Genomic DNA, 142,986 nt, shown 5'->3' on the forward strand with positions numbered 1-142,986 from the left:
AACACAGGTACAGACACCGCAGAGACACATCCAGACACAGCGGGCTGTTGCTCCCGGCCTCTTCGTGGAGAAGCTTCAGATGTGCCTCCTCTGAATTTGCCCACGCTGCCCAGAGAAAGTGTCTAAAACAAGAATAAAACCCCCTCCCACACACACACTCTTACCCCCTCACCCTTCAGCCTGCCTCACTCCGCCTCGCTCTCCTCATCCTGATAAACAAAGGGAGTCCCACAAAACAGATCGGCCCAAACAAGTGTGTGTATTGTTGCCGGCGGTTACGCAGAATGGCGCGGCCTTGGCTACTTTGTGGGCTGCAAGGGCCCTTTGGAGAACTTCTACTGGGTATCTATGGTGATGAGGGTGAAATACGCAACACTTTTCTACACAGAAGTGTGTGTGTGTGTGTGTGTGTGTGTGTGTGTGTGTGTGTGCGTGTGTGTGCGTGTGTGTGCGTGTCTGTGTGTGCGTGCGTGCGTGTATGTAGGAGGGGCTACTTTCCAAAGGCAGAGAAACGCAGGTGCTGGTATCCTCCCTCACACTATTTCTTCTTTTTCTCTTTTGTTGCTTTTGTTATTTTCTCTCTTTGACAGTCTGAAAAGCTGAGACGTGTCGGACGGGAGGAAAAAAACCCTCAAGCTCACGTGAAGCCCATCAAAACATTCTGTCTGTGGAGTCATTGGTCTAAATGAGTAGCTGCGTGGATGTGGGGAAGATGAGGGTACAAAACAACATCTGCTTCTCCTTCTCACCCTCTCATTCTTCGTAATTAGATATAATAAAGGGGCTGGTAAGTGTCCTTAATATTTTACACATCCTTAATTCTCCTAATATGGAACATTTGATGGTATATGAACAGTAACCATTCAATTTCCATCCAGATAAATAAACCTCTCAAAGTTTCTTTTAGTAATAGACATCTGGAAACATCCTGCCTGTGAACACTAGTGTTGTTGAAAAGACATTTGATGCTGAGGTATTTCATTGTGAAGATTTTGACCTGCAGAATAATCATGAGCTGTTTTCAGACATGAACTCTGGACTATGTCTGGAAAAGTGGGTCCCGACATTTTCCAGAGTTTGCCTTTGTCAGGATAATAATTAAACTCAGTGTTTTAGTCAAATCTGGCGCCGGTGCTGTATGAAAAAAAAAACTGTTCATCTCTGAACATAATAAACCCGTCACAAATTGGCCAGTTTCAGAACATCTAATAGCTCATCCATCAGTGATGGTAAATACAGCCAGTCATATCCCCATTCCGGGTATTTCAGGCGCCAGAGGTTTTCTTTTGCTGGAGCTATGGAGGTATTACTGCAAAAACAACTGTGACAATGGAACTTGTAGTTGTAGAAAATACTAAACATGTGCAAAACCTCCAGCACATATATGCACACATGTACGCAGTCGCACACATATGCACTACCTGTTCAGTTACAACGTCATCGCAAGGTGAGTTGTGGGATATAAATGAAAGATATGCAAGATAATGTTCATCAATGGGAGCAAAACAAAGGTCCAATGTATATTGACTCATATCATAGTGCACAGACAGTGAGGAGATTTATAAAAGGTTTTACCTGTTTATTAAGTGTATATCATAAAGAAGAGTTTTAAACCACAACCTTCACTTGTATGATATAATATAATTAAATATAATTAGTGGGCAAGTCTTCTTTGAATGTATGATTTCACACAACCATGCCACAGACAGCAGCAACACACAGGAGTCAGAATGAACCTCAGTTACTGAGTATATAACCTTAACAAGGTGAAGCAGAGGGAAACACATACGAGCACTTACCATTAAGACTTCACGAGGAAACAAAGCTGCTGTGGTTCAGTGTGAAGGTCTTTGGTTCGAGTCCTCACTGCTGCCATGGAAAAATTAGCTCTCAGCTAACTAGCTTAATTGCTACGTTAGCATCCTCGCTAGCTGTCACGGGGCCGGGGCCGGGCAGGTGGAGGTGCACGTCCTCCTCCTCCTCCTCCTCCTCCTCCTCCTCATCTCCAGCCTCTGGAGGTCCCGGTCAGTGACACCGCGGGTTGCTCCTCTTGTTCCCACGTGTTGCCCGAATCCCTCTGAAGCTAATTTCCACAGAAAACGCGGACGAGCAAACAGGAAGTAAAAAGGTCAACAGGTCAATGCCTGCTCTGCTCTCATTGGCTAATTCAGGTCACCTGTGTTGGTTTTCTGGGTTTTAATTGGTCTGAAAGTGATCGTTGTTGACTGACGTATTTCTTCACTGTTGTAATTATAAAGTTTAACAACAGTTATATTATTATGTCAATTAAATTTTGCGGGATTAAAGTTTAACAAAAATATTTTAGTAATATTAAAAAAATAAATACGAGAAATGATTTGTGGTTTTACAAAATTCAAGTCATAATGTTATGAGCATAAAGTCTTAGTCAAACCCCATTAAGTCGTAATTTAAAAAGAAAAAAGTTTCGCAACAGTTAAACTGTGAATTTACGCTAAAAAAAGGCGACGAAATTGGAAGCTGCTTTTCACACAGGAAGAAAGAGGTGGACAACGGTGGTGGCTGAGTATTTACCAGTAATTGCACAGCACTTTTCAGTGAGCGGCCTCCTGCTGTGTGACGCCTTTGAGTGACGGGTGCTGTGGTGCCCTACTTTAGATGATTGGAACTGCAGGTTTCACATGTAATTGTAATCTGTGTGTGTTTGCCTGTGTGTGTGTATATGTTCTGTTTCTGACTGACAAGCAAGATGATTTGAGTTGTCACAGGCAGAACGAGCACTGTAGAATGGCTTGTGTTCAGCCTGTGTGTGTGTGTGTATAATCCCCTCACACCACATGACTGTGTATGTGTGCGTCTGTGGGGAGTGTATTGTGTACTTCCTCCAATTCTTTTTAGCAGAAACAGTTTTCCTGCCAAGGCTGTGGCTCAGGACAAGGTCACATTACCATTGATACGCGGACACACACGAACACACACGTCTTACTTCTTAATCCTCTTTTAGCAGGCAGGGCCCACCTGTTCAGTCACATCTGCCCCCGTCACCATTCAGTGAGTCAATGCTGCATCTGTTGGGAGCTCTGACTGTACACGTTGAGACAGCAGAAACTCCACAAACTTCATTTGCATGTGCGCCTGTGTGGTGGATGTGCTTATACCTCCTCACCGCTCCCCTGACTTCTTGAACTTTGACCTACAGCTCCAGCATCCAAGCATCACTTTGCTCGATAAACAACTCAAAAAAGCACGTTTCCGTGACCTCACTGACCAGCCGGGGCCTCTCCCTCTCTCAGTCACCCCCACCTCTCTGCTGCTGTATCTGCGCCGATGCACTGATTCGTCCCTGAATTCAGGCTGTAATGACAGATAATCACCCTGGGATTTGGCAGTGTACCGAACACTCGGTGATTATAGGTGATCTGTGATTACAAGTGATGGCTTCATAAATACACACTGACAGCAGGGAGTGAGCGGAGAAGCTGCAGAATTATTGGATCAGTTGCATGAAAACCCAACGCTCAAGTACGATCATTAACTTTTGATTATGGAGTGGGAAGTGTTTTGATTACTGAGGAAGGACGAGGAGGAATTTGTGTGTGTGTGTCCTTTTGTAGATTTCATCTTTCATTACCACTGGGTGACGTCAGTGCAGCTTCTCTTACTCACACGTGCAAACACAGACACAGACCTTCTCCCTTTTGTCTCGTCCCCTCTGGTCATTTACCTTTTTTTCCATTCCAGGGAGTGTCCTGCTCCGCTGTCAGAATTGATTTGCAGGGCTCCTACCTCACTGAAACAACGTTCAAACTAGTTCCACAACTTCTCATCTCATCTCGCTCAGCTGCAAAATATTGATTCAACCACCGAAATAACGTTGATCTTTATTACAGTAATAATGAGATTTTTCCGCGCTCAGCCGCAATAAAAGGTTTTCAATATTGTTCTCTGTCTCCTGAAGCACAAAAAAATGAAACAAATGGAAAGTGGAGCAGACAGAGAACGAAGTGGTTTAGGTCTCACCTGCATTTTCTTTAACTCTCCACTCACAAGGCAGGTGGATTAAAAGCAGATACTCATTTACAACAATAGAGTAAAATATTAAAGTAATATACTGTCTATTACTGTTTGGACGTGACTAACTGCAGGTTAACACAGTCTATTAACTGTCATCACACAGACACTAGGGGAACTAAAGTTGTGTCACTAAGCGGGTTTGGCAAAGTTTCTACAGAATGGCAAAGTCATTTATTTTCTATTTCTTGGTTTTAGCCAAGAGACTAATTTTATATGTTCATTCTAAACAGAGGAAGTATAAAAGTTGGTTTAAATGGAACAGCTGTATATTTTTAAAAGTATTTGCAGACCATTTGCAAACACTATATACACAATACAATTAAAATATGATTCTACTAAACATGGATCAAGAGACAATCACCATATATGGTCAGCCTGGTTTCACCACTAAAGTACTTGTGAGTATTTCTGTGGCAGTTAATCACTAAAATAGATGAAGAGAGTTCGACAGTAGCACTTGTGCATACACACACATATACACACTCCTATCAACACACACCAACACCTGTCGCTTTGAGGAGGCCACTTCAGGGTACGTCGGGAAACGTCACCGCCATCAAATTCTGGCTGTTACATAAGATGGTACAGGATACAGATGTTGCATCACACACACCCTGTCTATGTGAAAGCTCTGCATTCCAAAAACGCCAAGCACATATAGTTGAGTCAAATTGGGTGAACAGGTTTTATATACATTTTCCACAAACAAACAAATACAAACCCTGAAATCCCGCTTCTTATCCAAGATATACTTTTTAAATGTAGTTTGCTAAATATTCCATAACTACATAGTCAAACCTTGTTATGTATTTCACAATACTCTGCAATATAACCCCCGTTCCTGTCCAAAGGCGTCAGCAGGATGTGACTGGACATGAGTCACGCCCAGCGCAGAGAAGTTACACCATGCTAAGGCCTGAGGTGCAAAACCAGTTGTTATGGCGATAAATAGAGGAAACAAACACTTTGAACGACTTAAACTTATATATATATATATATTTATGTAGTTTGATCAGGAATCTGAAAACAACCAATCGATCCCTTTCATCTAAATCTTACACACTGGACCTTTAACGTATTATTGCTTGGATATAGTTAAAAGTTATTTTCTACTTTTCACAGATTCACTGAAATAGTAAGAAAATACACAAAGATTTGTCCCATATACAAATATTTTTATTCACTCTGCTCTAACCCTCAGTTTTTTCCTCAATTGCTAAAATATACTCACATATAAGAGTATATATTTCTCTTTTTTTCACTCTTTCTTTGTCTATCTTTTTTGTTTTGGTGACACACTGATACAGTGGCTTTTTCCACTGACTCCACTGGCAGGTCAGAGGTCACAGTTCTGAAGAAAAGAACTCAACCCTCTCTCTGTGCTGGGATCAGTGGCTCTTGGTGTGGAATGAGGGTGTGAACGCCTCCCTGGGCTTCCTGTCCCCTCTACACCTCATCCTCAAAGAATCCCACAGAGTGTGACCTTTCCACAGATGGTTCACCATACATATTTGCAAAGCAGCCACATTTGCATGCTCACATGGTCATAGCTGTTGTGTTTGTGTTTGCATGTACAGAGACGTTTGTACATTTACCAGCTTCTCTAAATGGGTGTGGGTGTGTTTTGCAGTGTTTTGCACCACTGTCACAAGGGATCACAGTGATTATAATGATTATTACAGTATGTCCATTATTTTAATTACCTCACATTGTCATCTCAGCATTGTTTACTGTGAATCTCATCAGCACACGGTATTCTACTTTTACCTGCTACAAGTTTCTAGTTTACGCAACTGGAAAATAATTTAAAAAAAGGCTTAAAATCATTGTGAGGATTTAGGTTCCTAGTTTGTTGGCAACTTCTATCCTTATTTGCACAGATGTCTAAACTAAAATATTCTCTAAGGAGGCGTTCAAAGCCAATGAGGCCTGGCACACTGATGAAAGTCGACCTTTCTTTGTGATCGGGAGCCGTGAGAGATGGATGAGAGATGGATGGAGGGAGACAGAGAGCGCTGTGACTCTGCGACAGCTGAGGTTGTTTGTGGAAACCTGAGAAACAGGAGATGGGATCAGCTTTCCAAACAAGGAGGTTTCAGCACAACAGGTGACAGCTATGTCTGTCCATATCTATCTATACTACCTTCTCGCACTCGCCCTGTTCTCACTTTGCAGCTGCATCTTGGTTTCTCCTTATCATATCGGTGAACAATAAAGAGGGGAAGAGGAAAAGGAGGAGGGCCAGTAAACAAACAGGAGAAGGAAGAAAGTTTGATTTGTTTGGAGAATGTGAACAAAAGGTTCTTGTGACAAAAAATAGAACTAATAGCAAACTATTATGCTTTTTTTAAAAATTGAGTTAGTTAAAAAAAAGTTTTTTAAAAAACCTGGCACAAAAGTGAGAATGTAAAGAAACTTTGGCACAGGGGGAGAGATAAAGGGATAGTTAAAGTTTGAAGGAGCCTGGGGGGTGTTGTTGACATGCAGGGTGGGAGTCCATGCCTCATTGTCTGCCCCATCTGTCTGGCTTTATCTCCACTTACCACCCCCCTGGCTTCACCGCCTCCTCCTTCCCTATGCATCGTCTCCACCTCCACCCCCGACCCCGGGAGTCTGGGTACACCCTTCATTGTGCTTCGGCCAGTCCGCCCTCCACCCCCTTTCCCCCGCATGCTGGCAGACGACCAGAGAGCTTCCATCCACCGCAACTGGTGGCATTGTTCGCATACACAGAGCACATATGTGCACCGTCGCCTGCTCGTCTACAAGAGCATCTGCTGGCACCGGGGGCGCAAACCCAATGATGCACCTCAGAAGGCCGGGAAGCTATCTGGGGCATGGTGACCTTAATCTGTGTGTATAGTTCAATATCTGGTAGTTTGATTGATAGAAAGCAAAATGTATAAATAATACAAAACATTCACATGATTTAAGAATCTGTCGTCAACGTGGAGTTAATGAAATTAATTATAGTTGATGGAAATAATAATTAGTTGCAGTATAAGACGACATTAAAGATTGTAAATAAATTGAAAACAGATCAAAATAAATAAACAAAGAAACTTTCTTAAAGAACTGTATTCCAGACAATCCACAAAACAAGGAGCAGTTTGATATTTTGGGCAGTGAACAAATTCTAGGCACTCTTGTTCCTCTTTATTGAATATGAAGTTAAACTAAACTGTTAGCTTATAATAACCTATAATAAGCTGTTGTTTAATATACAGATTAGCAAGGCAATTAGCTTAGCATTAGCCTTTTGCATGATGTTTGTTCAATTAGCACATAAACAAAAGCAAGTTGTTGTTTTAGTAAAACCATAAGAAAAGCTGGAACACACGGTGCAAAGATAAACACAGTCTTAGGGGACATCAAACCTGTCCGTGGTTAGAGGCAGGGATGCGGAAGAGTAACGTGTCGTATTTCTCTTTGAACAGATTTTGTTGTTGGAAGGAACCATGTGGACACACTCCTTTGTTCGGCTCCCATGAAAAAACACCCTCAGTGTGGACACAGAGGCTGAAATTAGTTGAGTAAGTTTGTTTCATGATGGTTAATCAAAGGTTTGGATCGCTGCAGACTCTAGTTCCCAGGGATAAAAATACACACAGTTTAAATGTGATATTTAATACCTGCACAAACTCTTACTCACACAAGCTCATTGTGTGAGGCTATAAACGTTTGCAGGCAATCGTGCTCTCAGTCACGTCAGATGTCTCCTGAGAGACGGGCACAGACGCAGGCATAGAGAAGTGAAAGTGATTCAGACACAACAAAAAACGAATTACAAATCTCGAGTTACTGTTACACATCTTTCTGGTCAGTTGCTCTGGACATTTTCCAGAATGCAGAATTGTCAGATCCTCTTAAAATGAGTGAGTGAATGCGTTCTTCATGTCAAAGACAAATTCCAGTAAAATGTCAAGAGCCAATTTTTGGAACATTTTCCAGTCTTTAATTTTACAAACCCAAAGAATTAAAGGTATAGAGCACAGTTTTTTTATGGGTGGGTCCATTTTTTGTTTGGTTGGCAGCTGGTGGCAGTAATATACAAATAAGTGTGATGTTTAACAAGAGCTAAAGAAATCATGAATGTCAGATTTAGAATATTCAGAAAACCACAATATAGATTAGATCTCGACATAAACACATCAGTGGGTTCAAACGACATGATTAACCAGTTAACCATTAGTCAGTGTGAAACAAACCACCTATTTGTTTCATGCATCATTTCCTGTTTATGTGCAATAAATTAGCATACTTGCCAAGAGCGTTGGCATCACCAGTGGAAAGATGCTATTGTTGCACATGAACACTAATAATAAGGTTACAGGCCACAGAGGCCCTGTTCTTACGTCGGTTCACACCTGGCAATAGAATACGTCCCGTGACCTTTTGTGATCAGATCTGAAATGCGTCCTGAATGCATCTTGGGGGCGTTCTCACATGTACTTACCTCTGTCCAGTTGAGGTCGGGACATATTGTCGGACATGTCACTCCAGGTCTCACTGCTTTGAACAACTTCTCCCTGTTCTTTCTAAAACTTCACTGTTTACATGATGAGGCAGTCATAGTGTTCCTGTTTTGTCTGATGCCATGTCCTCGCTCTGAGCTTTGGTTTTCACTGTCGTCTCACAGAAGGCATGTGACAGTCACAGTATTGTATTGTATCAGACGCTACAGTATGATAGTGATTGACACACAGCATGAAGTGGACGCTGTAGATCAGTGTGACGGAGAAGAGCAAAAAATAATGTCAACTGAATGTAAATCTAGATTAAAATATATATTGTAAATGCAAACATGTAGGTGTACCATGACACTGTAAACCATGCAGATGCAAAACCAGGAGTATGTTAATACGTATATCCATAATAAACACATATTATATAATTGCACACACACACACAGCCCTATAATCAAGAACAAATAAACAACAGATCCCCGCCTCTGTTTGCTCTGACTTACACACACGTGGACAACACACACACACACACGGTAAATACACACTCATATGCACCATCTGACATCCAGTTTGCTAATACTTAAAAGACAGCGCAGCCATATTCCTCCAACCCAGCCAATAATTTAATGGAATCAAAAAGTAGGCCATGCAGTCACAATCAAAGGCTGCTTTCATGTTGCAACACGCCACTGCAGTTTACATGGTGGATGTACACAGTGTACAATTCCATTTTAATCCTCATAATAGAGGAAGGAGGAAGAGGAGGGAGGCAGGAGACGAGCAGGAACGCGCTTCTGCAGTGAAACATAAAACCGTAGACTTGGCCGGGATGCTTTAAGAAATGTATTTAATGGCAGAAACAGAGAAGATGATGTGATTCAAACTTAATTTTGTTGTTTGTCCAGCAGCTTGTTGCCATGTCAGCACTCTGCGACATTTCCAAGAAAACCTAAATTTGTTGTCGGGTGATTTGGTGCAACGCTGGATTTCTGTGTTTTGGCAACGCAAAGTCTATGGCAGGATGTAGGATTTGAACCGCAGCTGTTTTAGCCAACTGTGCATAGTCATGACCCCCAAAAAAGTGGAAATATGCAAGGAAGCTGTGTACAGGGAGTGGAGAGTGGCTTTTCACAGAAACGCTGCCCGGTTGTTTTCGTCTGGCCCGATGCACTCGAAGGTTCAAAAACAACCCCAGCTGTGGTGGAGAGTCGTCGAAGGAGTCAAAAAGCTGGGGGCTCACTGAGAGAAGAGAGGAACAAGATGAGAGGAACAACTTCACAGAGAGAGGGTGAGGAGAGGGGTGCGGGAGAAACATGGAGGGAGATTAAAAAGGAAGAAGGATGTGAGGGGCAGCAGATGTTTCCCTTATGAGAGGTATTAAGAGGCGAGTCTGTCTACCCATGCTCTCTCTCAACGGTGCTTTCATGTTAGCTGAGATATAGGACAGGCGAGCACCCTGTTTACTTATATTACAGGAGAGTGCAGCGTACACAAAGTTCATACATACTGTACTTTCACGTCTGTGTGCGTGTGTGCCCGCACGTACAATTTGTTTGTACAACTCAAGCTGTACCAGTCTGTTTTGTCAGAGCGAAGCAGAATGTGATGTGGGTCTGCGTGCATGTGTGTCGCTCTTTACTTACACTCAGAAAGATGGCTTCCTCCTCTGCAAAGTATCTGTGTGTGTGTGTGAGTTTGAATGTGTGGGTGTGCCGTCAGTGCATTTCCCCCCTGACACAAGTGGGCCAACGGAGAGCACACGGTGGCACTGGAATGCGTGGCATGGGTCCAACCCATTCCAGCCGAGCCTGCGCTAAATCCTACAAGAACTGGTTCCGATGAAGGCCGAGGGGTCGTAGCACACATCTAACCCTAACCCCAACAGCTGCGACGGAGGTGGTGGAGAATGTGTGTGTGTGTGTGTGTGTGTGTGTTAGTGTGTGTGTGTCCTCCTTCGCCCTCCAGTGACTGATGTAGTGTCCATAACTCCGTGTATCAATCACCCACTTTTCTAACTCCTGCATCTGTTGTCACGCTCTCATTTTGGTTTGTGTCGACAGCTGGCAGAAACGTAAAGTGACTGACACCACACGTACAAAAAATAAGTAAAGCACGCCATAACAACCGAAATGATTACAAAGCTTCTCTGAGCTTTGGACCACAGTGTTCTCTTCTGGTATTTGACAGATCATTGACCGGCATGTTATGAGCGTTTGTGGGGTTGGAAATCGTTTTTGTGTCCTCGTCTGGACGCAGATATTTTTGCAGAAGTGTAGACGAGATATTTTTTCACTTTCGCTGATTTGCCAGTTTCCTCCGACAGCTCCGACCGCCTCCTCGTACTACACCTCTGGAAGGCTCTGTGGCAATGCCTCACATGGTTTACGACCGGAGCTGAAGGTCCAAAATAGCAGGAGGAGAAGAGGAGAAACGACTGTATACATGAACATGAAATATACCTCCTCCTATGTACATCCCATGACACACTTAAAGCCTTCTCTCTATTAATCCGCTCTCTGCAGCCCACTCTGTGCTGTCCCTTATATAAGTGAAAGAGTTATATCCTACACACACACACAGACACACGCACACTCACACACACACACAGGGGTGTATGGGAATCGGCTGTTCCTGAGTCCCACTCAACTTCTCTATTAGATCCTGTTCCACTGGCTTTCATTTCTCACAGACATTTTTCATCATTCGCCCTGAAAAGCTGGAACTCAACATTAGAGTTCATCGATGGGTAACTACCAGCCGGTAGAATTTAATTTCCAGAAATGATTCGACAGTTTGACAATAACTCTGTGGCTGAGGCCTCATTCCCACTGTTGTTCTACTGTTTAAAATATCATAATATAGACGATTATACACTTGTCTGGATTTGGCAAAAACATCGGCCTCAGGTCGGGGTCGGACACGAAAGGCTTAGTCGGTTTCGGACAGAAAATTGGAGCCTTGGACAGACTTCTTCAATAACCAGATTACTTGAGCCCACTTTTTCCTTGATCTATAATGTCAGTAAACATTTTCATCAGGAGCTCAGGTTCTCAATACTGCATGATGTTCATTTAGTAACTTATGGTCCTGATTAGAATAAAATAGACAATAAATCATTGGATGCATTGGGGCAGGAAAAAAAAGCAAAAAAACTCCATTACGTCCAGTACAGACCGATACCTGCGCTCGTAACATTTGGGTAACAAAGCATAAACTTAATTATTTATCCATTTCCATGTTGTGTATATTTCATGAAGAGGTGGTATGTGGGTAATGAGTAACATATTAGTCCCGTAGGGAAATTAGTTTGCTACGGTTACTCATTAAGCTGCCAGTCGTATGTAGGTCACGGCTGTTTTTGCACGTTAAATGTTTTGCTGCTGCTTTATCATACATATCTCAGAGCCACAGGAGCCGCGGAATCACCCAGGGACACAAAGTTACTCAGCGCGGACCAGTTCAGCTTCGTAATGTTTGGGATAAACAAATTAAGTCCTGAGTGTTTGAGGTGTTGCCGTCGTCGGAGCTGGGAAAGGTTTCTATTTTAAGTCTCGTGCTGGTGAAGGAGTGAGAGTAAAGAGGAACTCATGATTATTCAGTAAAAACAAACTTTGAAAATTAAATCAATGAGGAAAATATTTTCCGTGGGTAAATATGTGTGTGTGTGTGAATAAAGCATAAGAATATTTTGACGTTAAATCTCTGTGTGTTATGTTTTATTAGCTCAAAATTGCTTTTTAATAGACTTGTTGTGGTAGAGCTGTGAAGGAAGGTGTGTGTGTGTGTGTGTGTGTGTGTGTGTGTGTGTGTGTGTGTGTGTGGTGTCCAGGTATTGTTCACCTAAATCTGTTTACACCGTCACATTAAATTAACTTCTACTCCTTAATAAAAAAAAGTTCCCATTATGTATCACATCAAATTATAAGGTGACGACATTTTAAAGGTGAAGTTAAGTTTAGATTAAAGTTAGGCAACATGTATGGTTACTATGGTAACTACGGTTAAGGTTCAAGTAAGTTTCCAGGAAATCAATGTCCCTTAAATCAGTGAGACACAACAAATCGTGTGCGTGTGCCTGGGCAGATTTGTGTATAATTATGTTGTGTTCCCTCCTGTGATTGGGCACAGAGTGTTCAGTACGCCTATTTGTTTTCATGCTGCCGACTGTTACGTCTTAACTGTGGGTGTGTGTGAATCGGTTTGACAAAGAATGAGTGTGTGTGTGTGTGTGTGTGTTGTTACACAGCTGTGATGACAGTGGTGAGAAGCAGAGGTGCAGTATTTCCTGTCAGCTGTTTTCTGTCGTGCTCGCTCAGTATATTTCCACAGCTCTCAATCAAACTCGTCTCTTTCTCTAAACTCTTTATCTCATTCACACCATATTTTTTTTAATCAGTTTTTGCTCCACACATCTCCATGGTCTCTCAATCTCTCGATTTATCTTGGGGTCTTTTCTCTAATACTCATCCTTCATGATTTCCTTCACCAAACCACCTCCTTTATCTCCCTGTCGTTTCTCTGCATCTCTCGGTGCTGCCCCTTGCAAAGCAAATTACATCTTCCCATCAACACAAACAGGAAACAGCTGAGGTGCTGCGTTCGCTTGTCTCTTTCCTGTCAGTTTCTCAGAAAACTCAACCAAACCACAGAGAAGAGAAGTCAAGCTGTGAGCTGCGTCGTGTTTACAAGCAGCGGGGGCTTTAAATGAGCACGTGCTGGAGGGTTCAAAGATGTAAAGCCGCCTTTTGTTTCCTCTTCTGCTGCTGAAACATTATTTTCAATCAACTGAAAAAAAGCTGTAAGTCGAAAGCAGTTTAAGAAGAAGTGCGACAGTTTGTGAAACCTTGTGTTGTGGGGTTTGGGAAATGGCTGCTGTCGTAATGCCTCTTGCTGAGGGATTTTCTTCTCCGGTCAGCAGAAAGTCGTCGGCCAATGATGCAAGTGACCTTCAATCCAAACCGTACATGTGTTTATTGAAGTGAGCACAGTCTACCCACAGTGTTTACGTGAATTAACTGTCTACACACCAGACAGAGGTATATGATTCTTCCTTCAAACTAAATAAATCTGTGTTTGTACACACGCATGTAAACGTACTCGCACCTCAGTGTGTGTGGCCGGAGCTCACGCAGAGAACCTCTCGCTGAGCTCCCAGGCAAAGCTATATTTAGGAGGCTGGTTCCTCTCTCCTTCTCTCCGTCTGAGTGGTTGAGAGCGTTGCCTACTGATTGGGAGAGGCCGACCACAGGAATACGCTGCCTCTATGTCTCACCGCTGACTTTCAGATAACCATATGTGGGAGAATACAAAGGGATGAAGACATCAGCAGTGGTTGGCCTGTAGGTTATCATTAGGACGCTGGGCTTGTTGGCTGCGGCAGACACGTAATGCGGGACAGACTCGAGAAACATGACCAACACTTAATTTTCGATTATTAGAACCGGTGCTTCCAGATTTTCCAGCTGTAAAGTCGCATTTTTCTTAACAGCAGAGAAACAGGAAACGGAAAGAGATGAACTCAGTGACTCCACAGGTTCCATGAGTTCTAGTCAGTCTTCTTTTCTTGGCCTCTTGTCAGTTGGCAAGATTACGTATCTTGACGGGTTGACTCATGTTCAGAAACCCAACGTGTATCTGCAAATTTTGGGTTTTAAAGAGATATTGCTCTCTTGTCTTTTAATTTGACATCCATTTTCTTTCCCGCCACAGCGAAAACCTTTGTTAAACTCCCTGTGCACTTCCTGTCCAGCAGCAGACAGCAGTCAGACACAGTTAGCGACGTGCCAGCGAACACAGTGAAGCATTTAGCAGCTACAGAGCCAGACATCTCTCTCAGGAGTTGAAACCATAACAGAGTGGCACAGAAATGTTGAATTTACATTTGTCAGAAACTTGGAAACACGACTCCAGGTCAGGCGTCTGCTGAATGTGCAAAAAGTCAACTGTTTTCCAATATGGCCGCCGCAGAGCCTGTATGAGGTGATAAAGAGTTTCTGTCTACAGCTCGTTCTGAGGCCCGACAATCAAAACAGAGAACAATTAGTGCTCAGCTACGTTATTAAAGTTATTTTTAGTTATTTCAACTGTGGCTCAGAGAAATCCTGGGTTTTCACACAATTATAATTTTATTAAAGTATGAATAATCCCATGAACCTCAGCTGCCCGTTGTTATCAGGAGTTCAAAATGGTTTGTTGTTGAAGTGACAGCTGCTGAATTCATCATAAACTAATTTATAATCCAAAATTCAACTGTTAAAAAATGCTGCATAACAACAGAGTCATGCTGAAATGGTCCTTGACAGCTGTTACAGCTTTTATTAGTAAATCTTTATGCACTTACTCCGTTTTTTAATCAAACATTCAACAAAAACTCTCTTCTTCCTCAGTCACACACACATAAGCTCTGAAAACACAAGATCTCCGAGCTGCCAGACACACACTCGATCACATGATTCCCTCTGAGACCCTTCACCTTACCCCAATAAGGCCTGATGCCAGACCCTGGAATGAATTCCTCTGCTGTGAGTGTGAGCTGACTGGTGACACCGGCGGTCTGGAGAAGGAGGGATAAAGATAGACAGAGGGCGAGGTGGTGGGGGGGGGGGGACGAGAGGTTATGTCCTCTCTCTTTCCCCCAGAAAAACACCAGAGAGAGAGGGAGAGAGGTTGAGTAATGACATTTGGTTATTTTTGCTTAATGAAAGCAGAGAAGGTATGAAGAAGTCGAGGGCGGCTGAAAGCGAGAAATCACACGCTCTGACTTTGCAGCTTTCTCACAGTTCAAAAAGACCTGATCGTAGATAGAGCCTGTAGGAAGACGGTGACGCATTTCTCACCGACCATGAGCCGACGCTGCCGTGAGGCAAACATTATGTTCCATATTTGCATATTTTCATGCATGCATGATGAATAACTGCACGATTCAAGCAGCTGCAACACAACATGCAGGTTTCATTCCAGGCATCATCGGACGTTCAAACACTTCAGAGTTATATTCCAAGCATACAATCATTTACAAAACTATACAGTAAAAGTATTTAGTAATACACTTTTAATGTGTTTCTTATAGAGTTTTATGTATGTTGCTGTTATCGTAAAAGTGAGATAATGATAAAGGTAAAAGTCAGTTGTGTTATTTTTGTTATTTTTTTTAAACCTAACTTACTTTTGCTGTGTGTCACCAGTATTTGTGATTAGTCTGTTTAATTTTGAGCTCTTGATTACTTTAGGGAAACTCAATCACAGGAAACGTAAAGACACACATGCACTCTAGGACATGTCTTCATATGTCCATATACACACACATGCAAAAACAACAAACACACACACTCACCACAACAATTTGTTATCAACGCAAAAGCACCGTATTCATTAGGATAATGTCTTCCAACTGTATCCTAACCTCTTCCCTAGAGACCCCTCCCTCAGTCAGTGTTAGTGACGTGGCGGGCCCCACGCTGGAAGTCTTTGTCCCCACAGTCCTCTGTTTTCATTCATTGTCCCTATTTGGATGCTGGTGGGAAGGGTGTGTGCAATGGAGACAAAGCAGATGTCAGCTCAGAGGATGAATAGTGCCCTGAGGGGAAGTGGAGAGATAGCTGGTGTTGTCTCTGTACCCGGGGGAAGACCCACATGGGCAAGGCAGGGATCTGTTTCAAAGAGGAATCAGCTTGTCCTTGGCTTGTGAATGACGCACACACACACACACACACACACAGGGAGGCTAATAACCTGGAAAGGCCAATGGAAAAAACACGTCCGCTGCACAGCTGTGGTTTTACACAGATCATCAAATATTTGGACATGGACACATTTGATAAGAGCTTTGTGAAGGAGACAGTGAACGTTCCTGTTGATTTTTATGTTTTTCCTGCTGTTCGTCTGTTTGCAGGATTAAACAAAATCAACAGAACCGATTTGACTGAAACTTGGTGAAAGGTGAAGTACGGGCCTCGGATTGATGGAAAAAATCTGGGACAGATATTCAATGGATGTGAGCAGTTTGCTTCAAATCCACTGAATTTAAAAGTAATTTCATTAGGGAACCTTTGGGTCCTTGTGGAGGATCTACTGAGTGACGTTCTATTTTTTTCTGTTTTCACAAAAGGTGATATCTCTTGATAAAATAGAAAAAATAAAATGAAACCAGTTTTCTTTGTGCAGGGGACGCCTGGCAACACTCTCTACCCCTGCACCTGCAAAAATGCTGCACGACTTATGCAGCTGCGGCGTAGCTTTTGTCTTTTAAACAGACAAACATCAACACACACACACACACACACACTCACACACTGCAGGGGAGCTACCCTGTCATCTTACTGGTAATGAAGCGGGTCCCAGATGTCGGCCTCCCCCCCGTTAGCAGACACACAAGCTCATACTGTCACTCACCAGGCCTTTGTTCTCCGGCAGCAACATATTGCTTGTACACAACGTATGAATGTTGGCTCAGACTCTGAGGACAGGCGTCTGCTGCAGGACGGAGCACAGAGTACACTGACATGTCTGTGCTTTGTCTAAATAAAACAACAAACTAGAATGGAACTTAGGAGAACTTATACCTCATCAACAGTTAAAAAAATTGAATCCTTCCACCAAGTTTCGTGGAAATCCGTCGAGTTGTCTTTGTGTAATCTCGCTCATAAACAAACCAACAAACAGAAATCTTGAGCTCAGTATCACACTGACCGGACCGGACCTCTTAGCTGCTCTCTAAAATAACCTGGCTAAGTATTCTCCTTATCTTTAATCAGCCACACCCTCTGGAACCTTCTGCCTCGTCCAAGCTTCTCAGGGTGACCTCTGCTGCTACATGAGCAGGAAAATATTACACCGCTGTTTCATCAGAGCTCTGGTGTAATTCTGAGACGACAATTTGATATTCTGACATATGTTGCAATAAAATTTGAACATGACTGAAGGGTGATAGATTCAGTGTTGTAATAAAGTAGTGATATATCTCCTAATGCACATTATATGATGTGAAATGTATTTTTTTATGATTTCGGCCTGAAGCTGATTTAAAATTTGACAAATCTGTGAAAAGACTGTCCTTGTGTTTCCAACAGCTTTTAAAGTCAAAGTGAAATGTTTGAACACAACCTCTGCAATGAAAACGTGTCGAAACATCTTGCTCAAATGAATCATTGCAAAACCCTGAACAAGGATTGCAAAACCGTGTTATATCTGGAGCACTTGTGTTTTTCTTCAATTCACTTCCTCCCCAGAGATCATATTTTCAATCAAAACAAACCACACCGTGCCATTTAGATTGAACAGAAAGGTTTTGCAGTGTGCAGCACAAAACGAAACTGCCAGTGGCCTTTAATGAGACAGGCTTTAAAGGTGACTGAAATCTCACACGCTGTGCCACGCTGACGGCCTCCAGTCATTTAAAACTACAATACCCACGCACCCCAGCTGGCGAGGCCTCGTGCTAGCCAGTGTTTGGAGAGGTAAAGCTCAACACAAGCCCAGTCACCTTCCCTCTCGGTGCCCTCGGCTCCCGTTAAGCCAGCTCTCCTCGCTCCCTCCTTTGTCAAAATGAGCCAAATGTTTTTCTTTTGCCTCCTGCTGCTAAGCAACCTGGGAGATCCAGAATGGGTTCTGCAGAGTCAGCTGGTTCGGGCTCTGCAGTATCGTACATTTCAGTGCCCTGGCCGAGTTAGCACTTTTTTTCTCCAAGTTTCTGAAAATCCTCGCCAACGGTGCCATCTGTCACATCCTATCATTTCATAGGTGGAAGCGCTGGTGGATCCAGTTGGATGGGAAATGGAACTCACAGATTTATAATATAAGTGTCTGCAAAAAAACAACATTGTGTGCGTAAGGATGTGAAGTGTAAAGATCAAATTTGTGAGATGTTTGCATTTTTTAAATATAAAATGTGACGGCATTTCATCACCATTCATTTGTAATCAAATTTAGCAGTGAGCTAGTGTGGAAGGATTATGTGCTTTTAGTGTGTGTGACCTAGAAATCGCTTCACCCTCAGTGTAGTTCAGTGTCCGAAGAGAGGAACAAATGTTTAGAGGCAGGAGAATTGTTGACTTGATCTCCTCTCCAGCGCTCGTTGCTCAGACGGCTCAGAGACTGGGAGGTCAAATTCCAATCTGGGTCATAACATCTGCGTTATGGTTTGTGCAGATCTAAATATACAAGATTTACTCTCAGATCCTCCTTTGAGTGAACAATAGAAACATTCTTTCAACTTTGATTTTTAAGTTTTCTGGGTAAATAATCACACAGCTCAAAGGGAATATGATGCCAAGATAGGAAATCTTTTATTACAGAGAAAAAAAAACTTTTTCTTCCAAAATATAGAAATCTGTACAACTTCCGCACAATCAATTTACATGAACTGTACAAATTTACAGCAGTTCATCACAACATACCCAAGGAAAAGAAAACTGAACACGATAAAGATGTACTGACATGAGATCACAAGATAGACAGCTTTTCTTCTTGGGTAAGCTCAGATTTTTTTGTCTATTTTCTGGTTTTGTACGTAAATAGAAAAAAAAAAAGAGGAAAAAACTGAAAAGGAAAAAAAAAAATCAAGAAAAAACTAAAAAACAAAGGATACGTCTACACTTACAGATCATGGAAACTAATATTTTTTTACCAAAACAACTTTGGTCCTTGCCAACACTCCCATCACAAATGGCTTTACTTACGAAAAGCGTCATCCATGTTAAAAGATGAAATACAAAAAAGGAAAACACCTAAAAACACTTCAGGATAGCAATTATTGGCACTTCCAATGTGTAATGTTATGTACTCTACCATTTGTTGTACAGTTACAATACATTCTACAATATGTAAAACACCTTAAATGTGAAAGTGGCAATAATTCAACTAATCGATGACGATATTGACGACAACAACAACAACAAAACTGCTGTTCCCTTCCTGCTTCATGTCTTAACATGCACAACTTTTCCATAAGGGTATTTATTGAATGTCCGAGGCCTGAGTTTGGCAATACATTCCAGGAGAGACTTCTCGTGTCTCAAAAAAAATGTCACAGAACTTCGACTTGACATATTTAGTGCATTTTATGTGCTATTTTACCTCTGACTACTCAAAGCACTCTCACGACGATTCTGTAACCTATGTGCGCACAAGCTGAACGGGTGCCATTAAAATAATATTACTGAGCACTTAAAACCCTTTTGGATGATGGTAGTACAGCTGAGAAGGTGTCGAAGGGGATTTGGGTTTAACTTTGTGAAAAAATGTTCTGCACTAAAGACAAATTCGGTTAAAAGTAGGTTAGATCACCAGACTAAAAATCCTCTTAAAAGAGGATAAAGAGGAGGAATGGGGATGGCAGAGTGGAAAGATGACAAAAATCTACCAGTGGGACCACAAAATACATCTAGAGAGAAGTGAGACGAGATGATCATCCCGTGTCCGAAATATAGACCAATCTCAAAAACATCTTGTCACATGACATAAAAATGCTGTGATGGAGCGGTGCGATTTTAAAACTGGTGTTCACCACGGAAACCAAAGCTCTGGGCTCCTTTCCCAGCGAACCCCTCTCCATCTGGCCAACATGGAACCACTGCTTTTCACAGATTGCTGAAGGGAGTATCAGCAGAGAGCAGGGGTGGGTTAGGGGGTTGCAGTGCGTCAAAGGCTATAGCTCTATTACCCATGATCCTCTCGACTTAGGGGAGCTTAAACACCCAGAGGTCTGACGATGAGCGGTGAACCAGCGTGCCGTGACAGATTTGGCTGGTGGCTACGGGCCGAGCGGCACCGGTAGCCACCCCCGCAGCTGTTCGGGCCCGCTGTTAGAACCACTCCTCCTCAGAAACGGGAGCAAAGTCGGGGTACATCAGTCAGCCATCACATCCTTACATATGTGTGTAAACAGTTGCTACTCAAACTCAGTAATCAAGTGCAGCACAATCCGCTGAGATGAAAACAGAAAACAACGGCCTGGCACCCTCAATTCTTCATCTATGATCCTCGTTTCCTCGTCACTCACTAGCCCCCCTAGTGCAGCGTATGCTGGTTTTTATCCATCACTGTTGAGGGGAGGGTCGAGGGCTTCTGGTCAGGGTGGGGGATGCTGGATGTTCAATAAAGTCCAGAGAGGGGGCTGGAGGGATTTTAGCTGCCCTGGACAAAGAGTGTCCGGCCCTGGGCCCCCCTCTATCACACCAGCTCCCCGGCCCTGCCCTCCTTACCCAACTCCCCACAGTAATGGATGATGATATGTGTCACATTAAGTCTACCTGCGTCCACAGGGGGTCAGCTAGCAGCATGCTGGTTTGCTTTTGCCTGAACAGGAGGTCTGAGCTGAGGGGTGATATGTGGCACTTGAGGCACTCTAACTCCCCCGACACCAGGAGAGGTGAGGGGGGCATGAATTGGAAGCTGCCGAAATGGAAAGTGGACGCCTCCAGTGAGAGGGTCCGGGCAGCGCAACGCACCAGGCTGGCTCACATAGGCCTGATATTGTAGTTTAAAATAACAAATGGCTCACAATTCATGACAATGAGGTCTCCGTAAGGCAATGCACCTCCGATGCACACAAAAGGAAGTCTCTCCCTTTTATAAAGACCTCGGAAATACCTAACGCTAATTAAAATAGAAGGCTGACAAGGCCCGGTGTTTTTAATTCAAGTCAAAATTAATCTCTGAAAAGTCTGCGCTACAGACCTCCCTTTGGCCAAAGTCTCACACAGTCATCACTTAGTCCAGACCTTTCAGACTAACACAAATCACCATCTGTGTGTGTTCGAGAGGAGGGGGGGGCAGCTTAGCTCTGCATCCTGCCAGAGCAAACAGTGCCATATGAACGGATGAGAGAATGTTTCTAACATACCACCAAAAAATCAACAGCTCTGAAATGTACACAAATACAGTGTTAAAAAAAACAGGTTTTTGAAATCCAGAGTTGCACACTCCCGAATTAATAGACGTCAAGTCTATCCCGAACATGGGAGCTACAGTATGAACAAACGGCTAAAAATGAAGAGGGTGATAAAAGCGGCGTGAAAACATGACATTCGAATGGATGGAATGCAGGCGATTTTCTCTTTAAAAAGTACACATCCCACACAATCTCACGTCAAAGTGCATTCAAGGTCAAATTCTAACTGGGCCACGTGACCGAAATTTGGGTTAAAAACAGCGCCCCCTTCGTTTGCTACACTTTGAATTTTGGTGATGCAGGAGATGACAATGTGGGTGGGGGAGAAATGGGGGCAAATTTATTTAATACAACACAGGAACTTGATTGTGAATTTCAACAACATTCATTTAATGTGGGGGGAGGAGACTGTGGCCCCTTGGCCCTCACCCGCCAGAAAGCTACACATACACGGGGGGTCGATGGGAGGGCGACAGTGCAACAGGCCACCCTGGTATCCATAGGTAACAGGTGTCCCAACACATTCCACTTGCACTTACATACAGGCAGAAAAAAAGGTTGAGATGAAGGTTTTCTGGAGCTTGGTGACGATGGCTGGAGGAGGAGGAGTAAAGACTGAGTCTTTTCCTAGCTACAAGATAAAGAAAACAAACTCCCTGTGGTCCAAAGGTTTTTTTTTGTAGAAAATAGAGATGCTCTTATTTGGGCATTTCTTTACCTTGAGCTTGGAAAGTGAGAAGATGCAGCCTGAACCTCCACCTCCTCCAAACAAATGAAAAACTAATTGAAAAACCTCTGGATTTTGAAATTTGAGGGGTCGGTCCAAGTAAAAACTCCTTCAATTTAGGTTTTGGTGTTTTGCAGTGGTGTGTTGAACATGTACCCATAGTAACCACAAGTAAGAAAAGTGCAAAGTCAATGACAGCCCCTTCAGAGACGGAGCCGATCACCGTGTTGTTTACAGTCGAGGGGAGGGGGAGGTGCCAGTCTCCGTGGGGTTCCTGTTTTGGATGGTTGATTTTAGCTGCCCCAACAGTTCCATTTCCACAAAGCCTCTCCTGAAAAAACGGAGCGCCCAGCTGATCCAATGACACAACAGAACAGATGACAATGGGGGAGAGAGGGTAAAAAATATCAAACCTACAAGGTTTCCATCACCTGGACGATAGGCCACATCCTCTGTTTTTTTTCTTTTTCTTTTCTCTTCTTTCACTATTTCATTTCATATTTTTTAGCTTTAAAAAGGCTCACCCTGATCTGGCCGAGTGATCTGACCAGGCATGGCGTGACCCTGAAGAAAAGTAGGCCTGGGTGACAATGCGCCTCTTTAACTGGACACAGTCATCATATTGTAGGCTTTGGGGGGACTGGTTCTGCCCAGCACCATCAGTTCCTCCTTGCAGCTGATGTGACTGTCCACCATGGGGCTCACCGACGCGTTGTTTCCTGAGGGGGAGCTGGCGGCGGCGCTCACAGGCATTCCTATGGGGCCGGGCTGCGACTCGTACAGGACGCAGATGGAGCCATCCTCGCCGATGCGGTAGGACACCTCGAAGGGGTCCACCCAGAGCGTGAGCTCAGTGGGCAGCAGCAGGTAGAGTTGCTGGATGGTCAGGCCGATGCGCTGGCCCGCCTGCCACACCAAGGGATCCATCTTGTGGTTGATGCGGATGCAGCGGTAACCTGAACCCTTGCATGGCCTGTCTGGGAACCAGTGGTGCTTATATTGCTCTGCAGGGAAAAGGGACAAGAGAGAAAAGGGAGAGAGAGAGAAAGTTTAGCTTTGGCAGGATCATGGAATATGCAACAACAAAAGAGTTAAAGAGAAAGTCATTACTAAGTGCAGTGTGTGTCAGCTGTGGCTGTGCAGTAGATATGCTCTGACTAAAGGTCACAACAGAATAGACAGACAGTACTTTGTATTCAGATAACTCTGATATATGAAATAATGTGATGCAATAAACACGTTGTGGCAGGAAAAGAATTTACCCAAAATAGGAACATCATCAATTTATTTGAATGTGAGGGACAGACACCAATTTATTGAACAATTGTCATTCAGATAAATCTCAAACAAACTATTACCACCTGATTGACTGCTTGTACTTTTAGGTGGTTTCCAAATATTAAAAAAATTTTTTAAAAAAAGATATTAATGCCAGGAGGCCTTTTTTGTCTAACTAATTAATTTCAATTACTATGTATACATACTCCTTATGTCTCTGTTTATCTTTTACAAAAGGCTGACGTACCCTATAGTTCATTATTGACCTGGGTGTACTTATTTACACTTCAGGACAGGGCGTCGTTGTGTGCAGTAACAGAAGAAAGGAAAAACACCACCACCCGTTACAGGCCTGATAAGGAGCCATAAACAGGCGGCCAGCGGCTCACAGGGCCTACGTGACAAAAAGAGCGGCCTGCTGGATTACTCAATCCCAGCCCCGAGCCTGTCGTCAGAAAAAGTCTCCCATGACCGCCTGAACAAAAACACCACAAGTGTTGAAGTCCTGGCCAGCCATCTGAGACACACAGCTCCGCCTCTTAAAGGGACCAGATCTGGTTTCCCCACCCCCAACCCATTGTGTGGAAGTTTTGGAGGAGCGGTGAAACCAGTGCTCACAGTGACGCCACTCACAGTGACGCCACTCACAGTGCGCTTCAGGCATTTCCGTGGTTAAGATGATGAGGAAAATTTTAGTGTTGACTGTCTAAGAGGAAGTAAATAACACTTTCCAGTCCAGGAAGGCTGAATTTCTCTTTGTGGTAACTGCATTGTGAAAAACAGGGGTGAATGAAGCAGGAGCTCGGACCCAGAGGCCACCTGTATGCATCTGTGGGATAATACCCATTGATGCCCCTCCTCCCGTGTCTTATCACAGACGGCTCTATACTGCCGAAGAGCACAGGGCCTGGATGATCTTTCTGCCTCCGACCGAGCCACAAAGGCAGCTACCTACAAACCCTGGAGCAGCTGGGGAGGGATCAGCTCAGCGGGGCCTATTCTTAAAAACGAGGGCACAAGGGAGGAGGGGGCGGATATGAGAAATGGAAAAGTAAGCAGAGGGTGTGCTTAACCTAAAGAGGGGTTTTTGTTTATCTTGACTGGCCTCGAACACTAGAAATATACTGACGGGAGCTGGTTATGACCGAGGCTCAGATAACGCAGCAAATCGCACTTAACTATAGTTACGCAACAATCGCTGGTTTCAATCCAGTCACAGGGACTAATTTCAAAACCTCCCCTTCGCTCAGCACAAACACGAGGAGCGAGGCACCAAAGCTTTTCAACACACAGACACAATAGTGGGTGATTGTGATGTTTCCAAGCACAAAGAGGCCCTGGCCTAGTTAAGCAACAACAAACCCCATGGGTACAACCCTCACTTCTGCTTTTATGCATTCTTGAGCACAAAATTGACAGAAAAACTTTAATTTGTTAAATTATTCTTATTTTTTTAAAATCTTTTTAATAAAAGAAGACGGTTCCTTAAAACCTGAAAGATGACTAAAACCTTCTAATTTGAATAATATTGATTTAATATTAGTTTACATCCAGTAAATGTGGAGCAGATGAAGCCTGTGTCTGTGGAATTCCCTTTCATTTCCTCCTCAGCCGTGCTGCCTCCGTCTTTAATGTCCTCCTATAGGCGCCCACCAAAACATCCCCTCCCCCACATACAGGCCTCCCAGCCAACTCCATTCATATCCCAACTTTTGTCTGTTTACAAACACCAGTCGCTCTGCAGATATTCTACATCCAGGTTGGTTCTCAATTAAAAGCACAACCAGGAATCCTTGCACACAGGTAATCAGTGTTTTTCAATGAAGCTTCCAACTCCTCCATAAGGAGAGGTTGGGGGTTCTTGTATCACTCTTTGTTCTTTCGGCCTCTGAAGAAAAGAAAAGGCCATTTCGGATAAATGTCTATATGTCACCCCAAGGCCTTCTATACAAGACATCATTCTTGGTTCAAGTTTTGCGTGTTTACTTATATTAAATGACATTTAACAGAAAACATCCAAGCAACAACAACAAACGGGCCCTTTATGTAAGAAATGTAGGTCATCTGCTGCAGGAGCTGGATTCACACGGAGGTATGGCAGCTTCACGGCTCCTCCAGACCGGGATGTGTTTACAGCAACAACACAGTAAGAGATAATAAACCTGTGGGTGTGAACTACATGAAGGGGATTTTTATTGGAGAAATCGGATTTGATGTTGTTGTGTTTAATTGAAAGATGTGGAACATCAACTGTCATAAATCCACTGGGTTGTAAATGATTGTGTATGAAAGAAGAGTTAAATGTTAAATCGATCGTGTTGATATTAATTAATGAATCTGACGTGTTCATTACGGACCTCTAACGCATTACGTAATTGAGCAGCTAACTCACTGGAGGCTGTTTTGCTGCTCTCTCTCTCTCTCTCGACCGAGGAGCACTTCCTTGTTCTCTAATCCACCCGCATCCTCCTTCTCCTCCCCCCACGAACAGACACACACACCAACCTTCCACCGAATGTCTTTGTTTCTCCAAAATATCAGATTTTCATCTTTTAATCGTCGACTGATCGTCTGAGCTCGTCATGTGTGTTTACGTTGTCCCCCCCCCCCCTCCTCCTCTCCTGCGCAAACAGCGTTGCGCGGTGGCAGCAGGATGCGCGAGGAGAACAAAGAAACGCGCCTGCTGCCTCATTCCTCAACACATTTTACGCAGCTTTTCTTTCGTAAAAAAATAAAATAAAATGAAACCCCCCCCCGACACTGACTCAGAACTGTGGCTGGATCGATCGGCGGCTGTGCGTTGGTTTCTTACCTGACAGGATGTCCTGTAAGCTTTGGTTGAACGTCTGGACCTGTCGATCGTTTACGTGTCCTTTTACCCGCAGAAATCTCGACAGAAATACGACGGCGGCGTTGATCTCTGGTTTCATGGTTCCCCGGGCACAAAGGGTATGCATTGAGAAAGGCAACGGCCACTGATCCGTGCGCTTAAGTCGGTTTGTTTATTTTGGGTTTTTTTTTTACGCTTTTTTTCTCACGCGCGCTTCCGTCTGTTGTCTCCACTTCCTTGGCTTGGCTGCCGGGCCGTGTCTCTGGGCATGTACGGAGCCGAGGTAGAGGCAGGTTTTCAGTCCGGTGAGTCGGTTCAGTGCTGGGACACAGACGCCTGCTGTTGTTGGTAAATACAGGGGTTAGTTCGGGGGCGGGTGTCCCGTGTAGCCGCTGACGGACCCTCCCTGTGACTCTGTCCTCCTCCACAGTGACGCTCCCGCAGCCAGGGAGCGGGCTTTTATAGCGGGGGGGCCCCCCCTCCCCCTACTCGCCCCTCCTCCGCTCGGTGACGACACCAGCTGCTACAGCAACAGCGGCCGACCAATCAGAGGCCGCGCCGCCGTCTGACGAGCCCCATATGGGAGGAGTGCGGCGCTGACGTCAGCGCTCTGAAAATAAACAGAGGCGCGCGCACGCGGCAGCGTGAAGCCCTCGCGCTGCTGCCTTCACGGTCCTGTCGGGAAATACGAGCACCGTTTTTATTTGTGTGTGTTTTTTCCCTACTTGCCCCGTCTCTTGCACACATTGGAAGAGAACGGGAGGTGAATGTGCACCACTGCTACATTCATGCATGCGTTGCTTTGGCCTTTAGTTATTTGATGCTATAAAAAAGAGGTTAAACGTCATGATTGACAGCTCAGACATAGTATATGATACATGGTCCATGATAAGAAATGACAACAAACAAAACAAACATAACGTTTTCGGTCGTTTTTCCTCCCTCTGGTTGAGGAACACCTTTGAGACAAATTGTGATTTGTGTATATGAGCCATGCAAATAAAAATTGATTCATTGGAAAATGACAAACAGAAATGTAAACAACATGGATGATGTAACTGCCCCCCCCCCCAAAAAAAGTGACACATAAACATCAGTGGAAAAGTATGTAGCAATCAGATCAGCATCACTCCCTTAAAGGTGTGGTGAAGTGGGCAGAAAACCGAGACATGTATGAACGTGTTTAATGCAATTTTGAGGGGTTTACAAAATAATCTGAATGCTAGCCTAACCCAATCTCAAATTATAAATATCAGCTTTGGTCCTCCTTCATGTTTGTTTTTCTTCTGAAGGCACATTTAATCACTCCAGTTCATGAAAAAGTGAATGTTGTCGATTTCGTTGGATCTCATGACGCCAAAGCTGCATGCCTGTGTCCTTGTTTACATTCTCCGACAGCCATGTGACTGAACCAGGAACACTGGTCGTTTGATCATTATCAGTTTTTAGATCCATAACTTTACCTCTTTCTTTTTTTCAAGTTAGAATTTTAAAATATTTCCATCATTTTAATTTCTTTCAAAGTTTTATGCCTCATTTATTTCGTCAAGACAAGATCTCAATTTGAGACTTAAACTTGTAAACAGCGTTTTGTTCTGGCAGATTATACGATTGTTTAATGGTACTTAATGATCAAAGTCATGATTTAATCACTGCTTATTCTCAGGTCAGGCCATGATGTGTGTGTGTGTGTGTGTGTGTATAAGACTGAATCTGGAAGGGACTTCTTTATTCTTGCCCTCGTTCTTTCATTGTGTGTGTGTGAGCCTTTCCGTACTTGTTGATTCACATGTGAAACAGTAAGAGTCTCAATCTAGAGAAAAAAAAAGCTCATTATGTGACCTTGTTGAACACAGAGGAGGCAACATGGTGCCAGGTTCCTTTTCAGGGGTCAGCCGCTGCGTGCTCGTTAAAATCAGTGGAAAAGTACAGACTGCTGTGCCTCCGTTTGTGCAGACACAGTCGTGATGACCCGCTGAGTGCTCCAATCATGATGCAATCAAACAGACCGGCATCACACTGATGGGCTCAATCACTGACCTGAAGGTGTAGAAAAGTGGGCAGAAAATGAAAACGTGCACACATGTGTTTCATGTCATTAAACTGACGTGAGGCTGTGTAGTGTGAGTGTGGACCTCTTCACATATAAGGTGTTTATTTGTCCAGTAAATGCTGCAGGAATGGTTGAATGCGCACAGTGTGGCATTGTGGGGAACATTTATGAGCTCACATTATTATAATGTTGTTGTGCGGTGGACCTTTTTGAATTCAAATCAAATACTGATAGGATCAGGATTTTTGCTATAGGTGTTTATTTCTGGCAGGTTGCAGGTTCAGTGAAGTCGTATGATGCACGATGATTTACAGCTCTTTAGAACAGTGCGTTCCTTTATTTAGACTTGTGGGATCCACAGTTAAATGGCATTTTCTTCCATTCTGTAAAACAGTATAGTGACATTTGGCGTCAGTTAGTCAAATTTCCTGGTCATAAAAACAAACGTCTCCTCTCATGGAAGAGGGCTCCACTCAGTCCACATGCAAGTTCACACATGTGTAAACCTCCAGCTCCTCACAACTCACACGCCTTCCTGCTATTTCATAAAACAGTGGAGAGTTTCGGTGAGTCACAGATGGCCTCGATGTTTCTCCTTTTTCACAGATGTAAACGAACGCGCAGCTGCACGGTTCCTGCTTTGATAGAGTTGAGAATTTCATTTTCCACAAATCATGTCTGCTTAGCTCTAGCCAGAGAGCTTCACATGCAAGCTGTGATTTTTCACATTACTCCCACATTCCTGTTCTCGTCAGCACACACTGTAGCTGTGGAATTATGTTTCTTTCAGCCAAAGTATTACTGACCCAGTGCAGAGTAATATCCAGACTTGTATTAGACTATATGTGAAGTGATAGTAAAATCTGAGTTTTTAAAGATGCAGGTCATGTTATAAAAGATGTTGGTTTGTTAGCATTAATATCAGAAACTTGTTATTTCCTTTACATTTTATTATTACAATTTATTGAAAGACACTGTCTCTCAACCACAGGGGAAAGATTTAAGGAGTTTGCTTAAGGGGTCTTTGAACAATCATTAGTGTGATAAGAATGATCCAAATCCCATTTATTTGATTTGAGAAACATTTATTTGATATGTACTTTTACTTTTTAGTTTGGTACAAGACCCATCCTTAAACATGGCAGAGGTCGAGTTATTACTATACTCCACCCATCCACCAGGGGGACAGCAAAATGATTTGGCTTCACTGTTGGGGAGCTGTCATGCCGTCCAAAATTATAAACAGTCTATGGGAAACGATGCGCAATACCTGGAATTAAGTTCGAGTAGTTTAAGTGAAGTTGTCAAAAGCTTTATTCCACTCTAAAACCTGGAAACAAAACCTTTCTTAAAGCTGCTCCTTTAAGTCAACATGTGTTTCATGTTTGATTCTTGAATTTAGAGACGTGCAACTTTAACAGGTGACACCGGATGATTCAAAAACAGTGGAACTAAACATTTGACTCCTGCATGGAGTTTCTCCTGGTTGTTCAGCAGCAGAGCAAGCAGGATATTTGCATGCAAGTACGAGAGCGCACATCTGTACAACACACGCACGCACACAACTGTAGAAAGACAAATGGCTCATTACCGACAGTGTGTGGGGGTGTGGGGGGGTGTGGTTGAGTTTCGGCAGCTCTGCAGGGGAGATAAAAGTCCCATATATAAAAGAGAAAGAAGGTGAAACAACAGAATGAGCCAGGCTAATTAAACCTGGAAAACCCCCAACCTTCCTGCTCCTTTTGATAAACTGAAAGTACAATAATATTGTGGACCTGACAAACACCCACACGCTGCAGAAAATGTCCTGTTCTCCTGGTTGTCTGTCATGCGAGGGCCACCAGCGCTGGGTAAAATATGGCCCTGGTTGTTGCCAGACAAGGGTGGGGTATCCTGTCGTTATGTCGGGCCCTCAGTTAGACTAATGAATGGAGGCTTTTATCTCCAAACCACACGTGAAATACAGCAGAGGAAAGAATGTCAGGTCGGGAATGAAGAGAGACCTTGGCTGCTTGTGGGCAGAGTTTTCCAAACATGCTCTTTTTTGGTGAACACACACGTTGTGTATGTAGATCCTGAGGGCAATACTCACACACACACACACACACACACACACACACACACACACACACACACACACACACACACACACACACACACACACACACACACACACACACACAGCAAATACACCAACATCTGCGGGTCACACAAAAGCCAAACCAACATAGGCCTGTATTCATCCAGACACAAGACAAAACAACGCAGCTGATGTTTCCCAGTGCACACACACACACACACACACACAGATCTGAGAAACCTTCTCTCAACGTTCACAGATTATTATCGGTCTCTTTGGGCAGGATCCTGCTTATCATCTGAGCACAGTGTCAGTGTCAGTGAAATTTAATTTTGTACAGTAGAAGAACTGGGAATTCTCACTTTCCAACTTAAACATGTTCGTTTGAAAACATGAATCCTGGTTGAACCTAAACTTTTAGTTGTACAGGTAAAAACTGCATTAACTTAAGTATCTGAGCAGTTTCCATCTAAACAAAACAAACTGCTTTCCAAACTCCCCTGACATAGCCACCAAACCAAACCCTCGATTTCAAGGATCACACCAACATAAGCTGCGGAAGACCAAGAAAACTTTGCTGCTTCTGAAGAGTTTGAAGAGTCCACCGCAGAAACACCCACTGAAGCCAACAGTGGAATCTATTACCACTGAGGTCAAGGATCGATTGTGGAATTACTTCATGTAGATATAGAAGAATAAAGAAAGAAATACATCTTGCTGTTCTGAGTAATGACGACAGTAAAGCGTACTTTATGCTGCAAAAAAATTAATTATGAGTATGAAGTCCCAGGAGGAATAATTATTTCACATTTATCAAAAACTACAAATATTAAGCAACTTGTAAGTTTTCACCCACTTAAAGTAATAAATAAACTATTATCACATTATCGTGAGTTCACTGGAACATTTGTTTATTCAGGGCTGAGTACAGAGTCTGTTTCTGTGCTTATCATCAACATAAGAACACACAGAACAAACCAGAATGGGAAACAACTGACTAAATGCAAATGTCGCTGAGTGATGTCACTGTGCTGTGAGTGCGATGGGTGTGGCTCAGACGCAGTAATCACCTCTCAGAAAAACAAGTCGCAGCGACTCTCCACGCCCTCACCACTTTGATCCATGGCCACCAGGAAGAGACTCATCTGAGGAAACCACAAACTTTCCATGATGCTCTCTCTCTCTCTCTCTCTCCCCCTCTCTCTAATTTAAGCAGGAAGCTGCTTCCATTACCCCCGGACTGCTGCTCCGTGAGGCTCGGCCTTGACTCCTTCACAAAAAACGTGCACACTGAACGCCTCACTCACTTTTTCCCAGTTTCCATCATTTGCTTCCTGTACTATATGTTTTCCTACTTCTGATTCGGCTCTGTGTATTTTTTTTAAGTCATTCTGAAGTTACAGGCCAGATGGAGGCTCTGGTTGGCAGCTCTATAAAAAACTTTATTACGCAGATATCCCATTATTTTTATTCACACTCGTGGTTCTGCGGAACATCTTGATTTATTCATGTCCTGTGCCCGACAAGACAAAATGCACATAAAGCAGCTCGGGGTCGGAAGGATTAAACGTGTTCATAGCTGCACATGTTGATGCAGATATTATTCAGAAGCGCTCGCACTTGAAGCTCTCCATGCCAAGTTCCTCAGCTCCTCAGGATTCTTGAGGTGGAGAAAACAAGGGAGGAATGAGTTTAACAATATAAGCCTCATATAGATGTGTGTGTGTGTGTGTGTCAGTGTCTATGCCACTGTGTGTATTAATAGCAGTGACATTTGAGAGTGTGAGGGGCCAGCCAAGAGCAGCCAAGAGCAGTTTTGAATGTTCAGCCACTTTATTTGTCTGTAAATCACAGGGCGGAAGTTACTGAAACTGGAGAGATTCGCTGAAACGCTTGTATTTTCAATCCGCAAACTGATCTGTAACATTTAAAATATAGGCCACAGTGTGTGTGTGTGTGTGTGTGTGTGTGTGTGTGTCAGGGCTGGAATAAGTAGCCTGAATCAGCTGGGCTCCAAACGAGTGAGACCTTGATGTAAGATACACCGGCTTAGCTGCATATAACTTATTAGCTGATGATGTCCATCACCTTTTAGGGACGTCCATGTTAACCATTGCATAACAGTAAAAACCTCTATTTGTTTTTCACCCATCCTGTGAAATAATGACTTCTCATCGAGTAACACCATGAGGGGACAACAGTGGGTTTAAATTCTACCACCAAGACGCTATCTACTGCTGTGCTTTGTGTTTAAGAGCAGTTAGCAAATGTAAGCATGTAAAAATTCTAACCTGCCACTAATGTTAGCTTAACATGCAAGCTTTGCCATTGAAAACACTTTCAGTCTCTTCGCACTCTGCGTTCATTTCGTCTCGGGGCGTCTACATGATGTTACTTTGTGTGGACGCAGGTTATCACAACCCACCACGCTGTCTCCGTGATAATAGCTGTCAGAAACTCTACACTCTGCCCTCTAGTGGATGTATTGCTAAACAACCATAACAACGTAAAGGACTCACGGACGTATGGGGACAGTGACGGTAACATTGTTTGAAATGGACATATCTCAGCAGAAATGAGTCTTCAGCCATCTGTAGTCTGTGACTTCTGCCAAATTATGAGAGCCGTTAAACGTATGTGACCACAGTTAGAGGTTGTGTCTTTCAGTAAAGGTTTCTTTGTTATGTTTGCTAGAAGTCCACTTGTCGACTAGTTAAAATGTTTGCAGCACATTGCATGTAGCACGTTGTTGGTCTCGTGCAGTGACTTAGTGACTTTCCCTGGTGGAGTGGCCAAGTTTCAAGCCCTGGGGCTGAGTCATTACACACACCCACATTAACACACACACACACACACACTCACAGCCTGAGCGGGCCACATAGCACAGCGTCTGACTGCAGCACATTTGTGTGAGATATAAATATGTATCGTTTTCAATGAATATTACATACATGTCCCTCTCACTTTATCTGGGACAGTGTATTCACACATACTGAATGTTTCTGTGTCGTGTGAGGAACCACACTGTGGCACTGTGCAAGCTGCAGCTCGGCCCAGATTAATGCCATATTATATTATGCCCTAAGTGGGCATTTAATTCTGATTGGTTGAAGAGAGGCTGTTAATTTTAGTTTTGCTGAAATGGACACTTAGAGTGGAAGTGTTTAAATGCCATTTGGCAAATGACTGAGCAAACTTTTAGTATTACTCAAGTATATTATGACCATATTTTACATTGACATATTTTATCGTGGCTGAAGTGGGTTAGGATCCCTCAAGGCAACACAATCCAACAGCGAAATGGAATAAAAGAAACATTTAAAGAAATTGTTTGACATTTTTACTTTCTTGCAGAGAGTCAGACTGTTAAAGAGAAGACAGATTCATCCTTCAGTGCATAAAGCAGTGGAACAATAGTACGCAGGCTCTGAATAGATGAAATACCTTATAACCCTTTTAACACCTCGTTGATGGTAAAAAAAATCAAGTGACGTCACCCAGTGGTTTGTGAGCTGCTGCCTCGAAGCCTTGAAATTGGCATTTTGCCCATCTAGGACTCTGAAGGAGTCATAATTTACAAAATGGACACAATGCTGTATTGAAGACGAGTAGTTTCTGAAATAGTTTCTTTTTGCCTCCAGTGGAGTCGCACTCTGCTGGTCATTCGAGAGACCAAAGGCCTGCATCCATTTATCATTGGTGAAAATTCATCAAATGAGATTTAACACCGTAACTGGTGCGCTACTTAAAAAAAAAAGCTCTATCCCTCTCACTTATTTCCAAGAATAAACTCCAAAACATACCATTTCAAAGGAGTGTAATTTAATCGTGAGAACGCACACAATAGTCGATCCAGTCGAGACGCAGGACCACACACCTGGTACAAGTCTTAGTTACGCTGTAGGTCGCCACGTTTTGATCCTAAACACAATTATATTCATTTATCACTGACTAGTTTACTCAGTGAGTCTGTCTGTTGTCTGTCTGCCCTCAGACATTATAACTCGTTGTGTAACTTGAAAGTCCAATAAAAGGTGTGATATAACCTTATCATCATGTAGACAAGAAGGAACAGACACACACACACACACACACACACACACACACACACAAACACACACACACACTGGCTGCTGTCGGTGGACTCTGTCTCACCATGAAGCAAATATTGTAACTGTCATTCCACCGTCTCCCAGAGCTAAAACTGAGAGAGAGACAGAGTAAAAGAGAGAGAGAGACTTCGTACATGTGTGAGCTACACTCACTGACCGTGCTGCTCCAACCCCCTAAACATGACTCACACTTTTGACAACCCCAAACAGCTGTGGGATCAGATCCAGTCTGGGCCCATGCACGCTGTTGTTTCACTTCCATTCATGACACAAGCTTGAGTTTCACAGAACAAACATATCCGGCTAAAACCAAACTCTCTCCTTCACGTCTGCTGAGGTATAAGTAGCCAGAGACGGCCAACACGCGATGGGGGCTCGTCGTGACCGTGAGGTGAGATCACCTCATCGTGACTCACAAGGTTTGTTGGATTATCCGTGAAGTATGTGCGTTGCTGCCATCATGAATGTCGATTTTGTCCATTATGATAGAGGCATGTGGACACATTGGACTCATTAGTCATGCATCCCGGAAACGTGGTTGATGATAAAATGTCAAAAATGTAAAAAAGAGAATAATGACACTATATCTCTAAGGGAGTTTAAACCAGAGACTGTTCAGAATGATGGACGACATGACAGCTCCCCAAAACTGAAGCCAAAATGTTGCGATCGCTCCCACACACCGAGTCTGGTGGTTTTATCATAGAGCTCCACTGTTCAGTCAGCCACACTGTTGCACTGGCTAATAAATCACTAGAATGAACACAACCACTGTTGGAGTTTATTATGAGCCGTCAATGTGAATGAAGTTGTCCTCAACAAATACATGACTCACCCCAGCTTATTAAATATCTGATAAAACCAGTGTTTCAAGAAGAGAAGAGAATAAAAGTATACACTCGTCACCCATTTTTAAATATATACCTTCTCAGTAATGGAGTGGGGGGGAAAGAAAGTACTGAGAGATGGACTCAGTGTGTTTTGATCTCTTCGTAAGAGAAAAATGTCAGCTTCATTTTTAACTAAACATGTAATAAAAAGAAGTTATGTATTGTACCTTGTATGGGGTTTCTCTGCCACGTAAAAAATACACCTGAGGTCTTATTTCTTATGAAAGGTATAAGACTATTTCTGGTTGAGTCTATGTCAGGAGACATGTGAGAACATGTTGAAGAACTGCCAGAGCTTAATGTGTGTGTGTGTGTGTGTGTGTGTGTGTGTGTTGTGGGTGGTGAGCGAGAATGAAGCCAATCTGCTCAGATTTCACTTTCACCCTCTGACGTCTCAGACTCTGACAGAGACGAGAGAAAAATCGAATATTTCTAGTTATTTATTGACCTGTTTTTGAGTTTTATGGTGATTTTGGCTTTTGTGTGTGTGTTTGTGTGGGGGTGAGAAGGGTTTGAGAGTTCAAGCTGTGTTATTGCAAGTTTACAGGATACCATGAAGTGTCATGTCAGGACATGTTGGGCTGAATGTGTGTGTGGGTGTGTATGTGTGTGTGTGTGTGTGTGGTCCCTGTATTACTGATGTTGTGGGGACATTAATCTGTTTCCACAGTCACAGGTACTTATGAGTATAGCTTATTTAAGTTTGGGCTTAGGTTAAAGTTAAGGCTAGGTTTAGTTTAAGGCTAAGCTTAGGTTAAAGTAATGTTAAGGCAAGGTAAAGATAAGGTTTCAGTCTGGCAAGCAGCTAACTCTGTTGAAGGTTAGAGTAAATGTGTGAGTGTGTGTTGTTCTGCAGAGGAGGCGTTAACGGCTCCTTAAGTTGCTTCAACCTGTCTTTTTTTCTCTGGGCTTGTAAAGCAGAGTGTAAAACATCACAGACGGGACTCAAACTGTGACGACTGTAGCCGACATGTTCCAGCAAAACAAGTCACTGTGATGTCAGGTTAAAGAGCTCAGTACGTAGAGACACAGCGGACCGCAGCTTAGCATCAGCAAGCTTTAAAAAGCGTGTATTTATAGTGTTTTGTGCAGAGGAAACATACAGAGGGTTTCTTCCAAGGGAGAACATGTGGTGGCAGTTGCCATGGTGATGTCCATAGATCCTGCTCCCATCCTCCAATCAAAACAAAACCAACAATGTGTTTGCTCATTAAAATACCCACCGACTTAACATGAATCCTTAAAAACAGAAACCAGAGCTGTGATATACTCTTTAATTTAAAAAAGACCAAACAAAAGACCAGTTTTCTCAAGAGGGAAAAAAAACAACAAAGTCCTCCACATGATGACCATAGACTGTGCACATGGACGGACGACGTGACAGCTCCCCAAAAGTGAAGCCAAATCATCTTGACCACCCCCTGGTGGCTGGCTGCAGTATAAGTCATAGCCTCTACCTCTTCCATGTTAGTGGATGGGATATGGACCAAACAATACAATATTTAAAAACATGATTGACAGCCGAGACTGACTAACGATGGGTCGAACGCGTGCATCAGTGGGACCTCGCTATCTTGGCTCCATCCCTCCATTGTACCGAATATTCTGTCTCCACGACATCACTGGCGAAAGATTGCAATGTTCTTATCTCGGATATTTTGGCTTAATTTCTGGATAGTGGGAGGAAGTGACACGTCAGCCATCTTTATTTACAGTCTATGATTCAAACAAAAACAAAGTGAAATGTCACGATTGACGCCCTTGTTGATGACATCCTCTGTACCACCGCTCCACCCCCAATACTGACCAGACTCAAAAGTGCAAGATAGCGGCTTAATATACAGACACATTCCATCTCCACCATTTTAAAACCCAACAAAAATGAATAAAAAGAAAGAATGGAAAACCAAAACCATTCATCCTGTATTCAGGCCATAAGGCAACCAAGCCTCTCAGGACTGCGACGAGGACAACTAATCTCCATTTGTCAGCTCAGCCCCGTATATAGCAGCTATAGAATATAGCAGGTACTGCCCCCTCCACCATCATCCCGGAGGACGGCAGAAGTTGTGAGAGACCACACTGATCCAGGCTAAAGCTCTGACAGTCCCTGCCTCCCACCTCTGTCTCTGAAGTAATTAATCGAGTGGCAGTGGTGAGCAGCACTCAGGAAATTGGCGCTGTGCAGTGCTGTCTTCAGGTGGCGGAGGCAGAGGGGACGGCAGCTGCCAGGTAGAAAATAGAGGAAATAAGAGGAAGATTGGGCACCGGGAGAAATGAGGGAATGAAAACGAGGCAAGAGACAAATCGAGACACAATCTAGATTGAGAGACAGAAGAAGAGGAGTGAGACGTCTGTCTAGATTAGAGCGGAAATGAACGTACGGAGGAGGAGGACGTGTGAACGTTACAGCATCTCTCCTCCTCATTTGTACATTAACAGGAGTATTAGAGTGATGTCACATCCCAGAGAAAGCCTCCGGAGCGTTTCCAAGCTCCTGTCAATTTGTTCTTTGATGACAAAGGTGAGGGGAAGAGGGTGTGATGGTGAGAAGGGCCCGATCTCATTTCAGAGTGACTGAGACAACTGTGCGGAGTGAAAGTGATACTGTGACAGGATGACAGACATGCTAGTGAAGCCAAAGGAGCTGGTATTTAACTGTGGTAAAACCTGTTGTAAAAACATGCAGTGAAATAGAGGCCGTAACCACTGCACTCTGCTGTTATACTAATACAGTATTACCCTGTAACACCTCTGAAATTTAACAAGTAATGAGATTAACTATGTTTACTCTTTCACCCGAACTGTGATTTAAACAGATATCAGCAGTTCCAAAACTATTTTAGTCTCTAAATCTCATACAGGAGGAGCTGTGTGCTGTAACTGTGTCATGATGAACAACAGTATTTCCATCTACCAAATATTTGTTAAAATACAGTGCTGCAGGGGAGATGTATTTTGATTTGGTGAGTATGAATACAATGAGGCTGTGTTTGCCGTGTCTGATGTGATGACGTGGGTCTGACTGGATCGCTGCCTGCAAATAAAAACATTGTGGTCGGAAAGTCACAAAATGTCCCCTCAGTTCTCACAGATTTGTGGACTCTCTGAAAGGAGACATATTCTTCTCATCTTTAGGTGTCCATGATGTAATGTTCAGAAAACACCTCACTTTCCTCATATTGTCCACTGCTGTCTCTTTAAGGCCCCCCCTCCCCATCAAGGACAAGTACTCCACTTTAATGTGATTGGTCAACCACTTTGAGCGAGTGTAGGGAATGTCAGACTCCTCTCTCACTTTACCTGGCGTTGCAGATTAGCCTCAGGCCATTTAACTTTGCAGACTTGTTACATATACAATCTACAAAAACCAATAATAGACACTAGAGGAAAGAAAAAGCGTCATATGTCTCCTTAAGCTCATGTGAACATAAAATGAACAACAATTAGGGTTCTGCCCAAGTAATCAATAACTTCCTCGATAAGAAATAAAACAGGCTCTAAGTTGTGGTTGTCAAGTTTCGATGGAGCAACACAAACAATTTTATTTTATGCTAAGCTATGCTAAACATTTCACGCACCTACACATGCACAGAAATAAATTTGATATTGATTTTTTTCTTTCTCTGACCACCATCTCTTCCAAAATGTTATCCCGTTAATAAAGCGCCTGCTCTGGCTTAAGACGTCGTCCACCCTCCTCTGGGCTGCTGCCTGTAGCTCGAGCAAGAGGGCGACGACTTTGATGGGCCAAACCCAATACAGAGCAGCAAGTGCAAGTCATCACATTTCTTCAGATTGAATTTTTTGCGGTTCTCGAGGGCCTGAGGTGTGTGTTCATCTGAAATTAGATTCCTGGCTGCAATTTGTACAGCCTTCAGCATTGGTTCCACTTAGCTGGAAGGTGACAGAGGAAGTTAATTGGCTTCTTTACTCGCGACGGCAAGGCTCTTGATCAAGCACTGACGTGCAGCACGCCCTGGGAGGCAAGACATGTTCACACTTTGTTATTATTTGCTGATGGTGTCCAGACAGGCCAAAACTCGGCTATTGTTTTTTGAGGCCAATCATCAGAGACGATACACAACAGGAGAGCTGCAGGGACTCTATTTAGTTTACTCTTTTTGAACAGGGTTGAATCAGTCAGCGGACAAAAGGTACGATTAAATGTCAAGGCTACTTGGAGATTACAAACTCTAAGTAGCAAATGAACTGTGACAAGATGAACCGGGCATGAGATGTGAAAGGTAATATGCTCAGCGGTGCCACAGAAAACTACTCCGACGATGTTCATGGCCTGTTGCCCAAAGTCTATCGGAGGGGAACAGTGTAGGAAAAGGTGAAGTCAACAGGAAGGAAAGCAGGCCGAGAGCCTTGATGGCAGAGAAAGTGAGCACAGTGAGAACTTTATAGAAAGAACAGAGCAGATAAGGACGTGTTGGTGTGAGCGCCTGATGGGCAGCAGATAACACACAGAACACAAGTGACAGTGGAGTTATGAATAAAAGAGAACGCACGGCAGGTTGGCACAGGGTGTCACGTACAGGTCAGGGCCCAGGCAGTCAGGGTCGTGCCACTCTGCTCTTCATACAGCAGCTGTCCCACCAACACGTTTTATTTCTGTCAACACGTGAGTCGCTTTCATTTGCCGATAACCTTTGACCTGGTGGAGAAACACAGTCAGCACAGATACAACTCAAGGAGAGAGTTGGCATGAGGTTAGGGTTGTTTCATGCGCTTATCTGTCTGCACCATAGATTGTCAATAAAGATTGAGGACATGACAGCTCACCAAAAGCGAAGCCAAGACATCTTGGTTGCCCCCTGGTGGCTGGCTGCATGTTAGTGGATGGGACATGGACCAAAGTAGATGGTTTGTATGGTGGTTTCTGTCATTTTAAGTAGTTCTTATCACACTAAGGCATGTGGGGACCTCGCTACTGCATCTACAAGATTTATTTTCCTTTGTCTTCATTTCTGTAAAGTAGGTGGAGGTAAAATATCTTTTTTTTAATAATTATTCATAGAGTTCACAATCCCATGTTGATAATGTATGGAAAATAATTTTATATTTAGATTTATTCCTTCTTTCGGAGCTCAAGCAGGCTCTCTCAGTTCTACTGTCAGTGTCCACGTCCCATCACGTCTGGGTTCCAGGTGAGACGCAGATTTTCATGGAGGAGGAGGAGCTTCACTTTCCACCAAATAAATCAAATGTGTGGTGATACTTGACATGAAATATAGAAACAGCACCAGTTCTCTCTCTGCTCATTGAACTGCTGAAGGTGTGAAGCAGTAGTTACTGTACATGGCACTGTGATTGTTAACACTGTAAATTGTAGAACTATTGAATGTGTGAGGTCATAAACGTGTAACTGGAGACAGGGAAGGGAAAAGAAGGTCTGGTTTAAAGCCTGGTTTTATTTCATCTTTTGTCAGAGACACTTGGACTTGTGAAAAAGCCTGTGATGTTTTCGGAGTCTGCGCAGTCGTGATCGGGGGATGAAACCGTGGCATCAAGGTGTCGCTGACACACGCTCTCGACCAACGCAAGTCCATCTCAGCTGTCAATCATGTTTCACCTCATTTTTAAAGTATCAAATAACAAATAAAAACCAAACTGACTGGAAAAATGAACATGAACAAACATTAGTGTGAAAAACTAACTACATTTTTGAGAAAAATGTATTCGACATGCTTGAACTTTTAGTTTGGTCCAAGTCTCATCCACCAACATAGAGGAGGAGGATGCTGCTGTGTTTTGACCCTGAGCGCTACCGTAGTTTATGCCTGTAGTTTATTGTACCCTCATATGGGACCATGAATGTCCAGTGTCCTCTTAACACTAACATCACATTGGATTTAAATCTGAAAATGAACCCTTCCTATGCACTCGCCATGCTTTTAACACCGTCCACAGCGTGACGCACACCACAAGTGTAAGTTACACGGAAGGTGATACCTTGAACACTCATGTCTCTTCTGCTAAACAATAATCTGAGGGCCAGATTACCTCACTAACCACACAGTTGCCTTGTGCGTACGTCTAAGCACTGTAATACATGAGTCTGCGAGTGGCTGGCTATAGTTTAGAGTCTTATCGAGTGGGTTTTGTTTTTGTTCATTGGTCGATGGAGTTGCTGATGAAAAGCGTGGACTGGTTAATAATATGTAAAGCCTCACACAACTGGATTTGTCAGCTAGCCTTGAGCACGCATACAAATTTACATTTACAACAAGTACAGTGTGAGCACACCTGCCACAGCGGCCAGACACAACCTCAGTCTAGACTGAAATCTGTCATCGCCCGACAAGAACAGGGTTCCTTGTTGCTGCAATGAGCTGGAGCTGAACCCTCTGTATTTACGAGGGTATTTTCAACCACGTGCTATTAAGTAAAAGCAGGAACAGGTTCGTGGAACGTAAAGTGCCCCCTCTCATAACAAAGCTGCTCTTTGAAGATTAGCGTACTGTTTGCTGCTTGACTTGGATTTACTTAAACTGACTGAAATTATCAGATATTTTGCCGCCGAAGTTTCTTAATAAGAGTGCGTGCTTGCTGAATGTGGAGGTGCATGTGTAGTGTGGTTTAGAATGTGTGTCACAAAGTGGATGATTGTGGTGAAAAAAAGAGGAGAGAGCTGATTTTAATTGGTTAAGGCAGAAGAATTCCAGAACTTCCACTGTGTGAAATTAAGTGTTCAAATATTGCTCAGGCAAACACTGACCCTCTCTGAGGAGAGATAGTTTCAAATCTGACTTCATTTGTCTGACTGGCAAGTTTGACTATACGCAGCAAAATGAATCCTCTAAGGCTATAGAAGGAAATGCCTTGAATACAAATTTTAAGTTCGGCCATTCCCTGACTCGTGCACTTTCTTAAATTCAAAAAAGCCTTAATAGTTAAAATAAAATAAGAAAGTAAACAAAGAATGGATGTTTTAACAAATCCAAGTAAACTTCCATATTGTGAATTTCTATATTGCAAATTCATATTTTCAAGTTCTACATCAAATACAGTTTTCTTCAACTTCTCTGTAATGTCATGACTTTCATAAACAAAAGCAGCTTGTACCTCTTTCATAACACGAAATGGCGTAAGGACAGACTTTCTGTATATGATATTATAGCCCATGGTCCGGTGTGTCTAGGAAAGGTATCTGCTCTTTTATGGATCGTATAATAAAAGGATCATGATATTACCTGTGCACACATAACCACACACAGAGCACTCAACCCTTCATTAGCAGCGGCTTATTGAACAGTCTGGCCTGCCGAGGAAATCCAACCATATGGGGCAGTAGGCGAGAGAAACGACAGCATGTGTTTGTAAAAGATAAAGCTCAGCTTTGTAGTGCTGCTGCCGTCGGGAACGCTGCAATTTGTGCGCTCCATCAAAGGGAAAACGGTCACATTAACAATGGAACAAATGCATTTTTATTTCTTTATGGTTGTTTGAAAGCTGTTGTGTGTCTGGTGTTTTTTGTTTCTTAAACCGTGACCGAGGAGTTAAACATTACAGTGAATTTCAGGCCTGTACTGTATCGCTCGCTGGCCTCAAGCTAATTCTTCTTTTATTTTGATGGCATCTCTGAAGCTCTCCCGAGTCAGAGACCGAGGCCGACCATTCACAGGCCGATGTGTGCCACAGGGGTCTGTCCTGCCCACAGCTATTGCCATGGAGACAGGCCCTTTGAAGAATGTCCCTGCGTCACCTTCAAGTGACTGCATTTTCCTTTTGTTCTTGGTAATTAAAATGGATTATCAGGTTTTTTTTTTCGCCCCTCGCAAAGCTTTTACACATACACTTTCCTCCTCCTCCTCCTCCTCCTCCACCACCTCCTCCAGTGTTTAGGGCTTTGATTGGAACAATTAAAGTGGAGGACAGAGAGAGAGAGGATGAGACACGGAGACACAAAACTAATCACAAATTGATTGTAAAAGGAGAGAGCCGTAATCCACGATGCTCCCTCAACCTTTAAAAACAAGCAGGATGGAGAGTTTAAAAACACAGTGTCCCACGATCAATACAAATAATGTGTCGTAACTCAAGGCACTAGTTTGTAGCATGAAGATACGAGAAGACTTTGAGGTGCACATCTTTAGGGGTTTATATAAAGTAATGATAAACGTAATAGAGAGCAACATACGACCACACAAAACTTTAAAGATAAAGTCCTGAAGGTGCAACTCACCTATGAATTCCGATTCAGTGCTCATGAGTGACAGCATGTAGGACCACGCTCCCTCACATTGGCCGACAGGAACAGTCAGATTCAGTATGCAACATTTTCAAAATCTTGTTTACTCCAATACTGGCAGAAAAAAGGGCCAAATAATAGTTCTAAGGCCAAAGACCCTCTTGGCTCCAGGGCCATGGGCACGTGCCCACTTTGCCCAGGCGGCAATCTGTCACTGGACAAGCTTGGACTCCTCAGACCTCCAGCTTCTGCAAATCCCTGCAACAAATTCTGGATGAGAGAGCAAACAAGCAGACCCCCCAAATGTCAAAACAATGGAGCATTGCATGGATTAGCTTCTGTGAAGTGAATTTTAACTTGTTTTCCTGACAATAGCACAGTGTTGCAGCTCAACACTGGCCTCGGGGGTGGTCCCTTTTAAAAGCTGAAAGTCTGCATCAAATTATGCATGTTACAGTGTCACACTTAGCATGACAAGATGACCCATGATTAGAGACATTGTCCCACGACTTAATGATCTAACTTCTCATCCCTGCAACAGCGATCCGTCCTGTCAAAGCGTCCTTCAGCATTTCACAGGGCCCCATTAATAAGAGCATTAGCTAAACGGCCTGAAATGCGGCATAGGAGCTATCAGAGAGTTGTAGGCTGGGGGGCAACCTTGATGTATAATTTCAGCAGCTCTGCAAAGGACTACAGTGACAGTGATGGATAACCCGAGGAGAGGCTGAAGAGGAGGAAAGACGGTCGGATGGACAGAGAGAGGAAGAAAAGAACTGTTTGAGGCAAAAATGAGGAGCAAAGCAGACATCAAGAGGAGGACTGAGGAGAAGGACACAAAGGGAAAGAAGAAATTAGCTTGAAGCAGAGTAAGTGGAATCAAAGCAGCCGAGTCTCATCTCTGTTTTTTTTTTTTTCTTTGGATAGGGATTACATAGGGAACCGTGCCAGGGAGACAGAGAGAGGTAGAGCGAGGCAGAGGGAGAATGGGGAAACAGAAGGAAAGAGAGGGGGCGCTGACCTACTTTGAATGGGAATTCTAATTCTGCATCTGAATCAGGAAAAAAAAAGGCGGAAATGAAAAGAGGAACGAGATGATAGAGGCTTCTTGCTCTCAGAGGCTCCTGCAGCAAAATTTGAACCAGGCGGCGAATCTGCCACGGAGGACTCGGCTCTCGCTGGTTTCACAGCAGCTCTCTGAAGGAAAATCATCGGACTCCATAGAATTTCCAGCGACTGCCGCTCCGAACGGCACCAATCAATCTTTCCTCATAATTCGTCTGCATTAGGCTTTAATGGAAGCAACTTATACAAAGCCCATTTGTCTTGTGTCACGGTGTGTGCGATGGCCTCCATCAATTGTGTTTCCCCCTCAATACCCCATAGTCAGAACCTGAATTCCTAATCCATTTATAATTAAATGCCATATATTTGAAAGGACAGGAGATTAATAAACGGAAAGGTGAGGAACGGCAGGCAGTGAAACAAATATTGACCAGGAGAACGTAAAGGGACGTGTAGGAAAGCCGCAGGGGCATAGAGGGGGGATTGTGTGTCTTTGTTATATATGATAGATATGACAGAGAGATAAATGGTCAGAGCATTTTAATCTCATGGTCCGACATGAGTGAACACACACACACGTCCTGCAGTCCTACAGCTCTTAGAAAAGGGATTTCCTAATACCAGCTACACACCAAGTTTCCTGAGTGCAAACGTATAAAAATCACAAAGGGATCATGGGTTTGAATACAGATTACTGCAAAACACGTAACACAAAAGAATACAGACACATATGTTGAGCTTTAGTGCAATACTGAAGCTTCAGACAAATCAGCATTCAAATGCCTTGTGCTGTCATTATTACTCATTTGAAGATTTGAGGAATCATGAGGTTCGGTATCATGTGTCCCTTTTGCTTATGGTTTTAAAATTCTCTTGACACATTCCTGCCTCCTGCCACATGGAAACGTTTCCACACAGAGGTCAAAGGTTACGATCAGCTGTCGTCCAGCACCAGAGCTGAAGCTTGCAGCACAACCATGAAAAGCGATGTAGACAAAAGAAATAACTGAGCGCCCCTCTCCTCTTACCACTGCAGGGTGTTATTGAACTGGATTAACTTGAAGCAGACTGTTGTTGGTAACATTTCTGGAAACCCAAAGGTTTTTAAAAAGAATAAAATGCATTCAGAAATGTTATGATTCCTCCAAACAATTATAAAGAAGAAAATGTAGCTTTACGTTGGTGTTTACAATGTTTACAGTGTTTACAGCGTTTTAAACAATAACCCTAAAGACTATCTGCTCAGTGCAGGTGGTCATGCCCTTCTTGGCAGAAGATCTCATCAGCTCCCCGGGGCACGCAGAGAGGATGAGCCAGGGATTGATGGGGATAGGACAGGGCGTACTCACCCTGGATGAGTCACCCAGCGCTTTGAACACACACTCACACAGAGAGAGAGGGAGGGAGAGAGAGAGGGAGACGGTAATACAATCTACTGAAAAATCACAGCAGCAGATGCTCACTTGGATGTAAACGTTTAACTGGAGCTTCTCTCAGACAAGCACAAGTACCAAACGGCTATTTTACATGTTCGACATGTGATTTTTATGTTGCTTTAATTAAAAACAGCTACAAAGTTTTTCTGCTGAGTTGAGACAATGGTAAATCATTCCAAGCTTTAAATGCAATACAAATATTTGAATCCTCGGAGCAGCCAGAAAGCCCCACCCCCTTTTAAAAACCCCTTCTTTTCAATTAGCTCTAAATGTCCATATGTTGCAGAACTTCATGTGGAACAAAAGCATTTATAAGATGAAAATAAGCTGCGCCCGCACACTCGCTCGCCCTGCATGTCTTCACCGACCAACCTCTCTCTAACACACACCCACGTCCTCATATTCATTATCTCTCGCCCTGAGTGTGTGAGAAGCTCTCTCACACACCCGGCGCTCTAATGTAATTGTCTCATAGATTGCACTATCCTGTCTGCAGAAGACTAATGTGGAAACTTAAAGTTAAATCCCCCCGTAGTGCAGAAGCTCGTGAGCGTGAACGCATGTGAGGTTGTGTGAGGGATGAAACACAAGACAGGTGAACACCAACAACGCTCCGTCATCCTGAAAGAGAATCTCTCTGGGTTGAAGATTTCTCTCCCCTGCTCGGCTTCCTCCGGCGGGGATAGAGAGCTGAGAGAGGCGGGGGAGGTGGATGATGTCATTCTTACAATCGATGGAGCTGCTTGATGTGATTTCGACTAAATTTATTAGCATCATACATCCCATGAGCCTCTGGGCTGAAACACGACTGAGACTCCTTTCCGCACACATTTGCCCGACATGTTGCGTCAGCCAAGCATCAATGTATTGATAGATCGCCCCATGCACAGTCAATAAGAGTCATCTGCTGGTCTTACAGTAAAGCCGTTTAAAGAGTTTTCCCTTTCACATATGAAGAGCGCAGCAGGACATGGTGCAGGTCAGACTCGATGACAAGGAGGCAGGAGATGATGTTTGAATCACACGTTTTTGTCCACAGTGCATCAACACAGGAGTAGGCCCTGCACCAAAATCTCCTTGACTTCACAAGTTGACATCGTCTTTTGTTCATTCTGCGACTGTGGCTCCTCTTTTTCATCCTGAGATATTTGTATTCTTCCAATTTTACGTCCGTCGTGTGTTGGAAACGTCATCGACACACAAGATAAATTCTCACAAACAGCCCCTCTGGATAATTTCAGGAAAAATAAAACAGCTGAAGTGATGAACCTTATAAATTTTACCTTCTTGTAAAATCGAGAAAAGACTAAAATAGTCAATCAGAGATCTCTTCTCTTGGGAACTCGAGGGTTGAAGGTCTTTGTGTCTCAGTGGAGCTGACTTCAAATCCTTATAAATAAGAAATAAACCCATCAGACACTTCAGAGCAGGCAGGAGGAGGGGCAGCGACCTGGGTCCAGTGGGAGGATAGAATCCATGTGAGATCATTATTTGTCTGCATCTTTTTTTTTCTTTCTTTTTTTTCTAACATGTGCCACAAAGCATGAAGCAATGTGTGTGTGTGTGTGTGTGTGTGTGTGTGTGTGTGTGTGTGTATGAACGAAACAAAGGAATGAAAAGCATTATCAATTTAAAAAAAGATTTTGATGTAAAAATAAGACGGTCTGCCATTTTCGGAAACAGGAAAATGTCGGAAACATTCAGGCAAAGGTGGCGTCCTGTGTTTTTATTTATAACATATCGACCCTGGCATCTGCCCCTGTCGCCAAAAATCTCTAAACTTGTTGTCGGCATCCTCTACATGTACAACTCTTCTTTCCCTGAGATTCTTTTGGGGGCGTCCATCACGTGTTAGAAACGCCATCAACACATCCACTCGCTCAATATTTTACAGGTGTCTTGCCAGGGGGCTGTCAGTAAACTTCCAGAGAAGGTTGAGAGCACCTGACTCGAACATTTGTGTTCTGGACCTCAGTACATTTCTAAAAGCATTTCTACAGTCTTATCTCACATTCATTTAAAAAAAAAGAAAACCTTGCAGTCACGAATCCGCCTCAACATTGTGCTCATTCACGGAAAAAGAAAGTCAGAAAAACCATAAGCAAACAGGGTAAAGTGTGCAGATGGCCATTATGCTGAAGATTTAATCAGCTGGTGTGAAGCTCTGAAAGAAACAACAAGAGAAAAGAGGAGGAGGGAAAGAGTGAGGAAGAGGAATGTTATGATGATTACACTGCCTCATAAAGGACCGTGCCCAGTCAGAGTTGGAAGGAGAAGCGTACATAAAGCGCACGGAGGATTTTTAATACGTGTACAAATCTATTTCACAGCAGATTGCATGTACAACATGTGTTCTATGTATATATATGTATATGTGCGTAGGTGGGTGGAAACATTTTGCCTGTGTGTGTGTGTGTGTGTGTGTGTGTACTTATGTAACGATGTGGGAGAGGATCAAGTGAAACGATGAGGTATTTTGACATTGAAGCTTAGATTGGAGGCCGGCCGGGGGAGGGAGACGTGCACGGAGATTACAGGAATCCAGGGTCTCACCACATCCCAATGTCAACCAGAGAGACGAGTACATACCTTCTAACATACATGTACACTGTGTGTGTTGTTACTCCCTTTGCACCGGGGTCATCAGTTCTGTTGCTTTGCCAGATGAGCGCTCACAGCATCATGCAGACGGTGTCACACCTCATCAAGACTAATTATATGTGGGAGAGCAGTTTACCGGCAAAAAATCACCTTCACGGCAGGTGACAACTTCCAGTCTCCTTCAACACACACACACCTGATTTATGCATTCTGTTGTGTGCACACGAGTGGCCATTATGCTACAGTCCGTAAATCAGTTGTGTATTATGCAGTGGGTTTTTATAGGCGAAATGTTAAAAAGTTTGCTTTTAGAGGACAAATCGGTTTTCTCGTCCTTCTGGTGTCAGATGACGGAGACGCGATCAGACTGCGGCTACGTAATAATGATGGTAGATCAGTTCAGCTGCTTAAGAAATGGAAAAACCTTCAAAGCAGCTGTTATTAAGCTTTTATTTTCAGTTATTGATTTTCTTATTTATTGAGAAATACTGTCGTTTTTTAATTAAAACTGTCCATAAGGTGTCCACGTGAGGCTTTAACCTGTTGTGACATGAGACACGTGGACACACATTTATTTAAGGTGTCGAAATCTAAAAAGAAATTGCAGCTATTGTTTTAAAGAAAGAGATGCTCCATGTCTGTGCTGCGTTTAAATGGAAATCAATGTTTTCCTTTTGGGAAATAAAGACTTTTTGTCAGTGGCCCAGGAAGATATCACAGAATAATGTGATTTCCACATCACAGGAAAATGCAATAAAAATAGCAGACACATGTATCAACGTGTGAAATGCTTTCACTTACTCACACAGGTTAGATTTGAGCATTCAGACAGACTCTCATTCGCGTGTAGGCTGCTACAACGAAATGTTTTCCAACTCTGAGTAACAGCAGCTAATTGAGTCACTTTAATCTCACTCTGCCACTCAGTTTGTTTTTCAAGGGGAGATTTTCCTTTAAGGCTAATTCACCATTGTCTGTTTCCAAACAGAGATAAGTGCACTTTCTAGAGAGTCTTGATCCCGGGTGCTGACCACAGTGGTAACTGACAGTGTAGCGCAGCTTCAGGGCGCCACAATAAACACTGCCTTTTCTTTTCAGTCCGCCAGGAGACATCAACGGGGCCGATTGTACAACAGAGATGGGTGACATCATTCACTCTCCCAGCAGGGCAGTCAACAAACACACACACACACACACACACACACACACACACACACACCCCTCCACAGGCCAGTGACTCTAAAAGAAGTCTCTCACAAAGCGCGGGGTCAAAAAGTCCAGCATGCAGGGGCAGGCAGAGAACTCCATTGACCTACATCACAGACATAATCAACAATGGTCATTTGATGAGTCTCCACAACAACACACACACACACAGGCCTACTATCACTTTCCAGAAAACATCGTGCACCACAACCTGCATCTGTCTCGCAGTCATAATAGGCGGCTTGTTATTAGTGAGCTCTGCCAGCCCCCGCAGAACTGTCTGCCGGGGCCTCGCCGCTTCAATGGGCCTCTTATATCTGCAGAGAGAAAACAGCCAGTGCCAAACAAGACGGGCACAGAGAGGGAACAGTGTGGGCACGTGGGAAAAGCATGGGCGCTCCACGGCTCGTCTCGTGATCGAACACAATGAGCTTTGAAACGGGGAGGCTGGCAGACCGAAAACTGATATAGAAACACGCCTTAAAGTCATATTCATCATATTCACATCCATCAATACACGTGGTCCAGAACCATCCGCTGTCTGTTCAGCTGTTGATCAATTATCATGGAAATAATCTTTATTGTACTGGATTTTATTTTTTAATTGTACTTTCGCTCATTTCACAGGACACCTACGTAAACGTCAGAGCATTAAGCTTTTATCAATTCCAGTCCTGACTCCCACAGCTGTCATACGGCACAATCTGATGTGATCCATCACTGATCACTAACAGTTCTGCCTCATAGAAAAGAAATCTGCACTCTTTCCTTTCATCATTGTTGTTTCCCATTCCTAGTAATTTCTGTAACTAAGCAACCAGCTGCAGAATAGACAACCTGCTTCCTGTTTACGTGTGATGTGCATGTAATTATGGCGAAAAGGAGATAAAACACTCGTCTGGACAAAGTTTAAAAACTTATCAGCGTGAACGTATAGCCTAAGCAAGTAATCCACGCTTCAAGTCACAAAATGACCGGCTGCTTGGGATGCAAATCAGCGAGTCTTGGGAGGATCCACAGAGATGCCATAGTGGGAGATAGTATCCGCTGTGTTTGCATGTCCTGGAGGGATCTGAACAGCAGGGACCGAACCGGCCTGCTGGAGAAACACAGGCCGACAAATGACGGCAGACGATGCGTGAATCTGATGGCACAACTCTCTGTTCCTTATCTGTCAAACTGCTCTCTGTGTACCATAACAAGTTTGTCTGATAATCCTGCACTACACAAGATCAAGTGTGCGTTTGAGTGTCTGTGTGTGAGTGTCTGTGTGAGTGTCTGTGTTTGTGTGTGTGTGCGTCTGTATGGGTGTATGCAAAATGGATTGTGTACTTGTGTGTGTGTGTGTGGCTGATAAGCGTAAACAGTCCTCTCAGACTGTAGCATTTGCCTACACTGATTACATCTCCTTTGCCAAGCAAATCAGTCTTGTTCCTTATTGCTGCAATACACACGCACACACACGCGCACACACACGCACACACACGCACACACACACACACACTCACACACAACGTGATACGTAAACACTTCAGCTCATCTGAACCGTTCAGAACTTCCCCTTTTGTGCTGCAGTGTCGACAAACAGGCGGTTTAGTCCACGAAGATGAGAAGAGGGAGATGATGATCTTGGATGATGATGAACTCATACTTTCCTGAGCTCCTGTGTGCTAATGAAAGGCTTTATGGAGATGGGCTGTTAAGGGATTTATAATTTCAGGGCTGCGTTGGTGCTAAAGAGCCGTAATGAGCCGTGGAGCCTGGTGGGTCCTCTGACTGGAGAGCTAGAGGGTAAAGGCCTCCCGTGGATCCTGATTCTGTACGTATATATATATATATAGCTCGCCGGTAACTAACACTGAGCTTGATTAGGGCTCAACCTTCTCGGATCCGGTCCTAAATAAAATGTTGGCGACCCTGAGTGTGAAAGCTGGATGAGTTTCAGTGAAAACAGATGTACAAGATTTGGAGTTTCTTGTTCTGTGCAACTTGCCCTAAAGAGAAGCTGTACCTCTGCCAGATTTCATTCAGCTCATGCCAAACATTGCAGTTTACTATTTTCTCCGATGTGATGAAATCATTGTTTACGATGCTTTCGATGTGAGTCACTCAGCGTCTAGAGCATCTGGTGATGTGCAGCTGTTGGCTTCAATGACACGTGGACCAAAACTGGTTCCGCCTGTGGACCTGCAACTGTGGCCACACGACCTTTAGGACCCTTCAGCAATAAACCAGTCTCCAAAGTTTGTGTCTTTCTTGCTCCAGTCCCGTCTTCAAGAGGAAACAAGGTTTTACTGCAGGTGATTGGGTGTTTTTTGTTCTCAAGTTAAAAACATTGAAACTTCACACTACAGAAGATCCTTAGGGCCGAACACAGGCACTGCATGTTGAGAGTAAAGTCAAACTAATTCAGAGGAAGATGTTTTTTTTGATTTCATGAATAGAGTCAAACTGCCAATGAAGTCAAAATGTTATGAATTCCAAAGTCAAAATGTCAAGTACAAAGTGGAAATGTATATTTGAACAAATCTTGAGAATAAAGTGGAAATGTTGAAATTAAAGCCAAACTAATTCATTGGTGAGCTGCCATTGTTCCATCTTTCCAGTCCAGAGTTTCCGAGTTACGAAAACCAATTCTGTCAACTTCATGAAATCATCTACATCTCCTATTTGACAAAATTTCAGTAAATTGATATATTCTTAAAGTTCTACTTTCTTCCTATCACGCTCTGTGAAGATTCCACGATTCAACCAGTTTTAAAATTGTAAATCAATGTTTGTGGGGGAAGAAAGGTCACTGCTTCATCCGTCTTTTCTGTCAGCGTTGCTCCACATGTGAGCCAATCCAAACTTCAGCTGATTGTGGAGACGGGAGACACAGAGGAGGAACACAGGAGCTCATTCACCACGGCCGCCACGCTCACAGAGGCTTGTGATTTGGCCTTTTAACATCTGCATACACACACACACACACACAGATCTGCAGAAAGCTGTTTGTCTCTGTTCTTCCCTTTTTTCCATCACATGGCTGCACAGTCCGAGAAAAAAATAAATCAAGAGTTGAAGGCAATAATGTCTCTTCTTTCTGTAAATGTTTTTACTCGACAAACCGTAGCTGGAGCGGTGAGACAAAAATCCCCACACTTTCCCGAAAGAGGAAACTGGCTCTGTCACTACACTGCCACCAGAAAGAGAAGTGTTTTTTTTTTTTCAAGAAAGAGATAAAAACAACGAGGCCAAGTCCGTTTTTTTTAATGCTTACAAATGGAAAAAGTGAAAACTTTAGTACGAGCTTGCAACCATCCTCTTATAGCTCTCATAAGTAAGAAGGGGTTCTCGAACTTTGACTCGCAGTCCATCATATTCACAGATCTTTGTAAATTGGTCCCTTTATCACTCTGACCTAAAACACAGGGTCGTGTGTACAGAAGATTCAAATGAGGTTATGCTGCAGGGAGAGATTAGGAAACATTGACAAGCATTTCCTCTTTTGAATCTCAGGCTGAAAGACCACTTATTTTCAAAGACAGTTCCATGAATATTGGTTTCATTTTTGAAAACAATTTAAGGAAAGGAACATAACAGGATGTCAATTTTTCTGTTTTCATATTGCAAAAGTCAATATTCCCATTTTGTAAATTGTGTAAAAGCCGCCCCCTTTATTTGAATGGGTGTATTTTAGTCCTGTTCTGTTCTTCTTTCTTTGCGTTGCTTGATTTATATTAGTTTTGTGTTATTTCCCCCCTTTTTTTTTTAACCATTTAATGAGGTTATCCGAGATGAGGAAACAGTGAGAGCACTCGAGCTTTGTAACATGTTTTCATGCCCTAACGATGCCATGTTGAAACAGGAAATTGATCGTACACACCGAGACAAAGCTGTAGAAGACACACAAAGCCCACGGACTGAAATCACACATGCAAATTGAGTAATGAAAGCCGGTGGGTCAAGGTAACCTGATGTGAGATATTCAGATCAGCTCTCTGCTTGTGCCACGCATGTCGAAAATTACATTTGTGATCAATCTCCGCTCCTCTTTCCTCACACTTAACAATCAGCTCCACGTCTGAACCCCCCTCCTCCTCTCCGCTCTCTCAATAATAACCTGATTTCATACAGACACACTGTCACACAATTTCCACATCTTCACCTTGCTGCAAGGACGTTGTGCGTACGAAGCGAAAAAGGTTTTACATACATTAGAATACAGAATGCTTGGTGGCTTAATGTCTCTGGGTGTGAAAGCGTAGAAAATGTGATCCTCTGAGTACAATGTGTGGGTCGGGGGTATTGTCTATGATTGGGTGTGTTGTCTTTCTTGGCCACACAATGCCGTATGGATTATATTTGCATTTGTCCCCTAAAGATACAATTCACTGCTACATGTGGAGACCTTTCCAGGGGGATGGGTAATATCCTTTGAGAAATGTTTTGCATACAAAATACTGGATATCTCTTTTGTCTCTGCATCTGTAAAGGTTGTTGTTTTAATGTTGATATTCAAGTGTTTGATTAAACATCGTATCTACCAACTTATTCGTCTGTCCATCTGTCCCTCAACGTCAGAATAATTTCCTGTTTGGTGTTTTGTTTTCAAAGTACAGGCACATTTACTTTGTTGGCACTGAGCAGAATTACAGAGCTTTTATTCTGAAAGTTGTGAACCTGTCGATCTGAAGATTGTGTCCATTGCTTAACAGATCTCTGAAATAAACAACACGCAAAGTAGGAAAAATTAAAAGCAATTAGGTCAATTATTTTGTTTCATTTCTTGAAAAAACATTAACTATAAAATCTTCATTGCAGATAAACCAGGTAGGATGAACACAAAGTATTCTAACTTCACTCAGCAGCGTGGAATGTTCATAAAAAGCTCTGCACACAACATCCGACACACAAACAATAAAACTGCGACAGCATATTGTAGAACAGTTTGAGGAGGACTCACTAATGACGAGAATAATTCTGAAGTAGCTCCGCGGTGAAACCACAGGACAAGGACAGAGGCCGGTGGTGATTAAAGCTCAACGTGTCAACTGTCGTGATACTTTGTGTGATTTGATCGTGGAAAAAACTGAGTGATGAGCAGCTGTTTGTCTTTCTGGTAACTCTGGGAATATAAAACTCTCAACAATATTGTGCACTGAATGACGACATTAATAAACCCCTGAGCCAAACGTTTTCCTAGAAGCCTCTTCCTGTTTTGGCCGAGCACTGGTTGCAAATTTCTATGAAGCTGTGACTCAGACTGAGAGCGCTGGTCGGGTTTTTGCGGCCAGTAGCCGTTGTTCTCTTTCTCCTTGGTCGCCAAGGGAAACATGAGGCCTGTTTTTGTTTCACAAAAACTAATGCCACGCTCGCTGCCTCTTATAAAAAACCCACTACAGCTGTAGCTACATGCAGCTGCGCCTCGCTTGTTGTGTCGTCAGTGTCATATATCGACTTTTAACACTAGTTCTAGAAAATCTGATTTAAAGATCACTCGACTAAATCTGAAAGGTTTCTGCTCTTATTTAAAAAAGATAAACATTCGCTTGTCCAGCTAACTAGCTCGGTACCAGCTAGCTTTTTCAAAGTACAATAGCAGCTAAATCGAATTATAAATTTCAATTTTTGGGGGGGCCCCACAAGTGATGGTACAGTTGCTGCACATTGAATCAAGTGAAAAGCAGCAAACCTAAGCAATATCAGTATTATCCGTTAAAGGTTGAATAGAGAAAGAGAAAGGAAGAGGTAGAGAATGGTGTGTGTTATAGAAGGCGGGCAGAGAGGAAGATGGATGATGGGGGGGCGTTGGGATAGACAACAGAAAGGCCAGGCAGACATCAGCATTTACCTCATTACCATTCCTCTTAGTGTCTCTGGAGTTGATGAATCAAACGGTATGAGAGCAATTTCATTACAGACAGCAAATAGGGAACGGGGGGGCTGGAAGGGAATGTGGGAGAGTGGAGGGAGATAAAGTGCACAGTATAAACAACAACCAAAAGCTATTATTTCAAGCTCGACGTCGTCCTCCCACACGCTGGTTTGATATAACAGGAAAAAGGCCACTTCTTTCTTTTAAAAACACATTTCATTGTCCCGCTCCATATGGTTCAAACCTTATATCAAGTGACATACACACAAAGCAGCGCTAACAGCCGCTGTCAGTGCACGGCATACGTTAGATTGTCTCCCTCGTCAATCTATGCGCAGTGAGGTGTGAACGCTCATATCTACGCTCACATCACCTCAGTTTGTTTCCTCTCCCACACTTCATGTAGCACAATCATTGTAGTAGAATCCAGCAGAACGGTCAATTTTCCCTGAGCAAATTATTGTTTGCTCTACCTTCATCATCGCTGCAGACCGACCCAGCCGGTTATGTATGAAGCGGAAAGTGTGTGTGGGGGTGAAAGCTAAAAAAAAAAAAGTAGATATGACGTGACAAACTAAATTACCTGGTGAGATGGCAGGTTTTTATGAGGGGTAATGATTCAGCTTTTAAAAGGACATATAAATGAATTATGAATGGTTTGTTAGGAAAAGAAGCGTGTAGTGTTTTGGAAAGTGCCAAAGGGATCAACACGCAGACGATTAGCAGTCCCGGGATTCCACAACCTGACGCAGATCCTCAGTCATCAATTCGGAGGAGGTGGGGGGTCAAATAAGGTGGTGTGAGTTTGTGCGTGTTGACTGAGTGACTGTCAGAGTGTCTGTGTTTTAAAAGTCCTCTGTGACCCTAAGGGCCCTGATAGTACGAGCGTATCTGTCCGGAACTGGAAAGATTGGTTGCAAAGAGCTGATAAACAAACAAGGCCTTTTGTGGTCAGAGCGTCAAGAGAACAAAATTAGAAAAAGCACTCAGTCGGGGTCAAAGGCTGACGCGAGCGCCGCAGCTGCTCCACCGCCGTGATTTTTCCATGCATGCTTCACCTGCTTACAGTCATCGTGGTCTTCAGTCGGTCGCATTCTTACGTGTGACAAATAATTGACTGTTTTATTAGATCAGCGTGTTGTGACTGATGACTCCCGGTGTTTCGTCTTTTCTACGAAATCTTCATCTCACAGATGTGGGTTTATTTACAGTACACAGATACAGGTTCTGCCGTTTACTGAAATTATGTCAAGGAAAGTGTAAACAGTTACAGCGACGAGACGGCATGGGGGTCATGAGATTGCTTTCCAGAGATACAATATCAAAATTAAATTAAAACAAAAGTGTTCCCACAATCCAACTGTTTTTTTTCACCGAAATGTCCTGATACGCAGCAGCAACAATGAAGCATTTTGTTCCACAATGTTCTCACAACATAACTGGAAAAACAAATTACTGGTGTATCGCGTTCTGTTTTTATCTGTTGTGTTCTTGTGAAGTCTGCTGTGATGCTGCGAGCCAGGATCTGAGCGCAGTAACAATGAGCTCCTGCTGAGGAAGCCGAGCCTGGGCTTTTTAAACGACCTGCAACCACGCGGTTCTGGCTCGCTGACACCTGATAAACTCCACTCCTCAGGGGGCCGAACGCTGGACACGATAACGAGGCTGGAGCTGCTTCCACGCTCCCGCGGTATGAAGGTGCATTACTGTGCTTCTGCTTTACCTATGTGGAGAAACGGCTCCTGCGTGCACAGACAGAAACACACAAAACCACAACCAAACACCGACGGTTATTATCCAAAGTGCTCGAAGGCCCTGCTTCAATCTGAGTTTTATGGCCACAGTGGAGCTTTTACTCTCTCTGCAGGCTCTGCATTAAAACTGTTAACTATGTCAACATTTGCAAAACAGAAATCAACCATGTCTCTGTCTCCAGGGGAGGAGTTCTGTCAAAGTTTACCATCAAACACTTACAATCAGCAGCCACACCTAGCGGTACATATATTTTCATCTGCGTTTGTTTGCTGTACAAGTTTTTGCAAATACTACTGGATGGATTACCACCAAAAGGATTCATCATAACCTTAGAAGAAGGAGATGCAGACATAAGCAGCTGGACTGACAAAATAAAGAAGTAGCAGAGGAAATATGCAATTTGCGCGTGATCAACCGGGCGTCATGTTTCTAGTTTGCCAGTAGAGGAGAGAAGCTATTGCATGTTGTGTAAGTGGGTTTTTGACCAGTGGAAAAAGAGCTTCATAATTCAAGCGAATTTTGACATTTTAGTAGAATTTCCCACTTCCACATTTTGTCAGCTCTGAGACACCAGTGAGTTATTTCCTCCGACCACAATCCTGCTTCTTTCACCTCAAGGCTACGATGGCTCCTGCTTGACAGAAGATACTGTATACGTGAGCATTTTCTGCAAACAAGCAACAACAATGTACGTCTCTTCCTCTGAGGCGAGGCAGCTACAAAGTTATAAATAGGACTATAGGGGGGAAATGTGCACACTGCAAACAAACACAGCACAAAAACATCAGGAAAACATTCCTAAGAAGAAAGAGAACCTAATCATTTGCATAGTGCTTTCACGACTGAAGTTTTAGAAGAATTATAATCAGCGATCATATGTTTCAAACTATTTTGAAAGAGAAATAAGAGAATATTCATATAGAAATGAACAATTAGCATATGTTCTGTGTCAGTGGAGATATTTTGTGCATAAATCCACAATGATAGAGTGCTCATGTAAGACGAGAGGCAGATATGAGGAGGAGGTTGGGCTGTATGGGATTTTAAACTGCCAGAGCTTGTTAGGTGAAAGTCATGTTGACTCTATGATTAAACATCCTCTGTAATGGAGATATGTTCCTTTGTGCTGGGGTGCAAACTCTGCGTGCGTGCATGTGACATGCTAGTGTGCAAATGTGCGCGTGAGTGTCTCCATCTTCCCTGTGTCATCCATCCCTCCCTGGTGAACTCTGTGTGCCATTAAAGGGATGGCAAGGCTGCAGCCATTAGTGTAACAGGATCAGACCATTGAGAGCCGCACAGGCACACACAGACACACACAGACACACACACGTCTGCTCAGTATCAAACTATAACCACTGTTTCCTTCCCAGCACTTAAGTGGGCCTTCAAGTAGGCTGTTGGAGTAAGACAGAAGAAAGGGGATCAAAGAATCTGTACCCTTGCTGCCCACTATTTGACAGGAAGTTAAACCAATGCTGCCGTCAGACACTGGATGTGAGAAGTCAAATGTTGGAATCAGTTGCTCCTGACACTTTCTGGAACTTTTCCTGCCAGCATTCAAGATTTGAGGATACAGCATGAAAAAAATCCGGCAGGCGTGCAGAAGACGTATTTAATTATTTGTTATTATTTAACTATTTCTCTTTACTTCTACTCTTGCTTGAAGAAGAAAGTGCGGTTGATGTTTTTTTAGCGACACAGTCTGACATCAGTCCGCTTTACAACATCGAGGCTGCAACATTGAAGAACACCTGACTAACGTTAACATCTCAGGATGAGAAAGAGGAACCGTACACGTAGAAGACGCTGATGAAGACGTCAACATGTGAACACGTCTGACTCCATCTCCTTCTGCGTTCCTCACACATGAAATGGAAACTCTTGATTTCAAGTCTGAAAACAGCTCAACACATGAATGAGAGAGAGGAAAGCAGCAGTGAACCTCCCCCCTCGCAGGAGAGAGGAATACTGGAAGTCTCCTTGTTTTTCCTGAGGCGCTCGCGGCCACATCTCTTCCAGTAAAGCTCTAATTATCACCAAACTGACGCAGATTACTGGAGGAGAGAGAGATCAGGAGAAATGGCAGCGAGAGTTTTCAAACAATGGCAAACAAAACTGATATTGAGGTCACATGATGAGGGCAAATAGAGACTAAATGAGTTGATTCTGTTACTCACTAAACACCCCCCCACCCTGTGCCTACAGCCGACAGAGACAGAGGAGGTTTTGTCCTTGGTTGTTATTAGCATTTTGCACAAGATGATAAATTTTTTTTACACCGTTTGAAAACCGCTCAAACGTTTTGAAAAGACGAAGCTGAGGAAAAAACGAGATCCGCAGTTGTCTGTCTCTGTTGTTCTCCGGTAATGAAAATGCTGTTGATTGAATTAGGAAACATGACGAACGGTTCCTCGTGCCGGCCTTGAGCCGTGGGCGGGCGTGACCAAATGGGCTGCGGGCCATATTTGGACAGCTTTGGGCCAAATGGTGTTGCGTTTCCACACGGCTCGTATAACGCGGGACGCCATTTGCCGCGAGGGGCAGAGATCAGAGATGTTATGAAAAACGATCTAAGAGTTGGGGGGGGGGGGCTGAAATGAAACACACATGTCGCTGCGGTGGTGGATATACGCAGGCAATCAAGCAGACAATGAAACCCAAACATAGACTCACACATACAGGCCGAGAACATAAACACACAGACAGAATCGTACATGGCTCATGCAAGAGCTCAAAATATCTGGAACTGGTCTGACGAGACACTCCCTCGACCATCTGTCCAATCACCTTCACGGCGTGTTTTTCCTCAATCACCTCTATCAATCCTGTTAACCACCACACCCCTCCGGCTCTATTCTCTCTCTCTCACACACCCACACCCACACACACACACACACAGATGTTGTTTTGCCAGAGCAGCCGGAGCTCTCCCATCGCCAGGTATTTCTGGATTCTCATTGGTCACCTGCGGAGCGAGATTGCAACACCCTCCAAGGGTTCAGTGACCTTCACTCTCCGAGTCACTGCGGAGCATCAACATCTGACAAGTGAATGACTCAGAGGGAAGTCGGCTGCAGTATTTCTTACTGTGTGTGTGTTTTCAGTGAGTGTTCAGCTGAAACACACACACAGAGATACTCATGTAAGCATCTCTGTACGCACAATGTAGGTACATCCACGTTACAAGTTTTAGTTTTAAGATGCATCACCGTTGCTTCTGTTACGTACACATGTGAACGATTGTACAACAGTAAAGACAGCAGGGTAACCATCGCTTGTAACTGCTAATCTATGTTGTGTTTTACTCTGGGAGCCGGTTGTTTTCATTCCAGGAGTGAGTGATGTGATAGGAAAGGTTATGTCACGACCGAAAAAACATCCAAGCAGCTCCAAGTGTCTATGTCACTGTTTTCCAAACAGAGCCTCAGAGTTTTGAGGTTAAAAACTGTGAGCTGTGTTTCCAAACTTCTCCCTTTGAGCAGCTCTAAACTCAGGAGTGGCGTGGACGGTCGGAGTATCCGCAGCAGAGTTGATGTGTTTGCAAATGAAAACGTAATCGTGTGGATGTAGCCTTGATCCTTCAATAACAACAACTGCAGACTGGGGGTGTGTGAGACTCTGTTGACGCTCAAGTGCCCTCAGGGTTTGAGCTGTTTCCAAAGAATCACCTGGGGAATGTGATCAACACAACTCTCATAGGGTGTGTGTGTGTTTATATATGTAAGTGTGTGTGTGTGTGTGCTCGGGCATGCCACACGGTGTAGGTGCAGGTTGAACCTGTGAGACACCTGCGTCCTTTTCATGGCAGTGAAAAAACAGAGCAGACAGTCCTGCGTTTGTGCAGCGGGGGGGGGGGGGACTGTGAAATACCCTCACCTACGATGTATACAGTCGGCTTTGCGGGTTCTCAAAAGTACACACACCAAATGGTAAAGCAACAAGACGACCATTAGTGGACCTCTGTTTTTTCAGGCTGCAATTACCTCAGAGGCCTTTCCCGTCGGCATGGTCCCTCTGTAGAATCCATCTAACGCTGTTTTTCACAAAGTAAAAGCATCGCGGAGGTAACGCCACATTAAACAGACCGTATATAATACAACACACATAATACACCACAGTGAAGCACATCACAGTATTACAGTATATCTTTCAACACGTGCGTATTCAGGGGGAGTATCAGAGCGTCTTCTCAAATAGCCACATCCTGTCACTTTCAGCATCTCATATGAGAATTTGATCTTGTACCTCCACCCTTAGGAAACATAATAAAGGTTTAGGAGACAATAACAACCTCTGTCGTTCCGAGAAGACAGGCAGTGATACCAAGTAGAGGAAATCCTCACGGCATACTGACCAGCTTCAATCACGCTCCCTTGACTCAACGCTCTGATTCCCTGATTCCCCTATTCCTCATTCTTGGGAATTACGGAGCTTCTCATGGAGTTAAACGCACATTGTGTGGATTCTAAGTAGTTTTCAGGACGACCTCAGATGCTGAACTGATAAAGACGGTTACTAAATGCCATTTGTTACACTTCTATTTCCAGGGTTTAAAAGAACACTGTGTGGAAATCAATTTCCACATGCTTTGTATTAGTGCCGCTAACTGTGTGCATGCACAGTACCTGTCTCTGGTCTACTGGACATCATCTAACACGTCGCTGCTGAGCCTCAACCCGCTGCAGATCTGAGACACGGTGTCAGGCCGCCCCCCTCGTCTGAAAGCTCCCCTCCAGACATTGTTTTCACAGCCGACACGGCCGTGTTTCTGAGTTTACATTCAAGGCTGGTTGTGCAGACAAATGGTGTAAAGTTCAACAATGTCCAGCTCAACGTGCTCCAGTAAGAGAACACAGGAGAGGATATTTCAACCTGGAGAAAACCCACACAGAGAGAACCAAGGCAAACCAGGAACCTTCTTGCTACGAGGGGACCACTGTTCCATGTAAGAATATGTATTGCAAAAGCCTACAAGAATCTAGCATAGGCTGCAAATTCTTTATTTTACGTAGCACTGGGTCATGCAGTAATAAAAATCTTATCGCTTGTTCCCTAAAACAGCAACAGTCAGCCCTGCCACTGAGCACAAGATCAATTTCTCAGCTCTAAAGACACTAAAGAGAGCGCTGTGATACTAACATTCAAACAACTTAGAGCAGTGTTGTTAATAATTTGGGATTTTATGGAGTACTTCCATATGTGTTGTGGAGCGAAGGGCATGCAGGATGCAAAGTGATGCAGTGGAATTTATGAGGTGGCTGTATTTATGGGACAAGCTGCACAGGCTTACCAGAAAAATAGAGCGTAACTCTCTGCCCTCACTACTCTCTCTGCACCATCTAGATATGGCTCCACGAGTAAGCATGTAATCATGGTGACACTTGGTATGCCACATAAATAAATATATATAACGGTGCAATAACTCTTGTCAAAGGCATTGATTTTGTTGGGAGAGAAAACTTTCTCACGTGCTGCATCTATCGCCTCGAATGTGGTCGAGCGTCCTCCAGCTCCCTCAGCAGGTTTCACAGAGTGAACGTCCCACCTGCTTTATAGCCTCCAGAACAAGCAGGTCAAAAGGAATGCGCATGACGACTTCAGCCACTTAACACCTGTGATGCAAACGAGGTAGTAACCTGAGCGCCAATGCGCGCTGCTGCAGTAAGGCACCGTGCATCAGCGTGGGGAGGAATCCCGGCTTCAGGAGTGATGGAGCTCAAATGGAGGAAAGTAGAGGAGAGAGTGCTGTCTAGACTGTTTTATAATGAATGAAGAGGATTCAATGTTCTAGCGGGCGACTTTAATGTGATGTAACGTCTGCATGAACTCAAGTTGGAAATTCTGTGAGAGAAAAAGGGGTCACACTACCCGACACTATCAACAACACGGAATTGTACCCTGGTTACGGGTGAGCAAAACTCGGTGCGGTAATGATCGGTATCTAGGTCCCATCGATACAAACCCTCGACCAATCGTTTCAACCCATTTTCAGAGCATCAACTAATTAAAACCTGGATGTCTGTAGGTTTTTGAATCTATTATTTAATCCTGTTGAGTGGATTGAAATTGCACGTCATAAAAAGTTTCCTCCGCTTCCTGTGCCTCCACAGTACTTTTGTACTTTTTCCTGAGCACTGCTACAAAACTGAGCAGAAAACTCTGTCTCTTCCCATTATAATGACAAATATCGTGCGTCCTCTGAGCTTGTGCACTCACATAAATAACACACAGCTGCTTAGACAGATAGTATTCACATATTTGGCTGCGGCTTCGACACAACATGAAAAAAATATGCAATTCCATAAACTAGTGTTGAAAAATACACCAGTTTGAGGAAGTGATACAACTGTTGATACAACTCAGTCTAAAGAAAAAACAAAGACACTGGGGAAGTCAAACCGGTTCATTGTTTTTCCACAGTCCAGTTGGGCGTGTGTATAAAGTGGGATGTGTCTGTTTTCCAGCTGCAACGATCGGACCCACCTCGACTTCCCGTCACCAAGCGACAAAAAGTCCGAGTGACAACTGTGAGTGAGACCTTTGTCTTAGCGACGAAACCAGAGGGACGTGTGTGTAATTGTGCCGTGTTATCCATTAGCGAGGGGGGAAAAGGTTAGTGCTGTCTAAGAGCTGAGCGTTTTATTCGTGTTAAAACTTTTTCAGGTTTACAGTGAAAAAGAAGTCCTGGTGACAAACCTGTGAGTCAAAACAACGCATCCACTGTCACGACAACAACGACTCAGACAGGTTTGAGTCCAACGCCCTGTCCACACGAAAGCAGATATTTTGCAAACCAGACTTTTTCTGGTCCTCACGCGAACATGTTTTAAGTCACTAAAATACAGTTTTAGAAACTCCTCATGTGAATATTTCAGCGTTTGGGAAACAATGACGTCACAGTTTACTTCTCACATGCCGACTATTGCTTTGTGTAATGAACACGCCCCAGAAACAACAACAACAATAACAACAACAACAACAACAATGGCGGCTATATAATTATTTCTTTATGTTCGGTGAGCACCGCTCGGTCTAATTACAAGTTTGCAGTTAAATTTAGCGTCACTGCAGCACATTACCGACAATCACATGGCCTCTGCCTCGCCCAACATTATTTAGACCACAATGTTCTGCTCTGGTGTTTGACGGATCACTGATGTGCACTTAATGTCCACGTACTTGCGTATGAATGAACAAGTGTTTGTTGTTATTTTTGTGTTCTGGTCTGGATAGAGATATTTTGTAAAACGAAGGTTGTGTGGATGGAGATTTGAGGGGAACATATATATGCACCAGTGTAAACAACCCCTGATCCTTTGCGCAGATCGTTGAGATCTGTCTGAGGGTCTGTGTGCATCTGACCATTGTTTGTGTTCGTTTACGTATCGATCGTCATCAGCAATCGATCCGGCCGAGCGTCTGCGGCAGGCGCTGCGTTTGTCTGTCTCTGCTGAGGTCAGCAGGAAGTTCCCACAGGCCCGCAGAGTATAAACACAGCTGTGTGTGTCTGTGGAGGTGGAGCAAAAAGCAAGGGCACCGAGGTCACTGCTTAAATTGACATGGGGGAGTGAGGGGGTAAAGTGTGGGGGTTGAGGAACCTGAAAGAAACTGTTGTGTAGGAAAAGAAAATTGAGTTGGAGGCTTGGTGTGCGGAGCTGGACGTAAACAAAAGGGCTGGGCCGTGTTTGGGGTCCAGTATCAGATAAGACTGGGGGAGTGGTCTGCAAATCCAGATAAAATAAGACCATACAAATAACAGTAGAGGCTCCGCCCTAATCCAGGAGCTTCATACTTTATCTTAAGGCCTGGGGGGGGGGCATGAAGGCCTTTAAAGGGATAATGTTGAAAATACAAACTCCTGGAAGAGACGACAGTAATTTCAGACTGCGTGATAACAATATATTATAGTTTCTTTGCGTGTCACACGGGTCCAGTTGGGTCAAGATAAATGGGCATAGTGACATCATCCCTTTATGTTTAAACTTTCTTTAGCAAGGTTTACGGCACAAACGCAGGGAGCTAAGCTGCTGCTTGTTTTGCAGCAAACAGAAGCAACTTGGTCAAGGCGGGTGAAAGGTCAGAGTTCAGGCAACTGGGAACAGGAGAGCTGAGCTGCTCAGCCTCTTTGAGAGGAGAGCAGCTTTGTTTAGAGGACAGATTTATTTTGAGAAGCAGGCAGAAGGGAAAGAAAGAACGAAAAAAAAAAAGCTCTTTTTATCCACAACAAAAACATCACCCTCCTCTTCTGTTTCGTGAGAGCGAGTTACCCTCGCAGTCCCGAGGCCGCGGGCTCCCACAAGATGTCTCATCATCAGAGGGTTAAGTGATGGGAAATATTCTGCGCTGATACATAATGCATCATATAGCGTGTCTTATATAAGACGAGCTGGAGATGGTTCACTCCTACACCCCGTCTTTTTCAACGCACAGAGAGGACTCTGCCTACACGAACGTCGACCGACATCAACGCACGCACAAGCACATATACATCCTCTCACTGCACACGGACAGGACGCTGCAGCAGCTGCCGAACACATGCCCTCACTTACGTAAACACAAGGGGACGGTCAGAGGGACATCACATGTGGAGATCAGATGAGATCTGAGGGGGAGCACCGCAGCGTTTCTTTTTTTAGTTTTTGCAGAGAATAAGGAAGAGCTCTGCGGTGAGGGGAACTCTAAAGGCCAGAGGGACAAAGCATGAGGGGTCACGTGCTACCAACAGTTCCCTGTGAGACTGTGTGTTTATTTTATTTTTAAGGGAGTAGAGATCCACAGATGAAAGTACACATCAGACATGTTGGATTACTGTAGTCTTGAGACTAAGGTATCGATATATTTTGACTTTCCCATAACATAATGCAAGGTTTGAAATCCCCCTGGAGGACAACAGCGGGGTCGTCCTCATTAATAAACATAGTATTGATTATATATCAGGACTGAAATGAAAAAAATACTAATGGTCCTTCATTTTTCTCGCAGGAACAGCCTGAGGCCCCCGAGCTGAGAGGACGCCCCAACGACTACGCCAACCCACAGCCACGTGAGAATCCCCTTAAATTGGGTGATGCTCCGAAATCCTCATAACAAGATAGTTCACCATGATTGAAATCTCCATAGACGATCATTGAATCTGGACTCCCTCGAGAGCGCCCCCTACACAACGAGGACATTTCAAACACAAACACTATCTGTCATGATGTTCTCAGCATGTGTCCCTGATCATTATTCTCATGTCCGACATATAAATTAAACAGTCTGACATTAACTGTTCGCTTCATTTGAACCTGATTCCTTTTGTTCAACATGTCTAAACACTTGTGCTGATTCTTTCATTCATGGGTTGATGTTTTATTCTGCTGATATTTTCATAATAATTAAAAACACATTGATGATAAGGAAACACACGCCTGGTTTATATTAAATGTTCGATATAACTGAGGCACAACACAACATACACAACATAGACTGAGATCACAAACCTCAGGCCACACAGTCTGGAATAAATGAGGCAATGGCGCCCCCTGCCTCTCAATTTAAAGACATCAGTTATTATTTTCCAGCTCGTTTTTTAAATTTAACTTGTATAGCACAGAAAGTATATATTTTAGATAAAGACAATCTCAGTTGAGTTTTCATTGTTTTGAGGTCTCCGCAAAAACCTATATATCAGCTCAAATGCTTAGAAATAAGTAAAAAGAATCTTTGTTAACACTAATAACAAACACACATATTAATAACAATATCATTTATTTTAAGAAATTATATTATTATTACAATGTTCATTAAATGAGGATCTGTCAAACCTGGACCCTCCTCTAAAGAAATATTTACAAATTTCACAGTGAATTTGGTGCATTTGGTTATAATATCATAACGAGAGGACGCCCCACCACCCATTCCCCCGCTCCCCCACAAAATACACATGTATAACGATAATGGGCTATCACATCCATCACGATTAACAGCAGTGCAATTACGCAACATGCTATGATGCTCAGTCTGTGGACGTTATAAATACAAAGTCTGATTGAATACAAAAATTCAAAAGGTCTGTCTAATCAGTGCTCTCTACCTAATATAGTTTAAATTACAGCGCCCCCCCACGGGAGTTTAAGTAATGGTTTCCTAGCACGAGGAGAAGTGCAAGAAGGTCAGAGGTCAGGACTATGGAGGGATGTTAAACTGCGAGGCGAAATCTGAATAAAACTTTTCATGGGCGAGGGGTGTTAAAACGAGCTCTCAGCCCCGAGACGTGTAAGCAGCTAAAAACAGTCTGGCGAGGACAGGAATGTCTGGAGGTGTGCAGGACAGAGGGCAACGTGAAATGCGGGGGTCCATCAGTCTGCTCTCTGTGGTATGCATCCTTCCATCTCCAGCACCTCAGGCCAGCCCTCAAATTTGTTGGTGTTTGCATTGTTCTTTATATGCTGAGGAGGGAAACACAACACACACTCACACTGTTGTTTTTGTTGGACACCAGATCACCTGCATTGTCTTTATAATCCAACGGATCGGATGTCCTGGTCACACAAACCCCTGGGCAGGGTGTGACGTTCTTGTGAAACGGACAGGTGAATGGGGGTTCTTACAAACAAGAGGTTTCTGTATTGTTCTGATAATAGACTATAAAAAAAAGATGTACAACATGTCTCCAGTTCCTCCCGACACTAAATACAGGTGCAGGACGTCATGTGAAACTTTGATTGTGGAATCATGAGTCAGTCTCTGCTTGGACAAACATCAGTGCGATAACAACGACTACTAAACCATCTTTAAGAAAACACGTATTGTTTGTGTACTTTGACTTTTTAGTGTGGTACATGTCCCGTCCATTGACATGGAGGAGGCAGGGTTTATGGCCTAAACTTCAGCCCGCCACCAGGGGGCAATCGAGATGATTTGGCTTCATTTTCCGGAGCTGTCACGTCATCAATCTTTATTTATTACTTCTGCCAAAGAGGTTATGATCGCGTGTCTTTATTAAACATTGCGAGATCGAGCGGTTTCAACATTTTCCTTGGTTTTTCAGAATAAATCCAGTTCTTTAAATGTGGCTTCATAAGGGGATTGTTAGGCCTTGACAGAGGTATGTGCTTACTGAGTGATCTAGTTTATAATTAGTTAAATGTATTAAGCAACCAAAAGTTATTAATCAATAAACGTGTGTGTGTGTTTGTGTGTGTGTGAGGTGATAAAAAATAAATACTGATAACAGAGGGGAACAGTGAATTTAAAGAACGATTTATGTTCCTGTTGCTTGCCCAGGCTTGAGTTCATATTGTTTCAACAAAAACACACCCGAGGAAATGTTAATGTTTATTCTTAAGACTGGCACAAAGTCCAGTGTACATATTGCCCCTGAAACCATGACAAAGTTTGATGTGTTGCACTCAAGGTTATAAAGATATAAGTTAAACGCTCTTTAAATTACCATATGCACAACGCAGATCTAACTAGAGCAGATAAAAATACTTTATATGGTTTGAGGTCGATTGAGGTAAGAATTTCAACTCATGTGAGGCCGGACGACTTGTTCCCTTCACACGTCCTGAGCGTCTGTTTGTATGGAGGATTACGCAAAAACTACAGAACCGATTTTCTTGAAATGTAAGAAAGTGTGTGATATGAGTGGATTCCATTAAGGTGGAGAGTCATGGATCTCAATAAAACACTATCAGGGATATTTAGGGGAGTGGTATCTGAGTGTGTGGACTTTGGTCCAGTTTGATTAAATCTAAGAGAGGTGTTGCTTCTTGGAGGAAGTATGCGCTCTGCTGAATATCATTCTAGTTTCCTGGGTGGTGTTACCTGCTCAAACGGACTCTTGGTTTTGATGCCTTTCCCTCCTACAAAGATCCAGTTATCGCGGAAGCCCACGTTATCAATGTCCGAGCTGCCCAGATCAGCAACTAGTTTCCTGGCTTCAACATTAAGTCTACACAACAAAGAAGACAATTATTTCACAGCCGCACGATCAATATGAAGAGATGACGAAGACAATTTGAAATTGATCACGTGAAACGTACTTGGTTGAGGTGTCATCAAATGACGCCATCATCACGATTGTCCCGTCTTCAATTTCATTCAGGAATTTAATTAAGGGAGCCACATCTACACAAGGTTACACACAGTTAACACACCATGTTTTTAAATGACAAAAAAATTTGACCTCTGAATTATACTCACCTCCTGCCCACATATCAAAATTTGCTGTCTTGATTCCCTCCCCCGTTTTCCCTGTGAAGGAAGAACACTCCATTTGAATTTAAATCCCATGCAGCAGACGTGAACTCCAGAGAATATCTGAAGACAAATTCACAACAACAGGAAAATGTCCGGAACTTTCGGGAACTGTTGACGTCATGGTAGAGCGAGCAGTTACCAGGACATGACGTATAAATTCTGCTTTGGAATCACGTGTTCATCTCATGCCTTTCCAAGTGGACATCTTCATCGCTGTAGCTTCAAAAGCTAATGATGAACATCCCCATACACATTGGGTCAACATTCTTGGCAGTGACTCACTGCTATTCAGTAAACGACCCCCTCTCTGCTCAGTGTACAGTACGCAGCGCCTCTGCTGTGACGGCAGTAAAACATCACTGCCAGTCACTGCTATATTTGCAAAGCTTACTGACTTTGAGGGTGTGAAACGGATAAGGTTACCATTAACCAGGGCGATGTTGAGTCCTCTCCCCACATTGTTCTTCACGCCGCTCATCAGTCTGCAACAAGGAGCAGAGGGACAGTAAGACCAGAGACTTCCAGTCAAGGACCAGAGAAGAGGACGTTTTAGAGTCGCGTTATGCAAAACTTTATTCAACAAAAACTAAAAAGAAAATGAATTATAACATAGTGAAACACAGTTGTAATATAAAAACTACCTTCATTTTCACACATATATAATATTTTACAGCTTAGTGACAGCAGTATAAAACGAGTGTGACAAATGTTTACTGACACTGAGACTCGAGGTTAAGTATTACAGTGGTGACAGACTTCTTTATCTCATCACCTTTATCAAACATTACAGGATGTCTTTCAATACGATAAGTGAGAAATGTTGAAACGTGTCATAAACCCTCAGCTATGAGAGCAGCTATTGTGGTTATCACTTTATTCTTTTTTGGTGTGGTGCTTCCGGCAGAGGGTAGTTTATGATTAAACTGTTCTTTTGTTTAAAAACAGTTCACAACCCAGATGTCTTTTTTATAAAAGGAGAAAGATGTAAATCTTCAATTTTCAGCTGTGGACAGTTCATTTTTTAAATTTTTACTTGATTCATTATTGGTAAATTATTGAAATAAACCTATTGAAGTCTGATCATTATCAATTAGTACTTTTCCATCTCTTTGTGTTTGAGCAGCTTCAGTATCATGAATCTTTCTGCTGAAAGATACTATTCTCTCTCTGATAATGAATATGGAATCCATGCACTTAAAATAAGCTAAGCTGTTTGTGAGTTCAGATTCTGAGGCTTCCAAGTTAAACTAAGCACCAGGCAGTCTTCAGCTAACTATCCCCACACCTCAGCAGACAGTACAAACATGTTTGTCTGGTAACACTGGCTTGCCCAATTCCTGTATCCCCACATGTCTAAACCGTGTAACAATTAAAGGTCTTTATGTTTCTGCAGGTTTTAAATCCCACTTCACTCACATTTTGTCCTCCAGGCACATTCTGGGCCCGACCACGCTGGCCGCTCCGCTCGTCATCTTGAAGGCAAAGTGTTCGGCTGGACACGACTTGGAAAGGCTGCACTTGTACCTGACTGCACCCGGCTTTGTTGCTGTGGAGAGAAAACTCCATTTACACGTCAACTAAGTGTTCGCACAATATCAGGTAACAGGTAGACCGATCACATAAGGCCGGTCCCAAAGAACACAGAACAAAGAACGCTGGCACAGCTTGTCTCTACCGAAGGGGATCTATTTGCAGCCTAAATGCCGAGAGCTAAACTCAACACACACCTTCAGCTGTGTAGTGACTTTACCTGTGTGCTCTTTATTACCAGTCAGAGATTTATAAAACAAAAATAAAAGAAGGAAGGTTAATTAAAAGAGATCAGTTACTGTGAAAAAAAAGAAATGTGAAAATATTAATAATAATTTGAGTGTACTTACAGACTTCAGTCACAGGCTGAGATCTTGCTGAAAAGCAAAAATGACATTTAAAGGTTCAGTGTGTAGAATTCAGTGACAGGTACATGTTGCAGCTGAACAGCCCCTCACCCAACCTCCCCTCCCAAACGTGTAAGAGAGCCTGTGGTAGCTTCAGTTAGCTTCTCTGTAGAGAGGACACACTCCTGAGGTAAATTTAAAGTGTTCAAATATAAATTCCAGGGTAAAGAAAACAATTTGTACAATTGAGATGAAAACACACTAGTTGAAATATCAATAGGATTATTAAAATATTCTATTTCTGCCAGTAGATCCCATTAACCTAAATCTTACACACTGGACCTTTAAGAAGAGTTTCAGAACTGTTTCTTTAAAGGAAGCTCTGAGGGAGACGTTCCTTCTCTAAGCAAATAAGATTAGGCTTTGATAAAGAAACCAATGAGCACACAGATTCCATTTCTGCCTGGAAAAACCAACTGACCGAGTCTGATTCTACAGAAGTGTATATTGGCAGTGTGTGTGTGTTTGTGTGTGTGAGCAGGAAAGAAAGAGCAGAGTCTTTAAGCTTCCTGCGGCATTAATATTAAACAGGATTTAATTCAATCACTCCATATTAATAAAAATACAAAAAAACAGTCGGTAGATATTGCGGAAGTGGTCGCAAATAAATAAACGTATGTGAAACACTGAGAAATGTAAAAATTACTTTTGAAACTGCAGCCATAGAGAGGACGTCAGCTCTAACGTGAGTTCACACAGCTAAAAGAAAGTGGCCACACGAGTCTCAGACCACCTCAGTGCTTCCTGGGTGCATTCCCATACTGAGAGTTGTGATTAGTTCTCTCAGGACAGATGTTAGTATCAGGTATTAACAGGGTGAAGGTTTCACTTGGTTTAACGGTTGAATACTCAGTTTCCTGAGCAATCTAATCATCTTGGACGTGTTTCTTAGTGTAACTATGCCCTTTGCTGCTGGAACACAGCAAGTTCCCTCTCAGTGGAACTTTAAGTGAATCTCTTTGCTGGTCTTATAGATAAACATACCGGCTAAAGTGCAACAACAAGGAGGTGTTATGTTTCGTTCCTCATTGAGGAGTTTGAATGTGAGAGAAGTGAAACTCACACATCATGCTGCCCAGATTAAACTCCATGTTCATCTCGAACAGCTGAAAAGTCAGGAAGACAGCCAAGAGGAAGGCGGAGACGAGCGCCGCTAGCTTCAAAATACCTGCAGAAGACAGAGACACAGTGGAGGGACACAGAGAGGAAGGCTGAGCTGTTGATCGGCGCTGATCGTGATATTTCAAACACCACACAGAGGCTCACTTTTACCACAGCAGGATCACAACTGTCAACGAACATTCACCGTATGGAAAAACTGCTCTTTTCCTCAATCTCAAGCTGCTTTCAGACGTGACCTCTCTGCCTGGTCCCCCGAGTATAAAGTCTGCAGAAAGTCTGGGGAGGGTTGATGAGGTTTATAACACGCAACACCATCATCACCCAGGACCTGAGGCGTGAGCTGACAATCAGCGGCCTCACCAACAGAGACTGTACTTCCTGCGGCCGGTAAAGAAGTTTAAGCCAAAGCTTATGATGGTCAACTTATCCACTCACTGTGGAGACGGAGGGGCGGGCGAAGTGTTTGAGTCCCCTAAACCAAAGGAGAGTCAGGGGTAAAGAGCGTGATCACAGAGGACACACGTGAAACACGATGTCAGTGACGTCGTTTCCAGACGAATTTGAATGTTTGCGTTTAAAGACACTTGCACGACACCACAGATGTTTCTATGTTTAATACTTCATTTGAATTGGATTTGGCTGCAACTGTGTTTACCCCTGAAACTCCAGAAGTGTTTTGTGGACTCAAACACTTTCACCCACCCCTCCATCCATCCATCCCTCCCTCCATTCATCACTCCATCACAGTGGTGAGGGGACAATTGGGTGAACTAGCTCCTCTTCGTTTCCTCTTGGTTTTGATCTGAAAATACCAACAACCAGAAAGTTGCGGTTCTATTCGGGGACTCACTCACTCACCTCCAGCCCGGACCATCTTCACTCGTGTCCAGCCACAGGTACAACAACCTGCGGGGGGGAGAGGGGGAGAGAGAGAGGGAGGGAGAGAGAGAGAGAGAGAGAGGGAGAGAGAGAGGTTGTGAAGTGGTGACGGGTCTCAAACAGCTGGAGGTTAGCTGACGTCACGTGCTAACAGCAGAAATAACATTGCGACGAGCACGAGACTAAAAACATTTCAAACTTTAACGCAACAAACGGATTCTCTGACCCGAGGAGGCGGCGGAGGAGGAGGCGGCGGAGGAGGAGGAGGACGGGTGGCGGCGACACGCGAAGCTAACCAGCGGGAGCGAGGTGACCGGGTGGTGACCGGGAGTTAGCTCGGATGCTACGCCGAGTCGTAACTTCCTCGCCGCGGGTGGAAACTCTACTTCCCGGTGAGAGAGCGCGTGTTTGCAGCGACGACACCGTTGTTGTTTAACGATGCAAGTGTAAAAAACAACAACAACAACAACAACCACCGTGTGCTTGGATTCCGCAGCTCACCGGTTCTCTCGGTAAACACGGTGCTCCACGAGCGGCTCGCGCTCCGTGTCCGCTCCCACTCCGACTGAGGACGAGCAGAGCTGCAGGGAGGGCGAGAGGCTCCACTCTGACCGATATACCAGCGACTGACGCTGCGAACCGACAAGCCGGTGACTGACAAGAGGATTCAAATAGTTCAAAATGAAATATGTAGTAAGATCTTCGTCACTATGAAATAATCAAATCAATACATTCACTGATTATTTATCTTTTGATATGTTTTCAAAGTCATATTTATTTTCATATTTCATTCAATTTAATTTTTTTTTTACAAATCTCTGAATTCAATTTAATAAGCAAGTGATAAAGATGGTGTTAAAATACTGAATCAATATGACACTCGTAAAATATAATTAAAAGACTACATTTATTAAAAAAATAACACATATAGTAAATCGTGTTTGTCAAACATCGTCGCAAATATAAAATAATGAAATCACTAGATAATACATTATTTTATTTATTTATGTGCGTCATCCTCTAACTATAGAGAAAGAAGAATCATAGAAAAAGTGCTGCCTATAGGCTAAAACAATAATCCCATGATCATCACTTCTAAATATAAAAATATCTCAAGAATGAAGTCATTTGTAAATACATGACATCTTCGTGATGGTTATCCTACTGAGATAAAGTGTTTAAATATTTCTATTTCTGATATTTTAGTACATGTTCAGTCTGCGTCAAATACCTTCCTTGCATGAATACATATCATTTGATTTTGTTGTTGTTCTATTCGTGCAAGTAGACATTATGATGGTTGTCAGATATTTACATGTAGTTACATTGATATCATTATGTTTAAATAGATAAATGCAGAGACACAGAAATAAATAAATATAGAAATACAAAATAGCCCCTTTCCATCACAAAAGTATATTAATTTAGTTATGTATTTAATTATTCATGTATGTATTTATTTGTACTATTTTCCCATCTAATAAGTCTAATAAGTCGCAGCAATTGCACGAGTGAGTATCCTGTTACTAAACTATCTTTGCTTCTGTCCCGCCAACTTCCTGCTCTTTCTTCTTCTCTGCTCCGTTTTATACAGACGGGGCAGGTTCATGCTTTAACAGCGCCACCTGCTGGACACAAAGCTGTGAAGCCAACTGTGACACTGTCAAAGAGGACGAACACTCAATAACATGCAATCATTTATTTTTCACAAATGCAAATTTTATGGATGGCCATGTTTTGTTTTCACATTTTGGCAGACATAAAAAGGTGGTGCAAAACAGAGTGACATAAAAAAATACTGTACATTATAAAGTAAGCAAAGTAAAGCAATGAAATGAAGTGAGCTCAATATCAATAAATTAATACATTTAACAATGTCATGCTTGTCATTAAAAGTCGCTCCCTGCCAAACATGAGGCGTTAGTCCAACACAATGCAGTCGACAGTCTTTTTCAGCACAGCTGGTTTCCATTGTGGATATCTCCGTTAAATTGTGTCATTGGATAAGATCCTGTCAAGATAAGAGACAAAGGTATAAGTGTGTTTGAGAAGAACCACACAATCTAAAATGGATTTTAATCTGGAAACATCAAGTGATAATGACACTCCACCATCTCTCTCCACATTGCATGTCTGTGAGGCCTTTGTGTGTGTGTGGTTGTGTTTCATGGATTAAAATGTAAAAAATGAGTGTAAAAAGAATTTCCCCTGCAGGGATTAATAAAGAATCTCTTCTCTGCGCTTACATCATCTGAGTCATGTTGGCAGACGGTGCCATTGCTGCTGGTGGCGCTTTCAAGATCAGGAGTAACGCAGTTCTCTTCATCCTGGAGCTGGAGGTTGGAGAAGCGATACACGGGTGTCCTGCAGAGGGAGACAGGAAACCACAACAAAGAAGTGTAGGTACCGCAAGTGTGAGTGTGTGAGTTTGTTTGTGTGTAACTCACCTGGTCCTATAAACCACTCGCTTGACAGTAAGTAGAGCGGAAGCGACAGCCACCAGGACGATGACCCCTGCCCCTGCACACACCAGGATCAACACCAACCTCTCTCGCTGCAAAAACATGCGACACATGTTAGATTCATAAAAAACTGGAGAGGGCACTGCATCTGAGGCAAACTGCACAACGAATCTACACACCGGTGTGTCGAAGACTGGGCCCGGAGGCTCCAACTTGACAGGTGGGCTGGGGCTGGGTTTAACGCCGCAGGGTCTGATGACTGTTTGCACGGCGAGCTGAGGAGTGAACCCACCCTCGCACTTGTTGCTCGGGACCTTACGATACCTGCGAACAGGAGTGTGTGAGCATGTGTAGAGGAGGAGTGTGTGTTCATTTTATAAAACGAGGGATTATTACCTGGTCGTCAGCAGCTCATCCTCCTCTCCGCTCAAACAGATCTCCAAAGTTTTATTCGCAGCATCGCGTTGTCGCACACACTCGGAAGTATTCGGGTGATGGTAGTAGCCGTAGTCACTGTAACAGACAGAGGGTGTAATATTCTCCAAGCTGTCTTAAGCTGCTTTCAGACATGCAGTGAACTCCAGAGAACATCCGGACATTCTCAGGAAGGGCTCTATGTGAGAAAGCGAGTGAGAGTGTCCGGACTTTCTGCAGTGGCCAAAACACGTCTCCAGACAAGTTTGTTTGATGGATTTTGAAATCTGGGCTCATGGGTGGGGCCACATTCTGAAAATGTTTCTTCCTCCAATCACTGAAAACATGTCTTACCATAAGTAGTCATCTCTGGTGCACAGACAGGGGCTCTGCTTCTTCCTCACTACAAAGCGTTTCCCGTTTCTGCACACAGATTGTTTCTTTAGCCTCCGGTACGTCTCCTTGACCCCCAGGACGCAGCCTCTTCTCTCCGAGGCCCCGCCCCCTGCAGAATGAGCAAGCCACTCTTCATAGTCCTGATCGTTACCTGAGGAAACAGATGACGAGCAATTCTAATAATACGACTGATGGATGCAATTTCTATGATTAATTTCAGCCCCACTCAGGGGAAAGTCAATTTGCAGTTACATCACATGAATTACAGAGAAATGCAGAATTACAACATGAGCAGAAAAGCAAACAGTTTAATAAGAAGTGGTTTCACACTCAGCATGTGTCACAGCAGGTCGGAGCTAAAGTATGCAATAGAAATGAAAAAAAGAGGAAGCAAGTTTCTTAGGTTTTGGAAAGTCCCAGGTTTATGTAACAGAGTGAATCTGCTGCCAGGTTCTACCTCCCCCACCCTGATAGATAAGGACACAAATGGAATTTAAACACTTGACTCACACTGTCTGGTAATGAGGCTCTGGAAGTCAATGGTGACAGCCACCCACATGGGCTGGCCGTCGTCCTCGGGCCGGAAGCCCCACACGCTGACATTCATGGCTTTGGTTCCCGGCTCGGATGCCAGGCCTGCGAAGAAGAAGGGCTGCTCCGTGAAGTTGTACGACCTCCAGCACTGGCCCTCGTCCGTGGAGAACCTGGAGACCACGAATAATATAACTGCACCTCTCTCTGCTACTCATTGACAAATAATGCATGACGTTAAAAACGATCAGTACTTGATTGTCTTGACTTGTCCTTCGCGCTGGGCCTCCACGGCCACAATGAGACCCCCAGAGTCCAGTATGCTGTAGTGGTGAGGGCCCCTCAGCGTCCCCCTCCAGTTGTAACCCCCGTCTGAGGAAACAAACACATCCGGATGCTGCGACGATGACAGAGAATCACCCACAGTGCCTGAAGACGAGAGGACAGTTCATCTTTTAATCATCGTCACGTCAGACTTACAAGTCATCACTGAGTCATTTAAAGCAACACTATGTAACCTTTGCTGAGCAACAGTATCTGAAGGATTAGTGCTTGCCAGGAAGAGAGAATCAATTATTCTCCTGATTCCAAGTCAGTGAAGCAACAAACTAATTTAGAAGCTGCTGTTTTCAGGATACAAAAGCTGCATAGTGTTGCTTTAAAGCTGAGAAATTTGAGTTTTGACTGAATAACAAGAGTTGTGTTAGTTGCAGTTAAATTACCATGAGCGATGACCAGACCAATGGCCGTTGGCTCCGACAGAGCGAGCATGGGAACTATCCGGTTGTTCCGACTGTGTTCTCCGTGAATATGCAGGTTGCACTGATGAAACACACGCATACGTATACAAATGTTTTAGTCAGTGATCATTGATTCATTTGAAGCCCACGCACTGCACGTCACGTACTTTCTTAATTTGCTCGCTACAGTCCACGTTCTCAGGTTTGTTGAGTTGTCGCCAAGTCCCTCCTCTGTCGAAGGAAATGACAGATCGTATACGCCCATCTGCAACAAAACACAGCGGGGGAATGCATGGATGAGTGATTTCTTTCCTTTCCAAAACGTAGCATAGTTTATCATTCCCAATAAAATATTACAAAAATGATAAATAAATAAACATAAAAGAAAAAACACTTAGGGTGGAGTGTACAGCGCTAAATGAGTCTGATTTGTCAAGTGTTTTATTTACACCTAATCCCTAAACTGTAGCCTGCAGTAATGTTCGAAACTTCTGGGGCATTTTCTGGGAGATTAATATAATCTTATTAAAAGTGGTATACATTATGTCAGCGTCTACTACAGTAAAGCCCATGATGTAATAAACTGTGATTGTCCTTTAAGATTTAACAAAAAAAATAGCTAGTGTGCCGATGTATGAGTGTAAATCCCGATGACAGAAAGAGATGGACGGCCCACCCTCGTCTAGTTTGTTGGTGAGGTACACTCCTCTCAGTGAGGTGATGTTGGTGAAATCGCTCTTCCTCTGGCCGTCAAACAGGTGGCGCTCCAAGGACTTGGAGAATAAAATGCCGCGGTCGTCCGACGTGTACATGGTCCCAAAGTAGGTGTCTAGAGCAAAAAAGATTTTTATTTGTCATGTTTCTTTTTTTATAGACTTTTAAAATGTCTTAAGTACCCTTTTACAGGGCCACAAATCATGAATGAACAAAAGAGTAATTTGTAACATAATAATTATATTAGCTTATAATGCAGCTGACTGACATCATTCAAAGACATTTCTGACAAACCACATGTTATCCTTGTAGAAACAGGATGTGGTTACTCTTGTTAGAGAAACAACATGTTTCCTTTGACCTTTCATCCACTAAGAATGTTTTACTGACATTCCATCAGATTTCTATTCCAGAGTAAACCAACACACTGGCACCAGATGTGAAACAATAAGAGCTGGAGGTGATGCAGCTTCAAAATAAATAATAGTCCTTTGTTGGCAGCGATGTTTCAATGTGAACGCAGTGATAATCAAAATGATGCTAAACCTGAATGTGCAGCACCTGGTGTCAGCAGCTGACACCAACGTTTCACACTGTCACCATCAATCATATTTGAACTGGGGGAGGGACAAGCTCAGCTGAGGAGGCTGATGGATGTGGTTTACTTTTTCGAGTGTGTGCGTGCATGTGTGCTTGTGTGACACCCTGATCCCAAGATATGTTTGTCAGCTTTTGCAGTGTAACCTAAATCTGCAGCCAACAAAAGATAAAGCAGTTGATCTGCTCCCATATCTCCCCTATTTATCTCAGCTGCACAAAAGTCCCTGTCACCACAGCAAACAAACTGGAGCACTAATTCAATTAATACAAATAATAATAATAATAATCTAATTGAATGAAAGAAGAAGGACTGAATGAGAAGGAGAAGGAGAGCAGGAGGGAGGAAGGAGAGACAGAAAAAGGAACAAAAGGTCGGGCGGCTGGACTCACATGCACAAACACACTCTGTGGAATGATTTGTCAGCAACACCAGGACCTTGTGAAACCAGTCCTGTCTTTACCGTTGAGCTTTTCCATGACAACAAAAGGGGCTGTAACTTGTGTTGGGCTGTGCTCTAGGCGTGGGCAGGTTTACGTGCATGTGTAAAGCGTGTGTTTGAGGGGGTTGATGACAAAGGGGATTAAATGTGCGTGTGTGTTTTCTCCTTTACCTCCTGGGTTGTCCACATGCATGAAGAGCATATCCACATCTCCGTCCAGGATGGAGTAGAACTGCAAACACGAAGACACGATGCACGTGTGGGTGAGAGAACTCGGATTTGCGATTACAAAAAAAATAACAACTTTGTGATGACTAATTTACTCTTCATCATAAACCGTGTCTAATCATCGTGAGAGAGAGTGTATGTTTGTGCTGTCAACAAGATGCGGTGGGTGTGTTACTGTGTGTAACTGTGTGTGGGTTTTGCCAGAGCACATCTGTTTCTTTGGTGTTGCAAAGGTTGCCACAGATGTTTTGTCTATCAGTGAAATAAACTCTATCTTAATATTAACTATATTAATGATCTGTGTATTTCAAATGGTAGAATATTTCTTTCATACTAGAACATACATGAGATTTTGTTTGAAAGTTGTCAAATGTTAAATGTTGTTTAAACACAAGTAGCTGTAACTTTGTAGAATTATCTGACCAATAAATGAGTTAACACAATTATTAAGTTTTCGTAACCTGACAGCTGCAGTGCTCTGTCCCACAGACACAATCCAGGCAGAGCAAAGTTTGAGAGTATTTCATTTCTCACCTGCTCGGTGGAAGCAGAAGGCAGAAGTGCTCGACTGAAGGTATCTCCTTGGTCTGATGAGAAGTACATGACACGAGGGGATCTCTGCCAGCAGAATAATACATCACTGTAAATACACTCGCTTAAAGAACAGAGTGACGAGTGTAATATCAGTAGAATGTGAATAAAGTTTCCACGCCCTCCAAACATCCAGAAATAAAACCAAAATCTGATAAAAGCATCAAATAACTAGTTGGAAGCCACCTCAGAGGAAAAATGAACACTTCAAGATCCATTAGTGTGATAAGAACTACACAAAAAGACTTATTTGGTTGATCCATGTCCCACACTTAACATGGAGGAGGTGAGGTTTATGACCTATACTGCATCCAGCCACCAGGGTGCAATCGAAATGCTTTGGCTTCACTTTTGTCATCTTTATCTCCAGTGTATAGTCCGTGCCTTAAGAGGGCTCATTTGCATGTCGTCTCTTACCGAATCCTCCATCACAGAGAAGAAGAGAAAAGCTCCGATGTAGCCAAAACTGAAGACGTCCTCGTGGATGGTGGTGAAGGTCTCCCCCAGATCCTTTGTCCTCTTCAGCACTAAGTCTCCCTGATCTTCTGCCTCGACTACAGCGACAAGAAGAAAACTTGATGATGAGAATATGACGCCTTTAGCCCCTTTAATGGGGACAATTCAGAGTTAAACACATCTGATAACAACCATTAAATGACGTTTAGTTTTCTTATTAGATCATATTAACATCTATTTCATATAATATACTACCTGAAATAGGTCTCACATGATGAACACTGTTTCTTGATAGAACAAAACACTTGGTTTTCATAGTTTCTTACTTGTGTCGACTCGAGTGCAACTGAAGAACAAGTTCACACCAGCTCCCCTGAAGAAAAGAAGTTTGGGTTTAATATAGAAATATTTCAGGAACACAGAATGTTTCACATATCGCATCACTTCCTTCAATTAAATTAATTCAAAATGTACCGAATATTCAAGGACATTTGCCAATTCTGTTTAAACCCTGGCCTACATCAAATTTTAACTTTATTGTCACTAAACAGGTTAAAAATAGTCAGACAATGAAATGGAGTTCAGCATCAAAACAGGTGCAGAATGCAGTGAAGTGCAATGTATACATGGGTAAAGATATATAAATACATTAATAAATAACAGTGATGGGTGTATATACTGGATATATATCATGTGCAGCAGATATACGAGGCAGTATTGCTGCAGATATGTGTAAGTATAAATAATGCGTGAGTATACACCGAACATTTTTCTTCAGACACACAGGGATTTGTGTCTTGTTTCTTCTCACCATGAGAAAGAATGCACTCCATCATGAACTTTTGTCCACTTGGCACCAAAGTCCAGCGAAAGCCACAGTCCGCCCTGCGTGTCAGAAAGGAACAGAGGGGTGTTTACCTTCGATTTAAGGCGTGTGTGCTTGATGTGTGAGTGTGTGTGTGTGTATGTGTGTGTGTGTGTGTGTGTGTGTGTTACACATGCAGTAAAGTGTGGCTTTTTGTGAGCACAAGTTTATTGATCAATGCAGAGGGAAGAGAACCACAGAGCGAATTTGAATATGCTTGACTCACGTCGATACTGAGGGCCACGAGGTAATCAGGGTTGAGGAAGTGGTACGTGATTGGCTGAGCCAAGTGGAAGGGCAGCTGGATGAACTTGAAGGTCGCTCCAGCATCTGTGGAGGTGAAGATGATCCCTCCTGGGTTGTCCAACACCGGTGTGTCTGCGGTCAAAATCACCTGTGGATTAAAAGCAGAAAGCAGAAAAATACAATTAAATTAAAATTAGAATTAAAAGCAGGTCTGAGGAAAGTTGGCAGAGTTACTGAAGACAAAATGTTGAAATGTAAACAGAATAAAATGAGATTGTTTGACACAAGTCTTGAATTTTTTTGTTTTGGGGAAAGAAAATAAATAAAGAACATATCTGTAGACAATTGCAACTAATTTCTTTTTTAAACCAGTGGAGTCGCCCTCTGCTGGTCATTTGAGAATAACATGTTTCAGACACTTTCACATTGGCTTCACTTTCTAAACCCGGAGTCTACGTCCATTTTGACATACAGCATCACAACGTTTTCACAAACCAGTGTTATGGCGATGGCGAAAATGTACAAATAGCGCCTTCACATTTTCATTTCATGCTGCTGTTACAGTCGCACAAGTGTTTGCTTGTCGATGCATTTCTGTGGTTGTTCTGTTTTTGAACGTGTCAGCCACCACAACAGCACACGAGCATAACTGGTTTGAAAGTTAAAAGGTGGCACAAGCTGAGTGGACGGCAAAATGTGAGATGTCCTCACAGTTTTCTGAGGCAAACACACACACACACACACTTCTATCTGTGTGAAACTGTGAACAGCTACACACAGACTCACAAAAGGACGGCAGGGTGTCACAACTTATTAGAGGATGTTGACTTACGGAGCTTCCTGGTCCAACGCTGACTCCGAACTCCTCCTTTATGAACGTATTGTTGATGTGATTGGAAATGTCGTGGAAGGACTTCCCATAATCCGTACTGATGAGAGAGCAAACCAGGTCAAGTTGTTCTCATATGAGTGCTACACACATGGGATGGATGTTTTCCTGGTTTATTTCAGACGCTAGCTCACCTTCTGTAAAGTCGTGATGAGCCTCCATCTAGATAAGTGTTGATAGGAACGCTGATCGTAGACAGCACCAGGACCACCTATAGCAGTGCAGTTAAAACCTCGTCATGACAAATATCTGAACGGTGTAGATTCTCTAGTTCATGAGCATCATGAACCATTATTTCAAGTCCAGGAATGAGAAAGTCATCCTTTTAATTTGTTTATTACAAACAGAACTTTGCTATTTCTGTTCATAAATATAGTTTTCAGGAAAATAGGAATGATAAAAAAACAGATAATGTGAGAAATGTGAAGTTTCTTTTATGAAACCACACAGTGCTGCAGATATAAAGTCTGAATATTCACAGAACATTTTGAGTTTTGAGAGGATGAAGTGATGCAGTGCAAAGATACTCACTCCTGTACCATCGCCCACCCATGTGAGAATTACATAGGAGCCATCATCACCATTAAACCCAGTCTATAGGAGAACGAGAGGAAACAGACGTTATCTCTATAAAACTTTTAAAAAACAATGAATCAATCCAGATTTATTCGCAGATCTTGAAAAATTGTCTTAATAGGTCTTAAAGAATGTGAAGTGGTTGGGAACTAGATCTATACTATACTATAAATTGTTAAAATGTCATGAAATCAGTTTAATGTCCTAATTTCTTTTGGTATTTTCTAAAGAAATATATCAACATGAATGTACAGCAACAGAGAGAAACATCATTTCTTCTGACTGAAACAGGTTTGTGTGTGTTTGAAGTTCATTTAAAACTCATGACTGATTTTATTTGACTTCTTCGGTGGACATTGAACCTGCCCATTCACCAAAACCCTCCACACACCCACAGCACACCTTCCTTACCTCATGTGTGTTGTCATCCAGAACTTCGTGTTCGGCTGGGGTGAGGGGGAGCCGGCAGGAGGTGAAGACAGGACCGTGAGAAAGCTTGGCTGCGCCCGATGCACCGCTGCTCTCTCTCCTGGGGCGTGCGCGCACTTGGCCCCGGCTCCCATCCCGCTGAGGCCGGGGGAGAGTCGCCGTCCTGCCCCCGCGGCTCCTGCCCTCAGCCGCCACAAGACAGAAGCACACCGAGCCGAGGACCACCAGTCTCCAGAGCATGTCTGATGTGACACCTCGCCGATTTAAATTGATAAATAAAAGATGAGAGAACCAGTGAGATATGTTTGGCGCTTGTGGCACAGGTTGATGACCGTGCGCTCTCAAGGCAAGTGAATGTGGGAAGTGCCTGCACGGGTCATTAACATAAAAAGTGCTGAGTGAGTTGGTGCGTCCTCAGCCAACAGGTGTTTGTGCCCGCATCCAAGTGGCCTGAGCTGCAGGATTTACAGAGAGAATGTGTGGTGGAAAACGCACCTTGTGGCAACTTGTACTGACACGTTCAATAATCTCCAACATGAATAATAGCTGGAGAAGTTTGTGGATGTGTAGAGCAGCAGTGAAGAATGACTTTGTAGTGGACACAATTACACATGGGGGGGGGGGGGCGTGCCACACGATGAGCTCTGCGCTTTGACGCACGAGAATTTACTCCTCAAACCCAAAGCCCTGATAAGTTGCTCTGTGAAGTGGGCTGCCATCTATAGGCCAGGCTCCCTACATGTCTGCATAGGTCCTAAACGTCCCATAATGCAGCAGTAATGTATAAGTATAAGCTTCACCGTCTATTTATAAAATCAAAATTGGTAACTTTACTTAAATGATGACTTTACTTTGAAAAACCTTGATGATTTTGTTGGTATCAAATACTAGTAAGCAGCACATACATGTTTGTTTGTTTGTTAGCAGGATTGTGCAAAAACAACTGGACACTATGCTGAAAGGATGTGGCATGGATCAGGTAAAACCCATTTAATTTTAATGTGAAGAATTTTTTACATTTTTCTTTATTTCTCTGAGAATAGCTCATATATATTGAGGGAAAAAAATCAGTCTAATATGAGTGTGATAATTATGAGTGTGTGTAATTTGGTGCAGATCCAAATAAAAATCGCTCCTCTGCAAATTAATGTTTCTGATAGAACTGTTTGCACACCAGCGACATTCAAAGATCAACAAATCAGATAAGGATAGAAAGAACCCCTTCTCATCCCAAAAAAATGTATACAGGAGTAAAAAAAAATGCAAGAAACCTCAAGAGGAGTGACAGAGGAGGAGATTTCTCATCCTCCCTCCTCCAACTTGTGATGAAAACTTATACAGGATCAAATAGAAATTGTGCAAAAAAACCAAGACAGTGGTTTAGAGGCTGCACAGAGCATCTGTATCTCCTTGAGAAAAGGTTTCCACATAGACATATGAGTCACTATTAACAAATTAACTTGACACAACTCCATTCAACCTCGGACAAAATAAAACACATTCTTTCTTGTCTGACCCTTTGGTTAAAAGTCAAAACTCCTTGCGGGTCAAGTATTTGGAGCAAAACTCTTAAACCTTTAGTTCCCCAAAGTCACCGCTGAAAATGTATTAGACTTATTTCAGTTTTCTGGAAAACGCTGCAGAAAACTACTCATTACAATACCTCATTTTGATTCAATTCATTTTATTTAGAACAAAAATCCAAAGTACATGACCTGAAAAAACTTTTCCAAAAGAAAACAACATTATATATAATAAGATTTAGTGCAAATCATCAGTAGTGGTGTTACATTGTCATCAGACTTGAAGGGGATTAAACACAGCAGTGTTTTACCACAGATGGTGCAAAGTAGGAATAGCAGACATGCATCCATCTAAAGAAACTGTCCCGTGCACAACATTTCCAACTAATCAGACACGGCGACGTATTTTGTCAGTGATGAAACCAGTAGTTATTATCTCCTGTAGTTACTGTCTCTTGATCCATTGCTAATGTCCAACATGTCCATCCAGCAAACAGTTTTGTACGTCGAGATGTTTCCACTAGGAGCCGATTCCTTTTGTCACAGACGATCCTCTCCGCCGGTTCCGTGACGGGAGCTCTCTGTGCGTCTGGTGGTCCAGATCCAGAGTGTAATTTCGGCCCTGGATGTACATCAGGCCGCCGAAAGAGTCCACGATTTGGTAAATGACCGCAAGGACGGTCAGCGCGGTTCCAATAAAGTACAACTTCAGGACTGCTGTCACCATGGCTGCAGTGGGAGAGGACAATTGGCTGCAGGAAGAGAAAAGAAAGGTTCAGTAAATTATTGCATACTTCTGGAGATGTGTACTTAAAACTGGGGTTGGATCATTATGGACAAGAAAGCAGGAGGAGGGACATACTTTGAAAAAAACGAAAAACACAGACAACTGATGGGAGATTTTATGGGACACGCTTGCTAACTTCGGGCTATCTTCAGTGGAATCAGACAACATGCATGTGGTACAAGAATTACAAGAGTAAGAAGAATAAAGCCGGTTAGATTGTGCCTGGAGGGATATTACAATGAAGAGTTGAGACTGTGATGGTGCACACTGTACCTTCTGTCTTAATCTTTCTTTGTATACTGTATGTCTATAGTCACTGACTGTGTGGATTTCACGCGTTGTGTTTTGTCCACACGTATGGGACTGTTTTGTATTAATTTTGTGCATTTAAGGCCTGCAGAGAAAAACAATTTTACATAAAACTGCAGTCAATCATGGACCTAATTTGGCTGGAAATGCTTGAGTGGCATTTTAATTTGTTTGCCAAACCAATGCATATGGCTACGGCTAAATTATCTCCCTCTCTATGTAGCCTATCTATATTCTTATATACACTTTTTGTATATATATATATATATATATATATATATATTTAATTTCTGTGCTGAATATTTTCAATGTAATATTTGGTATCGTTCTGATCTCATATTTTCACATCTATATATATATATTGTTATTATATTGACATCTAATCTAATTTAGAAGAAAAATATAAAATGTAGCTGCTCTTCATCTTCCTAGAAAACAGCCACTGAACACCACAGTTGTTGCATGAATTACATCACCAGGTTATTGTGTTGATGAATTCCCCATAAAACAAAGTGAGAACGAACACAAAAACACATTTACATATATATATAGGAAGCTGCATTAAGTATAGTATACTAAATTGGTAAAACTAAAGTTGGTAGTTCTCTCCTTTATGGAGATTAAATCAAGTGTTTAGTTATATTCGAATCCATATCAGTTTGTAAAAAAACTTTCTTTTGTCATTTTCCAACTTTCTTTTTTTTTTTATGTATATGTTCGAAATAAACCAAAAAATGAAAGTGATCAAATAAAACAGGCACTTGAAGAGGTGAAGGTGACTGAGCAGTGAAACCAGCACAGAGAACATGGATGAAAGAAACAATACAAACACCACATGACAACACAACGACAGTTTAAAACGTGGAGCCACAAACTCACCACACACACTGAGCTGATCCTGGGTTTCTCCTTCAAACGCTTCAAACCCGGTGGAGTCGTACCGAGCAGTTTGTGTCACACGTTCGATTCCTGCGGCTGAACACCGACGATCCTCATCTCGTTTGCCTCGGTTGGATCCGTCGAGTTCCTTTAACACGCGGAGTTTCACTGGTGTACGTAACAGTGACATCACCTGAAAAACAGCAGCAGCTTCCTGCTTCTGCATACACAGACACCACCCCCAGGAAAGTTCAGTAGTTTCCACTGGATGGTTTTTTTTTTGCTCTGAACACAGCTTCGATTATGAGCCGTTGACGTCTATTTACCACGATAGGGAGTCTTGAATAAAAAAAAAAAAAGTTTACAACATATTTAAATGTGTTTTATTGAGATGGTTTTTTTCGGAATGTCAAGTATTTAGTCACAAATGAAATCAATTCAATTTCAAATTTACATTTTGACCTTGTAACATCATGGAAAGACAGTAAAAATGTTCCGTGTGTGATGCCAATTGAGTCAACGTTAGTTTGTACTGAAGAATGCAAGTGTGAACGAGTATAAGTTAAAAAGGGGAAACTAACCAAAACCCGCCAGCCATTCTTTTTTTGTGTCTGAACCTGCCCTGAGCCCGATGTTTTTTCAGCCACCTGAAGCGTAAAAGATCAAACAGATAACCTAGCCAAATATTGTTTCAAAGGTTTGGTCAGAACTTGTCCAGACCCATTGGGACCCACCAGGCTCGGGTTGGGTATCCACACTCTACTGTGGAACTCTGTAGAGAAGACAATCCAAGTAAAATCACTCATTTAAGAAACCAAAAGTGCTTATTAATCCTAAAGCAAATGTGAAAGTCTGAATTTCCCAACAATCTGACAATCGCTACAGAAGTTGTTGAGACATGTCACCTAAAACCACAAGTTAACCTCATTGTGGTGCTAGAAAGAAAGTTGAAGGTTGTTCAAAGTCTGTACTTCATTGTCTTTAGACAAGGAATGTATATGGGAAGAATTGACGGAACTTTAATTTGAAATATTTTAGTTATTTGTTGTACTTTTTAGAGACTTTGAACATCTGATGAAGAAAACTCAATATCAAGTTCTGAAAGTAAAAGTAAAATAATTTGTAATCGCCCACAGGATAAGAGGACGATTGAGATCAAGACATTGCCTTGTGTTTTCATCCCCTTGGGTAAGATCAGTGAAGGCAAGAGAAATGAAGTAATTTAGCAATAGAGGTTATTTGGCAACTTTACCATATGTTACTGACTTACAGCTAACGATTGAATAAACACTAAGGAACCTTTGCTGTATTCACACACACATTTGATCAGCTTGCTCAGACCTGTTCCTGCTCCTTGTTGAGGGATTTGTGACTTAGTCAAATGCCAAAGTGGAGATTCCAGACTTTTGGTTGGGAAAATTCCCCCATTGAGGAGAATGACCGCAGCGAATGAACTGTGCTGTTCTGTCTCATGTGATCTAACTTCCTCTGAGTCTTGGAGCAGTCTCCCCAGAGAGCCACTGACAGCTCGCTGGAGGGATAATAGCACTACACAGCAAAAGGGAAGCGTTTGCCCTTCAGGCTTTCTGCCATGAAGCCTTTGAAAGTGATTAATGCACAGAAAGGGTTGTTTCGATTTTGTCACCTGAATGTAACCAAACTGTAACTGAAAAGCTAGAAAGCCTTTTTGAGATTCTTGACAGAAAACGTCTCACTGAAGGCAAACACTAGCCATTTATGTTGTTTTCACTTTCTTTAATCAAATTTGGCATCATGACAGCTCTCGTAGCAATTCTACGGGAGTGCTTCAGTTTCAGAGAATCCAGTCTTGTGATTTCTTGAGATTAAAACAAAGCAGAGAGTTGTGTAAGCGGTCTCTAGACCAGAGCCTCGAACACATGGTCTTTACTCTGACTCACTTTTCACAGTTGGCCAAATGTCTTTTTCCCAGCATTAACTAAATGGCACACACACATCAAATCCTTTTGTTTAACATTTCACTTCCTGGATTTAGGATAGATGGCAATCACAGACAAATTAATCTTGGACTAAACTAACAAACTAATTATACATTTCTGAAAAGCTGACAAGGTTATTTGATGCATCAATCTGCAATGTCAAGATAATTTATGGTATTAATTTGTAAATTATAGTGAATTTCTGACTGACTCAGAATAAACACATGATTAACTCATTGAAATAAAATGTAGTGCACAATTTAACAGATGCAATATGTGGATTAGAAACAGATTTATTTCCTTTGTGCAAAAATCTTTGAAAAACAGAAAATTGCCCATTGGGGAAACCCCTTACTCTTATGGAGTTTGGAGCAATACATTATTACAACCACTAGATGGAAGTGTTTGACAGTTGTGGAGACCCAACTGGCTGCAGGTCTGGGGTGACGTTCTTAAATCTGAGTGAGAATAGAAGAAGTAATAATAGAATCAGTAAATATGTGGAAATATATATTTGAGCATATTTGATTCAAGGTAAAATGCTTTTAAATATAGATCGTTGTTGATAAGAGTATATTGGGAGCTGTCATGTCGACCATCTTCATATATAGTCTGTGATTGGTATTGTTTCTATTAATGTGTTTAATTAATTGAGTGAAGAAATCATTTGTGTACGGGATTGTCCTCACTGAACTATCTGATATGAGTCGCAGCTCGAGTGTGACACTGAACTTGACGGCATGTCACAACTGGAAAAGCACAGGTGTAAGTGATAACATCACAAATATCATTTAGTCGTCCTGTGCAGGCTCGCTGGTATGTGTCATATAATGTGTCGGCGTCTCCTGTTATGTGATTCAGTGTCTTGTCATAAAGAAACACAACCACATTTCCACCAGCAGTCGAAAAAATATTCTGTGTCATCTTCATTTTCACTTTTTTAAGAATTCTACAGCTCTATAGTTACTGAAATTCTTTTTAAATGATACAACAAACTTTAGTTATAGTAGATTCATGTTTAATCTAATCAGGGCAAGCCCTGGTGGGTCTCTGGGAAAATAGCGTCAGCTGCCATGTGTGGGCCTCTGTGTGCTTTGTGGTGAATGTATATGTGATGAGTACGAACACTGTGCACAGAGAATAGTAGGTGGCGGTCGCCCAACAGCACATTTTTTAGCCTGAGTAACTCAGACTGGGTTTTTACTGTCTCTGTCTTTATAAAGCTTTTCACCAGAGCCACAGAAAACAAGATGCAACTGTTCTAACAGGAAATGTTGAACTCAGGATTTCTGCAGGTTTCAACAAGTTAAATTCAAGACAGTTTTATGACTGTATTGATTAAAACTTAAGACCTTTGTCAAGTACTAGAGATAAGAAGGAATATCAGAGTCCAAGAATTACTTTAATTTAACATACCAAGTTATGTCACAAACTCCAGACAGAAGTTATGCTTTGAGTGACATTAATTCTCACCTGGGTGTTTGTAGACTCCGTTATCAGTTCCACCTTGGTCTTTTTTTTTGTTTAGAAGGAACAACAACATACAAAGATATTTCAAACTATTCACGCCACCAAAAGGTTTGTCTTAAAAAATAACTAGCAACGAATTTCAAAGTGAGTCAAATACCACAAACTTTAGCCTAGATATTTTTTTAACATGAAAATTCAGATTTTAAACTTTCAACATTTTAAGACCCCACAGAAACCCTGCAGACTGCAGCAATTACAGTAAAAATAAAACTCAATTTAAATTATACTTAAAAAGGTAAAATTGTTACACACTGTTACAAAATAAAAGTTTACAGAGCCTTGTATCTGTTGCACAATTGCTTAAATCAAGTCTTGTGCTGCTTCAGTCGTGTGACGTGAAACTATTACAACTGTACTAGATCATCTTAGAGATCTAGTACATAGGACGGTGTGTTAAATCTTATGACTCAGATTTGTTTTAGCCCTTCAATGACTGCCGACACTGCGCACATGACAGTCATTATGATTAAGTGATTGAGTGAGGACACACGTGAAATTTAGAGTGGGCTCCTCCCGTCGCTCCTGCATGTGACACAAACCCTTTAATGCCATGGATGACGCAGGTTTTAGGGAGGAACAGCAGCGTAGATCTAAACTCAGAAACGACAGCAGCATCACCACATTCATCTTTACAGATTACACATCAACATAAAGACATCTGTCCAATATTAAAAGCCTTGATTTAAAAGATTTGTTATCGGCGCTGTGTGGGTGAGGGGTTTCCATTAACATGTGTCGAGAATGGCAGTGAGTTGTAAGTGGGGAACTTACTGGAGCCTCAGAGGACAGGCTAAGAGGATTTTCCATCTTAACGTCCCAGCAGCTGTCACAAACATTCAGTCACCTGGAGGTGATCCCTTTGAGAAGAGCGAGGGCCCCAAGTGTGTGTGTGTGTGGGGGGGAACCTCTTTAGATGAGGATCCTTAATCGAGAACAACAGTTTCCTAAAATGGAACAATTCAACACATTCATCCCATATATATATATATATATATATATATATATATATATATATATATATATGTTTACAGCTTGCTATAGGTGTGATTGAAAAAGAGCCAGTTTGACATGTGGAATCAATGGTGCAACCGTCTCTTGAAGTGCTTTTGAACTTGTTTGGGGTCATTATGCAACACTGACACTTTGGTGCAAGCTTCACTCAGCAATGTCAATGTTGGATCATAAGTCTGACCACAGGCCTCAGGCTTTTCTACGAGGCCTTAAAAAACAAAACAAGTCCAACCTGAAAGAGGAGATTAATTTACATGTTTCCTGTTTGGTTTTGCAGAAAAATAAAAAGCAACACACCACCATCTTGCTGCCTGAGCTGTAGAAACTGTGCTGCTCTCTTTGGACCACGTGTCTCTGGTCCTGTTCATTCTAATGCAAAAAAAAAAAAAATCCTCTTTGTGAAAGTGACATGGTGCTGCCGATAGATAGAAAGCAGGATTAACTGATGCGTGGAGGGGGAGGAAGACATGGAGGGAGCCTCATGCATGGAGCACTCAGCGGGACAGGGCCGCTCGCTCCATTCAACTTGTGGAGAATCGCTCGGGGGCCACGGCGGCTTTATCCAACATGTAAGTACAGTGCTGTGTCCTGCCCTTTTAATTTTCCTCCACTATCTCCTCCACTATTTCAAAGACATCAGCACAGCCGCCTCACCACAACAACAACGCTCTGCTGCTGGCATCATTACCACAGCAACACCCTCTCAGTGGGAGAATCTCCTAGGTGACGCCCTCTATTGACACGCCTAGAGGTGGCCGGTGCCTTTTTGTAGGCAGGTGCATCCTGTGCAGGAGCAGAAGGAGTCACTCGCCACTGCTTGGTCCTTTTTTTTTGCATTTCTCTCTGTCTCTGTGGGAACACCTGTGTATCTAGTCTGGTAGTTAGCAGCAGCATAAACAGAGCAGGCAAAGGAATTCAGATAAGAAGATTAGACACAAATGGGGAGTTTGCATTTGTTCTTTTTACAAAATGTAACTTCCAAACTTGCTAAACTTTTGGTTGTGAAGCTCATATAATAACAGGGATTTCAACCCAAAAATCACTGGGACCCCAACGTGACCTTCAGCTGGTGGAAACCTTGTCTGTTTGAAAACAAGAAAAACTGGTGATAGGCTGCAAAGCAAAGAAAAGAGGGCCACTGGACTCAGAGACCGACCTTGGACAGAGGATGGAGGGGTATGGTTATGAGCACTTCATTGCAGAAAGAGAGGGGGAGAGCCAGCAGGCAGATTATCGGAGAATTGTGGGGGACACACAGCTGCCACCTGCGAACATTGGATCCCGGGAAGGTGAACAGTACCTCCGGCAGACCTCACACGGCCATGGACATGAGACTGCAGCCCAGAGATACAGTGCTACCCGCATCCAGGCCGGTCTTGGCCCAGAGAGGTGAGTTAGTGGGAAACACGGGGGAGAATTAGTAACTTTCAGGTGTAACTCACACTGTGTGTAGGTTGGTTTTTTTTTAATTTATGTGCCACAAACGAGTTTCTGAGCTGTTATTTAGATCTCTGCAGAAATTTGAATGAATGGTCACACTATAAAAAAAGAAAATCAGTCCTTGTGTAAAGGACTTTGCACAAGTAGAATATTCTTTTCAATCCTAAATGTCAAAGCCCATTATACAATAAAAGATAATGATGCCCTGTCAGTTCTCTGATTGGCTGCACCTTCATGACGCTGCACATGTAAATCAGCTTCATGCCACTGGGTTGGTTTACACGTCCACTCACACTTGCATTAAGATCAGCTTGCAAATGCCCCTCGTGTAGTTAAATCTCTATGCTTTGGGTGACGCACTTTATTCGTGAGATGTGTGACGACCTCGTGGATAACACTCTAGTCTTGTGAGCAGATGCTCATGTAAAAAAGAAACAACAAAGCAGAGATGTTAAGTTGCCAGGTCCTATTTTTATCGTTGCTCCCCTGCCCCTCCTGCGCACTCACAATTCCACGATGCATCATCAAGGCAGGAGAGAGTGAGCGAGCGGCGTGCTGCAGGGCGGATGAACAAGGCTGAATCGAGCGCTCAGAATAGCAACAGTGCATAAAGGAACCAGTGACCGATACATGCAACGACCCACATGTAATTTGACACAGACACAGGGGCGGGGAAACGGATCTACCTTTGTCACCTTTTGCAGACACATCCAGGAACCCTCACCTCAGATTATTATAGAACAAGGGAGGACCGGGGATACAGGGAAGACCTTAATCCCACCCCTAATTTCTGACAGGCAGGATCTGCAGTTGTTTTCACTGTGCCATAATAAGCAACCTCATTATGCTACACATTGCAAAAGAAAATATGATGATGGTGCTGCTGCTCTGCTGAAGATTGAGGAGACTGATTTGTGATTTGCTGAAAACACATTTAAAAGTAGCTCTTGGTGTCGTTGAAGTGACCAATTCGTAAAACAGGAAAACTACTTCCCTCTTTTTCCTGACAAACCGGTCTTAAAACATTTGATTCTGCTGTTGCGCCGCTGACAGCTTGAAGAGAAGAGCAGCACACTGTCAGGACAAGTAATGTGAGCTGGCATGTGTGAGCACTGAATTCTGGGAAGGTTTTATGTTATTTGCTTTAAGACAAGTGACTTACAACCTATCGTCTTAAGCATGATGAGGTGTTTTTGCAATGTTTGGCATTGCTTATGTACTCCATTCCTAAAAGAAGACTTCTTTCCTTCCTTCCTTCTTTACTTCCTCCCTTCCTTGCTTCCTTTATCATAAGATTTCCCAGCAGTTAATTACCAATATTATTTTCATGGTTTAAATTCCCTTAATTTCCTGCCATAAACATCTGTGAACACCTGTATACTACATTTACTTTTGGTGCTAGAAATAAAAAATGGCCCTGAAGTTCCCTGACAAAACCTTTTGCAAGCTTATTCCAGCTGTTATCGTGTGAGTAAAAAGGGGCCGGCTCTGGCCTTTCACTATGCTTAATCCAGTTTAGATGATTTGACATGTGATCAAAATTCAGAGCAGGGGCTCCTAAATTCAACATAATGTTTCTCTAGGTTAAAATAGACATGGAGCTTTTTTTTCACTCTGAGGGAGGAAATCAATACCCCCTTGTCTTCACTTTTCTACACATCTGAGAGAATGACTCAGCCACATGATTTACTCTCTTAAAAGTAATTAAAGTCATGTCCGGAACTGTCATCAGATACCAAAGATTGATGTATGACAACACAATATTTTACAATATAATGAGTTTAATGTTTGCATGTGAAATCTAAGGCTAATAGAATTTTAAAGGACCCCACTGACCCGTCTAACTGCCTTTTTAATTTTCTCTTTTCTCACTAGAGACTGAAAAGTGTTTAAAAAAGTGCTAAACAACAGATTCCAGTATAGTTCTCAGTAGTACCTAAATACTCCTGAATACTCTTAATCTAGCACTGCGGGCCACAAGGCATGCTTTTAATAAAGGGCAATAAAGCAGATGTTCTTTTTATATAATGCACTTAAGTACTTTATCTTGTGGTTCGCTGCTGCTGATTATCCCCCTACAGGTGCTAGTGTCTCAGCCATTCATTTGATATGTTTTATTTATTTCAACATTTGTTTGATTAGTTGAATTGTATGATGGAAGGGATCAGATTTCACTTGTGTGTTTCATACTCGATGATTTATTTTGGGTGTGTGTGTGTTCTTGTTTGGGTGAGACAAATTCTGATCATTCTGAATCTTCATGCAGAAATACTATATGTGCAAGTGCAATATTTACATTTTAAATCTAGTGGATGCATAGAGATGAATAATGGATGTGATCAAATAAAGTACCTGAGCAATATAGGAGATGTCTGACACACACAGACACACAGTTGTGTCTTCAGGACTTCAGAGGACATTACGCTGACTTTACCTGAAGTTAAACCAACCCTTAACCAAAGTTACCACTTGCCTTACCCTAAATTTAACCATGATTATCCTTCGAGCTTGCATTACCCTAACCTAAATCTATACCTAGACCTAAATTTAACCTCGACCCAAGTTAAACCATGGTTACTACTTGCTTTACTCTAATCCTAATCTCTATCTTAACCTGACCTTAAAACGTGTCTTCAGTTTAAAATGTGATGACATAGATTTATTAATAGAAAAGTATTTACGGGGACTTGATTCTAAAGATAAGATGAGATAATCAGTCAGGAATAAACACACACACACACACACACACACACACACACACACACACACACACACACACACACACACACACACACACACACACACACACACACACACACACCAGGACGCAGAGGGTTAAACACGCCTCTGACTGGAGACAGGGGATGTGACGCTGCTGCTGCTCGTACATAACAGCAACACACACCGTCTGCACACACACAACACACACGGACACACACTCTCTCCTCTCTCCACTTTTACATGCAGACCTGCACTGTCGCGCCTCGGGACCACGCGGTGTTTTCATCCAGTCTGTCCTTCCAGGTAAAAAGAAAAACAATCCTCCGTCCTCCAGCCTGAGTTCACTCCGGGGAAAGTTGCCTCCTTCCTCCGTCAACGTGGGCATCATCAGCTTCTCGCGGCTACAAGCTAACGTTACTCGGTTCCGGTAGGAGGAGGGGGGGTGGTGGTGGACAAGGCGTCGCAGTTTTACGCTAGAGACGTAGTTGCCAATTTTAAAACGCGTTGTTAGCTCGAGAAGAGAAAAAGCCGTAAAGTCTGAAGTTTCCCCCTTTTTTTTTTACTTTTTCTACGCGAGGCTAAAATAACCGCTGCTAATGCTAAATGCTAACGCTCTCACCCACATGTCTGGACGCGGCTGTGCCCGAAACTTCACGTGTGCGCGTTCTTCGCACATCTGCAGCAGATGTGTCGGCTTCGTGTGATGTTGAGTTTAAGACTCGACGAGCTAACACCGCAGCCGGAGCCCCGTGAGGTGTAGCCGGGCAGTAAGTGACTGCTTCGGCATTGAAATGCTCTTTATTTATGTCCAACTCTTTTGCTAAATTCGCCTTTTAAATGTAAAATTCACGTGGCTGAATGAAGCTCCAGCCACGTTAGCAGCTGGCTGAAGAAACACGGCTAGCTTAACGGGTAGTTTTAACGATATTGTTGTAGTGTTTACTTAAAAACAGCTGTTATTATCTGGAGCTTCGCTTGGGTTGATTTTTCAATTCATTTATTTAACTTATGTTACCTCTAATGTTACAGAACATAAAGTAACAGCACCCGCTTTGCCCTCCTGAACATCTGAGATATATATTCGTCATCAGTCATCATCAACCTGCATCCAATACATGCGGCTGGAAAGAAGCCCGACGTGCACCCTCGAACGCGGCACCAAAGCCCCGTAGGCGTTTCGACAAAATTTTTTTTTGTCTCTGTCCTCATAACTAACCTAATCCGATTAGTAAAATATCATCGATTGTTTCGCATGTGACGGGAGCCTCCCTTCAATTCGGCCTGCGTTTAAGACTCAAAACACAATGAATCGTTGTAGAATTTCAACTTATTGCGATGGGTCACCTGCTACAGTAAAAATGCATCGAGGCTAACGTTAGCTTAAATGCACAGACGTGTAAGCTAACGGTGTTTTGATGATATGATGCGACTGAGCTGTGACAGATGCTAACATGGATTGTCAGCTGTAGCTTTGTTGTTGTTGTTGTTGTTGTTGTTGTGTTTCACTGCACAAACACAGGTGGGCCAACTGGTTTATATCGAGGAGTGTGTGTAACTAATGTTTGTTAGCTTCTGGTAAAGTCATGTAAATAGAAAATTCACTCCAGCAAAGTGATGAAGACTGTAATTTATTCATTGTATATTATTCAGCATTAATGCAAACCATGCGCCCCCTGCTCAGTGGTCCGGGTTGGAGTCAGTGGGTCACACGGTCATGTTTTACTGGGACACGCGGTCGTGTGGGGACTCCTGATGCGTTTGTTGACATCCTGTTGTTTTCCAATTTGTGATCTGTAAACAACAATGGTTTTAATAGTTGTGATGCAGAGATACTTCTGAGTTATCTTCATATTGTTATTTTATCAACATTCAATTTTGTTTTGTTTTGTGCACAGCACAGTTCTTAGCACAAAATCATATTGTTAATAAGACTATTAAATAATTCATATTAATGAATCTCAAGAATGTAAAACCACCCAAAAGTCAACTCATTCATAAGACAATTATAGCATGAAGAGAAAAGGAGTCTGGACTTTCTTCAGATCTTCAGCAGGAGAGCTCGGCTCAGACTGTAACTTACAGCCCCTCTGGCAAATGTCAGGAGCTCCCAAATCAGCTTAAGACAGTTTTAGGAAACGAGGAATAAGAGTTAATGTCTTTTGTTTTAGTGATGGGAGAGAGGACGAAGGGATGCTAACAAATCTCCAGCATCGTTTTTGTACTCTCTCCAGCTCTCTGAAGAGGCCTTTTCTCAGCCCGACGTTATCACATGACTGTTAATGTTTTCATAAGAGGAGGAAGCATCTGGCACCTGCTGCACAGGCGCTCTGACCTGATGTTGCCTGAGGGATGTTGATGTTGCCATGGTTATGTCTTTTTGTGAGAAGGTCATTAAAGCTCTGCCTGCGAAGGGGATGTCTAGTGTTCTGGCGGAGCGTCCTGGCACTGTCTGTAACATGAGCATCTGTTATGTGATTGTCGAGCTGCACAGTTGATTGAAGTTGCTCTCCTTGTTATTTGGCAGCATGGCGGATTACCTGATCAGCGGCGGCACGGGCTACGTACCTGAAGATGGACTCTCGGCTCAGCAGCTCTTCTCGATCGGAGACGGCCTCACATACAAGTGAGTTTCCTTATCACAGATTTTTTTCCTTTAAATCTCAGTTCAGTAATAAAAACAATTCATAGTGAGGTCTCCTGATTTTTAAAACCTCACCTGCGCGCAACGGTGGGTGAAGTGTACGCACGGTGCATTGTAATGGCCAACGCATTTTGAACCAGCAGATCTGACCAACAGTGTGTTGTCTCCGACGGTCAAACGGCTGAAGAGCTATGCTCTAAAGGAGATGGGTTGACTTACAAGTGAGTAAAACAAGTCATCTTCCAACTGTTTTGAAACTGTGCCCTTTAAAATCCTTTGTGTCTCCAAATGATGAATTCAAAAGAGGGAAGCAAATGACTGTCCTAACTCTACTTCGAGTGAGACAAACCAAAACCTAAATGTGAATCTGGAGTCTTTTTAAAGTGCATGAATACAGAAGATAAGCTGAGTGCTTGTTGGATCGCTCGACCTGAACTTGGTCATGGGGATGAAATTTGCTTCCAGTAGACGTGACAGCATTATTGACTTCAACTAACATCACAGTGCACGACCTGTCCTGTGTGCATGATGGAACAGCTTGTGCACTTTGTTAGTGACACTATTTCTCAGCACGCACTCCTCGTAAGCATTCTGGTGACACATGCTTTAAAAATCATCACATATTCTGGCTAAGATCATTTTCTTAACAAATCCCTCATTTTTTATTTCCTTAATAATTAATGACAAGTACGTTATCCATCGCGGTTGCAGTGGCTGTTGGACACACAAGCATGAAGCATGCCTCTTTTTCTTACCTTTTGCTTTTGCTGAACTAAAACTTTCTCCAAACGTGATGACTGTGCTTTAACTCCTATGTTTATGTTATGTGAATATGTTTTGCCACAGGTGCTGCCACGACAGGGGTGGGGAACCTTTTTCCAATCGGGGGCCATTTCAGTTTTCATAACATCCTTCAAGAGCCAAACTAAACTGTGAAATTCATACATTGCGTGTATGTGGGATTTACACTGTCTCTCTAATTTGGGTTTTTCACAAGTTTGTGTCATTCAGTGTTTGAGCGAAGTCATAAACACCAAGCAGATCAGCTTGTTCAAGTAAAACAGCTCAACAGATATGTTTACTCTCCTTGGTTTACTTTCAATGTCCTGAAACCAGACGTGTGAAGAAGTTTTGCAAACTCACCTGTGCACTCAGCAGCCTTTTGTTGGAAAATGCTCAGCGTTTGCACACAATGTATGAATCTTTATTTGACTTTGTCCAGTTTAAGCAGCCACAGGAGGCACCAACGAATGTTGTCTCTCTGTCAGTTTGTGGTCTTGTGAAAGCTGCAGGACTTTACAGGAGAGCATTAACTTCGCCCCAAATCGCCCAGTTTAGCTGCATTTTTCCCAGCTGTACTGATGTTCAAGACTTTTTCTTCAGATTCACTGTGAGCACACTGACACTATTAATTCACCAAAGAAAAATTCTTAATCTTTGTAAATTTTTCTTGGAAAGCTTGATTCCACATCTACTTTTCTTGCCAGTTGCCTCTATGCTTGCCAGTGATGACGTGTAGCCCTGTTTCGTTCACGCTGACCGTGACCTGACAGGCACACAGCCAGAAGGACAGTTTACTATTTCATGTTCTTTCAAACATTGCTGTTGTGAGATTTATAATTTTCCATTAGTTGTTTTAAGCCAACAAATCATTTTAAAAGTCATTTTGAAAGGTTTTTTTTTCTTCTTCTAAGTCTTTCCCTTTAAGCAGTGCTGCTCCTGCTGCTCCTGCTGCTCCTGCTGCTCCTTAGCAGCTAATTGAATAGAAAACATAACAATGTTTGAGTGTGTCCACGTGTGATTGAAGAACGTCTGCCACACTTTAATCAAGCGCATCACGACTAAAGGAAATTCTGCGCACATGATGGCCTGAATTAACATCATGTGAAGTGCAGGAGCAATTGGCGTGAATTGGGTTGGTCTGAGGATGAATGAGTCTGTACAAGCCACTTGTCCTGTGTTTCAACCTTTTATAACGTCTACAAACATCCCTGTAATTCAATTTCCAAAGTCCCTCTCATGCATCATTTATAGGTATAGGTTGGTTTTAGGTTCATTCTCTTTGTCTTTCCCATTCACACAACTCTGAGGGTTTCAGCTCACCCATATTCTTTTGACTAAACCCTCACACACGGGAGCACATGGTCACGAGCTGTACTTAAGATGGCCTGTCTCACTTTTTTTGAAATCCTTAAGGGCAAGTTCCAAAGAGCTCCAGTTAAATCTTGATAATAGAGTAGTGTTAACCTAGTTGGTGTGTTACAAGCACAACAGAGCAGACAGTGGCAGTTATATTCCCTCTGCCAACTGTAGCTAGTCTAATGTCTGCTTTTATTTTGATACACAAACCAAATAAAGGGATAGAAATCAGATGAACAAATGTTAATCATTGACCCCGTTTGTTTGTTGTTAAGTTTTCAGCTTTCCCTAAAAAAAGGACTGGACTGATTTCCTCAAATCTCAGTAGAAGCATGTGTTACGTCAGGGAAGACCCCTAAAATATTGGAGCGATATTTCCAAATATGGTGTTTTCTGTGAATAATTAATGGATCTTGATGAAAGAAATCAGGCACGTTTAAAAGACTATCTGCTTTAAAAGAAACTTGGAGCAATGCTTCCAGATGCTTCTTGTGGGTGTGGACATACAATACATATATAACAAACTGTAGAAGCCGGTAAGACCAGTTCTCGCCTTAACAGTCATATTATAACACTATAATAATCTCCAAGCCTGCGTTTTCTTTACTATAACTAGGCCGATTGCAGCGCTGACCCAGAGTCTGTAAACTCGGCCTGTGTGCTGCAGTTGAGGTTTGCGGCCACTGCTAAAAGCTAGCAGATGTGTGCTGCGCCTCCTACGCGACCTTTATGTTTGGTTTGGTGTTTGGGTTGTTAAAACGAGGGGAAACAGACAGGACTCCTCCCTCGCAGTGTCCTATCAAGTGTGGATGGTTCAGATTTATTTATTTCCCCACCCACCACGCAAGAGTACTGCTTTGTAAAATACTTGCTGTGTGTAGCCTGTTCCCTAATGCAACAGTCTAATACATCAGTAACTGTGCCGACTGTACAACTTATTTACTCCAAGAATAATACAAACTTTTAAATATGACTGTGGATGGTGTGTATTTAAAGGCTGAGTCTCGGCGGTGGCCTGGTCTGAATCCATTTTTCCCCAGTGAAGACACGGTCACACATGTGATTGGCCTCGCCACAGGAAGTGAATGTTTTATTCGAGGTTCGTCAGCGAGATATTTGCGTATGTGTTACCGCGCTGTGACGCTGCTGCAGGAGACCTATTCTTCTTCCTTAATTGATTTGTGTGTGTGACTGTAATGCAATGATTTGTAAAAATGTGGAAAGTATATTTGCACATATATGCAGTGAAGTAAAAGTGAAAAGTACACGAGGATAAATCTACTTAAGTACAGATGCATGAAAAATAAGTACAGTAACGAATTAAAAAATATCTTTGCATTTTCTTAATGTCTTTCAGTGACTTCCTGATTTTACCCGGCTTCATCGACTTCACATCAGATGAAGTGGTGAGTACACAACCGATCGCAGATATCTGAGAGTACGGAGATACATGACCTCACAGTTCAGGGGCCGGTTCGGAGCCAGTGCCTGATCTTGAACCAGTTTCACAGCCAAAGAACTGGTTCTCCAACTCTGCGCTGGTGTAGAAGATGGAACCGCTTAGGTCAGGGGCTGGGGGCAGGATTATCGACCACCATTTTTACATAAGTTGAGACAACTCCGAACCAGCACCAGGTTCACATCTGTTGAAAAGAAAAAACTATGAGGTCTGTTATTATTCCAGAAAATTGTTGCAAGTACATCTAAGTCGAGGTTTCATGGGTATTTTGAAGAAGCCAATCGTTTCTTCAGTTCCGCCCACACCCCTCAGGATGATGAAGTGAAGCAGTGTCAGCAGACAGACCATTCCTGGCAGAGCCACTTCCTAAACCATCAGCCTTATTACAGTTGAGTCTTTTTAATTTCTTCTTTTTAAACAAACCTCTCCTATAGGCCTCAGGATCATTTTGGTAACTGCAGCTCTCACAAAAATAGTTTTCTTTTTGGGTGAAACCGTCTGCATCACTTCTCCTCTCCTCTTGGCTGCTCTGCTATTTTTGCTCTCTGTGGTCTGGTCCCACTGGCTGCTCCCTCACCCTCATGTTTACATTTGTGTCTGGTCGGCTGCTCGTCCACGTCTCCCGGCAGATGACGGCAGAGTTAATCTCTCGGGCTTTAGATGAAATCCCTCTCTTCTGCTTTGTCAATTCTGGAGGGTTTTAATTTAATTGATAGCTCTAATCTCCCGCTGTTCTCCAGCTCCTTTGCTTCAACTGTGCAAGCTGCTTGTCTGCCTCAATGCGTTGTCATGGGTTAGAGTCTCAGTGTGGCCTAGTTTTTCACTGGGTAGTGAAGTAAAATACTGTCCACACACTGAAGCTCAGTTATGCGCTTGGAGGTTAGGGTTCACTCTGTTTAAAAAAAAAAAAAAAAAAATGCCACGTGTGAGAGGAGCTGTTGTGGGAAATTCCTTGGGGCCGTGATGTGTGATGCTGAATGTAGCAGGTTAGTGCAGTTCTGCTCTCTAGATGGAGAAATGCTCTCAGGTGATTTTCTCTCGCCTTCGCCATGAACCTGTGAGAAAAGCGGCACACAGCCTCCATAGTTTATGTCTGACACAGATAAGGAGTTAAAACTCATGTGCAAGGAATGTCATTATTTTCAGTCCCTCCAGCTGAAGATAACAAAAATCTGTCACTGTTATGGGAATCGGTGGGACGTGAAAATTAAATCTGGTGGTGGGAGATTCTTTAGCAGGGCTCATTTTCAGGTTTAGGTCCCTGACAGGAAGGAAAAAGGTTTAGATTGACTCACAAACTAGAAAGGTCCTCAGTGGAGCGTATATCTCTTTTATAATTGAATTATAAAAGATACAAGCAAGTGGTCTGATGATTATTCACCTCCGCCAATTGTTTTTTGTTGCATTAACTACCCAACTTGTTTACATGACATTTTGTGGAGCGGTAGGACATGAGGCATGGAAGAGTTAATCAAATATTGGTGCATATTCAAATCAGGGATTTTGTAGTTAGTTTTTGCATGTTCCTGTGGACACATAAACAGACACAAGTGCAAGTATAACCTCCGGTGGAGGTGATAAAACCTAAATGACACACCAAAGCCAATATTTAGTTAAAATGAGTCTGTCTCATAAGTGTGCTTTCAATGAACTTACTGGCCTTTTGTTAATTTAGGTATTTTGTTACCCTGGAATAGATTTTAACACATTTAACTTGTTGGAACAACAGTAGTGTCCTGTATATCTTGCTAGTTCATTCCGCCCCCTAGTGGATTATATACGAAATGTCAGAAACGCACTCCAATGTGCATCACTGTCTTGTTTTTGTCTCCAGGACCTGACATCCGCACTGACCAGGAAGATCACCCTGAAGACCCCTCTCATCTCCTCCCCCATGGACACCGTCACAGAGTCGGCCATGGCCATCGCTATGGCGGTAAGATGACGATTCGCTGAAAACGCTATCGTTAAAAAGCACTAATATTTCCTGAATTTGATCATCCTCAAATCCACTGATCCTTTTGAATTTTGAATCTGGCAGCTAATGGGAGGCATCGGCATCATTCACCACAACTGCACGCCAGAATTTCAAGCCAACGAGGTCCGCAAGGTCAAGGTAAACGAAGATTATCCCTCATAGCAGATAACTACTGTAGTTATGTTGTTCACTCGTGTGTTGTCGTAGAGTTGTATTGTTTCTTGGGTTGTATTTTGTTTCTGTTATTTCAAATTATTTCTCATTTCGTCCTTGTAAAGTTGAGGGTGTTTGTCATCTTTTAAGGTTGCCTTTAGTTTGTGTGTGTTCGTTTAATTTTTGTATTCGTAAAACACTGTTCAATTATCATTGTGTGTCGTGTGTACTTTGACTTTGACCTGCTCTTGCTGCTCTGCATAAATCGAGAGGGAAATAAAAACAATAATTCAAATATTTATGTTTGGTTTTGGCTTCCAGAGGTTTGAGCAGGGTTTCATCACAGACCCAGTTGTGATGAGTCCGCGCCACACGATTGGGGATGTGTTTGAGGCCAAAGTAAGACACGGCTTCTCTGGTATTCCTGTCACAGAGACAGGCAAAATGGGCAGCAAACTGGTCGGCATCGTCACCTCCAGAGATATCGACTTTCTTTCTGAGAAAGACCACAACAGACCCCTGGAGGAGGTGTGTATCTTTCATATTTTGTTTCATATATTCATCACTTGAAATTTGTTTTTATTGGCATCCCTTGTAATTCTTACATTCATCTGCCGATGATCTTCTAGGCCATGACTAAGAGGGAGGAGTTGGTTGTGGCTCCAGCTGGTGTAATGCTGAAAGAAGCTAATGATATTCTGCAGCGCAGTAAAAAAGGTGAATACAATTTTGTGCATAAAATAAAGCAAGTATTTATTTATTTATCTTAGAATGTAATTTATCATCCTGTCCTTCACTCTCTCTGTGACCAGGCAAACTTCCTATTGTGAACGATAACGACGAGCTGGTGGCCATTATTGCCAGGACGGATCTGAAGAAGAACAGGGATTACCCGCTGGCCTCCAAAGACTCACGCAAACAGCTGCTATGTGGCGCCGCCATCGGCACCAGAGAGGACGACAAATACAGACTGGACCTGTTGGTGCAGGCTGGAGTGGATGTTGTTGTACTGGTGCGTGTTGAATTAGTAAAGAGTTGAACAATAGAGTTTTTAAATATTTGATTCTGTAAATGATCTCAAAGCCCCAAAATGTTGCCAATTATTGTTTCTTGTCTTTATAAATAACAGTGAACTGAATGTACTTAAACCAAAAATGTTTTTGCATTTCTAGGACTCGTCACAAGGCAACTCGGTGTATCAAATCAACATGATAAATTATATTAAACAGAAGCATCCAGAGTTGCAGGTGGCGGGAGGAAACGGTGAGTCTGTTTCTGTTCCATTATTAATTAGAATTTCTCTGAGTAGCGTGGGTTAAAAAACCCTGTTGTTCCATTTCCTTGGGGGAGGTAATTATGTACTTGTGTGGGGGGTAAAAAAAGCATTAGACAAAGGGCATACGTTTTGTAATCATCAAACATTTTATAATATCCCCAAAATCGAATACTTTTCTTTCCTGTTTCTCCACCTGCAGTGGTTACAGCAGCCCAGGCCAAGAACCTGATCGATGCTGGTGTGGATGCGTTAAGAGTCGGAATGGGCTGTGGCTCCATCTGCATCACACAGGAAGGTACTGATCTGTTTTACTGTGTCACCTCCTGAACGCAGTCGCAGCTCGTTTTATCTTTGTCCTGGTACCATGTGAGCAGCTGCACACTGAAATATAGGAGCATTAGGAAGTTGATGTATAATATTCAGTTAATTCATCAGTAATACAAGAAGAAGGAAAGGCGATCAGCTGGTAGCAGTAACAAATACCCTGAGACCACTCCTAGTTGTCATGGTGATCTACCAAGGCCCTGTTCTGGGTTGCCATGGGGACCAGCCTCATGCTCAGACTAGGTCACGTTCATCAGCGAGAACAGAGGAGACATGTTTCAGCACAAACGACATGAACCTGAAGAAGCTCAGTGAAATGGACGCTGCGTCCCGCTCGTCCAAACTTCTGCATCACCTCGGCATGCTGTGTGATTTGTCTCCATGGCGATTATATTAAATTACGTTATCTCCCTTCCAGTCATGGCGTGTGGGCGGCCCCAGGGGACCTCGGTGTACAAGGTAGCGGAGTACGCCAGACGTTTCGGTGTGCCAGTCATTGCTGATGGTGGCATACAGACCGTGGGTCATGTGGTGAAGGCGCTTTCACTGGGAGCGTCGACTGGTGAGATTACAAAGATTGTGACACGCACTGTCGTAACATCTTCCTGCCAACAAAGTGGTTTATACCTTCAGTGATGAGGTCAGGTTGACTAATACAAGATCGCAGACATAACTCTCTCCCGTCTCCCACGCCAGTTATGATGGGCTCATTGCTAGCGGCAACCACTGAAGCTCCAGGAGAGTACTTCTTCTCAGACGGCGTGCGGCTGAAAAAGTATCGCGGCATGGGCTCCCTGGACGCTATGGAGAAGAGCACCAGCAGCCAGAAACGCTACTTTAGGTATGTTAAGAGGTCACGAGTCATGAAAAGCCAAATTGCGGGGAGAGTGTTAAGTGTGTGATGTCTTTTCCACAGCGAGGGCGACAAGGTGAAAGTAGCCCAGGGCGTGTCGGGCTCGGTGCAGGACAAGGGGTCCATCCACAAGTTTGTACCGTACCTGATAGCTGGGATCCAACATGGCTGCCAGGACATCGGGGCAAAGAGTCTCTCTGTCCTCCGGTGGGTAGTTTGTATTTTTGTGGATTAATGGTCACAATACAAATGTCAGCTGTTCTTATTATAATGAAGAACATTTGTATTTTACTTTAGTTCCATGATGTACTCCGGTGAGCTGAAGTTTGAGAAGCGAACCATGTCTGCACAGGTGGAGGGAGGCGTTCACGGTCTCCACTCGTAAGTAACAAAGATCCTCTGTAGGTGTATGATGATTTAAATTGTTCTTACTGCTCATAAACAGCTTTGCTCCAGAGCCTGATAGATGAATGACATTAGCGAAAGTAAAGCTGCTCTATAGTTGCAAGAAAAAACCAAAGCAACAAAAACTATTGCGGTTTTTACTATTTGCTTTAATGATTAAATTTAGATTTATTGTTCTTTTTAAGTGTTTTATTGCATGCATAGTATAATCTGTCTTTTCTATTACTTTGCTCCTATATATTTGATATTGTGAAGCACCTCGTAACTCCAGTTTTGAAAGCCACCATAGAAATAGTTTATCTTTATTATTATTATTAGCAGTTGGTAAAGTCTCCACAGAAATCCTGTTTTTTCTATTCGAGCACACGCTGATCTTTCTTCCATGTGTCTTCGCTTCCACAGTTACGAGAAGCGGCTTTACTGAACAGGGGTGAGGTGGCTGGAGTAAACATCGACGGTGCACGTGAGCACGCTCGATATAACAATGCCCCACACAAAAATCCGTTACCACCCCCTGCACCCTCTCTGGCCCTCCTCCTCCTTCTCCTTGTTGTATCCACTGCTGCTCTCTCTCTGATCCCGACCGCCTGCTTGGTCCGGGAAAGAAAGACGCACGGTAGCGAAGTGAGAATCACCAAACTGACACCGACTCTCTGAACACCTGGGATTTTGCACTCAAGAAGCGGCGCATCAGGGTTTTCAGAATGACATACACACCTGTATCTTGAGTTTGCAGCCTGATCCCAATTGTGTATGTGTGTGTGTGAGATACTGACTGTCTGAATGAAGTGAGGAGCGTGAGAGATATAGTTTAAATGTGTCCTCTTTTGTCCCCTTATTATTATTATTATTGAGTCTAAAACAGCCATGGTGCAATCTCCATCTGCATTTTATTTTTTCGGCTTCCACGCTGACCAGCAAAGCTCTCTGTCGGAAGATTCACGCATCCTAGTTCTTAACCACACTCGTGCGTGTGCAGAAAACAAGATGAAACACTTGTGTGTATGTGTATCATGGCAAACTTCCCTTTCTTTTCTCCTTTTTTTGTGTTTATACGTCATCAAGGATTTAAGCTACTCAATCAACGGTAGCTGCTTATATTTCAGTGCATAATGTTTACTTTGTGTATGGTGGATCATTAGGTACGAGACATTTGGCTGAGGCAGTCACGCTGGCTACATCATTTCCTCCACCGTCAACCTGAAATCAGTCGATCTATCTCGACCCACAGTCTTTACCGCTGTGGACATTTCATTCTCCCCTCAAAGACATGTTGAGCCAAATAATCAGCGTCCTATCTCAGTGAGTTGTGTTCATATGTTGAGCACGGAAGGGACCAAAAAGCTGAAGATCAGGTATGTTTGAAAGTAAACAACCTAAAGTGTATCAATCAAAAAAAGTAAATAATGAAGACTATGATCATTTCTCTGCTCTTTATTTGAAAACTTTTAGATCAGACTTTCTATTAAACCTGTTTAGTTTCTGGGGGCCTTGAACTGAGCATGAAGGGTTTTTGATATGCATGTTCGTTTTTTCACGAAAGCCAGACATGGCTGTATTTATATTCTGCCTAATTGTAATTGCATACATACTGCCAAGTGTTCTGACACTTTCTCTGACACTCTTCTTTTGTAACTTCAAAACCAAAATCCGCACAAGAAGTCGCTTGTTTCCTCGTCACTTGCTCATTCCTGCGCTCTCTCACAGTAGGTTCTGTGTGACAGGCTTTTTTTTTTTTTACCAGAGATATGCCTTGAAACAGGGATTGATACAGGCTGCAGATGACAGCTCCGTGAAAATGCATAATGCTACACACCCTCGCCTCCTTTTCTTACTTTGTAACAGTATCGCTGTGTGTTGTTACCATTCAGCTGATGTAGGAGTAGGCTTTTCTAACATTTTCATACTGGATGTTCTTTTTTGCCAGCTGTATTTTTCTTTTTTTATAAAATCTCCCAGAGTGTAAGAGTCTAGTTGCTTTCCCTAATGTACGTAATCCTGCACAGGGTTCACTCGACTAACTCGTCTTGCTGTTGGAATGAATTGCGAGAAAATGTACATGGCAATATATGAAAAAAATATATATATACATCTATATTCAGTTAAATGACTGCAGCTTGTTCTCAGTCTCCCACCTAAAGACATAATTCAGGTTCTTTTAAAATGTCTTATTGTCAAGAGTCCTGTTCGTCCATCCAAAAAGCACAGATTTAGTACGATGTTAGTGTTGCGCTTTCTATGATGTAAACTTCAATATACTGTTGCTGTTGTTGTTAAAGTTGTCATAGTGGACGCCTCTGCAACCAACAGCCAAAATAAAGAGCTTTTTGGATGGACAGAAAAGACTCGGTCGTCAATAGATCAACTTTTTTTTGAGGAGTATCACTTCAGAACATGTTTACAGTAATAACACTCAACAAGAGAAAAGTTGCTTTTTGCTGTTCAATATGTTTAAGAATAAATAAATAAAACTGTGTTTGGACCACTGTCTTATTTAACACGAGCCGCCGTGACGCGTTCCAGGATAGGAAGTCAAATGAGGCAGAAATTATAAAAACAAAACTTTATTAAACAGTGTGTTCAGCAAAAGTTATATTTGAGCATAAATAAATTAGTAAGCAAGTCATGGAGGAGGAAGTAGAAGCTCAGTCCATCTGTGATAAATGTCAGAGGGAAAAGGTAGTATGATGTTCTGCCAGTAGAGGGTGCCATTGCACCATAACTCAAGGTAGCATATTGGTTTGTAGAGTTCATGATTCACTAAACTTAATATCAATCCCAGTATTTCAACATGACATTAAACGACAGTAATATTCTGCTAAACGTGAATGTGTATTACTTCAGTAGTATTTAATAAGTGCTTAATTCAGTCACAGTACTATCTATTGGAATGTCAGAAAGCAATACAAACATTGTACGAATAAAATCCTGCTATCTCCATGTTTTTTTTTTCTGTATCAAACTTCACCGTCCTTTATCAAACATGTAAAAAGTTACAAATGACCTTTTGGCTTTTGACATTCTTGGCACTTTAACCCTTTAAGACATTCACTAATGACCACACAAAGCTTATCAACCACCAAAAACATTTTGGCAGCTCTGGGTTTTTTACGCAAAAGCTACCATGCACTACCAAATAGGCTATAAAAGCCATGACAGTCAATTTGCTGCACAAAACCTTCTGGCTGAGACCTCAGTGTAACCCTCGTTTGACCATTCTGTGTCCTTTTATAAATCAATCGTCTCACTGCAGATGCTCATAGCATCGATTTGTCTGCAAACACTGATGAACTCCTCCTGCACCGATCGGTCTGCCTCCGATGACATGTCCAGGTCCAGGCTCTCCTGTGAGGCCGCGCCCAGCGTATGATAGTGCCTCTGTGGGTCAGCGTGGGCCTGGTGGCCTGAGGACGACACGTGGCCTGTGTCCCCTCGATGGGGAAGTTGCTGAGCCTGTCTCTCTGGGCTTGGGCAGAGGACCAGTGAGGAGCCCCCGAGAGAGGCTCTGTAGAATGAACATGAGGAGGAACTGCCCCTCCAACGTTCAGGAGATGAGCAGCTGGAGGAGGAGGAGGAGAGGGAGGGAGACAGTTGAGAACCTATGACGGTTTCTCCTTGAGGTTTGGTGATGGGGGGCTGGGGTTGACAGGCCATCTCTACGCAGGAAGAAGTCCGATAAAGGCTGGAGTCAGCTGTGAGAGGATCACACAGGCTGCTGCTGGGAGGTACACTGTGGTTGTTTATGGATATGTCACTGAGGCGAATGGGCCTAGAAGGGCTGAAGAGGCTCATGGGAAAGAGGGCCTCACTGAAGAGGGCCTCATCTATGCTGCGACGCAGGTTGATGGGCGAGGGTGGCCGCAGGTCTGTGGTGGAGTCACTGGTGAAAGACGAGCCTGATGGTTCTCGGCCTCCTCCATCCTCAGGTTTTCCTGACCCCTGTAAGTCCATATCCAAGTCCAGGTCTCGATATGCTAAGGCCCGGTTGCTGTGGTAGAGGAGGTCCAGGCCATTCAGACTATTACCGAGCCTCTCATCCATCAGGGTATAAAGAGGAAGGCTCTCGGACTCTCCAAGCCCTACTGTATCAACAATGGCGAGTTTCTCCTGCTGGCTCAGGGTCCACTGGTAGCTCCCAGGCAGAATGGGCGATTTGGAGGCCAACAGTTCAGTCCAGCAGCTTCCTGCAGATGGAAGGTGGTCAGAACAGTAGACAGGTTGTGCAACCACCAAGGCTAAGGTGAGACAGACCCCGAGCTCACATAGTCTGCAGCTAAACTGAAAAGCCCACCAGGGCCAGGGGTGGAACACCTCCTCTCCACCGGCAACACCCATAGCATTGAGCATTGCATACAACTGCAGTCCTGCACATGCTAAAGAAAACAACGCTGAAAGACAAACAGTTATGGCGGCACGGTCCCAATCTCGGCTCTCAGCAAAGGGGCAGCGGTTGTAGCGCTCAGCGGGTGTAGGAGAAGTGTTGTTCAGGTGGTAGATGTGCTTCGAGTCCGCCCGCACGTAGATGTAGAACACAAAATAGGCAGCAGACAGAAAAGTGGCCAGCACGACAAAGGCTCCACGGGAGATGAGTGAAAGAAAGAGGCAAAGGGGAGGCTTTTGCTGGTAGAACTTCAGTAATGTCACTGGGCCGAATGCAGCGGCAAAGTGCAGGGCAACCAGGCAGGCCAGGAAACAGGGTCTCTGGAAGGCTGAGTAGGAGAGCTGCATTCTTGAGCGCATGGAGAGGAGAAGGAAAACCAGGCCGAAAGCTGCCGTCAGGCAGGGAAAGGGCGCCTCGTAGAGCATCAGCGAGGCCTCTGTGAAGGGCAGGCGATCCTGGTGGCCGTAGGCGTCGTACAGGAGCGAGAAAGATCTGGTACAACCAGCAGCCAGTAGAAACAGGCTGACTAGGGCGAAGTAGCCACACCCAGATGGACATCGCAGTGGCAAGCAGAGCAGATTGAGCGCTGAGGCTAGCGTTAGCATCGCAAAGACACAACCGGCACCATAAACATGTGCCTCCCAAGCCAGGCCCCAAGCTGCCATGGCACTGTTCCAGTCAGTGTACAAGGGCACCAACATGGGAGGAGCCGGGATTAGAAAAGGGTTGATTGATTGGTTTGCGGCAGTGGTGTTTTGTGTGGGTCTGGCGTCCAAGGTGGAGGCGGTGGTGGTGGAGTCCCACGTGTCTGAGAGGTTGCAGATCCCGGTGCGTTCTTTATTGCAGTCTGGGAGAAAGGTGACGCTGCTGTCCACCGGGTCGAACATCCAGTCTTCAGTGTCGAGGGGAATATGTGGAGTTTCCGAGGTAGAGCCTGGAAAGAAAGTAGAATGTCAGTATGATGGAAAGTTGCGATAGCTTTAAACATCTACTTTCACGTGAGATTAAAGCACATTAATTGTCCTCTCATGAGAGTACAGAGAAGCATTTAGTCAATGCTCAAACTATCTGAGTCAGAGTACAAACGGGATCTGGTCCAAGACGTTGAAAGAGTATTTTCCCCCTCATGTGCTAATCCTGTTTAAAGCTTGTAAGAAGGCAACTTCAAACCGAGCAGGACATAAAAAAGAAAAGAAGTGTGTGTGTTATATCTTTGTGAGGACCTTTTTGAAGTAGCACCTTTGATTGAGGACATTTTGGGAGAATTAGGACATTTGGCTGGTCCTCGTGTTTAGATGGGATGTTTGAGGGTTAAGATTTGCTTTCAAGTTCAAGGTTAGCATTAGGTTCTGGTTACTAGGATTAGAAATAGAGGGTTAGGGTCAGAGCTATACCAATGAATGTCCTCACTAAGACAGAAGTGCAAGAGGACAAGGCTGTGTGTGTGTGTGTGTGTAAGAGAGAGCAGCCCACTCAAAACCACAGAGCCGGTTTCTCTTCCATTACATATGCCATCTGGAGTTTCCAACATTAATTAGGATTGTGTTAGACGTTTTTGCTTTGTGAAGGAAATAGCTTTTTTTAAATGGTGTAGCTTTGTATACATGTGTTTGCGTGGACATTACGGAGACGCCTGTGAAGCTAATCTGCGGCGAACGAGTTTACACTGTTCAATTAACTGGGGCATGACTCGAATGCAACGTAATTCACTTCACGCTGCATAATGCCTCACAGATGGGCAAAAAGACAAACAGTGTTTAGTCTCCTAGTGTCCCCTCCAATCAGCCTCACATCCCGGAGCTTATTTGTTTCCACAAAACGTAACCAGCTCCACATGCATGCTGTCGTTCCACCACAAAGGACATTTTGAAATGTTGTAATAGCAGCTTAAAACTGTGTCACATTAAAAGAGAAGCAACTTCTAATTGCGTCTCTGTTACTTGCAGACACGCTCTCATCAGTCATTTTGCTGCAGGCTTATCAGAGACAGTCTCTGCTCCATAAAGAGCCAGGTGGTGTAATGGAGCGCAGAGACGGGGACAAATGAACAGGCTAAACCAACAGTAAATCACACAGCAGGAAGGTTTTAATGTGCAATAACTTTGGAGTGAGATTCAAGACTTATTTTTGTTGTAACTCTGCAAGAACGTGGGTTTAAGTGCGTCTAGCGATGTCTGGGGAGTACATTATATCTGTTATGTGCCAGTCTAAGATCTTAAATGTGCTGACCTCACCACCGCAGTGCACCCTACATCTTTGCGTATAGATTGAAGATGTCTAATTTGTTTCCTGACTAAAGCTAAAAGCGGAATTCGTGTGGTTGAGCATTTCTGTTTCAAGTCTTTCTCAATGGTCTTTTTAATGCACTTTTATAGGTTTTTATTTTTGTGTTTCCCTTCCCACCCTGGCCTGGTTCCCCAATTCTCCCTTTTTGTTTATGATTTCCCTTCGGCCCTCGCCTTCAACAAGAGGGAAACTCCCATAGGTGGGTTTGCTATTTTTAAACTGGGATAGTTTGTGTATGAAAATCCACTATTCTCTTTGACTGTCCTGGATTTTCTGCTCTCATGCTTTATTTGTTTTGCTTCTGCCGCTCTTTGCAAATGTTATAGATAGAATGGATATGGTGGCTGCTGCCTCCTCTGTGTTTAATGTGTGTGGTTCTGAAGGGAAATGTTCGACTGCAGCTGCTTTCGGATACATGCACAGAAGTCTGGACATTTTCCTGAAATTTTCCAGAGGGGCTGCATGTGAGAACTCAAACGTTTGTGTCAGTTGCTCCTGGAACACGACGGACACAAAAAACGAAAGAATACAAATACCTCAGGACGACAAAGAGGTGTCATCCACGTGGGAGACACCAACAAAGATTTGGAAAGACAGCAAACGTTGTGAGGTTTTGGAGATAAGGGTGCTGGTGTTGGATTAGCTGTAAAAAAAATCATTTGATTCATACGCCATGTCCTGCCTCCTGCATGCTCGACCCAGACGCCACCCCTCACCTGAACGTCTGACCCAGACAATCTCCTGCTGTGTTCTTCACATGTGAAATGTCTGGACCTAACATTCAGGAGTTCATGCCTTGAAACGACTCTAACATCACAGTGACGAAGCACAATAGCCTGAAACCCTTTCTCAACTATTTCTGTCTGTCTGCTCATTTTGCGAGGACGTGTGCCTGTGCATGTTGACGCTCGCTGTACTCAAGTGCCTCTTGTGAAGCCCTGCTCTCTCTCTCTGCAGATCCTCATGAGTCGCAGTGGATTTTCTCAAGTGCTTTGACATAATCCTCAGCACTTCCCTGCCTGTTGTCGAGGCTTTTTAAAATGTTTCTTGTTTGTCTCTGAACTCCGGAGCTGATTCATGTTCCAAGGTTGTTATGAAAATGTCAAGCTCGGGGAGAAATATGACCTCACCGCCAGCTGCCAGTGCATCTTACACTGTGGCCTGATGCAGCAGATTTATTTCAACCATCTTCTTTTGAAGCCTCGTGATTTCCTCAACAAGAGAAAAAAAACGATTGAGTTGTCGAGAGGTTTGTTTTTGCGCTGATGCCGATGTTTTTTAATTAAGTCCTGATTAAGCTTTAATAAGAAAAAGCGAGATGCTGTCAAGGTGTCTCCCTGATGCATCATTTTCATAATCATCCTTCAGCAAACGCCCTGGACAGATGTGTGGGCATCAGTCAGCACGTTCAGATGTGGAACGCCATGTTTGTGCTCTGTCAGGAAAGTGCAAGGACAAGCTGTGCTGCCACTAGGTCAGTGAAGCAAATGGACTAAACATCCTGTTCCATACACGGTGGTTTAATTTGCCAGGAATGACTGAATGACACAGTGGTTGATTAACAGTCACAGCAGTGTCCCAAGGTGTCTGCAGTCACATAATACTTTACTGCTGAAATTATATTGGATAATAGATCAGAAGAATGACAGCAAATTAATCAGCAAAGTCATTTATGAACTTAGAAATTTGTAGCTTCTCGATGTTGGAACACAACGATTTAAAACTTGCTCGTAGCTCATCGGTACCTTAATTATCTGAGAGTTGTGACGCGCTAATCAGATTAAACGAGCAACTGGAGGACGTTATCAGGGTCAGAGAACTTCTGATGGACATTTGAAAACTTTTTGCATGTTAGATTAAAAAGTGAAAACTAGTCTGCAGCTAAGCTAGTAGCTCTACAAGGCTGCACACAGCAGTAGTTTAAGCCAGATGGTGACACAAGGATGGCAACGTTAAGGTGGAGTAGGGCTGATGTCTAATGTCAACACCATGCTAGAAACAGAAAAGCCAATGGATCCCTAATGTGACATCCAGCTCGTTGTCAGGATGTTGCTCTCTGGTCCAAAGGTCGACCGACTGACCGACATTCCCGTCCTCAGGGCCTCTGGCACTGCTGATGTTCGACATGAATCAATGACACCGATAATCATTACTCGCAGCACTACACTGGAATAACATTGAATTGTTAGTTCGGCAGCCATCTCAGTGAGACTCAGGTGTAAAAAAAACAGACAGTATCAGTGATGGAAACTTTGGAGCGTAAAACAAACGCACAGCTGCAGGCGGTCTGACTGTGGCCGCTGATAAAAGTAGGTGGGGTTCAGCACCGTGTCTCCTGTCTGTCCATTTGCTTACTTTCCAGGGCAGGACTGTTCCACTGAGGCGGGCCCGAGCAGGAAAAACATGACGGCCGTTGAATCGGTGCCATGTTTCGCTGCCTCGCTCGTGTCGATACATGTCACGTCTGAGCTGACGGGGGCGCGCCTGAGCTGGCCCTGGACGGGGTTTGGTATGTGGCAGCAGCTGCACTTCGAGAATGGATCAGAGCGTTACGTTCCGCCGCTCGGTCATCTGACACATTCCTGTGGGAATGAACGTTTCATGCCAGGGACGCACAAGCAAAGTCCCAGTGTAACGAATGAGACCGATCATTTCTTCTGAGGTGTAGTTTCATTCATGTCTCTGTGGAAACGTGATATTTACATCATGTCTGTGGGTTTTGCCTGTAAAGGTTGAAAGGTCTCCCCTAAGGCGCCGTAATCCGAGGTCATAAAGGTGAAGGTGACTTCTGATGTTTTACTGCAGATCCTCGCTCACAGTCTTTAATGGGCTCCGTGTTGCCATGATCCTGAAAAGCTCTGTGCACTTTTCATCTGATCGCCTCCATCTTCAATTTGGCTCAACGCAGAAAAAGCAATTAAGCAGGAGCTCACGGATCAGTTAGACGCTGCATATTCAGGAGGAGGAGCCGTTTTCATCTTCTTCCAAATCAGATGGACATAATATAAAAGCACTGCTGTGGCTCAATGAAAGCAAATTGGAGAGTTTGTATGATGACTGCAAATCTGTTTATGTGCCGCTGATAATTTAAGCTCTATAGGGTGAACACTGTCGAAATTCAAAGGGCAGATGCACAGACTGCTGACGTTACTGTAACGCTCGTTCAGTTGCTCTTTTGTGAACTAGAGAGGCCCAGTGGCGCGCCATCATCAGTGAGTGGCACATTTGACAAGTCTATTTTAGTCAACATCTGCTATTCTGGGTGAGGGAATGTGGGCCACATCTGCACCTGTGAGCCGGGTCGAAAGTGGATCTTTTAACAAAATGAGCTTCATGATGATGGAAGATGTATAAGAATATTCACCATCTAGTCTCATATATTAATTTATATAATTACATTTTGTTTATTACTACATAATCGCCAACATTTTTTGCCCCTTTGAGCAATATTAATTAATTAATTTTATTAATTAACTTTAATTCAAAATACACAATAAACACCTGGACTTAATTAACTGATTCCAAACCAGAATTAATGATAATATTTGATTTAGTAAAATGAATGTGAGAAGTTATCATTTATTCATAAATCACTCTTGGCAAGTGGCAAGAATTTAAAAATATGTAACATTGGCCTCTAGGGGTCTCTATAGTAACAAAAGACCTACAGTTTTCTGGGGTGAGATGAAGTATTGACCTAGTATTGGTCTGGTCGCTGTCAGACATTTTAACGAATAATTGTTTCCTGGTATATCTTAAATTAAAAAAAAGTGTTTCCCTAATTTTTAAGTGAAACTATCGTCGTCTATGATTATTTATCTGAGAGAACAGATAAATGTTTGTTTGTCAGGTGGGCAGTGTTCCGTCTCTCTTCAGCTCTCAGGATTTCTCTGATTCACAGTTTGAGCAGTTTTCTCCCTTTGGAAGCAATTAGTGGCTCCAGGCTGAGGAGGCCTGGTAATTGTTTGTGACAGATTTACAGATATTGAAACAAGCACAGGATGGCACATGAAACAACCAGCGTGCAGCTCTTTTAACCGTCCTCCTCAAACACAAGCTAGACAGACAATAGTTACAGTATTTGTTTAACATGTTCAAGGATGCTCACCGGTGCTCTGAGGCAGGGATTTTGTCAGCAGCTCTGCGGGCAGCGTGGAAATGTCTGCCAACCTCCCGTCGTCATCTGCAGCAGCTGAATGCACCGCACCTTCCTCAGCCTCCTCAGCCTCCTCATCCTCCTGGCCTGGCAGCTCTGGGGAAACAAGTGCAGTTTAACCTCTGAACAATTTAAAACTCACAACCGTGCAGACTGAAGAGAGAAACACTGAATCTGACTGGAGCTTGCAAAACGAAAGTGTAACCTCTCTCCTCTCAGAGCAAATCTGTGGCCTCACTCTGCGGAAAAGGGCAGGACTATATTTCCTAACCCAGTTCTGTCAAATGGATCTGCCCATCATCCACTTAGTTGTAGCCAGTCATCCATCGCACGGTAGTCTGGCCCTCTGTAGTCTAATTACGTTGACATCCTAATGTGTGTGTGTGGGTGGGTGGGTGAGTACGTCCTGCTCCAGCCCCAGTTTCCTCCTCCTGACTCCTTGTTCAATCATCTGTCTTTGAGCTTTAACTTGAAGAGAAACGAGGAGCAGCATTTCATAAAGAGCACACAGAGAGAAAAAAAGTGAGCCGCAAAACACAAGCGACGGAGAGAGCGAGGAAGTAATGACGTCGAGGCCGAGCAGAATCATCCTCTCCTCCCTCCAGTGCTGTCGCAGAATGTTTTCACAGTCAGGCCTCTGTGCTCAGGGCTTTGTGTGTTTTCCAGAGCAGCAGTTTTTAAACGAGTGATGGAGCAGAACCCGTTGGGAGGAGGAACTGTTGAACTGACGGCGGTGACGCAAAGGAAAAAAGTGTTGGGAAGAATTACTGTTAGTGAAAGATGCCAGGATGTCAGGACTGCAGGGAGGATAAACATATGGAGGCAGTGCTCTGGACTATCTTGTGATCTAGGTCATGAGTTAATCACATGTAAAATAACATACTGCACATGTAAACACCTGCACACACGGTACAGCTGGTGTTTGGGAGTCAAGTCTGAGTTGTCATCTATCTTCAAAAGCAAATTACAAGAAGAACATTTTGTTTGTCTCAACATTTTTGTTCTTATCTCCAACAAGGAGGTTGTGTTTGCTTCCGTCTGTTGGTTTGTTTTTTGGATTACGTCAAAACCACTCAACAGATTTCCATGAAATATGGTGGAAGGACTTGGTATGAGATAGAGAAGAACCCATTCAATTTGGGTGTGGATCTGTACAAATGAGTGGAACCAGGTGGGATTTTAACTCTTTAACATTACCAAGGGAATAATTCATGGATCTTCATAAAACAAAACAGGCATTTAAAGGAAAGTGATGGTGATAGAGTGAGACTCTATAGACAAAAGGAAATAACGTATGTATAACTGCAGTAAAATGATAATTCAGCACTAAAGTGGAAGGTTGAGTGATTCACTAAGCTCCTGCCTCCCTCTCTGATCCCTCTTTGCTGTTTATTTTGCTCCGTCAGCAGTCGTCTGTAAATAGCTGCCCGTCAGTGGTTTTGCTTGTGATGTGCTAAAGAGATGAGTTCCTCTATTCGTACGCGAGCGGCTGTTTACTGTCCCTGCATCACATCTGTGGCTGATCTTGTTAGGATGGAGCAAATTAAGTTAACACCACAGGCACATCTGTACAGTAGGGCTCTGTCTGTAGATCCTTTGTTTCACACATGAAGAAGAATCTTTGTGTGTCTTCTCCTCAGGACTTTATTTCTTCTTGTGCACAAACAATAATAATTCCAGTTACATCCTGAGATCTGGACTAAATTGAATCACGGTCATCCAAGTCCTATATGATGTGAACATGGTGCTGAAGTTCTTCACATTGTGTTTCACAGACTCTTTATTATCTTCAGCTTCCTGGAATAACACAAAAAAACAAAAGCTGGCTCTGCTTCAGTCAGCACTGAGTGGATTTTTCTTTTTTGAAAGAATCATGCATGGATTGTGGTAACAAACGCTCTTAGCTTAGAGAGATAAGAAGTAATAGGAATGGGTTGATAGCTGCGCCGCAGGGAATCGAACGCCCCATAATCAGATGCATAAAAACTGGATATTATGGCAAAGTTAGCTCTTTTGGATTTTTCTCTTAATGTGCTTGCAACAAATTGCATCACGTTGCTTCTAATTTGGCTCATTATCATTAGCTAAGGAATCCAAGGCATTTTATTACTCTCCTGCTTTAAACTCTGAATAAAGGTGAAGGATAATCCAGGTCTTCTTCAGAGATTCATCCACTCAAATCTTAAAAACAGACGTTTTTCCATTTACGTCCTTCACAAGGGCGTCTGATATTCAAGTCACATCGTGGTGTGTGAAACCATTTCCATAATCAATTCATCAGTCAACGACCACATTTAAGCTGTTTTGTACACTCGCATCACAAAGACGACCCATCCGTGCAGGTTTTAATGGAGAGTGTTCTGGGTCCAGCCTCGCTGCTGTTAGTGGAGGATGGGAGAGAGGGAGCAGGATAAAGAGAAGAAGATTGTGACAATCTGAGATGCTTTACAAAAACCTACATTTCATCAGCCTCATCCCTCCGCTGCCTTTGTCCCCTCCGTGCCTGCTCTGCCCTTGTTATCGGGTGTTGGAGTGTCCCTCAGTGGAGGATTGCTGCTTTTATACCTGACAGCCTCCTCAAGGGCAACGCCACACAGCCAACCCTCTCAAGATCAATGGAAACACACCCTTATGGTGGTGATGCTCGACTCCTCCAGCTGATAAATGATTCACCCTGTGCAGATTTGTTCACACTGGGATAATATATGATAATGAAAGGTTGCTGTGCTTTCGTTTTCATATTCCTTTCCTCCTGTGTCCTTTGGAAAGGTGCAGTCGTTTAAAACACTGCAAGACTCCAGAGTGATACTATGACAAGGAGACTAGAAGCAACATTCATTCTTTTGGTTTTTCATTCTTCTTGTATAAACCACAACCTTTTTCATCCAACGAAGCATCAGCACTTAACATGGACTCTGGAAGCGACAGGGATTTGTGTTTGAACAGAGCCAAACAATACGAGCACAGAGAACAGGAAGCGAGGGAGGGATGGAGGAGACTGAATGGCAAGAAGCATGTTCAGCATCCATGAGCAGCGACTGGCGAGCGGATGGTCCCACGGGAGAGGTGGTGGTTTTCGCTGAGCGTGCGCTCGGAATACTGATACATGGCCGCAGCAGCCCTCCCTCCCCACCCGGGGCAGGCAAAGCCACCCTGCATATCTTTTCCCCGAACGCCTCAACTGAAAACAAGTGCAGACACAACACTGGATGCCACAGACTAAACAAAATGCAAGTGGCCCAGAGCAGCGTGGGAGATATGAAATCTGGAGTGGTTGTATTCCAATACTGGGGAGCTGCTAGTGTATAATTTGACGCTTTGCAGAAAACATTGCAGCTCCATTCTTGACCTTGGACACAGAAGCTTCAAGGTCGTTCTGGTGGCTTTTGATTTTATGGCATATGAGAGAAATGTCTTTAATCTGAAAAAGGGAAATTTAAAAATCTACAATTCCTAAAAGAGGCCATGTGGTACGGCGGAAATCTCCAGAGCAGCTCCTGCATGGATAGATTTTATGCCAATTGTTGCTTAGAATAACAGATAAAATGATAAAATAAAAGGAAATTGCATGTTTATAAAACAACGGGAAGGAAATAATGTAAGATTTTCTTTTTGAGAAAGGGGAATGAAAACAGGTTTCAGGAGACAATTGATATTAAATTGTAACTTCTCCTGGAACCAAATAGATTCTATATTATAAGAGGGGAAATAACAATACTCTAAGGGACTAAAATTTATACTATAACTGTGAAAATTTCATGGGACGGCAGCTTTAAAATATGGAAGCTAATCAATATGCACAAGCAGCTCTATCATTAATCCATCCATCCGTTATCTATACGGCTTTAACCTCTGAGGGTGGAGCTCAGCTGACATTGAGCAAGAGGACGGGGTCATATGGGATAAATATCACAGAATATTCTGAAACTGAAACACGTGGGCACCAGTTTTCAGATTCAACAAACTGATGCATTGAAACACAAAAATTAAGGAAAGCTCCAATAAAAAAAAAGGCTCTCAAAGCTTTTTTATTTCGTCCTATAGAGTTCACCCAGGACAGGTACAGCCGTTGCCACCTCTGGTACTATCCAGCGATGCTACATTAATATTAGGGACGCTGCCATGGCTGAGAATAATCGACTCATCATCTTCTGGCCCAACCTTTGACCCTGCATGATGAATGTGTCTGTCCTTGGTGGACGACCCACATCTGAAGACTCATTACACATACAGACACCAGACTGACACCGGCGTTGGGGGATGGGCTACTGAGAAGAAGGTGCTGCTTCACCGTCACGTAAAAAACGTATTAGCTCCCGGACACTGATTTAAATCGTCATCTTTAGCTTTTCATACAGTCTGGAGAACAAAAGCCCACCGAGCAGCATTTAATCAAACGCTGTTTCCTTCCATTCTCTGAGGTAATGGCTCATGCATTGTTGGAGTGGAACTGCGGAATGAAAAGTCATTATAGACTGTTTAAGGGACAGGGACGGTTTTTTTTATCGAAGTAGGTTGGTGTCAATTATTCACTGGAAGCGACTCACGGGTGTAGGTGAGGTCAGTGAAACACAACACGTCACTCATGATGGCAAAACAGATTCTGATGTGATGTTCTGTGGTAGACGGTTCAAATCAAATTTTTCAACTTCCATTACAGCTGGCTGCTATTTAGCTTTCATTTATTCCTTCAGAGGATTAGCAGTTTGTTATGCCTGCTGTACGCTAGAGGATTGTCGGCACGTTTTCGTTTCAATTTGGCCGTCCTGACGATGATTTGAGGCTGATCTGAGCAGATCAGGCCCAACATTCCACCTATGAAACCATATCTACTGGATCCAGATTTTTATTCAGGTGCGAGTGAGGAAACTGTACCTTTAAGATTCTCTCTATGAGCTTAATAAACATGAATTCCAACTCATCAGTCCTGTCACGTCAGAGCTGATTCCAGACTCAGTGAGTGTTGACAGGCTTTCAACAACATCTGGATTTATGCTAATCTTCAGACCTTTGACTACTTACCATGTCAGACATGTCGCCGACAGCTGAACTGTCTGCAGCTTTTTGACAGCCGGCTATTGAACACTTAAGATGCTGCCTGCACATGATTGATCACATCTATTGAGTCGAGGCAGGGAGCTATTGATCTGTGCAACTTTGCTTACCTCCTGCTATTGGGAAGTTAACCTTTAGGCTCGGAGTTGTGCTCGTTATGGATTCCTGGACTAGTTTGCGATCGATCCCCATGGCAGTGATGATTACCCCCGGCTGTTCCTCCACGGGCCCAGACCTGGCCTCGGAGAAGCCCGGCTTGGCCTCACTCTGAGTGGGGTGAGTTTCTGGCACTGTGGCCTCTCCAGCGTGGAGAGAAAAACCAACAGTCGACTCTTGTGGTTTTCTGACAAACATTGTCTCTGAGGTCGTAGTAACGGGCCTCAGAGAGTGTCTGTGTGTGGTCAGTGTGGTTTCGACCAGTCCTGGCTTTGTTGTGGAGGTTTGGGCTACAGCCCATGTCAAGGCAGTGGGAACTGTGGTTTCTGGGGCTATCGTCGACGAGATCTTCCCTGTAAAGTCTTCAGCCACCTTCTTATCAGTGCGTTCCTCAGGGAGGTGTCGTGCAGTGGCACCCATGCCGGGTCCGGCTGCCTCTGTGATGCCCTGTGGTGGGTGGATATGTGTTGCGTTTTGTTCAGGAGCGTTTGTGCTCGTGTTCGGACTGTTGGTGCTGCTGATAGAGATGCTTGTGGGAGAGTGGGAGTCTGAAACAAGAGCATCATTGTCGCTCTGCGCTATGCTGCTGTGTGGAGAATCTGATGTCCCAGTGGGAAGTGATTCAGTTCTTATCTTTGTCACGCTGATTGGGAGCCCCTGCGTTGAAGTGGTGGGTGTTTCAGAAGCCTCAGACTCGCTCCCTTCCCCTGAACCCGAGTCTTGCTGGATTTCAGACAGACCTATCAACCCCTGAGCGATTGTGGTCAATGCAGCGGCCTCGTTGTTATTGTCAGAACTCCCGAAGAAGGGGATTCTGAATGGCAGGGAGGGAAGGGATGGTGTCCAATACCAGCTCCGTTTATTCTCCGGTGGTTTTTCTCTCGGTGGCGTCGGTCCCCAGAGGGCCTCTTCGTCAGCCTGCCCGCGAAGTAGCAAAAAACACCAGAAGCAGCAGAGCACCAAGGTCCGGTGGAGACGAAGCATGCTGTCGACGGGGGCACGCGGGCCGCTCACATGTTGTTCTCCATCCTCCTGCTCCCTGAGGCAGGGTTTGGCCCGAACTCCGCAGCAAAATAGTCTGAAAGACACAAGCAGAAACAGGACAGTGAGTGACACGCTTCTCATCCGCTTCTTTGTGCAGCTAAATTTGACTCGACAGAACTTGGGTCTGTTCATTTTTCCTTTCGCTGAACATGTTCTGGACGACTGAGCCTCAGTTCCTCGGAGCTTGACCTGCTTTTTCAGCTGTATTTTCCAGACCAGACAGTAAATCAAGTGTAGAAACTGTGCCACCCATTACAAGCTGCTGCCGAAGTTAGCAGGCTAAAAAAAAAAATCATCCGCCGCAAATCACAACAAGAACCTAAGTATTGCGGACACCCTGCAATTAGTGGTGTCCTGCTGGATGCGGTGGTCAGTATTTATGTCATGCTGTGTCGCAGCGGTTGGGCGGCCACACGGACTGACCGATTAATGATGGAACTTCCATCCGTATGTATCCTGTTCAGTGAGGAGTGGTCCAGACATAATGAGTGAGGGTTGGGTTTTAGGGGAGGGGGGTGGTGAAGAATTAGGGGTCCGGGTTGCCAACGTAAGAATAGAGGGACCTCTTTTCCTTTTGTGGACCGCCGAGTGGTTCAAAGTCACTAGCCTGTTGCCTCAGTGAAAAGACTGGAGCACTGGAGGAATTTCCCCCTGCCAGAACAACAACCTGTATGCTTTAGCTGCACTTAACTCCCCCTTTGACTCCCTCAACCCCCAACTCCCCCAGCTTTGGCCCTGCTCTCTTTCAATCTCAGATTTATTTGTTCTTTAAAGCGAACAGAGGAAGATCTATTTGTGTGGGAGAGGAGAAAAAAACATCAATATTCACAGAGAACTGCACAGAGGAGAAGTTCTCTCTGTTCATTGACTTTACATTTACTTTCACTTCATCCATATATAAAGAGAGAGTAGATAAGTAGTAATGCTCCTCTGCACATGTCTATCTATCTATCTATCTATATGGGAATGACTCTTTATTCTAGTCTCCTTCTGATTCTATCTCTGGGTGTTTGAAATCCAAATGATTATGAGTAATTCCAAAAATATGGAAATTAAAACGACTTCTTGTGATTGTGCAGATTCATTAATTAATTGCACTAAAATGCTCCTATTCTCTTTATGAATCATTTCTCACACGTTATCATCCTTGTCATCTTCTTTTCGTCTCTCTGACAAATTTTCACAACTCACTTTTCGTCCATAATCCACTTCAGTTCACTCTGCTCCCTAAAGTTCTTGCTATTTTTATTTATATGTGCTCGCACAAGATCAACAACCCGCAACCATGAGAGTCTTGGGTTTCTTTGTCACTGATGTGAAAAGCAGGGACTCGACCTTCCATCCTCCCACCTGGAGGGATGAAACCAGCCTGGATGCACAGTCGGGCGCTGAGATGTGAAGTCTGCAGAGGGGGGGGCCTTCCCACACACTCCTCAGTTTTAGCATCTTGACTGAGCAGCATGAAAATCATGTTTGATGAGGTGAGGTTGTTTTTTTTAGATACCTGTGTGTTCAAGCCTGCACCATGCAGCCCACACATGGTCACATTTCATCGACGTGATTGTAGATGCATGATGGTGCAATTGTGTACTTGCTCGCCCACATGTGCTGTTCTGTACACACCCCCACTCACTCACACACCAACTTTGCTTGTTGTATCTTCAAGATGTTGCAGAGAGTCCAATAATCTATTAAATGCAACTTTAAATCGAGGGAATAAGTTATTAATGAGTCTGTTTTGTACATTTAAATCTGCTGTGAAGCTCGGAGCAAATGATCTCTTATTCCCGAAGACCAGTTTGTTGATTAATTATTTAGACAACAGGGAACATGTATAATTTATGGTGGTTATCAGGTTCGTTCAGTATAACAAAGTTTGGTAAAAGGAAATTCTTACTTCACTTCACAGTCTTTTATCTGTCTTTGAACTTTATCATCTTTGTATGTTTTAGTTTGAGGCAGAATCCAGCGCACGCTTTTCCCATTCTTTCCGATCACTGAGGCAAGTAGACGACTTTCCATTCGTACTCTGTCTGATTTGACTCCAGTATCAGAGCAGATGGTGGTTTGTTCATGGCTGACTCATCCTGTCACGGCTGACGTGCAAGTTTTTTATCTTCCACCTCTCCAAAGTTAGAGCTCACTGCATCTCGGGTATGATCCGAAGATTACAATTCTTTTTTAAAGGATCAGTCATGGAAATACAGACGTTTATGCTTCAAGATGGACAAGCTAATATATCTAAAATCATCGTCATCGTCAGGATAAAATATTGATAGTAGCAAAAGTCATTGCTTTTGTCCAGAGCTGCATTAATAAACACACTTTAATCTAACTTCCAATCACAGGACACTAATGAATCTAAACCCTGTGACAGTTCCTGTTTTTACAATCGTTCCCGCTCAGCCCTTTGACTTCTCTTGTCAGCGCCCGTCACCACATCAGGAACACGCCCGTTAGTGAAGGCATTGTCTGGTTTGACAGGCAGCAGAGCGAGTGGAAAGGAACTATAAAAAAAAAAAGTGTCTGTGGGGGAAATTTACAAGTCCCTGCCATTATTTCACTTGGGTTTTTGTCTCACTCCTCCTGACAAAGACGAGTCGGGGGGGTTCTGCCACTGTAGTGTGTTCAATGGAGCAGAGATAGAGAGAAACAGAGGGACAAGGGCAGAGAGCAAAAGACAAGGGCAGAAGAGACAGAGAGCATATTGGCATTCTTCATCCAGGAGAGTAAACTCTGCAGCAGCCGCCCTGATGCTTCGTTAGTTTGTTGCCAGAGCCTCTTTTATTAACTCAGTAAACAGACTCCTGTCTTTCAATTTAGTCTTGTGTGTGTGTGAATGTGTGTGTGTGTGTTCTGTGCATGAGAAGCCCCCCCTCTCGCTCTCTCTTCTCTCAGGACCATCAGCCATCTTAATCTTAATCAGGTTTCAACCTGCTGCACCATGTTACTCGTCTGTCTGTCTGTAGCAGAGCCCCGGTGCGATCGTAATAAGGATGCGGTTGTAAAGCTAATGAACGAGAGATAGAGGAAAGGAGAAGAAGAGACTCGGAGACTGAATGTAAGATGTGAGGGAAAGAAAAAAAGAAGAAGTAAAGGTATGAAAAGAGAAACGAGTGAGGCTTCGTCCAATCTATGTTTTTGTTTGAAAATAGAAATACTCTGACGCTACAGCAGTGAAGTTTAGAAACGCTTCTGACCCTTTATAATTTAAAAACTCCTGGGTTGCATTTTAATATGGACACACAAATGGAGACGTTTGGAATGTCGTACAGACTCACAACTGCTCGCTGACTGGGTCTTTTCAGTCTGGATGCAGCCTAATTCACTGATTCGTCAGGCTCCTATCACATGGCGACCTTCCGGAAAAAAATAACAAATCTTATCCTCGGCTACTATAGTGGATAATGAAGTACAAGCTGAGTCTGTTATCTAGCTCCTCCTGCAACCTAATGCTTCCTGTTTACACCAGCATGCGTTTTCATGCATGTTTGGTTTTAAAACTGATACGGAGCCCAAACACTTGTGTGGACTGAGATTGTAAGTGAATGTATGTAGGCTGAATTAGAGGAGGCGGGTTATTGAAACAGAGAGACTGTACATTGATGGGGAGTCACATATAGAGATGAATGGACTGCAGCCGAGGTCGTTAATATTTAACAAACCTGCTATAAGCACGACGAGGCCGGAGGATCAGTGACACAGTCTGGTGTAAATTTACCTTCTTGCAAATGGCCACTGTTAGTGGGAGTTTTTTCTTTCCTGTATCCGCTGTGTGGGTGTGCATATTTACAAGCACTACTTTCCACTCTAGTATTATTTCCATGGTTACCTGTTACATGTATATATCCGTGTGTATTTACACGAGCGTTTCCTCCCACATGCGGCCGGGCCCCTCGATCGCAGCTCTTTAGCATCACAGGCTCCATATCAACCTATGGCTTTTTCCTGTTGTCCTCTCATGACTTTGACACGGCACTGGGATGTCAATACCAATACAGATTCCATGTGACTGGCCGCTTTGAGCCAGAAGGGATTTATTCTGCATAAAGCAGCACATCTTTGTAAAGTGTTGGGAGGCTTAGGGAAGCATCTGTATATCATCTGTTAATGGATGTACAGCAGGTGATCACTGCAAATTATTCTCACACTTTAGTAAGAAGGGAAAATTATACACGCGTTAAGATTCTCACATGGTAATAACCATAACTCCCCTTATTTGTTTTCTTTCACAGATTAATTCTGCCGTCGCTTCATTTCACCATTATGGATGAATACTGCATATTGTGTTTTCATCGTCTCCATAAACATTGATTAAATATATCGTGCCGTATCCAAATTGGAATTTCAAATGAATCAGTCAGTGCGCTGGTGAGTGGAATCATTTCCAGATGATCATATTTTCATAATAGGCTCATATATTGCTTTTGCACTAATTCACCCCACTGTGTGACATGCACTCATTGCATTCTGGGAAATCCATCCATTAGCTCTCCTGCATAGGAAGATGATCAGTGTCTGTGTCTGCTCAGTTTAAAGATGATGCTGATATTTAGATTTATTAACTTTGGAAAGTGTATAAGCAGCTTTTCAGTCTCCATCGCAAACGTGTCAGTCCCGTGTAAGGGCACGGTCACACATACGCAAATTACGTATCATTGCTTGGTGAATGTGGGCAGTGCAGGACATCAGGGACTCCTCCATCTTGGCTCAGTTTTTAAAACTACAGTCAACGTCGGCCAAGTGGGGTCGACCATGCAAATGTTGTTTTGGTGAAGGTTGTGGCGTCACCGGTCAAAATTCAACAAAGCTCAACTCACCACGCTGTGAATTTGCTTCACCACAGGAAGCAAAGGTTTTATTCGCCCCTTCGTTCAGAATGGAAGTGAACGGGAGGCGACAGTTCTCCGCTGCCATGGAAGCTCAAACTAAAAAATATACAAATTTTTAACCAGAGCATTTCATTAATCCCTGTTTATCTCAGTAATTCCTTCTTGTGATGACTAACTACTGGAGCCTGAGCTACAGCCCTTGGTCCCTGGACAATCGACTACAGAGAGCTGCTCTCATGTCCAAGAATAACCAAAGCTGCAGTGGTAGATCTGGAATTAGCAGCACCACAGGCAGCGCTCCAGCAGGTTACGTACTGTACATCCGGCTGCTTTTACAACCAAACTGGATCCTCACTCATGCTATTTACAAACAAGGCTAATCCCTCTCTCTTCTAATCTCTGTGCCGTCCTGTGATCATTATTCTAAACACCATTTCCACATGCAGCTATACAGCTCGTATTATCTGGAGAAAAAGAACTTGTTGATTTGCTCAGATTTCACAGATTAAAGGTCCCCCACGCCTCTGCTACTCCATCTCTTTAATAAACCCTCTCATGAAACAAGCTCCCCATGCTTGAGAATGACATTAACCGTGCCGGGCTGATGCTCAGTGTTCGGCCCCCTGAGCTGATGAATGCAGTGGACCTGTCCATTATACGAGGACGCCCTCAGACGCAAGCGTTCCACCGGCTGCCTTTGCCATGGCGACAGCTGAAGTCAAAGACGTCTCTCTAATCCGCCGGGATTTGAGCACCTTTTGGACTTTGCCGTTCCGCTTGTTGGGAGTGTGTTCTGCATTCACATGCAAATAGGCAGACACACACCCACACATATGCAAACACACACATACATACACACGTAGACAACAGAAGGACGCCCAACACAGATACCCATGAATATTACTCATATTAATATAAGCCTGTACCCAGAAGACACACTGACAGCAACACACACTCTCTCTCTCTAACACACACCCACACACACAGACGCACACACACCATACATACACATTTGCTTGTTTGCCTTCAGATCCAGTTATTCCCCCTGCTCTCCTTAATCCTGATTTGAATAAGTATCAATGCAGCATCAACCTCAAGCCCTAGTACACGTGTTCAATGAAATACAGTATGTGTGTGATCACACAGACACACACACACAAAATCATAGTACAGCTGCGGCTACAGTGTCAGTGTGTTACAGCGTGCATATGGTCATAAAACACACACGTCCCTCATGTGCACAGACCTGCTGATTAACGTACACATGCAGGAAGTGTGTGTACATGCAGATGAAAACAGCTGCTTACCTGCAGATGTGTGGGAGAAGGTGCAGAATACACAGCCAGAGGTGTGAGTGTGTGTGTGCTGCAGGAGAGAGACCGTCTTTCTGAGCCTGTAGGTTCGTCTGCTGCTGTGAAACTGAGTTCCAGTCTCCCTCCCTCCCTCCCTCCCTCTCTCTCTCTCTCTCTCTCTCTCTCTCTCTCTCTGCATCCGCCTCAACCTCTCTCACTCACTGCATCAGTATAGTCTACTCTGTGGCTTCCATCACAATGCCTGTGGTCACACCTCACTGAGCAAATTGTTCATTAGCAGAGATCAGCCAGTGCTGTGGACACTAGGAAACAGAGTTTGTGTCAGACTGTGAATACACACACACACACACACACATACACACTTACACACATACAGACATACACACATACACACATACACACTTACACACATACACACACGCTGAATCCACACAATGTACACACAAGACCAAATAAAACTCATATGCTGATGTTGACTTTACCGCTCTGCAAATAAATCACCCACAACACGAAATCAAAGCACAGGGTCAGATTGTTAAAAAACTTGTGTTTGCATGGTTTTGTCCGACGTTTCTATTGGTTAAGATCAAACTGTGTTTAATAAAGTCATTACTTACTGCAGCATGAGGTGTTCCAAATGAAACAACACATTGTATAGTTAGTAAATGCAGTCTTGAATGACATTGCTGAGTATTTTTGGATTTGTTAAACAGCCATTTTCTGCTGATGATGTCATCTGGAGACAGACTTTATGCAGTAACTAAGCCACCAGGGGGCGATCCAGATGATTTGGCTTCACTTTTGGATTTCTGTCATGTCGTTCAGCTTCATATACAGTCTGTGGTTTACACTGAAGACAGGAATTAGTAATATGATGTAACTTCCAGTTAGTAACAGACAATTCTTATAAATTCAAGTTCTCCTTTGTATTGTATTGAATTGAATTGTATTGAATTGTATTGAATTGTATTGTATTGAATTGTATTGTATTGTATTGCATTGTATTGAATTGTATTGTGTTCTGTTGTGTTGTGTATTGAATCCGCAGAACAACATCCTCCTACAAAGTCTACAATGGTTGAAGCGACTCACCTTTGCCACAGTTTACAACATGATTTCATGGTGTCACCATCTTATCTTTGTTCACATCGAAGGGTCCCACTGGAGCGTGCTACTGTTGCACAGTAACTTTGACACAATATCCTCCAGATCGTTATGATCCTCAGGAATTCCCCAAATATAGAAACAGTCAGCCCGAGGAAACATCATTTCCTGAACAGTGGCCTAGCGGAGCTGCCTCTGATGAAGCCCTCTCCGTTGCAAAGCCGGCGGCGGAGGCGAGCTCGCCCTAATAACATGTTGGACCTTGAGTGTCCTTGCTATTCTTACCACCTTTACTTTTACACTGGTGAGATAAAAGACTGGTGTTCTCGCTGCACGTCGACCGGCTCCTTCACTGTTCTTAACGCAGAATAATGGGATTTAGAGCGGACGCAGAATTCCTCAACCTGAAATACAAACTTTTATTCTGACCTTCAAAACTTGCAGGGCGGACATATGGTAATATTGTGTGGATTGAAATGAACTGAAGATGAACAAGCTTAGTCTAAACTTAAGAGATATTGCACAAGGTTGCCAAGGTACAAGAATGGAATCACTTCTGTGTAACTGTAGACACAAACACATCTTTCAAGCCTGCAGGCCTCACTTTACTTTAATATGTCCGCAGCCTGTATGAAGTTATGAATTTGGGACAGGATGAGCTGATCTTTAAACTGTGCCTGAGGACACAACAGACGGGCGTGTGTGTTCTAGATAAAGCTCCTCAGTCTTCTCCGTGCTTCTCTTTGATTTATTTACATCCTCAAACATGAGTCTCATGAGTTTCACCCTGATAAGAACTACCTTAAATGATTCAAAACAAACCATCTCTGAGGCTTTGAAATGTTTTAATTTGTTCCATGTCCCATCCACTAACATGGAAGAGGCAGGGTTCATGACCTGTTCAGTAGCCAGCCACCAGGTGGTGATTGAGTTTGATATAGAGGCAGCCTGAAACATAATTATATGGCTGATACAATTAGTCAGTTATTTAATTAGTTGATCAGGAGAAATTTAATCAGCAACTATTGAAAAATGAATTGATTGAATCTCATCAAAAACCTTTTCAGCCTCTCATAAGCAACGATTTATTTATTTAATTTGACCATACACACACACATCCATTTTTTGTTTCAAACTGCTGGTCCAAGAAAACAAGACATTTTTCTGTTCTCTACCATTGAATGAAGTAGTTAAGAATAGCTGTAATTGATAAATTGATCAAATAATCATTGCTGCTGTGCCACGTTTTCCAGCTTCTCCTCCAGCTCATCAGAGCAGCCCTGAATCCTGTTTTCCTTCATGGTAACCTCTGTGGAGCGAATCATGCACCTTTACACATATTCCTGTGTTATTAGCGTGACTGATGGTCCTGGACTTCAGTGTGTTAAAGGAACTTCTCGTGCTTCTTGGAAGTGGCTGGCGACTTGAGGACACTGTGAAGCAGACTGGCGTCCTCTACAGAGCAGTGTGTGTGTGTGTGTGTGTGACTTCATAATGATGTCCTCTCCTTGTTCAGTCCGCTGGCTCCGGCTCATGGTAAGTGCCGGACAATGGTCGACTGTAGAGGTCAGAGAAACAACAATGGACTCTATCAATAGTTTATTGGCTGTGCATCTGTAGAGAACCCACCCAGAGTATTTTTACAGTGATGAGAAGGTCAAGACCCCAAATCCTTCAAAACCTTTACACACTGAAATAACTGTTTTGTTTTTAAATTAAACAATTGATGATGTTTCAAGTTTCACTGTGTGCTGCAGTTTATAAAAGTAAAAGCAGAGTGAGCCGTGTCACTGATCAACATTTTAATATGACCTTTGAGAAAAAAATCCATAAAGACAAACCAATGCACACATGACGAGACTCTTAACATGCAGCACAACGTTCCTGTGCGTGTGTGGAGTCTCAGGAAAGAGTCAAGTGCTGTTGGTTTGTATACAATGAGATAAAGTGTGTGTGTAAGTTCCTGTGTGTGTGTGTGTGTGTTTGTAAATTTGTTCTCAGATAGATTTCCCTGCAGATTAGATGTGGCCGATAAATCAGATATGACCTTGGCGGACACATCATCTGTGTGTGTCTGTTCTTGATATTTAGCTTTAACACACTTTAATTCTACATTCATTATTTTTCAGCTCATGATGGAAATATCAGGCTCTTTAGCTGCTAAATGCTCGAGTGTGTTCATCACCGTTTCTCCCTCTGCTTCTAGAGCTGTAGACAGTTGACAATGAATAAGTTGCTTTTTCAAACCTTAAAACCTGTAAAACCAAAACAACCACCAGCAAAAACAGTGGAAGGAAAAAACAGACGAAGAAGAGTGACACATTATATCTGAACATGAATATTAATGAACATGATTCCCTGCTGTTTAATTTGCCCTGTTATAATATTGTATTTGATACCTGTCAGAAACACGTATCCTCTGTGGCCCTGGTGTAACTGACAGCTAAATTACAACAGATAGCCGATTGATTAAAACACAAAATGCCACATGGAGGTTTCAGGTGGGATTATGGGGCAGATGTTCGGATCCGGAGGGATGTGTGTCTGTCGTCTGTAATCAACGATCGTATGTTTAATACATCAGCTCCAAGCACCTGCTGGGAATCTAACACGTATGATGGAATGAAGGAAAGCTCACACAACAGTTGTCACACGTGAGCTTTAAGCGTGTTATGAATGTAAATCTCAGGCATCACGCGAAGATGGCAGGAGGGTGGAAGAAGATGGATGAGGAGAGGAAGAGGAGAGATAATGAACATGTGCAGTTTTGTGTCACATTTAATGCTTCTTCCTAGTATAAAAAATAATATTGTATAATTTGCAATATGTGGCTCTGAGTGTTTTGTGTCGTAGAGACTGTGCTGCCCATATAGATGCACTGTGTTAATCTTTATATGTCCGAGGCAAATGTCTGGAAAATGCCCAGAAAATTATGTCTGGACATTTTCCGGGGTTTGTGTCTGTAAATAGCTTACTCTGTTCTCCAAGTATGAGGAACCATAAAACTGAAAATTTCCGCATATTTCCTGAAGTTGGTTCTGGTCATGTTCTCCCCATATGTAAAACCGTAGTTTGCTTCTTTAAAAAGCACAAATATCTGTGTTTTAATCCGTTTTGTTTTCATCATTAACTTGAAATGAAAGATTTTGCATCATCGAACTCCAGACACAAAAATAAACGCTGTAGAGTTTGACCCCCTCTAAGACACGCTTGGTGTAACATCATCATATGAGTGAACAGTTATGGAGGCACATGACGCCAGGAGCAAATATGACAGAGATGAGTGTAAAGGGGAAAGACTGGGAGAAGAAGCAGGAAGCTGCAGTGGAATTCCCACACCCTGATGTGGGTGGACCCGTCCTGCCCTGAGAACAGAGCATTCACATTCTCTCTCCTCCTCTCCTCTTTTTCTCCTCGGCCTCCCCTCCCTCCCAACTTTCTCCTTCTTTGCTGGAACAATAGGGGCCGCGGAGAAACAATGTGAAAAGGAAAAGGCCGGGGGTTTCTGAGGCAGCGATAGAGGGGGTGGTCTGAGGTGCTGAGAGGGGAGAAATGGGCGAGAGGGTCCTGCAGCTTTGCAGGGGGAGAATGTATAGAAGATCAGCAGGGATGAGGGGCGACGTTAAAGAGGATGACATAAGATTGAGGAGAAGGGGTGGAGAGGAGTAGCCATGGCATCGTGGGTAACACAGGAACATGGCCTGTAGGGGGCCTGGGGGGTGGGGGGGTACTTTTTGTGGGACTCAATCATTTCTCTGCCTGACTGAGCCTGAGAGTGGCCACGCTGAGTCGCTCACAAAGTTTGAACACAAAATAAAACTCAACACAATGAAAACCAGTGAAAATAAAGCTGCTCTGATCAATCAGATTTCTCAAACCCAACTAGTCAGATTCCCAAACTGAAGAGCAGAGGGCCACAGTTTTACACCCAGGCAGTGGTTTACACAAATATTATATACCTGGGTTCTCAAATATCAGATCAACAGTGAATCGACAGTGAATTCCAACAAACCAAAAGACTATTTATCCATTATTCTATTAGTGTGCAGTATTATAACGGTGTATTCGACACATACAGCTCTCAGAAGGTCAAACGTAAAACAGCAGTATAGGAAAGTATAAGGTCATGGGTGTGTGTGTGTGTGTGTGTGTGTGCATTGAGGGGGAAGGTGCAAACCACTGCAGAAAATAGATCCAGAGTGAAGGGTGTGTGTGTGTGTGTGTGTGTGACCTAAAACTGCCTCTGCTGCCTGTATATGTGAAAGAATGGAAAGATGTGATCACCACCGCGACGGCCATTTTAGAGTCACCTACACACAACTCAACTCTGCCATGACGACAGCGACTCACATCTACAGCAAACTTCAGTGAGATGAACCCACGGTGACGTCAGAAGAGACGCTCTCATGGTTTTTAAATGAGCTTCCTTTTAGAATTCAGATTTTAGATGAGTCATTATAATTAGTCTTAAACACCAATGGCTGACCGGTGGCACAGTCCCACCTCTATTAATCAATTACTTCCAGTTAGACCAGTTTTGAGGCAGAACACACAGTTCTCTTCTTTCTGCAGAACAACCTGTTGTGTTGGTCTGTAGCGCCATCGTGTGGCACTGATATGTCTTGCAGTCATGTGCAGTTTATTAGAACATTATCGTGAGATAGAGCAGCTTATTGACCAGCAGGAGCAGAGACAGTTACAGGGGATGGGTCCACCCCTCATCTCAATCATCTTCCTCTTCAGGGATCAGGGATTGTTTAATAATCAGCCTCATCTGGCAAACGTACACTTCACGCACAGATCTTTAATCCTCTTCATCGTGACTCTTTCTTCCAACTATGTATATATATATAAATATGGTTATATGAGGTTTGTTTACCTCTTGGCTCCCTTGTGTTGCAATGCAACGATTAAAGGTCAAAAGGTAAAATGTTTAATAGACTTAAAGTATTATTATTAATATGAATGCATTTTTATTGAAGACAACAACAACTATAATATAAATATTCATAGTCATATAAATTTTTTGAGAAAATAAATATGTAAATAAAGTTATTATCATGATTATAAGTGGTATCAACAGTATGATCAGTAACTATAACAATAATAATAATGTTTTGTAATGATACATCAAAATGTTCATATTATTCTTCTCAATATTAATAAAACAATTGATAATGATATCATTGTCATTGACACTATTGCTATTACAATGTTGTTCCACATTGTAATCATAATAATAATAATAATAATAATAATACCGTCGTGCTCATAATCATTATTATTATTATTATTATTATTATTATTATTATTACTGTTACGATGTGAAACACATGTCACACATGATGATGACATCAGCAGGCTTTATGAAGACGCCCCCCCCCTCAGTGTGTCTCTCGGCTGTGGAAGGAGGCTGCAGCCTGAGGCTCTGTGAGTAACCTCGATCGAGAGCACAACACTAGAACAGTAGAGTGCCCGGACATGATTTAAACACGTAACCAGACTGTGTTCGTGCAGTAACTTCGCCAGAAGCTAGTTTAGCAGCACTAGCTAGCTAGCTATTTTCCAGCTAGTGGTTGCTAGCCAGCTGGATAAAGTTGGTTACATGCACTAGCCAGCCGGCTTGCCTGCTAGTGCTAGTGATCCGGTGTTTGTTTATAGTAGCTAGCTACGTTACTGTGAAGTTAAGACATCATATTTGAATCACTCCATCATTAACCCGTGTGTGTTCTGTGTGTGCACGTGTGGACTGTTTGCACTGTTTCCCACAGCATGGCAGAAAAAAAGCAGAGGGGGCATAAGAGCTTTCTTTCTTTGGGCCAAGGAAAGTTAGGAACTGTTCAAACAGCATGACTGGCATTGTAAAAACACATCTATTCTGATATTCTGATTCACATCGAATCATGCATGAAGGTGATTTATGGTGCAATGGTATGAGCTGCATACGTGCAAACTTTTTTGTGCCACCCCCCCCATCCTGACATCAGATCTGCACTCCTTTAATGAATCATCGTCATCATCATTATTATTATTATACAGTATAATCATCATTATTAGTATTATACAGTATAATAATAATAACAATGATTTATTAAACAATTCATCCCCCACTGCCGTAAATCATCTGACGGGAGCGAGCGCCTCATCAGCGCCATCCTGGCAGCAACGACTCGGTGCGCGTTCACGATCCTCAGGAGCCGGTGCAGGGCGTGAAGAGTCGGATCAGAAACACGGACACGGGCGTCGGTTCCTCTCGTTAATAACGACACCGACGCACACACGGTTGTTCTCCGGCGCCGAGAGCGGAACGCGACGGGGACGGCGCTGACGCAGTGTCCGATAGTCTGCAGTTTTCAGCCGGGACGAGTCCGGGCCTGGTCGGTGTAATGGGGAATCTAATGCCGGCAGCGTAAGTGAAGGACACGATGATCTAAATGACATTTACTCACCTTTTACCTTTTTAGCTGTGAATGAGGAACACGAGTCCACATGAGAGGAAGCGTGCTGAGGGCACGAGCATGCACGAGCATGCACGAGCACATGATGGAGTGAGTGTGGTACAGGCCTGAATGAGCTTTGCTGTAAATCTAACACCAAGAGGTCAGTTATAACTAATGATAATCTGCATATTATTATCCCCTCAAAGGACAACCAGCGCAGATGATCATTGGATGGATGGGTATTCATAATTATAATGATAAGAAAAATGTAATTACATTTCAGACCCCTCTTTATTCAAGTGTATTGATATTGGCAAAATGCAGATGTGGGAAACCTTTTCCCTGTCAAGACCTAATTTTAAATTTCTTTTTTATCAAATTCTGTTTATTGAAGGAATTTCAATATATCCAAGGTGCAATACTGAATGGTCGTTACAAAAACGTGTGGTAGACATGAGTGCATCAATTAGCACCGCTGGTCCAGATAGGCATGAATTGGGTAATATAACTTAATAAGAACAAAACCAAACAACAGCAGCAACGACAAATGCAACGTTATACAGAAAAGTAAGAGAATATATCAAACCTAATCTTCATATGTAAAATAATCCCTCCCTAGTCACTGCCAATACACTGCAATAAACTAGTAAACCAACCAACCACTTGCATCTGGTGTCAGATGGTAGTGATGGTGAGCGGAAATTAGTCTTTACAAAGGTCTACTTTGAAAATCATGTCCCACAGCAGTAGTTGGAACCAAACAGGTGCAAACTTCAGCGCGTGTCTCTTCAGAATAGAGAAAATCCTGAGGACGCACACACTATTTTGAAATAGAACTCAATCAGAGGAACTTTGAGCTCGTGGTAGCTTTGCAGCCTAATGATGTCACGCTGCCGGTCGCCGAGCTCAGGCTCAGGTGGTTCTTTGGCTTCTTTTGTTTAGGCTTCATGTTCTGAAACCAAATTCCTGAAGCTGCTTTCCAAACCCGTCTACATTCTCAGGCATCACAACAGGCTCTTGTTCTACAGAGTTTAAGAAAATGCAGTGTTTGCATACAGAGCACAATTTTACTTTGTCTGGTTTTAGCAGCTTTACAGCAGCACCAAGGTTTCAGCTTCTTATCTGGTCATTTGCTCACGGCTAAACGTTAGATCAGAATGTGATCTCGTGGAATCTGCTTGTTGGACACGTTAACACCAAAAAGTGTTCACTTTATCTACATGTGTCTGCAACCTCAACTGATCCAGTTGAGCAAGTTTCCAGCTGTAAAGACGGTTGACGTTGAACCTATTTTAATCACTTTGAATGCGTCTTTGAAACTTAGACACACGTCAGTGAAACATTTATATAATATAGATATTTTCTCCAGTCCTCTTGAGAACCGTGCAGTTCCTTTGAATTTCCTTGAAGTCGCCCAGCGAGGACATGTGTTTTTCATTCACGCTGACTAACAGCTTGAAGAGATTAAGAATGCTAGTTTAGTATTTTATCTTTATTCTCAGAAAAAATTATCGCTGTCATCTGTACATTTGTTACATTCTGTACATTTATAATTTCTATGCTTATCTCATGTGAACATTTTGGTTTGATTGTCATATTAAATCTGACTTTTTGTCATTTTGTCTTTTACTCCAGTTTTCTCTGGACTGATCACACGATGCCTGAACAAGACAGTGGAGGGATGTTCATGACCTGGAGGATCAGGAACAACATAACTTATTATTATGCTGCATTTCCAGAGGCAGGTCACCAGATGCTGTGTCCAGCCAAAGACACTCAGACCTCCCCTGCTCTGTCACCCTCAACTCTTCCCCTCAGTGACTCCCCCTCTGCAGACCCCTCCTCCTCTCCATTGCTCTCTCATTCACCCTCGCACACAACTGCCTCCACCCACAGCCAAACACATTCCCGTCCCCTTCTTCTTTTCTTCTCATGGCTAGGTGCCCGGCCTGGGGCAGTGGCCAAGTACAGGGACCTTTACTTGAACTGCGGCATCGATGTCCTTGTGGTGCAGAGCCGTGTCATGCACTTCCTGTGGCCTCGATGGGGCCTCGACTATGGATTGGAGGTGTTGCAGGTGTTGGAGAAGCCTCAGTTCTCGGGGCGGGAGGTGCTGGTCCATTCGACTTCCATCGGTGGCTACACTTTCACCCAGGTACTCACCCACATCGCTCAGGAGCCTAAACAGCATGCAGGCCTGGCCCAGAGGGTGATAGGACACATCTACGACAGCTTGGTGGCCGGTACTCTGGAGCACATGGCGACAGGTGAGCGACAGTGATCAACTGCATGTCCAGCGAGCTCAGGTTACATTCGTGTCGAAGTTGTGTGTCATATCTTTAAATAATTCATCAGGCAGCCGACCCACTGCCCCAGTTGTTAAAGGCTCCAGGAATTCTTTGTGGCAACTAGTTCCTCATGTAACTTGCCTCAGGACAGTTGTTGCAAATGTCAATTTACATTTATATAAGACTAACTTTTTTTTATAGATAGATAATATAGATAGGAAATATCATTTTTTTTGCAGCCACTGTCCTAATGCAGGCTCCAAACAAGGTGGCTTTAACTCAAGAGTTTTGATTCTACTACTATATCTCTGTCATTTTTGTGTTATTTATGTTTTTATTTTATTATATTTTTGTCTACAAAATGTCCCCAAATGTAAAAGAAATTCCCACCAGGAGAGAAGGATAAGTAATAACCCAAATTAAATGCATGAACTTGAATTTGAGTACAATATGTCTCTTTTTAATGTAACCCTCTTAATCATATGCTCTCTCGTTGCTGTTCAGGCCTCGGCAAGACTCTGGTGCCTCGTTTCGAGGGATTCGTCAAATACACAGCCATGCTTTACTTCTGGCTCTTCAAATCCCACACAGCAGACTTTTACGACAACGGTGTCCAGGTTTTCCGCAACAGCCCAATAACCACGCCAGCCCTCTTCTTCTACAGCGAAAATGACGCCCTTTGCGACTGGGTTGCCATGGAAAACGTTATTGACCTCTGGAGGAAGAGAGGCATGGCCGTGGAGAGCAAGAAGTGGAAGGAGTCGAAACACGCAGCGCACATGCGATGCCACCCGCAAGACTATCTGTCTACACTGGAAAGATTCTTGAAGTCACTGCCGACCCTCTCCCTCAAATCAAAATTGGAATATGTCAAATAGATGAATTTTTATCTTGCAGGTTGAACGAATATATTTATTTTTCTCTCTTTTTAGTGTTTTCTGCTGTTTGACTTTGTTGTTTTTGAATATAGTTCTTCTTGCTTGAACCAGTCAGAGACGTACTGAATACCTGACAGAAGCAAAATCACTCTACTGGCTTATATATAAGTATCTATTACTCTTTGTTTTTTGTCTTATGGTAAAATATCTATGTCGGGATTCTATGAGAATGACGACTTATTGTTTCTTGATCTCGTTGGTCAGCAGTCTGACTGCTAATGTGAGGTTAGGCCAAAGAAACTTGGGACACCCACTGATCTCACTTTGTGGTCCACGCCACCGATTGCTGCACAAAATGCATTTGAGAAGCATGAATGAAGAATTTAATGTGATGCACAGAAAAAATGAAACATGAATGGGAATGTTTGGGCAATTGTAATATATTTGCAGTGTGTGCACAATTTTTAAAATAAAAGATAAGAAAGTGACAAAGTGTTCCAATTATTACCAGACATCAAAAATATAAATGTGTGTGTGTGTGTGTGTGTGTGTAAATATATAAATATATATATAAATGAAAGGTTTTAGAAATATATCAAAACCATGATAAATGCAATATTTTGAATGTAATATAATTATCAGTATTTGTAATAGATTAAATGTTTATATTTCTTTTTACCTATATTTAAAATATAATTTGTGTATTTAAAAAGTAATAATGCTTTTATTTTCTGTGATTAAACCTCTCAATCCATATTTAATTAGTATCGATATAAAATATATATCTATTTTAAATACATTTCTAATAAAATGTTATTAAGTAAGACAACATAATATATTTACAGTATAAACATGCAGTATATATATAAAGTTTAATCAAACTTTAGAAATGTTTAATTTATATTAGATTTTTACATAAAATTTGCCATATACAGTATACAGTTTATGTCTATAGATGTAGTTTAAAAAAAAAAAAATATATATATATATATATATATATATATATATGTTTAAAATAAGATACGTATCATATTTCAAATGTATTAATATTTTAAATATTTTAAATGTATTTGTTTCGTTCTACATATATTTGATTCATGATTTCGTATTAAAGCAGCAAATTATTATTATAATTTATCAAAACAAACGTCAATTCCCCAATGAAATCTCATTGGTCTCGTCTGCTTCCACCCCCCGGACAGGTAGATGGTTCAGTCCTTCAAACCACGAGTGTTTACGTTTCCGACTGCGAGTGAACGTAGCTAATGCTAATGCTAATGTGTGTGTGTGTGAGTTTGTGTGTGTGTGTGTGTGTGTGTGTGTGTGTGTGTGTGTTTGTGTGTGTGTGTGTGAGTGAGAGTCACAAACGGGAAGTAGTTCAATTGACAGCTTCCTGCTGACT

The 142,986-nt window shown here is 43.0% G+C and overlaps 6 protein-coding genes and 3 long non-coding RNA genes across 21 annotated transcripts in view; 4 read left to right on the forward strand and 5 right to left on the reverse strand.

Annotated features, from left to right (window-relative positions):
- Positions 1 to 18,778: 18,778 nt before the first annotated feature.
- Positions 18,779 to 26,763, reverse strand: btg1 (B-cell translocation gene 1, anti-proliferative). The gene is made up of 2 exons (XM_020092228.2): positions 26,226 to 26,763; positions 18,779 to 23,139 (listed from the first exon to the last, which is right to left on the reverse strand). The coding sequence occupies exons 1-2, from the start codon at positions 26,368 to 26,370 to the stop codon at positions 22,736 to 22,738; spliced, it is 549 nt and encodes a 182-aa protein (XP_019947787.1). The 5' UTR covers positions 26,371 to 26,763; the 3' UTR covers positions 18,779 to 22,735.
- Positions 26,764 to 36,639: 9,876 nt separating this feature from the next.
- On the reverse strand, positions 36,640 to 74,318 carry fam3c (FAM3 metabolism regulating signaling molecule C). Of its 5 annotated transcripts, none has more exons than XM_069519493.1 (10): positions 74,190 to 74,311; positions 73,668 to 73,715; positions 72,751 to 72,855; positions 71,631 to 71,657; positions 71,167 to 71,296; positions 70,174 to 70,232; positions 69,694 to 69,744; positions 69,534 to 69,618; positions 69,316 to 69,442; positions 36,640 to 40,041 (listed from the first exon to the last, which is right to left on the reverse strand). In XM_069519493.1, exons 2-10 carry the CDS (start codon positions 73,681 to 73,683, stop codon positions 39,964 to 39,966), a joined length of 678 nt encoding a protein of 225 aa, XP_069375594.1. In that variant the 5' UTR covers positions 73,684 to 73,715; positions 74,190 to 74,311; the 3' UTR covers positions 36,640 to 39,963. The 5 variants fall into 5 exon arrangements, with proteins under 5 accessions (XP_069375594.1, XP_019948059.1, XP_069375593.1 ...); XM_020092500.2 differs by lacking the exon at positions 36,640 to 40,041 and adding an exon at positions 67,238 to 67,934 and having other exon boundaries at positions 74,190 to 74,307; XM_069519492.1 differs by lacking the exon at positions 36,640 to 40,041 and adding an exon at positions 67,238 to 67,934 and having other exon boundaries at positions 73,915 to 74,273.
- On the forward strand, positions 66,201 to 66,772 carry LOC138406742 (uncharacterized). The gene is made up of 2 exons (XR_011240098.1): positions 66,201 to 66,331; positions 66,487 to 66,772. It is a non-coding gene; the product is annotated as an uncharacterized lncRNA (long non-coding RNA).
- A 1,054-nt stretch (positions 74,319 to 75,372) lies between the features above and the next one.
- LOC109632668 (sortilin) lies at positions 75,373 to 84,688 on the reverse strand. The gene is made up of 21 exons (XM_020092080.2): positions 84,248 to 84,688; positions 83,792 to 83,854; positions 83,395 to 83,471; positions 83,204 to 83,300; positions 82,352 to 82,519; positions 82,072 to 82,145; positions 81,587 to 81,633; positions 81,222 to 81,358; positions 80,748 to 80,831; positions 80,157 to 80,217; positions 78,908 to 79,060; positions 78,399 to 78,496; positions 78,214 to 78,313; positions 77,746 to 77,920; positions 77,471 to 77,664; positions 76,919 to 77,111; positions 76,547 to 76,663; positions 76,330 to 76,474; positions 76,136 to 76,242; positions 75,935 to 76,052; positions 75,373 to 75,699 (listed from the first exon to the last, which is right to left on the reverse strand). Exons 1-21 carry the CDS (start codon positions 84,503 to 84,505, stop codon positions 75,685 to 75,687), a joined length of 2,481 nt encoding a protein of 826 aa, XP_019947639.1. The 5' UTR covers positions 84,506 to 84,688; the 3' UTR covers positions 75,373 to 75,684.
- Positions 84,689 to 85,932: 1,244 nt separating this feature from the next.
- LOC109632669 (uncharacterized) lies at positions 85,933 to 89,238 on the reverse strand. Its single transcript, XR_011240097.1, has 3 exons — positions 89,084 to 89,238; positions 87,764 to 89,035; positions 85,933 to 86,540 (listed from the first exon to the last, which is right to left on the reverse strand). It is a non-coding gene; the product is annotated as an uncharacterized lncRNA (long non-coding RNA).
- A 4,056-nt stretch (positions 89,239 to 93,294) lies between these two features.
- impdh1b (IMP (inosine 5'-monophosphate) dehydrogenase 1b) lies at positions 93,295 to 110,127 on the forward strand. 9 transcript variants are annotated; one of them, XM_069519485.1, is made up of 16 exons: positions 93,295 to 93,651; positions 98,948 to 99,046; positions 99,205 to 99,285; positions 102,561 to 102,609; positions 104,497 to 104,598; positions 104,704 to 104,778; positions 105,115 to 105,321; positions 105,423 to 105,510; positions 105,606 to 105,805; positions 105,966 to 106,056; positions 106,269 to 106,364; positions 106,812 to 106,955; positions 107,090 to 107,234; positions 107,310 to 107,453; positions 107,544 to 107,627; positions 108,054 to 110,127. In XM_069519485.1, exons 1-16 carry the CDS (start codon positions 93,431 to 93,433, stop codon positions 108,073 to 108,075), a joined length of 1,848 nt encoding a protein of 615 aa, XP_069375586.1. In that variant the 5' UTR covers positions 93,295 to 93,430; the 3' UTR covers positions 108,076 to 110,127. The 9 variants fall into 9 exon arrangements, with proteins under 9 accessions (XP_069375586.1, XP_069375587.1, XP_069375588.1 ...); XM_069519486.1 differs by having other exon boundaries at positions 99,208 to 99,285; XM_020092253.2 differs by lacking the exon at positions 93,295 to 93,651 and adding an exon at positions 96,567 to 96,726.
- A 615-nt stretch (positions 110,128 to 110,742) lies between these two features.
- On the reverse strand, positions 110,743 to 130,991 carry prrt4b (proline rich transmembrane protein 4b). Its single transcript, XM_020092252.2, has 4 exons — positions 130,869 to 130,991; positions 123,640 to 124,763; positions 118,427 to 118,570; positions 110,743 to 112,966 (listed from the first exon to the last, which is right to left on the reverse strand). The coding sequence occupies exons 2-4, from the start codon at positions 124,667 to 124,669 to the stop codon at positions 110,880 to 110,882; spliced, it is 3,261 nt and encodes a 1,086-aa protein (XP_019947811.2). The 5' UTR covers positions 124,670 to 124,763; positions 130,869 to 130,991; the 3' UTR covers positions 110,743 to 110,879.
- Positions 130,992 to 137,448: 6,457 nt separating this feature from the next.
- On the forward strand, positions 137,449 to 142,076 carry LOC109632727 (uncharacterized). The gene is made up of 3 exons (XM_020092155.2): positions 137,449 to 138,387; positions 140,054 to 140,685; positions 141,211 to 142,076. The coding sequence occupies exons 1-3, from the start codon at positions 138,365 to 138,367 to the stop codon at positions 141,582 to 141,584; spliced, it is 1,029 nt and encodes a 342-aa protein (XP_019947714.2). The 5' UTR covers positions 137,449 to 138,364; the 3' UTR covers positions 141,585 to 142,076.
- Positions 142,077 to 142,839: 763 nt separating this feature from the next.
- The window catches only part of LOC109632768 (uncharacterized), a 194,325-nt gene continuing 194,178 nt past the window's right edge, over positions 142,840 to 142,986 (forward strand). The window contains exon 1 of the long non-coding RNA XR_011240229.1: positions 142,840 to 142,986. This exon is cut by the window's right edge and continues 24 nt beyond it. This is a non-coding gene — a long non-coding RNA (uncharacterized lncRNA).

Source organism: Paralichthys olivaceus, chromosome 23 (genome assembly GCF_024713975.1).
Source record: "Paralichthys olivaceus isolate ysfri-2021 chromosome 23, ASM2471397v2, whole genome shotgun sequence".
Lineage (NCBI taxonomy): Eukaryota > Metazoa > Chordata > Actinopteri > Pleuronectiformes > Paralichthyidae > Paralichthys > Paralichthys olivaceus.

What these genes read in the sequence shown, in the direction of transcription:
- btg1 (XM_020092228.2), bottom strand. Translation starts at nt 26,370, where the DNA reads ATGCATACCCTTTGTGCCCGGGGAACCATGAAACCAGAGATCAACGCC. An exon ending in CTTACAGGACATCCTGTCAG is followed by an intron (nt 23,140 to 26,225) that starts GTAAGAAACCAA and finishes TTTTCCCTGCAG; the next exon opens with AGCAATATAAGCACCACTGG.
- fam3c (XM_020092500.2), bottom strand. An exon ending in TAATCTGGGCAGCATGATGT is followed by an intron (nt 71,658 to 72,750) that starts GTGAGTTTCACT and finishes TTTGCTTTTCAG; the next exon opens with CAAGATCTCAGCCTGTGACT. An exon ending in TTTGATGACACCTCAACCAA is followed by an intron (nt 69,443 to 69,533) that starts GTACGTTTCACG and finishes TTTGTTGTGTAG; the next exon opens with ACTTAATGTTGAAGCCAGGA.
- LOC109632668 (XM_020092080.2), bottom strand. Translation starts at nt 84,505, where the DNA reads ATGCTCTGGAGACTGGTGGTCCTCGGCTCGGTGTGCTTCTGTCTTGTG. An exon ending in CACCAACAAACTAGACGAGG is followed by an intron (nt 78,497 to 78,907) that starts GTGGGCCGTCCA and finishes GTTTTGTTGCAG; the next exon opens with ATGGGCGTATACGATCTGTC. An exon ending in ACCAGAGATGACTACTTATG is followed by an intron (nt 76,664 to 76,918) that starts GTAAGACATGTT and finishes TGTCTGTTACAG; the next exon opens with TGACTACGGCTACTACCATC.
- impdh1b (XM_069519485.1), top strand. Translation starts at nt 93,431, where the DNA reads ATGGAGGGGTATGGTTATGAGCACTTCATTGCAGAAAGAGAGGGGGAG. An exon ending in GGAGACGGCCTCACATACAA is followed by an intron (nt 99,047 to 99,204) that starts GTGAGTTTCCTT and finishes ATTTTGAACCAG; the next exon opens with CAGATCTGACCAACAGTGTG. An exon ending in GAGTGGATGTTGTTGTACTG is followed by an intron (nt 105,806 to 105,965) that starts GTGCGTGTTGAA and finishes TTGCATTTCTAG; the next exon opens with GACTCGTCACAAGGCAACTC.
- prrt4b (XM_020092252.2), bottom strand. Translation starts at nt 124,669, where the DNA reads ATGCTTCGTCTCCACCGGACCTTGGTGCTCTGCTGCTTCTGGTGTTTT. An exon ending in TAACTTCCCAATAGCAGGAG is followed by an intron (nt 118,571 to 123,639) that starts GTAAGCAAAGTT and finishes TTGTTTCCCCAG; the next exon opens with AGCTGCCAGGCCAGGAGGAT. An exon ending in ATCCCTGCCTCAGAGCACCG is followed by an intron (nt 112,967 to 118,426) that starts GTGAGCATCCTT and finishes CTTTCTTTCCAG; the next exon opens with GCTCTACCTCGGAAACTCCA.
- LOC109632727 (XM_020092155.2), top strand. Translation starts at nt 138,365, where the DNA reads ATGGGGAATCTAATGCCGGCAGC. An exon ending in GGGAATCTAATGCCGGCAGC is followed by an intron (nt 138,388 to 140,053) that starts GTAAGTGAAGGA and finishes CTTTTACTCCAG; the next exon opens with TTTTCTCTGGACTGATCACA. An exon ending in TCTGGAGCACATGGCGACAG is followed by an intron (nt 140,686 to 141,210) that starts GTGAGCGACAGT and finishes GTTGCTGTTCAG; the next exon opens with GCCTCGGCAAGACTCTGGTG.